The following is a 141577-nucleotide window of genomic DNA, read 5'->3' on the forward strand; positions in this document are numbered from 1 at the left end:
TTTCCCCGTTTCTCATTTTGTTGTTACATAAATATGCATTCAGAGGGAAAGTAAGGCTGTTTCAAAGCATGCAGTGACCTAATCCCAAACGTAATCCTACCTTCAGGGGCTAACAGTATCAGGAATGTTTAATTTGCACTTGAAGGCATAGGGATCACATCCATTACTCCATCCAGGTGTAATTGCGAGCAAGATATGATCAACAGCAATTTAAGATGCCCATTAGCGTATAGCTCACTGAATGCTAAATTCAGACAGTTGGGCTCTTAAGACAATGTGTGTAATTGCAGCTTGAGCATGATTAAAACCCTCTCCAAATAATTTTGTCTTTCTCTTGGAAATATCCAGCTCAGGGTTAGCTGAGAATATACAACCTGATAAGTAGGCTCGTGCAGCAGAGAACTCGAGTGTTTACATCACCCACAAAACGACAGCATATAAATAGAAAGCGCTGGAGTCTGACAGACAACTGGCAACGATGCTATAGCATGTCATATGGCTGCTCTAAGACTGATCCTGTTCCCAAATCTAAACGACAGCCGTGATGCACTGCAGCACACTGAATGACTGAGCACCCAGAGACAAATGGTTTCAAGTTTAGTCAGGATATAAGTAGGTAATGTCGTCATGTTTTTGGCCAGATAACGAGGGCTGTGTTTGTGTCAAGCTAGAGCTCAGTAAATTTATAGACAGGACAGATTTACTATGAGTATTCAAAGCTGGTTCTCAGGATGAAAAACAGGTGGTGAAGTCATGGCAGAGAAAATTTACCCAATGAACAGAGCTTGGCAAAAGATGGCTGGAGGATGTTTCATGACCTCCAAACTGAATTGATGGTTTCTGCCTCTGCCTTATTTTATGATTTCATTTTCATTTTATTTTGCTCAAAATAATTTGACGTAATTGTTTGACAGCGCTTACATCAACTTCAGCTTCTCAATTAGCTAACTTATGAACCGTCATGGCTGTGTGCAGGCAGGCAGGAAAAAAGGACCCAAAATACTGGACTCAAGGAGGCAAAGGTGAACTTAAAATACAGAGCTTTTTGTGGGTTCTTCTTTCTTGCAAGGAACACATATTTTGAAATATCTAACAATTACGACCTATTTCCACATGAGTGTGTGGAACAACTTTACAGTGAATAGTATTTCTAGTATTATGCAGTCTTTCATTTCCTGTTAGCAAACTAAATACAACATAAAAGACAATCCTAACTTTCTGATCTAAAAAGTGAAGCCAAAGTGGAAGTCTTTTGCACCTACATTATTTACAAAGTCCAGCAGGGGTCAAAAAGACTTTATGCTCTTAAATCTATAGACCATCAAATGGTTGGATTACCTCTACAGCATGCCATCAAGTTTGGCAAAGGCCTGGTAACGAGCCATTCATTTGATTAAGGTGTGTTGGAACAAGGATGCGTCTAAAAGCTGCAGGACAGTAGCTCTTGAGGACTGGAGTTGGACACCCCTGGTCTAGACCTTTTGTAAAAACCTTCTTTCTGAGTTCATGATCTTAGTCACACACCTCTTGCTCATCACATCCGATTTGAAAACACCATGTCGGTGACAAAGTTGATGCTCGTGTCAAGACTTCAGAACACGAGACTGCACTGCACAAACCAATGGGTGATGATACAGGAGCTATGTTTTTTCTGTGACTTTTCCACCTACCAGAGTTCAACTTGAGGGGGGATTTCAGCTGAAAAATCTAATGTAACTGCCCATCCAGTTATTTGTCCAATTTGCCCACCTTTACATGATATATTTCAGTTACATCCTTGCATCAGAACACATTGATGTTTAAACTAAGAAATGTGTGCCAAAAAATGCATCCTATGAAACCTTGGCATGTGTTTTGAGTGATGTGCGCACCAGTATTGGCCAAATGTCAGTATTGCTAACATCAGCTTTGAGTTCTTTCATTAACCACTGCTGATGTTTATCTATTGTACCAGATCGATTTTATGCTGACTAAATATTTCCAATTAGTTTGATGAAAAGCTGAAATCCCACGTTTCACAATCAGTACAAAAAAGTGGTGTCTCTGGACACATTTGTTAAGATAACTGATTATTCTAAACTGGCCATGGATGTGAGGTAAAAACTGCATGAACTTATGTTTAAATGTGGCTTGTAGTCTGAAATGCTTTCATTGAAACAAGAACTCTATTTCCAGTTACTAAGATGCATTTTTGAACTCATATTCAATGCACAAAAAGTTCTGGCAGGAATAAAATAATGAACACTTTTAAAATATATAGATATATAATAAAGGTTATGCCAGATTTATCCCAACAAAGATATATTAGTACCAATTACATACCCTGAAAAAACTTCTAGCATAATTAGAAGTGTTGGAATCATAAAAAATAGCAAAATTTCTGAGAGGTGAGTTTGAAATTGATGTGAACAAAAGCAAAAATGCTTCTATTGTGCACTCAATATATTTAAAGCAGACATGAAACGCTGGGAAAAGAGAGAATATTTGATTGCATAAAATAGCGCTTTAACGCATGATGCTAACATTTGCTTTACCAACTATATTATGAACAGCCAGTCCTCTAACTCCAGTCTCTTAGGTTTCACTGTTTATTAACTGCAGTACATATTCTACCTGATCCACCTGATTCTGATTAATTATCTAGTATTTAGCTACTTTTAAAACTGAGCTCATTCAGTAAAATGGAAGTCATCTGATGAGTGGAAATCTTAAAGCAGGGGTGTCCAACTCCAGGCCTCAAGGGCCGGTGTCCTGCAGGTTTTAGATCTATAAATCCAAAACAGATAGATACAGGAGCAGCATAAATCATAAAAATTGTATAATCTTTTATAAAACAACATTGTTAAAAGTGCTACAGGTCTACACTGAAGGTCTTATAATGTAAGGCTGTGTGAAAATGTATATAGTGATACAACAGTGATAAAATAATAAAAAGGTTAAAGAAATAAAAAAATAAAATAAAATAAAACTGAGATTGTGAAAAAGAGAATTCTGGCAAAGGTCCTTCATAACATATGCGCTATAAATATGAGAGCAGCAAAGAGGCTTGATACAGGAGTGTCTGTGGAGTCTTATGTCCTGACAGGTGTGTTTACCTGTCACATAAGAAGAGCTCTTGTGAAGTGTTATAGAAAGCGGCTGGAATGATTTCCTGCAGCGTTCTTTATGGCAGCACGGTCGAATAAGAACCAGCCTCTGCTATCTCTACAGTGTGAAATGGAGAGGTGATGGTTCGTTCAGTGACCTCCTGTCCCTCACTGACTAAAATGCCTCAAGATTCTGGACAATGGTAGACTGAGCCAGTTTGTTATTCTGTTAGATATAAAGATGGGAATTTTTCCTGCACATGAAAAATAATGAACTCAAGAGGAAGATTTCATATCTTCTGCTAAGAAAAAAATCACCAGTATTTGTACTTTTTTCCCCAGATGAGCAGAAAAGCAAAACAGGTAAATGTATAGGCTCCTAATCACTGCGCACATGAATTGAGCCCATTCTCTGTTACATTACAGATCAAAATATTTACTCAGGGAAAAATATCATTGCAAATTTGATTCCAGACAGTTGAATAAAGAGAAGCTGATTTTGAATCATTCTGGAAGGCAAGTCAAGCAAATCCTTCGTCCCTACAATGCAGGCCATGTGAGGATGAATCATGCTGTCACTGAGCCTGAGAGCAGGGCTCTCGCTCCTCATGGGGAGCGTCAGACGGCAGGAAGGAGGAGGTTTTATAGGGCAGAGCACACCAGGTCTTAACCATAAATTTAGCGCCTGCTAAACAAAACACAACTAAAAAGAAAGGGGAAACACACACATACAACTTCACAGCATATGTGATTTATTCTTAATAAATTACATTTTCCATTGAACCACATCATATAACAGTTTACATCCTGAGCTGATATCAGTTAGAAGGAAATTTGATGATTGAACAGCAACTTTAAAAAAGCACCAATCAGGAAGGGCACAGTGTGAGAATAACACAAGCATTATTGAATTTCATCCTTACTTTGATTTATTCTTTTTTTGTGCTTATTGCTCCAGCTGCACATGGAGTCCACACCTTTCTCACTGACGTGAGTGGTTTCGATAAAGGTACAGGGACACTTGCCTCTCTCAGTAAAACCTCAGAATTTTCACTCAAATTAAGGATTTGTTTTTCAAGTCACATTAAGAAAAGCATCCTTAAAGATTGTAACTACTTTTTCCAAGTGCTCTCAACAAGTGAAGGCTCAGTAGTAAGACAGCGTGCAGTAATAAGTAATATCTAAAGTTAAAACAGTTATATAGTTATATGAAAAAAAGGCAATTAAAGCAGAAAAATGTCTTAAGACTGGCAACATGAAATTCGAGTATAAATTATAAATCACATGCTGTGATTATATTTTATAGAAAACATTTCCTTTGATCCACGTTCAAAAGTACAAACAGTTCTGACATACAAATAACCTCTTCAGCTTTGAAAAGAATTTAATTCATAAAAACTTTCTCATGCTATCCATTTTTAATGCTCATCAAAGTGCACCAAAAGCTCCAAATGTGCTGGTATGTTTAGAAAGTGTTGACACAAAGCACACATACCCTCTGTTACCCACAGTATGTGCATTCACGAAAAGGCTGCAGTGTCTAGAAACGGTTTGAAACTGTCAATGATGAATACTGACCCAATGCAGAAGTTCGAAAGCATCACAGCACAGACAAACCAAACTCACTTCATCACTTCTAACAAATCATAGGACGTCTATGATAGCTTTTACGATTACATACATACATACATACAAAAGTGGAAAATCTCTTGCACATGTGCAATCCTCAACCCCAAAAAACACATATTTTTCATTTAAATCTTTCATCTGTTGGTAAATAGTAGTGATAGAAAAAAAATGGGTTTGAGAAGAACCGATGATCAGGTTTGCTGGCTTTTTAGAAATCAGTGTTACCTTTTAAATGCACCTCTTTGTGTTTAAAAAGATGTGTGTAATGCAGATTCAAGGAAGAAGATTTCACAGTGCATCATTTAAAGCTGGCGCAAACTGGTCATGTGACCCCAGCAAAGTGTATTTGTCTAATGCTCTCAAGGCTATTGTTACTGACTGTGCAAAGTGAAAATGTAAACTGTTTTTCTTAGATGCGCGGGCGTTTAGCGTTGGACAAGTCTGCATACATTATGCAATTGAGCAGTTCTTGCAATAAGCTGGATGATGGTGTCTGTTTCTGTCATCTTTTGGAGCGGTGCCGGCGGCGTTATCGTCACACCACTCTCTGGAGGATGTAGAGGATGCCGATATTGTCGATAGTGACGAAGGTGGAGAAGTCAGATGACACGTGTATCTTCTTTAAGGCGCTTCCCGTTGTATAGAAGGTCTGCAGAGCTTTGCCTGTCTTCACTTCCCACCACTTGATATAAAGAAGAAGGACAAAAAAACAAGAACATGTTCAAATCATTACGTTTGACCCAAGGGTATCTGAAAGAACAAGAAGTTATGTACAAACCATTGAAGAAAATATGTATTTAGTTACATTTCTCTGGAACAAGTAAATCAAGGCAGAAGTCGTGTAATGTACATTATGATTTGTCTGATTCATGAAACAAAGACAACAACAAAAACTAAAAAGACTCAGTAGTTTACGATGGCTGCCCAGAAGACCATTTTGAATTTAATATTCTAAAATCTCCAGACTCAAACTCACGCACACACCCACAGGCTCTCTCAAATACTTCGATGGAGACCCATAAACACACCACCCCCTGCAGCTTTTTTGAGTTATTCCCTTTAATCTCAGTTTAAAGTTGACATTTTCCATTGAAGCTCCTTCTCACTGGGATGAATCATCAAAGGCACATCAAGTCAATCATTAATAGCTTGGCACGAGTGTGTGTGAGTGTGTGTGTGTGTGTGTGTGTGTGTGTGTGTGTGTGTGTGTGTGTGTGTGTGTGTGTGTGTGTGTGTGTGTGTGTGTGTGTGTGTGTGTGCATTCAGCGTTTACAATATTAGGCACGATGATGACACATCAAAACAAGAAACGATGCCCCTTCCAGCTAAATAAAGATGGCGTGACTTTTTTAATAGGTTTAATCTTTAGTAGCTGAGCATGTTTTTGTTATGAACCTTTAGCTGCTCTGAGTGTGGGTTAATAAAGGAAAGCAGGCGAATCCCTAAGTCTATCGACAGACTGCAACAGAAGAGGTGGCAGCAGCAGATTGCTGGCTTATAGGAGGTGCGCACACTCACGCACACACACAGCCCATTAATCACACAAACCCTACAGCAACTTTAAAGTGAGCTCATTTGCATACCCCCCAAAAAGGCATCGCAAAAAAAATGTGGCAAGGTTCCTTTTGTTCAGATTTTCACGCTGCACCACTGTGTGTGTGTGTGTGCGTGTGTGTTGTTGTTGTTGCTGCTGCTTCAAGGCACTGGCAATACTTGTTCACTAGACTTCCTTCACTGTTACTATTGGCTGCTAAGATCTTGGTAGAAAAGACAACAGAGAAGACTCCTATAATAGTCTCCTAAAATGTCATATTTATAATTTATAATCAAAGCAGTTGCTTTAAATTGGTGACACTTGCCTATACTAGTTAATGTCCTACTTAATGTCCTATATGGTGCAGGTAGATGATTTCATCTTAACTAAGCCCCCGTGTCAGGATTTTGACTTTAAAAGAAAAAGTATCCACTACTTTAGCACTGGGGGAAATGGAGACAGGAGTATCTGGTATTAAAACAAACAAACCAAAAAAAAAAACAATCTTATTGTCTGCAGGGTGAATAATTTTAAATCTAGGTTATTTGTGACCCAGAAGATTAAAGATGTTTTTTTAAATATAGTGCAATGTGGTGCATTTTTCCATTAACATCCTTCTTTAATTGCTAAAAATAATCTTCTCTCTCATGCCCAGACTTCTCCTGGTAGCCCAGCACCTGGACACACTACTATGAAATATTTGTGGTGAATATGAGACAGTTTCTACTGAGTTTAAATGGAACAAAAAGCAGGTCGGGTTACACTTAGGTTATTTTAAGCCCCCCTTTTTGTGGTTTTCACATCATTACACAGCTCGTATCTGACAAGAAACCCTTATGGAAATGGAAATAATGTCTCCATCTCCTTCGTCTATATTCAGCCATAAATCAGACAAGAAAATATTTCACAACATATAATATTAAACATACTTTGTCTAACAAAACATTTGCATACAAAGGCTGCTTTACATAAAAGCTATTAGTACAGATTTGTTACCTTGAACTTCAAAGCTATGCTATGTAATTTGCTACTGCCTTCAAGGCTAAACGTGACCTGAGAGTAAACATGACTTTATGTCAAAGCAATTAATTCCTACATGGTTCATAAATGTGAAGAATGAATGTGAATAGTGAGAGACAGGAATAAGCATGCAAAATACCTTCCTCTCGGATAACACAAGAAAAACTGAAGTTGATACAGAGGTCATGGAGGTATATCATCAATATAATGTGGAGCAACAGCCTTGCTTCTCCTATTTTTGTTCTTATACGCAGTGGCAGCAGTTTATGCATATGCATATAGGGTGTATTTAATACAAGGCCAGCTACAAGTGTGGCCTGACCTTAGCTTTTAAGTTGAATAAAATGAGGTTTGATGATGATCAATACAAACTGAATTTCTCTTTGACAAGAGTCAGGAGAAACAGAAAGTATATAATAAAGGGAAGTATTAAAATCAAGGTAAAGTTATTGGGCACATTTTTTACAGCAGGAATCATATTTCTAAGCAGCTATCTGCATTCTAAATTATGTAATCTGTAGGCAAAATACAATTTCTACATGTAGCCAAAGCCCTGTTTAAGTGGGGCTTTGACTGCCGGACTGCACACCCAAAACTGTCTGCTATCATCCACAATAATTCAGCTTTTTATTTACCTTTTTTTTTTTATTCCATACACAAGAGGCCCAGAAAAATTGCCCCCACAGACAAGTCGGCAGACTGCCCGATGGCTTCCCAGATTGCAAGGGCACGATCAACCCCACTGTGCAGGTTATCCCTCCTCAGAGAGTTTTCTTTAGTTATCTCCCAAACTTGAAATCAAGCAGCCAGGCTGTGCTAGAGACCTCTAAGGAGGCAAAAAACAGAAGACGCCTGACAGAAGACTGTTAGGTTTCATTTTACAAAAAGCTGCCTGAGTACTTGACCCACTTCAAGCTTCTCCGAAATAGTGAGACCTCAAACAGTCCACTCAAAACTTTTTTTTTTATTTTTTTTTAAATCAGGCGGCCTTAGCAGAATTGTCATTCAATCATCAATAGAGCTTAATCAGTCAGATCCCAACACATTTATCTAATGATGGGCTTATCACACTACCCCCCAAAAACGCCTGGAATCTACACTACTTAGTGTAAAAAGGTCAGCTACAGCAAACTGGTGGAAAATTACCATTAGAGAGAGTCTGGCTAACAAGATTTAAACTCGAGTACCGATGACCTTTCATCCTGTATCTCAGCAAAGAGATTTTCAAGGTCAAACCATGATGCCTACAATACAGCCATGAAACAACACAAAAACACGATAGAGGTGGGATCAATTTGATTGGTGAGGCGACAAACCGAGTATATACCGCAGATACCAGAGGAGGGCAGAGACACACTTGGCTAAAGCCTAATTGCATCTGAAATGAAACAAAGATGGCTGCTGCCTGTCAAAGAGCTGACAGCTCAAACAAAGAAATAATACTGAGACGCCTGCTGCGCAAGCACACAAACACATATATGAAAATAAACAGACCAATAGACGGACTGAAACAGGCGAGGAAGAGAGCAAACAGAGTCGAAAAACAAGACTGAGCCTCCCAGCAAACAACGGCTGCAGACGAATGATGAAACTCTTTGACGAAATTGATAATAAGGGGAGTAAAAACTCTATAACTCCAAGTGGTTATAAACAGGGGATTAGCAGAGAGACGCAATGTATGGAGAAAAGAGCTGGTGCAAAATGAATGTTTAAAAAAGCCCGTTGGCTTTGAGGAAGGACGACGGGAGATGTGTGGAGTGAAAGTGTGAAAATCATTTCAGAGTGAGTCTAGATTTACTAGGAGGAAAAAAAAACTTAGCCAGAAAATCGCTATGTTTAATCATTTACACAGGAGGATGAGGATGAGACTATGCTGGGTGGCATGCATATTTATAGTTTTATGTGACAGGAAGGAAAGTGAGCTTTTTCCAAAAGCTGCAGACGGGAGAAAGGTAAATGATAGGTGAGCAAATCCAGACAGATAAAAGATGCTGAAAACAGTAAAACATATTTCACATTTGTCATAACAACTGTTTATTCTCTCTCGTGGGAATATGCAGCTGGGTTTTGCGTTCGTGTGTCACATGGAGGGCCCATATCCTCGGAGCAGATGGCTGATGTGCTGACATAAACACCATCTCCGTGAGACCACTGATATATGGGAGACAGCTAGTGATGCGTGTAGATGCTAAATAACTAAACTGGAGTTGCTTGCTGGGTGTTCTGTGTGTGTTTGGTGACCACTTTGGGTCTTCTTTGAGATGTAAGACAACGCAGTCTGTAGTGAAGCCGCTGAAAGCGGAGGGAAATGGGTTTGTGACAATGTTTGCATGTACAATATGCAAATGCAAAGAAGACAACGCACAGGTGAGGCTAAGTGGAAATTCAGCGTATTCAGAGAATGCATCAGTGCATCAACATGGAAATAATATACAAGCAAAACCAAGTGTAGGTTACACAAATACTACAACTAAAAACACGGGGGATTATTCATTAATAATGGACTTCACTTATATAGCATCCGCCTGCCAGGCAGCTTAGCAAGCAGAATTATGATCTGAAGGCAGTGTTGTGCCAAAAGGAGCTCTATAAACACAGTATAGGATCCTCTCGTTAGCCTTTTTCTTTTAATTAATTAATTTTATTATTCACATTAGCTTACATATAGTTTAGCAATATTTGAAGACACTTTCGACCACAGACACATTAATATATTTCTTTTTCTATCACAGAACCCCCCAAGGACACTTTGCCATGCATACTGGAGGAGCAGCAGGTTCAGTTGTCAATGTTTATTTTTATTCATTTCAATTTTATTTCATTTATATAGCATAAAATCACATATTATCCTTTAATGTTGGAGAGAAAATCCCAACAATCAGACGATCTCTCATGAACTCTTGGTGGCAATGGGAAGAAAATAAAAAAAAACCTCCCTTTTAATTCTCACTAAAATAAAAGCTTTATCAAAAAGGAAAGTTTTAAGCCTAGTTTTACTTTAGAGAAGGTGTCTGTCTGCTGAAACTAAACTAGGACCCTGATAGCTGAAAGCTCTGTCTCCCATTCTATTTAGAAAAACTCTAGAAACCACAAGAAAGCCTGCAGGCTAAGAACAAAGTTTTCTAGTGGGAGACCACCTTCATCTACACTGAAGACAAAATTATAACAAAACAATGCTGCCAAACAAGGCCAACATGGAGGTGTTGTGGGAAGATCCTGGTTTTGTCATGTCACTTTTTACTGGGCTGAGGTACAAATAAAGCATCACCTGACACTAGAATATGTGAGAAGAGAGCCGTGGTGGTGCAGTACAGTATAATATTGTAAACTCTGCACTTTAAATGACTGACTTCTGGAATAGCTTTTGGAAATCAGGAACTCAGTTGGCATCCTGTGGCTTCTTACACGACTATGTTAGGTGAAGCAAAAAAATCATGGTAAGGGACTCAGCTGGCACGTCTCATTCCAGTCCCTGAGGGCCTTAGGCAGCCACAGGAGCAGAAACCATCAGTTTCTGGGTAAAACCGGTGAGCTTGTAGTACATTTTTATTGCCAGAGAAGGACAGGGGGAAACTGTTATGTAATAAACGAATAAATAAAAAACTCAAAAAAAGAACATAAAACAAAAAGAACTTCCTTCTGTAACCATCAAGGGAAAGTGAAGCAGCAGTCCAAAAGCTATTATCCCTGATAGCAAATGATAGAAGTTATACCAACAATCAGTGGGAGTACAAATGGCACTGGATGAAAAGCACAAATATTTATGGCATCTCCTTTGACTAAAACGTGATGTCAAAACAATGGCCACTGATCCCCTTATCAATACAGCCAAAGCATTCTGTAGATTCAGATAGTGTCAAGCTCACATACACAGAGGTTAGAATGACATCTGGGGAAGGCCTGATAGCGTCTGTGTGAATGTGAGTAACCCCAGTTCATCTCAGGCAACAACAGAGGAGAACCAGACTGGCTCAGACAGGCCCTCACCATTAGCTGTGGTGATTCTAAATAGGTCTGCTTATTCGGGCTACCTGAGGGAAAGTCAGGATTGCTTATGTAATAAAAAAACAAAACAGTTTTTATATTCATTTGAGGACCAGAGTGATGCTTATGTGTGAACACAGTTGGGTCTTTTAGAAGGGAGGAAGGAGGTAATTCATCTTCCTCTTACATAAATAGAGTCCAGGGGGAATAAGTACAGTTTCTATGCTAAGTAGAAATAAGAAGAAAAGTATCTAGAGCCAGACCACAAGGAGTGGACGCTGGAGAGGAAGAAGATTTTTAAAAAAAAAAAAAAAAAAAAAGGGACCAACCAGAGGTGATTTTGTAAGGCCACCTCCATTTCATAAAGAGAAAGTGAGGGATTTAGCGTGTGAGCAGGTCATGAGTCTAGCAGAGAGGCACACAGCGCGACTCTGAGGCTGAATTATTTATCCAAGGTTCCGCTGCTGAAATATTGATGCTCAGACAATCCTCTACACATCTCTCCCTCACACGCTGGCTTTCTTCCTTCACTTTTCTCTCACCAGCATTCCCACCAGCTACTCCTTATTCACTGCAGATAAACCAGAACCACCCCCCCCTCCCAAAAAATGGAAATGAATATGGATTCTGCAGAGAAAAAAATGAAAAGCAACAAAGACACATCACATCATTGAATTTTTTCCCCACTTTTCATCCTCAGTGTCTTATTGTTCTTTGTCATGTATTCCCCGACTTTATGATTTAAAAATGTAGCAAAGATAAATGAAAAAATATATATATGCAGATCAAGAGACTCCATAACAGGGAAAGAACAAGAAACATCAAAAGAAATGGCGAGAGACAAAAAATGTACTTGATGGATAAAAGAGCAGCTGGGGATTAAGAAAAGAAGACAAATATATAATTTACACTTAGATTATGTGTGAAACTGGCAAAAAAAAACAACGAGTGAAAAGAGGAGAGCTAACTTCAACAGAAAATCTTGTTTTCACATTAACAGTTTGGCCCAAAGCTAGAAAGCTGTGACGAGTGAGCTTCATTTGATTTAATCAGAAAATTACTGTTACATTTACAACACATACATGTAACAGCTATTTTATACATTTATAATAAATCATTTGTTGGGTTTATAAGGAAAGGGCAGGTGTGACCATTTAAATCTTGATTTTATTACAAAAAAATAATAAAAATCAGATTCTACAGCAACAGAAATAAGTGGCCACGCTTAATTTAGAAAAAGTAAACAACAATGAAATCATAGCTCCAACCAGCAGGGCTGGAAGGACAGATGGTGGTGATAACTGTGATTCAAACAAGATAAAAAAGACTGAACTAACTTTTGTTATTTTTCCTTTCTAAGAATTTTCTAGAGCAGTGAAAACAAGAGCAATGTGCAAGCTTTTGTTTTTTGCTCCGTTTTAAAGCACAATTGTTTATTATTCTTTGATTTAATTATGTGGATATGATCCATGTGTAGCATTTGTTTCACTGTTTGGCAAAATTTGTTTAAATGTTTAGTAATAAAGTAGTAGTAGTAATAAATAAAAATAATAAAACAATAATAGTTATTTCAGAATATTCTACGTATATTCGTATTTCTATGACTTTAAATTGTTATAACCTGTTACTCTGATGTGCATAACAAAGTCCTAAAAAATGAAACAACTATACTCACAAAGTATCCCATGCCAATATGTTCTTGTCAGTCTGATAACCTGTTCTCATACGGCAGTCTCATCACTTTGACCTTCAGATTAATCGATTGATCTTATATTTATACAGTAATTTCTATATGTTGACAATATCACACTGGTAAGAATCATAGTTTCTAAGCTAAAAGGCTTTCTGTCAATTTTGGATCCAAAAATTATTAAATTGACCTTGAAGACCTTGGTGGATAGAAGCCAATTTGAGTGGACTGTTAACAGACAAAATAACACGCACGCACACAAACTCTACCATAAACATAACCTCCTTAGCGAAAGCAATAAAGAACAAAATTAAATGCCAGAAAAAGAATACAAAATGGTAAATGGCCTGTATTTGTATAGCGCTTTACTAGTCCCTAAGGACCCCAAAGCGCTTTACACATTGAGTCATCCACCCATTCACACACACATTTACACGAATGCTTGATGGCAAGCTACATTGTAGCCACAGCCACCCTGGGGCGCACTGACAGAGGCGAGGCTGCCGAACACTGGCGTCACCGGGCCCTCTGACCACCACCAGTAGGCAACGGGTGAAGTGTCTTGCCCAAGGACACAACGACCGAGACTGTCCTAGCCGGGGCTCGAACCGGCAACCTTCCGATTACAAGGCAAACTCCCAACTCTTGAGCCAAAAACATATCAAGATACAGAATAAATAAAATCAGTAGGAATGCGCCATTTCAAAATGTATTTTTATTTTTGACATCACAATAGCTTTGCATGATTCACAGTTCAAAACAATCCTTCTGTATCTATGCCTTGCCGTAGCCACTCAGAACATCCCTGTCTAACACAAACGGTTCCCTTCTAGTTGACTTTTGCCTGATTGCTTCTCTCTTGCAAAGAGAAGACTTGAACAGCGAGCTGGTGGGGCTTCTGCGCTTACCACCAGAGCTGTGTGCTTGAGACGACCACATAACGTATACCCACTCTCTTTGTTGCAGCCTTATGACCCACATGGGATGAAAATGACCAACTAACTACCTTGCTCATATTGCCGTTATATAGAGCCAAGAGTAGGAAGAAACTGCAGACTGAAGCTGAGTTTTTGGCTCACAGGGATCACTTGCACATATGCCGACCTCATTATGTGAAACTTTGGCTGTTTCCTATGAGCACCCACCACAGTAACAGTGTATATATGTGACATGAAAGCCTACTTTAAAGAACAAGCTTGAGTAAGCTCATTTGTGAGCGAGCGTCTTTGCATTTTGAAAAGCACACACCACCTAGCTCTACTTTTCCCCTCTATCAGTAATCTAACACATCTTCCCTGCCTCATTTCGTCTTGCTGTTCCTTTTTTTTAAGAACAAACAGAGACCCTTCTTTTACAGCAAGCGAGACAATTAACCCTGGCTTAATGAGCGACGCAGAGGAAACAACCGCCTCCAAGAGGCAGATAAATATTTCACCAGCTTGTGTTCATACCCAAAGCCTGACAACGAGTACAGAAACCAGGCCATCTTCATTCCGATATCAACTCTCTCTAAAGTTCTTCGCTCTTCTTTTATCTCATACAGAAACAAATTCCCAAGCAGACAGTCGAGGGAGTACGTGTCTGCTCTGGATGTATTTTGACCACATGAGAAAGAGCATGTGCATGTTAAAATATGCATTAAAAAAAACAAGAAGGAGAACTGTTGTTCTGTCTAAGAAAAAGATAGTCGGCTTTCAGGGGGTCTTTTGCATCTTGTGAGTGTGTGCAGGTATTTTTAGAGCCAGGTCTGCTTCTACGTTGGAGCAGCACTGCGGGATGCTTATTTCTGAAGCACGAACCCATTGAATGAAAGCAAAGCTGCAAACGCTGCCTGAACCAACATGGTGGCCTATTACACTGACTCTTAGAAGGCTATAAAAATGTGTTATTTCCATCTCTGGACCAATTTTGAAGGAGTGGGAGTGGACTGATCAAAGTGAAAGCCAAGGGGTGCAACAAATTCCAAATATACTAAAGGTGGCTATCTTTTTGTTGCTACACAAAAAAGAAAGATTCGAAGTACACACAAGCGTTGCGTGGAGATAAAATGAACCTCATGAAGAAATTAATTGTTATCATTGTTGTTGCAAATAACATAACCTCAAAGCATATTAGAGGAACGACAGAAAGAGAAAACCAGAAAGTCACAGCCACACAAACTGCAGCTATAAATAAAGTTGCGATTCACTGTATTAATAGATTATTGACCAAGGGCTTGTGGCAAGTGTGAACGCTCTCACATGGGCCTATCCCATCCTTTCATAAAACAAAAAACACAGGCATAGCAGATCTTGATGCTTTTTCTCACGATAAGCATCATTCAGTCCAAATATTTATCGTTCTCTTTCAGGATGTAGTCATGCCATCTTCAGATTTCTGTCTAGGCCTGCTTTTGTTTCAAAAGTTGTAAGTATGACTGGCAGCCTATGTAAGTGTTTTTTTCTATCTGAATAAGCACCAAAGTGAGCTCTACATGATTTATTAGTGTAACAGAGTTAGCTTCCAGTGTCAGAATAAAGGACACAGACAAAACATCACGAACTGCAGTTCATTTCGCAATTAAGGGACTTGTTTGTTGGCCTACATTTGATGAAGGGCTGAAATTAGAATCACAGGAGAGAGGTAATAACCTGTGACACACTAGGATTGGAAATAAACATGGCAGCTCCTCAGTCAGCATTGGTCCCTGTGACACAGCAGCGAAAGGTGCCAAAGAGCGCCAGTTCACTTAGTAAACAACATTTTCAAGACTTGAGCCCACTTATTCTGTTCTATTTATATTTTGGTCTTAAGCAGTAGTTCTCCAAGTTTTCTGAAGGTCTCCTTGAACATTGGCTGGTTTGTACCAGCCCTTGTTTTCTGATCATTCTCAGAGGAATGTTTGTTTTGTTCGTTGGTTTGTTAATCATTCAAACATTTAAAATAGCACCTTACTCAAGGGATGAACCAGTGTTGTGCATACACATAACAGACAATTGGCTGCCTGTTGCAGAAACATTTTTTTTGTAGTTGTATCCAGGAAAAATCCCCAAAACAACACAGTTGTTGACCAACCGTCCTCTTGCACTTGTTTACTTCTAAAAGCCTATATGACATATTTTTATTTCACCATTCATTTACCGCACAGAGAAGGCATCGTTTAAATATGTTAAAGTTTTCTTTAAGTAAACAGTATTATTAAAGATCTTCATGACTGGCACAAGTGCCCTCAAATTATGGTCACCCTTTACTAGCTAAAAGTTAACTGGCACAGTTTGGAGTGTACCATCACAATATTTTAAGGAAACTGGGCAAATAGTGGACAAAATAAAACATCTGCAGCAGATGAACAGGATCTGAAAGTTACAGAGCCCCGCAAGGGACATGGGAGAAAAAAAAAAATTAAGACGGACTTTTGCGAGATCTCGCAAAACAAACTCGGGATCTCGCAAAACTTTTAGCCGCATTCTTCGGAGGCCGCCAGCTCGAAGCCGACCGGGAGGTCGAGGCACAATGTGCCGGGAGAGCGCCGTTCCTCCCGGCTGTAGTAGGTCTCGACCTCCCGTTAGCTTCGAGATGGTGGGTGTCAGATCTCCGAAAACGTCGCAGCACTTTTGCAAATATGTGATGTCTTGTAAACCGAGCAGATATTCGACATTTACACAACTACATTCACGCCTCAAAATATCTTAAAAGTTTATTTTGAAGAACCAGAAAGAGTAATATTACAACTAAGTAGCTGCCGCCATTGTTGGAATTCAACTTTTGCGAGATCCCGCAAAACTTTTGCGAGATCCCGAGTTTGTTTTGCGAGATCTCGCAAAAGTTCATCGTAATTTTTTTTTTCCTCCCATGTCCCTTGCGGGGCTCTGTAGAAAGTTATGTCTTTAAGAGATAGAAAAATGTATCTGGCTCATCAGTTGATCCATGTGCTGTTCACTAAAGCATTATCAGAAATGTTCTCAGTGGCTGTGAGAAATCATTTTTAAATAATGGAAATCATAAGAAAATTGCCAAATTGTAAAAGAAGTAGACTGAAAAATCAGAGACAAGAGGTCTGATGGAGTGATGAATCCAAATTTCCAATTTTTGGATAAAACAGTTGAGATATGTATGGAGAAGTTCAGGACAACAGTGAGAGTCTACATCATCTGTAAAACACGGTAGAGGTGCTTTCATGGTTTGGAGCTGCACTTGTTGAGGATTTTGTCAAACATTGTGAAATTTTGAAAACAAAAAAGTGCAGTCAAATTTTGATCCACAATGCAATACCATCTGGAGTCCAAAGGCATCCATGTTAATAAGTGATTCTAAATTGGAAGCAGCTGTGGATCTGAGTGTGTGGAGGTCTGTCCTGTAATGGAGTGGCGTCCCCATACTCTATAATGGCTGGGATAGAGGCTCACTAAATCACTTGGTGACACGTGAATTCTAAAATATTCAACATTTTGAAACACACCGCCCCCTTTTTCTTATGTCCAATCAAAAAAATAAATAAATAAATAAATATCACATATGCAACAAGTATTATTTATGCAGATGAAGAAAAAAGACTTTACACAACAGGATCTAGAGACAGAAGAATGAATAGTTGTAATGACTAATGTTTAGCCTTGAGAGAAAGCATTAAGATCGGCTTTGCCGGTGAGGAAACATGAGACACATTTACTCATGGCTTAGTCAACCTCATTATACGAGAGTCTTGACTGCTCGATACCTCACCCATCCCCCGGGAGAGGTGAATGCAGTTACTCTGGACAGTTCTTTTTGCTCAGACCTACGCAACTTGCTGCTATGCAAGTCTTTCTCAATCTTTGACACATTTTTCATCCATCAACTGTCTCTTGAGGGAAGGTCAGCGCAACCTTCACTCCTTCATTTCATCTAGTCTCCCCGCCCTCCTACCTCACTTTGAGTCTTGCTTGGAGTGATGACTGGCTCTAACAATTCACTGGCCGCCAAGGAGTTGTTAGGACGCTTAATAATGTTGGCTTGAGCTGATGAAACAGCAAAGAGACGGATTTTGATATGATGGATGAAAGCTAAAAAGGCACACTGATAACCACAGTGTGTGATTGTATTAAAAAAATAATCTAACGACAACTGAAGGAAGGTGTAAAACAGAGATAACAGAAACAGGATGAACAGGTCTTCTGGGAACCCAAGAAAAATAAGGACTGGAAGCAAGGGGAGTCCAAGAAAGTAAAAAGGTGAAATTGTGTTTCTCCCTTTTTCCTCCATCACACGTTCGCCTGATAAGTGATGGCTGACAACAGAAGTAGCAGGGGAGAACCATCACCTGAAATACTCGTATCCATCTGGGCTTACACCTTTTAGAAGTGTATGTATATATGTATGCTTGTGTGCGATTTAGTATGTGTTTGGCAATTCTGTGCTGCTATTGCCCTGTTCTAGTGAAGACTATGTTAATTTAAGGTGGAATTTAGTTAGTTAATCAAAGTTAGTTGGTACAATCACCGCCCAATAATGCAAAAAAAAATCACATTCAATGAGTTTTCAATGCAGTCTCGATGCTGAAGGTTATTTTCTCACATTAGTAGCCTTTTTTACAGAACTCTTACTTCCTATCATTTCCTGGTACAAAGAGGATGAACAGTAGCAAAGTGGTTGGTCAGATGACATACCTGTGCAGGTAGAGAGATGGTTGGGAGAGAGGACTCTTGGAGATTGGGTGAACAAGGGTGATGGAAAGAGCTACAGTAACTACGGGGGATATAGCTGAACTGCCATATCATGAAGACATGGAAAAGAACTGTTGAAGCTGGGCAGGAACAGAATAGGAAGATCAGAGAAGATTCATAGATGTAGTGAAGGAAGACATGCAGAGGGTTGGTGTGGCAGAAGAGGAAACAAAGGATGGGATGTGACAGAAGCGGATAATCTGATGCGGCAACCCCTAAATGGAGTAGCTGAAATAGGAAGAAGACTTCTCATTAGGGCTTGCTAGATTATCCAACAAGTTTCTTGGATTCTAATTTTAAAACAAGTCTGATCCAACTGATGCAAGATGATCAACCAAACAGGATTCAGATCCCTGCTAACGACATGGCTCCTAAGCCTGGTTTATGACAGGTCGCTTAGTAACACAGAACAAACCTGAAGCCTGGGTTAAACTCTGTTGAGGATATGGACACGCAAAGCTGGGGACCCAACAGCCTAGTATTCATTTGGGTTATACTTCTTTGAAGTTCACTGCCCAGGTGCATGCGTAGCTGGTGACTGTCATTTAAACTCACCGTCCAATAAGCTGACTCATGGATGCAGAAAGTATAAAATCTCCTAAAGAGTACCCACAGTTACTGATTAGGGCTCAATACTATAGGACAGGTCTTTTTCTTTTGAGTCAGTATTTACAAAGAGACACTTGAGTGCTTTTGTTTTGTTTGTAACATAATGGTGTGAATTATTCTGGGCTGGTGGGGGTGCGTGTGTGTTCTTGCAGTCAGGATGAGCCTTTTCACACCTGCTGCCTCCCTGTTGGACCATGGCACTGTGACGGATTGTCTCATCGCCGTTTGCAGAGTTTGTGTGTTCGTGTGTGTATCAAGGCCAGGTGTGAGACAGGTACAGCATTTCCTGGCAGGACCCAGAACAGAAGAGAGAGATGATGGGAGTCACTGTAGAATGTAACGGCCTCTCTCTGAGGGCTGGACCACGCCACTACATCAAATCCTGACACACACACACACACACACACACCCCAAACAATTCCTGAAGGCGTTTGTTTTGTAAGAAATACAAGCAATTTAATGTGTTTTTTTTCCTCTTTTTTTTTTAAGAGAAAAAGAAACACTGGTGACAAGGAGCACGAGAAGTTTAATTAAACACTCTACACCGGCATCTACCCACAACAGGGGACTGGACTAACACATACCCTCACACAATGGCCTGCTGCTTTTAATTACACTCGCATCATTCACCCAAGCATACAGAGAAGCAGGGCGTGATAAAACGCACAGAATGAGAGCAGCACAGACGTGGAAAAACAGCAGCTTGAGAGATGATTAAGGAAGGAGTACTGACAGAGACAAGAAAACACAAAAGCACCAGGACAAACAAGAAAACATCATTCTGCACAGGTGGCCAAGGAGACAAATAGAAGGAGACAAACAATAAGAGCTACAAGGCTCGTGTTGTATCATATCAAGCCATCGTCTAAGAGAGATCCATGGGAGATGTCACCCGCTGTCACTGCTCTGGCTCTTATCCGGCCAGCAACATCATCATTCTGCTAGCATCAACACACCGAGTCACACCGTGGAAGGGCTTCTCATGTTTACAGCTGTGATCAGAGAGGATCTGATAGCTGAAAACTCTCCACTGAATCACATCGCGATAAGGAAAACATTCTCGGGTGTGCTCCGCTTTGCTTACTATGACAGCTGTCTTCCAAAACGCTGTCGCACAAATGAAACGTGGTTCGGTCTTAGCAGTGTTATCACCTGCTGTGTTTAATCCGTTTATACTGAACTTTGGTTCGTTTGTTCAGATAGGAACTGAGTAATCGCACTTGGGTGTGGACCAAAACAACCGGACCAAGACCCTTTGAAGGAGGTGATCTCATTGCAGATCCAAACAAACTCCAGTGCGGTTTGTTTATGGTGTGAACGTGAGCCGATCTCGATCCGAATCAACTACCAGGTGTACGTTGTAAGTTTGAGCTATAAAACCTCCAATACTCACGTATGCTTTGTATTCTGGCATGTGGCAAGGTACTATAGATGTGCAAGGGTCTGTAGGAGCTAGCTACTACCTGTGAAATGAACCTAAATTCTCCAGTAGTCCAGAACGCACTTTCTTCCTGTACTTACTACATTATAATCTATGAAATAACTGCAGAATTAACAAAAACAGTGATTAAAGGGTTCATTTTGGTTTATATCAAACCTAATCTAAATTGTTCTTATGCTAATACTACTTCCAAATATTGCCCCCAAGATACATTTGCTGCAGTCTTTAAATTTTGGTTTGCTGTTTCTCTGCATAAACACATTGGTTTAGATCTGTCGTGTAGCATTACGAGTCAGTGGAGTTTCGAGCTCTGTAATGCTATTTATATGTGCTGATTATTATTCAAATTCGTAAACAATAAAGACTGCGATCACATCCTGATTCTGGATCAGATTTTTTTCTAGCCAAGTTAATCAAATTGGTCAACTCCTGACACCAAACATATTAGGAACGTTTTAAGCATTTTACAGTTGTTTATTGAAACCACGAAGAATGAATTTGTTATTATGGTGAAGGTATAGTTTTACAGTACACTGCATTGTCATTTTCTTTACTCTGTTATCAGGTTTGATGGTTATAAACTCTAATTCTAAATTCTAATTAACAAAAAAACAAGTTACTCAGCCCTCATGCTCCTCAGCTAAGCCTTTATTTAGAGCTTTTGTGGTGTTCAAGCCAGACTTCGATATCAGCCTACATCTATGATCCAAACGCACATCTTACACAATCCCACTGATCCTTCATAATGAAATCTTTCCCTTACACCAGCTGAGGATAAATACAAACCAAATACCCTTATGAGGGCGCTCAAATGATCGCCAGGCCTTTTTCCAAGACTGACAGAAGAATGATTACCACATAAAAAGACTCCATGAATCATTCTCAAATCTGAGAAAATAGTTGAGTGATAGTAAATAGTATCTGGCTTTATATTTATTCATAACTGTCAGATCCAGATGTCAGAAACAGAGGTTTTAAATATCAGCTTACTTACTAATAAGTTTCCATGTAAAATTGAAGACATTTGTTGCAGAATGGGCGAGCGTGGAGACACGCTGACAATAATCGTTAAAACAGATTATTATTGTGCTTTCTCAGTCTGTGGGCTATATTATCTGTCATGAGAGATACTCACTCTGTCAGGGTAATTACTATGACAGACGGGATGGCTTCTCATCGCTGTCCAGCTGACACACTATGTGATTAATCAATCAAAGCCTGAGGCTGAGGGAGGTTCACCCTTTAAGACAGGCAGAGTAATCCATCACCTCTCCTCAAATCCACTCGCTGATCTATCACGTCAACATGCTTCGCTGAAGAAGACAGAGGGTCTATGAAACGGCGTAACAGAGTGATTCGATTCCCAGAATAATTATGACCGTCATCCTGATGTGACGCAAGATGAAGCAGATGAGGTCTGCATTAGTGCTGCGGGTAGAGCACCCCTGTTTGTATATGTTTATTAATAAACAAGCAGAAGGGTGTTTTAGTAGACATCTAATGCTTTTCTTAATAATTTTGTCACAGTTTTAAGGGCGACATAAGCAGATTACAGCACATGACTATTAGATTTTCACTGGCAGGTAAGTTTGAGGATGAGATAAAGAAAGAAAAAAGGATTTAAACAAGTTTATTTTGGGGTTTTTTGTTTTGCTTCTCAGGTTTTTAATCTGTTGCTAGCAAACCATGATCACAGGAATATTTTTATTTTGGTGAAAATATAGGAAACGGCTTTGTTGCCAGAATTTTGGTGTGAGACCATTATCATGTCTGTGTACCAACTGTGAAGTTCAGGCTGATAATCAGTTGGCTTAGCTAGATGCTTTTACACTTCTGTCGTTATGTGGATTACACAAATTACACACACACACACACACACACACACACACACACACACACACACACACACACACACACACACACACAAATCTTGGATGATCAAATACATCATGCAAATTTTTGCCAACTGTAGGGGAAAGGAAATGTTTGGTTTAAGAAATATTTAAGTAGTTAAATATGAGTAAGTAGTTGGATAACAGTAAATAGCTATTTATTTGTAAAAATCTATTGAATATTGTTTATATCTATTCATAAATGTATAACAAATGTTCTCTTCCCAGCTTAAAAATAAGTACTTAAAAAAAAAAAAAAATCACATACACATATTTTAATTAAACTGCCTTTAGCTTAGATAGTGGCGCACATTCACTGTCTATGCACGACTTGTTTTAATATGTATTAATATTTCACTCAGAAACTGTATTTATGAAGAGAGTTGGACTATGAAAATCTTTTCCAGTACACTCCAAAGACTCAAGAGGTTAAGGTCTGGATGCTGTTGTTGCCCATCCTTGTGTGAATATCCAGAACCAGTCAATCTGAGCCGATGAATCCTGGCATTGCCATCTTGGAATATGCTGTGCCATCAGAGAAGAAATTAAATTCACTGATGTAAAAAAGGCATAAATCAGGTAATTCAGTAACCTATACTTGCAGTTTAGTGGAAGGCCTTTACGCATTTAAAATTCAGGTGGTGAAAAAAAAAAAAATCTATTAATTCTGGACACTTAATGAAAGACTCATTCCGATCATGGTTTGATGCACATGTCTGCGACTGATCATGACTTGATGTCGAAAACTACCCCAGATGATGAAAACTGCATCTTCAGCTACAAGAAAGGCTACGAGGAAGTGCATCACTTCAGGAGTGTTACAGTTGTTTTTGACATACACAAAGTTGTCCACAATGAATATATACATACCCCCAGATCAGATTGTCCAGTTCTACTGTAACAGCAAGCGGCCAACAATGTGATGGAAAACATTGAAAATAACTCAAAGTCTTTAAAATGCAGGATTTTTTGGGTTACAGCCTCTATTTACCAGTGATTTGGCTGGAGACTGGGATCCTCTCTCCCAAAGTGCAAGTTGATGGGTTGCCACTTTGAGGGGTATTTACCCACTCTCCACAGCACACAAACAAATGCAAGGAGAAAGAAAGGGACTTTTACAGAGGAACCTATTTTTATTTTATTATTGTTCAGTTGCTGATCTTTACTGTAGTGGATACTGCTCGACTCCCATTATTGTGATTTCTTATGTCATGTTTCCAAAAGCTGCAACAGAATAACTCAACATCCAAAAATGGCCCTTATTATCTAAATCCAGAAAAAAATCTAAAGATCATAAATATTCTCATGTATGATGTCATGCTACAATCGTGGTCTTTTGGAACCGCCTGGTGAGGACTTTTATTCTTCGACTACTCTGCACATTCACTTTATACCTCGAGGACACAAAAATACGTCTGAAAGAGCTTTTTTTTTTTTTTAAATGTTTATATTCTAAATACCAAAGACTCTTAATTAAAATGAGTACATTCAACGATTATTTCAACTTTTGAAATAATTTCCAAGTTTTATAATCTTGTCAACAGCAATCTGCACCAGATGAGATTATGATGCGTTTTGGCCATCTGTCTATATAAAGCCTGAACAGCAGCACTCTCTGCCTTCGACAGAAACGACTCTGTCGACCCACGCATGCAGGTATAAACAAATGCGCACTTGTACACAATCGTGCACACGGCACTACCCCACACACAGTATCAGGAGTAATCCGAGATATAAAGCCTCATGGATCAGAAGTGCTCTCCCTGGAGAATTACATCATTGCTGAACAAATGGCCAATCAGAGCTCAGCTGAGACTGTCCGCTTTGTGACCCCTCTGCTGTAAAGTAAAGGCAATAAGAACGAGACCGTAGACCTAGAACATTCCAGTCACGTCACAAGGAGACACTGATATCTTTCTCTAAGGCATTCTGTGTTTTATGTAAACCTGCAGCATTGCAACAGCTGTCTAGTGAATGCAGAGATGACACATGCTGGCAAGCATCTTTCCATTGATTTTACTGTGATTCTCAATCAGCGTTCATCTACCTACCTACCTTACATTTTTTAAAATAGAGTCATCAAGAAATGTACTCTGCATACATCCATAAACAGCTTTTCAATAAAGAAATATACTCAAGTTTATTAGTAAGTAGGAAGCAGGACAATACCTATGTATACGTCAATACAAGGCAATAAAAACACACATTACACAGAGTGTGTGTGATGTGATTACTACTTAGGGTGATAGTAGGTAAATTACTATCTATCCTTTGTTATTATTTGTGGGGGTTTTCATCACTTAATAAAAGGATTTGTGACCAGCCAACACTGTTAATTTTGTTTCCTTATAAAAGTAAATATTTTGTAGTGTCCTGGCAGCATCGGGGTTGCATACCATGAAAATGAAACACTGCCCCCCTCTCATCCCCCAGAAAAATCACGTAAAAAAAAAAAAACAACAACCCACAATGTAAAAAAATGAAGGTGATTATTCAGCACTCGCCATAAACTGCAATATCTCAAGCTCATGGAGATATTTGTTGCTTATTATCAACCACCTCATTCTCCCTTTATTTCCTGTCATCTTTCCAACTGGTGTTTTAATGAAGACATAAAATGTCCAGTGACTGTATGCCTCTGCTGGCCAGTAGTGCTGAAGTTTAGATCCATGTCTGTGCACATTTATACGACAAATGTAGTAAAGTAAAGGAAACCACAGAGGAAAAATAACAAGTGGGCATCAAAGACCTGTCATTAATTCACCAAGGACTAACAGGATCAAAATCTCTCCTGCTCACAAATTATGGCATTAAATAATGTCCCACAAAGCAGTTTGGGAATTACATAAGGTCACTGAGAGACTGACTTTTGACCTTTTCAGTTTAAAATGTCATCAGTTTGCAATCTATCCTTTGAAAGGTTGCCAAATTAATAATGATTCTTGAGGTTTAGGCAAAAGTGAGGTCAATTTGACCTTAGAATCTTGACAATCATATATAATAATTTCTTCTTTAGGTTCGAGTGAATGTTTGTGCCAGATCTGAATACATTTCCACAAGGTGTTTAAGAGATTCTGTCACTTGAATGACACTTATTGGCGTATATCTAACAATGTCAGGTGGACGGACAACTCTGAGAACCTTGTCCATGCAGAGGCAGAAGAAAAAACAAGTAAGACGGCATGGATTTGAACAGCTCAATTCAACTTAACTGCATTTCACTCCCTTGAGAACAGACGCACCCATTGCCAGCTGTGAAAACCAAATGGGTTTGAATGTGCAGAATGCATTAGCATACCTTGATGTAACCTCCAGTTGAGACCAGAAGAGAGTTGTCTGGGGAGAAGTGCAGATCTGTTACCCAGCCTCCATGCAGCGAGTCCATGCCATCCTTACCGTCCCGGGAACAAACCTTCAGCAAGGACCCATCCTTGACACTCCAGAGCTGTGGTGCACAGTCACACATTATAAATCATCCAATAAACAAATGTTAGGGCCTATAAACAACTAACACACATTTTACGCTGTCAGTTTTAAATACATGTTTCCTTCTTGTTATGTAATAAAACAGATGTAGTGGCTGGTAGAGTAAAATTGTAGATTCCATTCATTAGATTTAGAGGTAAGCTTCTTTACCTTTAAGTCGCTGTCTTTGAGATACACTTTTTCTCAGGCTGACACAGGAGTACTGACATTATTTCAAGTATTCTCTATTCTCTTTGTGGCATCTTTTTCTAAATCTTTGACGGCTTTAAACTATGTTGTATAGTTTATACTCTCATTAATTTCATTGCTATACGTACTAAGCCGATCTTTGGCTTCCCCTCAGTATTTTAAGAGCAGCACATAATTGTATATATATGTATGCCAGTGTCAGTAAGAACTTTAGAAGATGACAGTCTGAGGACTGAAACATCTCTAATAAAATATGCACGTATATCTGGGATTATTTGCACTCTCTAGGCCCCCTGCCACTAAGACTTTATGATGTGCATGAATTCTGTTGAAACTGCAATATTAAGGTTTGATGCTATAAGCTTCTCTTGAGCCTAAAAACATGACAAAGGAAACACAGAAGAGTATGAGGATTGCTCTTTATGTGACATTTCTGTGTATAGTTTGAAGTAAAACCATATAATATATAACATACAGTATATAATGAAATGATGAGTCTACTGCAGCTGTTATGCAACTGTTCACATGTCATGTTCATTTGACAGTGACACATCACACATACTGCTATATTTAACACTTTGCATGCTTTTTGTGCTGAATGACTCACATTTGTTTCTATAGAAACCGGGGCGAGATTTCGCTGTAGTTTACGTAATTGAATCTGATGGATTCGGTCATTTCTAAATAATGGAGCTGCTCTGCGCAGAGGCCACTAGAGGGCATTAACCCTTTATTAACCAGATACGGCTTGCTGGCTGAATAGCAGATCTTCTCCTCTACCTCTCACACAGTATGGCTTCATATTTACTTTGGATGTGTGAGTTTCTGTGTACATTGTGTACAAGTGCTTCATTTTCCAAAGCCTTAGAGATCCAATTTGGCAGCCTGAGTCCTCTCCTTCACCTCCCACTGTCAGACGTCTCCTCCTCTTCCTGCTATCTTCATCCCAACTTCTTACACACTCTTCCAGCTCCCACACCCCCTCCTGAGAGGGAGCCCTAGCTCCCCCCTTTCATCTCACCCCTCCTCCGTGCACCGCAGCAATCATGATGCATTAGTAAGCACTTTATCTAAATGAGTGATGAGACGTAATTACAGAGTGATTTCTGGAATAAATGTCGACTGCTATAATTGCATTTTTTGTATGTTCCACAGCAAATTAGGTGGTTTAATGCGTTGTCATATTGGTAACATAGAGCAGGCTAGTGTGTTGACACCGCCATATTACTTTGCATCATCCCTCCCCAACAAAACATTGTGTGGCTCTGTGTATCAGGTTGCTTTACATCAGCAGCAGATGCCTAACTAGTCTCTTTCTAGAACAGCAACCAGAATAAAAGGACTTCAAAACAAAAAGTGAGTATTTTTGAAAACACACCCGGATCTCTCCGTTGTCATCTCCCGTTGCAAGGTGTTGGCTGTCCCACGAGAAACAGCAGCTTCTCACACACTCCTGATGGCCGATCAATGTGTTGGCACACTGCCAGGACTCACAGTGCCACAACTAAGAGCAGAATGAAAGAGAAAGAAAAGAAAAACATATAGAATTTTTTTTTAACTTAACATTCACACTTTCACACACAAGTTTGCGACCAAAGATCATTTAGTCAAGATAGACAAAGGCCTTTACACATCGGACGTGTAAAATCCGTGCAAATGTTTCGTGCATTAAAAATATTTCTTAGACTCAGCTGTCCTTAATGCAGCCGTTTAAACCGACCGTGTAATTTACGTGGCCGACATTTTTTTTTTTTTTAACCAAGCTCCATTTTTCAGATCCGAATAAACAAAACACAACATTTAGAATGTCGCATTTGGCAACATTTATGCATCAAAATGTGCACTGGTACTGCAAATACAATGTTATGGAAAGTAAATATATGATATGGAAGTAATATAATACTATTTTACCTCGTACTCACAGTTAAAACAATAATTTCCGAGCCGACTGACCCAGTCTATCTCCAAACTGCCACACTGACATCCTGAAATATGTACGAAAGCGGTCGAGATACAGCTTCAGATCCTGGATCAAACCATGAAATTCTCCCTGCTGCTGGCTTCTCCAGACAACTGGATGAAACCAGAATCTCCGTTTCTTCCTTTTCTTGTGTAGAAACATTAGGACCAGCATTGCTTGATACTGACTTCATTCCACAGTGTATTTTCTGGGGACAAATTTTTGGCAAAAACACTACTTGTTCGGTCTGTACATAAAGTAAGTTTAGATCTGAAAATTTCTGAATTTTGTGTCGGTTTTTACGTGAAATATATTCTGCATCAGATCTACGTCGTAACTTACGCTATACTTGAAACCCCATTTTAACCCTATGCTGCAACCTTCTACATAACCTGACGCACACCTACTGACAAATTTAAGTACACGTTGGGTCGATGCATACCACAACAATTTGAATCGCGTGGAAGGTTGCGGTGTAGAGATAAAAGGAGTGTTCAGTTGCAACACAAGTTAGGATGTAGATTTCCTGCAGAAATCTAAATCACAGTTTAAGGGTGCTTTATAGGTGATGAATAAGCTAAAGTGTGTTACATTTGCTATATTTTTTATGTTCAATATAAATCTCTCTGTTCAGAAATGTTTGCCTAGCAATAATCTGTCAGAACAGAATCTGTTGTAAATACTGAAGATTGAACACAGTAATAATGACACAGAAGTTTAATTTCTGTTGCTCAGAAAAATCATCACCCACTGATAGATCTTATGACGGCAAACAATCATGCCAAATGCAGAGCTAATGTTGTTACAATAACATTATCTGTTCATCAGTAATCTTTCCCTCATTGCTACCGTCTCTCATATTTTACTCCCTCCTCCACATCTTTTCTTTTTATACTCCTTCCTTCCTCACTCCACATCCTGCGTTGCACTGAAAATAACACGCCTCATAATTAGACACTTCATTTGGCAGTCGACTAGCTACATCTGAACACAAAGTTCAATTCATCTGAAGGTCAGGGGAAAAGAAAAGAAAGGAGAAAAAAGGGGGATGGAGAGAAAAAGAGGTGGAGGGAAAGGGACAGACAGAACAAAGCACTTTCCTTTTTTGTGGTGCTCCACAAAGCAAGTCATGGCTGAGCCTTTTGGTTTGACCTCCAGATAGAGGGAAGCCAGGGACTTCAGTGTTTGTGTGTGTTTTTAGCTCCTGCTCGGTCTGGAGAGCAAGCACTATGTCACTGGCTTCTAACCAGCCCCACAACACACACACACACCTCAATTATGATCTTTGCCAAATCCATAAAACACACATTCTCTCTCACTGCCGTTTACTGACAGAAGCCAGGTTGGCTGACGACCCAATGCCTGTTCTCTACAGTAAGTGTCAACCGAATCCAAATTCCCGTGTGAAACTCGGCGGCAGTGACTCTTGATCACCGGCTTCAACAAACGCCAGACGGAGTCGCTTTGAATAGTTGCTAATGGTGCACACTCAGGGACACCAGTTGTCTGTAAGTGGATAACTGATCGCATATATCTAACACTGAACCCACAGCTGTATTCAGAATCCAAGGAAAGGAAAAGGAATGACACACAAAGATGTGAAAGAGCATGACATCTCAGGATTGTTCAGCTTGTATTACGAAGGTGCAGTTCGCTGCTCTTTGAATGATGAGTAGGGAAAGCGATGATTTAAGAGCTGCTTGCAGAAAACCTCTAGTCCACAGAGTCAGTCAAAGTCAGGCCAAAGTCAGGCGCAGTGGTGTCGGCAAACGGGAACCTGGCAAACGCAATATCCTGACAGGGATGTTAGTTGATTGTGGGCCTGCCAGTCTGCCAGGGTAGTTTGCCAGCTAGACTGGACATGGATGCAGAACGACAGACTGATCTGATGATCTGATGCTAAGTCTCCAAGGCCATTGGGGCATTCTGCTGCATACCAACCTCTAAGGTCTTTTACCAAACTGCTGGGAAAAAAAGTGTTTCTTAAGATATCACCTCTAGCAGTGCATCCATGTGTTTGTGCTGTAAGGAGCCTTGAGAGAAGATGAGTAATATGTCATGTTGTTACTGGAGGCACAAACAGATATGTCTCATCTCCTCTGTGTGTGTGTGTGTGTGTGTGTGTGTGTGTGTGTGTGTGTGTGTGTGTGTGTGTGTGTGTGTGTGTGTGTGTGTGAGAGAGAGAGAGAGAGAGAGAGAGCGCTGAACCTTAGCAGTCTTGTCAGTAGAGGTGGTGGCAAAGAAGAATCCGTCTGGCGAGACATGACAGGACAGAATGGTTCCATGATGAGCCTCAATGTCCTGCAGTTTCTCTCCGCTCTCGGTGTCCCACACCTAAGAGTGTGCAAAGAAGAAAAAATTACCATTCGATCTCACACGGCTGTTAAATGTAATATTATAAATGTGCAAGAGCACGAGTTTTACCTTCACAGTACCATCGAAGGACCAGGACAGCAGTCTTGAGTCGTTTGGTGAGTCGGAGAGTAGAGAGAAGCATCTGACTTGCTCCTTATGACCGTGCAGTACTCTACACTTTCCTGACTGCCACTCCCACAACTACGGGGGACAACAGAAAAAAAGTCTTTCAGCCACTTTGTGACAGAGATATCAAAAATCAGTAATGAGTAATTTAATCAGTGATGCGTTTCTTAAGTATCTATACATGAAGGAAGAATCAAACTGGTCAAACTCAAGAGAATTAACTGAATTTAAAAAACACATTTCTAACTAACACAACATAGGAAAATATTTTCAAGCAGTCTTTTCCTCAGTGTAGCGCCCCATAAAATTAAGTGGATAAATCCATCTTTACAACATAATATCATAGTACTTAATTGATTTACTTTCCTTTCCCCTTCCTTTTAAATGTGCTCACTAAATGCTGATGAATCTGTTAAGTTAGAAATCTGGACCTATGCATGAGTCTACAGAGTGTTTGTTTTATGTGAGCAGAGAGTTACAGGAAATGAGCTGAAACAGGAGTCCAACTGAGCTCAAAGACGGAGGGCAGGACAGAGAGAAGCATCCAGATAATCCTATCAATCATGGCCTTGTGTGCAAGGTGCTGCCTTTCCACCCCCCGCAAAGAATCTGTCATTGGTGTGAAGGTTAAAACTTTTCATTAACTAAGATCAGTGTCACTAAATCGGCATACATTTAAACACAGATATCCATCTTCTTGTGAGCACATATCAAACTGCATAAATCTCAGTTTCTTTTTGAATAAGTGGGGATTGTTTGAGAGTGCTGAGAACAGTGCAGAGAGTAGCTGTATGAATATGGAATTAGATGCTGTGCTGTCGGTGAGGGAAGGAAGTGCTGCAGTGGACAGGTCTGTCGGCAAAGGGAATAGACGAAGAAGAGGGAGATGAGAGGAAAGGGGAAATGAGCAGCAGAGCATGAACGTTGGGAGTTGACAGAGCATAACGGCCTGAACAATACACACATACTCACACACTGCACAACAATAACACATAACAGATAGCTGCACGCGGTCAACACATGAGCAAGACGGAGATAAAGAGCTACCGAGAGCGGCACAGCCCGAGGCAAAGAAAGAGAAAAGGAAGGAGAGGACACAAAAAAAGAGGGATGAAGAATGGAGAGGTGCAGAGGCCGACAGAGAAGTTGGTAGAGTGTAACAGGTAGGGGAAAGTGAAAACACCACAGGGACCTGAAATATTGTGAGGTTAAAAGATTGAGCATGGAAGGCATTTTTACTCAAGGTGAGGAATGGGAATGGGGAAAGAGTAATCGATAGCAGAGAAGAAAAATGGGAAGCAGGTTGGCAGGGGAGGTGAAAGAAACTTGCCATTGATTAGCAGGAAAAGAAAGTGAGGATGGAGAACATACTGATGAATAGGACTAGGAGAAACAGAAATATAAAGCAGACAGACACACAGGATAAAGACAAAAACAAAGCAACCTAGAAAGAGGAGGAACCTACTCTTATGGTGGCGTCCTCAGATGAAGTGATGAGTGTTTGGCCGTTCTGACTGAACTGACAGTGCAGCACAGTCTTAGTGTGCCCCTGCAGAGTGGCCAGAAGCTTCCCAGAGGGCACCTCCAGCACCTGGAAGGAAGAAATAAACATAAATAATCAAGTAAACAGTAAGACCTAATGGTTAATGGCTTGCTCCAAAACGGGTCTAAAGATACACTTATGCAGCAAAAGTGTCTCTGAAGGTTCTCTTTAAAAAAAAAAAATCCTGATAGAAAGTCACACTTTAAGGGAGAACTTAAAAGAAGAGATGTAAAGCACCACTGCTGGCTTAACAGTGATAAGCACATCAAAAAGAAAAACCGTGTGTTGTCACTTTTGAGTTCTGAATAAAACTTTGAGACCCTTCACAGAATAGCCAGAGCTGGATTTGAGAGAGAGAGATAAGATTTTGTGAGTGCCCTCTAAAGGTCAACTGGATGGAACATCAAATCCTGGAGGCTTCCAGAGATCCATAATGAGTTTACAGGTAAGTAAACCAATATGAGAAAGGTGTTAGATAATAACTGAAACTGTCATGAAATACAAATGCCAGTCCTTAAGACTTGGACTATTTTCCTCCAGCACCTCTGTGTGGGTGACATTTCTGGGATTCAGTGAAGTGTGAGTGTACTCAGCAGACATTATAAAAAATTGAAATCCATTTATTTCATTTCATTATCTTTTTGGCAATGTCTTAGATACTTCGGTGATGAAAATCTTGTAAAAACAATGACACACATTCATATCAGTCTGCTTTGTGTTTAGTTGTTAGATGTATCAATCAACTGTGATTGAAACGTACAAAATATACAATATTGTGCAAAAGTCTCAAGCCACCTCCAACTTTTATGTATTTTTCTTCCAAGCACCCAGGTGTGTGATTTGTTACTGTGGTCTTAAACAACAGTTCTCTCTCCAGGCTTTGTGAAAGTCCTTCTTTGAACATCGGCTGCTTTTTCACTCATTTTCCAATTACATCTTGTATCTGACCATTTTCAGAGGAATGTTGGTTTTTGCTTGAACACCGACCTATGAATCATTCAAAAATGAAAGAACCCCAACTTAAGAGATGAACCAGTGTTGTGTCTACATATAAACAACATCTTAGCAAAGAACCAAGAGCCAATTTTTACCGATTTCTTTACTTATTCATAGCAAGTATAAGAAAGATGGGCATAAAATTTGTATTTCTGCACTAACGATGTGATTCGCAAAGAAAAGGCAGCCGACATCCAAAGAATGTCTTTCAGGAATCTGCAGAACTTTTCCTGAAGACTACATGAAGACATTACAAGAAAGTTTCCTAAGAGTGTTCAGACTGTGTTGAAGAATAAAGGTGGTCATACCAAATATTGACTTTCAAGGTTATTAGAATTGTACAAAATATACTGAGGGGTTTTCAGCTTTATTTGCAGATGTTTCTGTAAGTCATTACACCCATTTCCCTGGCAAAATATAAACAAGTGACAGATGACAAATGACTGGCTAAAGACTTTTGCACAGGACTGTAAGGGCTAAACGAGCAGGTTAGCACTAAGGACTGTGCTATAGAAGTACAACACAAAACTGGTAGTTTGGTTACTGAGACTGATCAGCAATCACAAATCACATCAGAATAAAGATCATTATCACAGATTATATTGATTGGGAAACTGTTGTGGGTTTAGGCAACACTGAAAAAGTGGAACAGAACTGTATAATATAATAGATGTTTAGTTGATCTCCAAAGCTAATTATTCTACTTGCCAAGGACTAACAAAGTGTTAATTAGGCTATTTTGAGGTGAAATTTGATTTATTATCTACTGTAACACTAATCCAAAAACTTTACTTTTCTAATTAACCATCTGACAGATTTATCCAGTAATAGAAGAAATATTCAGATTTGGAGCAGACAGATGGCTATGTGATTGGGGCATACACCACATGGGGAAAAGCAATGCCCTCAGCAGCTAAGTCCCCCAGTTTGACTCCAAACAGACCGGACATTTGCTACATGTCACTCCCCTCCTGCCCCATCTCTGTCTGTCCCCACTGCAGCTATCCAACAATTGTGATAAATTATGGAATCTGCGATCTGCGAAACCTCATAAACCGCAAACAACAAAGTAATACATAAATAATTAAAGACCTAGAGCACAAAATAAACTTCAGTCCATCCCATCACCTGTCGGTTTTGAAGGTATAAAGTAAAGGCTGATGTCACCTGGGGTTTTTAGCAGGCACTAAAATATTTATGTCTCAGGAGAAAGGGTTGAAAAGTCTGAGCAGAACAAGCCTCAGGGTGTGCTGACCATGTTTGTCAAGCTCCATGTTCTGACACGCGGGTTTCACAGCCTGTGAGAGAACACCTAGGCAAGCATTAAACGTCAGGCTCAAGTATTTCTGGGCTAGGGTTTTAATGGAAATGTCCATGGAGATCTGGTAAAAAGAATAAATAAATATATAAGGGGAAATATGTAAAGAGGGAAAAAAGGGGACTGCTCATTTTAATAGACATAAACAAGCCACTGACTCGCTTTAAGACTCATGTGGTCAAAGACACATGAACAAAAGTGGTGAGATGGCCAAATAATTAGCCTGGTCCTGCATGGTGAGATGTGATAGCTGATACGCACAGTGACAACAATAATCTGCCTTTTCTATTATTAGCTTTAAAAGCCCTTTGAAAAAGTAAACAAACAGCCACACACACAAACAGCAATTAGTTATTCTTGAACACTCTGAAGTGCAAACACATTCACACACAGATCATACTCCTTCCCTACCATACCTGCACGCTGCCTGTGCACAGAGCTACTGCCAGCACCAACCCCCTGTGGGGGCTCAGGAGTCTTCGGATCCTGCAGCCAAGCATCCTTAGGAGATGACTAACTGTCAGCCCTGACGCCTGGCACACAATGCACACGTGCACACAAACACACATTTGCACTTTTCAATCATACAGAAACACACAGTGACATTATGTTCTCTCTCCTGCACGTATTTCACAAACTTTCAACTTTTTACATTAGCATAACAAAGCTGGCAGCTCACAATGCTGCAAACTGACAGATCATTGCTAATTTTTCTCCAGTACACTGGCTATAAATAAAACGACACGTTTAAGGAAAAAAATATGAATGAGCTGCAGCAGTCCGAGGAGCCACGATTTTATCCAGCTTACACTAGGGCTCCACCTGGTGCTAGAACTGCAACAATAAATACCCCTAAATCATTCATTTCTTAATGTGTCAGAATAGAAAACATGTCTGCAACAGAGATTCAGGAATCGGATTATATTCAGTGTTCAGAATAATGCCCAACCCACTGACTCACACTTGTGAAAGAATCGGTCGCTCTCAGGGGCACAGTAATTTCCTGCGTGGTACTGTGAAAAGATGCTAAATAAATATATATAAATATGATGTGGAAGCGATTGGTTATGACTGCAACTGAGCCACGAAATGGTAGGCCATGTAAAAATCAGAGAGCATCGTCGGTGGATGCTTAGATGCACAGAGGTCACCAACTTTCTGCAGAATCAATCGCTACAAACCTCCAAACTTCATGGCCTTCAGTTTAGCTTAAGAACAGTTCGCAGCAAGCTTCATGGAATGGGTTTCCATGGTGAGCAGTTTCATCTAGTCCTTACATCAACAAGTGCATTGCAAAGCATCGGATGCAGTGGTGTAAAGCACGCCGCCACTGGACTCTAGAGAAGTGGAGACAAGTTCTCTGGATTGACAAATCACGTGTCTCCATCTGTCGGTCCGATGGACGAGTCTGGGTTTGGCGGTTACCAGGGAAACGGTATTTGTCTGACTGCACTGTGCCACGTGTAAAGTTTGGAGGAGGATTATAGTGTAGGGTCGTTTTTCAGGAGTTGCGGTGGTTGCTCCCAACTTTGTGGGAGCATTTTGGGGATAGCCCCTTCCTGTTCCAACTTGACTGCACGCAGGTAAACAAAGCATGATCCATAAAGACATGGATGAGCAAGTTTGGTGTGGAATAACACTTCTGGGATGACAGAGTGGAGACCGTGAGCCAGGCCTTTTTGTCAGTGTCTACCCTCACAAATCCGCTTCTGGAAGAAGAACGTCCCATAAACACTCCTAAACCTTGTAGAAAGCCTTCCCAGGAGAGCTGAAGCTATTACAGCTGCAAAGAGCGGGCTCACATTATATTGAACTCTATGGATAAAGAATGACGCATCACTCAAGTTCATATGAGTGTGAAGGCAGACGAGAGAATACTTTTGGCAATATAGTTTATATCACTGTTTGTATGCATCTGCATTTATCAAAATTCTCTACAGGTATTGTCTTGGATCACTAATCATCGCTCTTTCTTTACTTTCTGGTTGAAAAATTGTTCCCAGGAGACAGGAAGGGAGACATATGAAGGGCCAGAGAGGAGCTGTAATTAAAATCATTAGCTCCTGTATTCATTAAGACAGCAGGACCTCTTAATTAATTAGAGCTGCTCTCTCCTGTAGGGGGCTGGAATGGCCTCAGTTCTGATGTGTCAGGGGACCCTGTTTGAGTGAGTGTTTGTGCTGTAATATAGGACAGTAACTTTGGGGGATGTCCTCTACTGCTGCAGAATATGCATTAAGTACACACACACCAGACTACAATCTCATTCTCTGCTTGCAAACCGCAATTTATCAGCTAGACAAAGAGCAGTGGAGCAAGGAGAGAACGGGGACATACAGAACAAAGGAGAAAAAAAGATAGATAAAACAAAAGAGGGAGAAAAAGAAATAAATACAGAGAGCAGGAGTGAAAAGCACTGAGAATATAAATTACAGGTAAAAGGAAAGGCTAAACATTGAAACAAGTCAAGGGAAAAGGAGATGAAAGAGGTGCTGACCTGTCACACCGCTGATAGGACAGATAAAAAAAAAAAAAAAGTGACAGCGATAATGTCAGATCTCATGACTCAACACGGCCTGAAAGAACACCTCCTACAGTGATGTGGAATGGAACATTAAACTCAAATGCTCAACATTTTTACATCTGTACAGACACACGCACACCTGCCCATACATGTATGTGCTTCTTTGATTAGGAAAAAAAAGATATAGGAAATTTGCAGTATTTGAGTACTTATACTCGCTTTAAAGAGGAGAAACATTACTTTTTAGTAAACATTACACTATAGATTATTATTTGATGAAAGGTGATTTCATTTACTCATTACACAGCGTGGTCTGGTTGTTGGTGCATGACAGCACTGGGATTTTCCCCACACAGCCACCTCTAGGGTTTACACAGAATTCAAAAAAAGACCACACACAACACATCCAGACTTGAAGCACATGGACTACAGCAGCAAAAGACCACACTGGATGCCACTCCGGTCAGCTACGAATACTAAAATCTCTGAAAAGAGAGTTCAACCTGGAACTAGCAATTTGTACCAAATAAAGCTGAAAGTGAGCGTACTTTCGATATGCTTGTTTTATGTGCAATTTATTATGTCCTTCAGTAATGTAAGAATCTGTTTAATCTACCTGCACAGTACCATCTTCTTGCCCCAGGACAACAGCAGAGGGCTGCCGACAGATACAGGTACACCGGATCCTGGATGACTTCTCCTCTGACTGGAACAGCACCGATCCTGTTCTACCATCACGCACCTAAAACACACACACGCATTTTTTTTTTTTTTTTTTTTTTTAAATCACTGTACCAACCAACAAAAATACTACAGCTTCACGTTCCTGCCACAAAAAAACTCTATGCACTTTGATATATCCACTTTCCTAACAACTCACCTGCAGTCTGTTGCAATTATCTGCAGCTGACACTATGATTTCCTCATGATTAAACAGAACGTCAGAATCTCTCTTCAGGCGGATGGCTGAGGATGTGTGAACCTTCTTGGTCTCCCATATCTTAAAACAGAACGAACAAGATATGTAAATCTCACATAATAACCCAGAGTTGGAGTTGAATATATGCAATATCAACTGAATAAATTGACGGTTGTGGCAATATTTAAGTCACTGGAATCTTCTTGGCAGTTAAGATGAGGGTTTCTGGTGAAAACAAGTCAAATCCACACATAGCCACAAAGTACTTTTCTTTTTTCTTGCAGGATATTTGCCACGGCAGGTCAGGATTTTTCTTTTTGATGAAAGAGGACACTGTAAACACGTCTGTTTATCCCACCTTTTCCCTAGTGTGACCTGCAATTTATTGCCCTGTTAAGTTTATAACAACAGGAGTGACTGCTTTTCATCTTGTGAGTCTGTGGCTGTGAGTCTGTGGCTGTGTGTCACGATCAATATCTGGTGCCAGCATAGCGATCTCAGTTTGAAGTGAGATGATGTACTGCAGTATCGACATTTTTCTCTCACCCCTAATAAGCAGTATGTACAGAAGGCTCTGCTGTAGTTGTGGACTGTCAGGGACAGTTTTGCCACCTTGTTTGAAAAACAGCAGCTGTAAAAACTGTAAAAAAAGAAAAAAAAAAAACACCCAAAAGGCTAAACTGCAGAGATATTTCATGTTACATTGTCTTCAAGCTATTTAAGATACATATTATTTTGTTTTAGAGAGCAATGAGTCAAGACAAACCTGTTAAATAATTTATTTTGCCATCTTTATGTAACCCAAATAACAGAGAAATAATTTAAAAGCAAGTCAAAGCAACAGTTAGATCTTTATTTCTGCCATGGCCTAAATGCATTTCATTCCCATAAAAAAGACCAGATACCTTTTGTACTACAGTTACATCACCATCCCTGAGCACTGCTCATTAAGAACTGAAACAGCTGGCAAGGGGGAACATAGTGTAATTAGTCAACTTGTGAAGTTAATTTTACTGTCAGAATAAGCAATTAGAACAACACTGACAGCCTCTCTCCGTACTGTTATACTGTAGCTTTATCACACACACTCAGTCTTACCCTGATGGTCTGATCATCAGAGCAGGAGAGCAGCTGTGAGCCATCAAGAGAAAACTGGACACGCTGCACCCAGCTTAGGTGGCCACTGCAGTCTGCCATCTTTTTATTGGCTTCGAGATCCCACAGCTGGAACACAAAACATTTATTTATCTTTATTATTAGTAGTAGTATTATTGAGAATTTTCTTTACATACTTACATACACAATTTTGAATTTTATATAAAAAAAGGAGACATTAAATATATAGTGAGATACCTCAACAGCATAGTTTGAAAATGCAATGGCCAGCAGGTTACTGGTGGGGCAGGCGTGACAGTATTGAACTGTGCTCATTCGATTGGTCCTGATTTCAAACAACATGTCTGATGTCTCTACATCAAAGACCTGAGAAACAATAAAAGACAGACAACAAATCAGCACCTGTTGTCTCATCAACATGTCCAAAAGCTGTTACGACTGTACAAATAACACATTGAAATTAAAAGAAAGGAGAAGCACAAAACGTGGCTTTCCCAGTTATTTGTCTCTCCTGGTTTTATTCTCAGTGAGTTCTTTAATTCTTTGACTATTTCATTAATTTATATGTTAGCCCTTATTAGCAAATATTTGTATCTCTGCAGTGTACCTACATGCATCCCTTGCAATGCTAAAAATAGCTGAGAACTTAGCGGTCGACCAATTTGTACAAATAGGTCAGGCCCGGCTCGAAAAACCTAAAACAGCAAAGGCCAAAATGCCAAGCTTAAGACAAGTCAATTGGTGGCCATGGCCATCTTTAGTATTCAGTCTAGGCCATAGGTGTCAAACTCTGGCCTGCGGGCCAAATTTGGCCCGCAGCCTAATTACATTTGGCCCGCAAAGCCACACCTAATTACTATTAGAACGAAACAATATATATATTGTTTAGTATTAAGCTTTGCTTGTTCCATATTCAGTTTTTCAGCAAAACGTGTTTGAGTCCATAAGAAAAGATTCATTCTTTTATCTGGAGGAATAAATATATTTCAATAAATATTAACGTTAGCCCGCAACTTTGTTCCAGTTTTGAATTTTGGCCCACTGTGTATTTGAGTTTGACACCCCTGGTCTAAGCAAACATCAAACTCAATGCCTATTGGGGAACAAGCTACACCAATCAAACATAACATTATTTTAGAAGGCGAAGGCTGGTCCGTGACTTGGCCTCCAAATTCCCCAAATCTCAGTCCAATCGAGCATCGGTGGGATGTGCTGGGCAAACAAGTCCGACCCATGGAGGTCCCAACTCACAACTTACGCAACTTGTGTTAAGCTCAAAGGTCATTTGACAATATCAAGTATACCAAGGTATTAATGTGCTCTACAATAACTCTGTGCTTTGCATCAAAAAAAAGAAAAAGATTTTCTTCATGCCTTAGGATTAATGTTGCAATTTTCCTCAAGTTTATAAAGCCTCTCCTTTCAGTCACCTTAGAGTAAAAGAACCTATCCAATCTTCACTCTGTTTGGGTTCCCAGAATACAAATGAATGAAGATGTAAGGAACAGAGTGAGGCTGATAACAAGACAATACTGGCTGACTTTGGAAAGCTCAGGAGAGGAGGGGATATGCACATTTATAACCAAGACACACTATTTAGACTCTCTAGAAGACAAACAAGCTCTCTTTCCTGTCTCCTTCAATGAAACAGCACACCAACATCAAGGGCAAAGAGGATAGAGTGAATGTGTTTTCAATTTTTAATCAGTACAGCGAGAAAGTGTTAAGATAATGAACAATATCCAAACCATATGCACCCAATTTTATCAAACATTTAGCACCACCTACAAAAAAAAAAGCGTACAGGATCATACAGCAGCATGCTTACAATGATAAATGCTCACCAAAACGGCATTTCTGGCAGCACATATGACGCGTTTGCCATCGGCAGTCCAGGTGCTACACTTGACAAAGACGTCTTCCTTGTTGTCTGTAAACATCTCACTTACATTGATCGTCTTCCATTCATTGGTAGAAGAAACCTCAAATACCTGCAAACATGCAGAATCATGCATGTCAGTGCATTACAAGACCAAGGTATGTAAAGCATATTAATATTTCTAAATTTAGTTACTAATAAATGATCTAAATAGAAAGCGAGTACCATCATTTGCCTATTTTGTTGCAGTAAAGTTCTTCTAGAATCAAATGTTTTAATTCAGGGATTATAAAACTATTGGGACTGTAAACTCATGACTAGGAAACATGTTGTCCAACAAAAGTACAAAAACGTATTTAAGAAAAACAAATCTTTACCATTTAAATCCGTCACTTCAGATTTAATTAAACAAAAACAGTGTATATGTCAGAGCACTTCACCTGCTAATAATTATTTCTAGTTCAGTGTGTGTTACCGTATCAAAAAGAAAGCAAGTATCAGGACTAATGGCAGTCACCTTAAGGGTACCATCGTTGGAGCAAGTTGACAGATACTTGTCATCAGGAGAGAAACAGCAGTGGTTGACTGGTTGAAAGTGACCAAACATGGTGTTCTGGGAGGATGGCTTATTGAGGTTCCACAACTAATGAAGCAAAGAAAATGCATGTGGCATTAAAAAAAATGGCTAACACATTACATAACATATTAGCCCCCTTTTGCCTTGTGTTTTTATGTGCATGTGTTAGCTAGCAATCTGTCCAGGCCTCTCTTCCTATGACAGCTGGGTTCTAACACAAATGAGATCTGAACTGGATAAACTGGATAAAAATTAATAGATGAATTGATGGAAGTAGAACACGAAAGGTCAGAAGTTTAAAAACAAAATCGAAAGCATAAATAAGACAAACCTTGACATTCTGAATATCGTCATTGGAGCAGGTGGCCAAAAGGAGGCGCCCTGATGTGTTGGTAAACTGGCAGTGGTTGACCTGCTCTTCGTGCTCCTCTTCAAACGTCCTAAGCAGCATTGCTCGCTCTCCATTCCACACCTGCAGTGTCAAGAACATCAGGATAACATGGCAGATTTCTGTGTTATTTTACTCGCTTATTTCTTAATCATAACATAGTTATAATGGTGCTGTGGACTGTGTACCTTGACTTTTCTGTCACTAGAGCAGGTTGCTAAGAGACGGCCGTCAGGGGAGAAGGCACAGCAAAGCACTTCATCATCATGGGCAGGGATCTCCATGAGCTTCTCACCTGAGGTACTTTTAAACACCTGCACACCATTGCAAAGATGGCAGCGAAGCCACGTTTCATCAGTACAATATTGAGTTCCTCATGTAACACTAAAAACTCCTGACTAAAGTTTAATAAACTATGAATTTACAGCTTTTAACAATGGTTACGACAAAGTGTTACTGAAGCTATTTGTAGATTCCAGAGAGCTGAACAATTCTAGTTAATGATTGCATTTTGGTCCATTCTGCTGTTGCTTTTGATGCTTTGCCGGTGAAATGGTACCTTGAGTGTCTTGCAAGCTCCACAAGAAGCAATTTTGGTTCCATCCTGCGAGAAGCAGGCTGAGTAAATGGAGCCCTGGTGGGGGTGAATCACCAAACGAGACAGATTGTCTACACCGCTCTTATTCCTGTATTCAAAAACACGACACACACACAAAACAGTAAAAGCAGTTGGCAGTTCAAAGCTTGTACACACCATTAAAATGGAAATAATAACAATTTCAGATATATTATATATTGAATATTCATTTTAATTGCATTGTAACAGCAAATGTCATCTAAAATCTTACATGTTAAAGAAGGGAGTACAGATTTAACAATGAAAATTAGTTATCATATAATTCAATAACAAACTAACTAATAATGAGATGTAAAAATCAACTTGAAATATCTCCATTATAAAGAGAACACCATATTAAATGCTTGCTTTCTTACACCAAGTCAAAGTAGAGTTTCCCAGCTTTGGTCCGGTTCTGTGCCTGCAGTTGAGCTTGTTTGTAGACCTCGGAGTTGGGCGGCTGAGACAGAGCAAGCTGCACAACATCAGGGAAAGGACGCTGCTCGAGCTGGTGGCCATTCAGAGACAGAAACTCCTGGAACTGACTGCGCACTTCACTGTTCTGGAAGCAAAGAAAACACAAGCATACTTGAGTCCACTGCAAACACCAGGTCACATTAAAGGGAAACTACCCAAAGCTTGTCGCTTGTTATCATAACTATTTTTCACTAAGAACTTAAATCACAAAAGTTTGATTGGTAAGTAATTGCTATTATGCACCATGGCATGTTCTCTTGCAAAGATGAAAATTAGAAAGTGAAAATGTGATAATTAAAAAGAAAATGAAGGTAGGAAAATTAAAGGTCAACCTTTTTATTTAATTCACAAAGTACATGAAAGACAGACGGAGTCTAAACCTGTATTTTTCCTCGGGATGAGGTAGAATGAGCTGCACTCTCATTCTTTGTTGAATTACTCTTTTTGTACATGAAGATCAGAAATTTAAGCATCAAGGACACTGTCATTTTCACTAATTTGATGCAACAGATAGGTATGCACAAATTTATGATTCCTGCAGTCTGCACATATCTCTCATGCATCTTTGTGAGTTGCTTCACTCACTGAAAATATGACTGGAAATTAAAAAAAAACAACAATTATCTTCAGGCTCTGCATCATGCCACTCAACTAATCTTATGCCTTGAAAAACTACTTATACATAGAAAACAAAGGTTTGTGTGGCAGTGATAAATATTAAGTTTAAAGTGACCCATATCTGAACACATATGTGTATCCCATATGTGAAAAGGGCAATAGACACAGTGGCCATTTTTTTTATGTCCTGACCTCTTGGTCCAGAATGGATCCATACTCCACATAGTCATTGATGAGATGAGCTGGACCCATTATCTTGGCCTTGATGATCACCCAGTTGAGAGAGAACATGAGTGAGTAGAGCTCCTAGACAGAGATGATCAGAAACCAAAAAGAGAAAAAGACACAGAGAGACAGAGACATGGTGAGAAAAAAGGTAGACTGAAGAAATAAAACCCTGCTATTATTTCTCACTTATACGTCATCTTAAAACACTGCATAGGGCTGTGCAGTCTGGTCTACTTTAACTTATGTATGTATGTATGTATGTATGTATCTATCTATCTATCTATCTATAATAAAAATGGTTTCCCATACTGTAGAACAGAAAATGAGAAAGCCATTTCATTGTTCAGCACTGTAATGAATTACTAGGTTCAAACACACTTAAAAGAAAAAGAAAATAATTATCACTTCTACCTGGGTAAGGTTGGCTTTGGCCATATGGTAGGTCAAATATCGGATCCAGTAAAGAGATTCCTCGTCTCCTGAAGTGGGGGGACCGTCTCTGTAATGCTGCTGGTACTGACGCACCACCTTAGTGTGAAGGCTCTGTTTAACACAGAAAACCCAAATAAGCACACACACAACAGCAAAGAACCATATTTGCTGGGTTAAAGATAATGACACTGGATTTATAGCTTTGATTTTATGCTAGAGCTAATTTAAACCTAATGTAGCTAATTAGTTAGCCTGGCCTCTTAAAACTTGTAGCTTAATTTGACAATCACTGCCCACTTCAATTGAAGGATGCCTTTAGACTGACCTCAAGCTGCGTTCGGTTCTGCTCCAACAGGAAGTCTATCTGGAGGTCGTGAAGGTAGTACAGGTAGGGTTTACTGTTATTGTCCACGAAAAGCAGAGACTTGTTAACAAATTCCTCCAGGATGTCCTCCACCTCCTCAGGTTCCAGATCCCAAAGAACAGACAGCACCTGGGAGAAGAAAGAACAACACAATTAACCGTTCTTAACCTTGTGGAAGAATAATATGCCATTAATCTGCAAAAAGCATTAAAATTTAAAATGTCATGTCACTGTGTCAGAAAATATAGGGATCATAAACAATCTCCTTTTGTGCAGACAAACCTTAGCGGGGATTTTGACATCCTTCTGTAGAACAGTAAGATCTTTGTAGAGGTCTCGGTGCTCATCAGGAAGTACCTCGATGCTAGCAGACATGGCCTGATCCAGGGCATCATAGTCATAAGATGATGACTTCCTTATACGCTTGAACTGCTTCATCTGCAGCTGGCAGAGATAGTAACGCCAGCGGTTTGGTTTTTCTCTGAGCAGCGCTCCGATCAGAGACACCACCAAAGGGGAGCCTGACATGAGGGGCGAGGAAACAGAAATGTGTGGGTTTTTTTTAAAGCACATGACCCTAAAAATGATATGAGACCTAAATCGTCACAAAGCTTGATTTGTTTTCCCAGAAAGCAACAACTAAATCAAAATTAGCCATGTTTTCTTATAAAAAATAACATCACCCATATTAGCAAAGACATCTTCTAGGCTTCTCTTAGATTTCTTTATTAGTCAGTGTCAAGATACATACCTTTACACTCTCTGACAATACTGCGAGCCTCCTCAGGTAGTGCTTGCAGATTTATTCTAGTGTACAGAGCAAGGATCTCCAAGGCCTTGTTTTCATCCAACCCGCTTTCAACTTCCACCTCGTGCTTAGCACCTACAAAAACAGTCAATACAGAGTATTTTTCAGTATACAGAAAAGTAATCGCAGAAGTTTCACCCACTTAAGTCTGTACAGTGACCAGAGAAAAGCAACAAAACACATACCACTAACAGAATCAGTGAGGCTTCTATTTCTGGTGGTGAGAAGAACACGACAGTGGATGTCAAACACCTTCAACACTGTACTATCCCAGATGTCATCCAAAATCAGCAGAGATCTAAAAAACACAAAAGAAAGAAGGAATTTGTCACAGCTGCTGCTTTTTAAATCAGCTGACTGTTTACGTCTGCTGACGTAGATACCATCCAAATGACTGTGGCTGCACCACTTACTCACTTTCATATGAACAATCTGTCGCAGCAGAGCAGTTAAACAACATTCAGCACATGAAACCATCTGCATTCCTTTTACCTTTAAGCTTCTATTTTTCCATACGCAGATTTAGAGTTACTGAACACATCATTTTTTTATATTTTCTATGTAACCAAGTTTCTTCTTTAGTAAAAGTTTTAACTTTCCAAGGTATTTTGTTTGGTGACATAGGATACATTTATTACACAGTTATTTTATTTCCCCCACCCCATCGAAACAATTCATCTTTACCTAAAATGTCTGTCGAATTTTTAAAGTTGTTGTCTTTAACTTTTTAAAACTTTCTTTTAACTTAAATTTGAATTGTTTTTAATGCATTATTGCAGTTCAAATGTCTCAGTTTATATTTCCTGCTGTGTTTAAATCAGTGGTATATACATAAAACATAATTCACCAATAAACTACATCTGACTTGACTTTAATAATAATAATGTTGGCGTTGTTGACCGACACAATTCATCTGCTTCAGTAACTTTAAAAATACTTTACATGTATACTGTATCTTTCTGTTTTAATTATTTTTTACATCCTTTATTATTTTACTTGTACATGTCGATATTAGAATGGCATGGTTAATGTAAATGATATACTAACTTATTCTATATACATATTACTTCTGTCTTATTGATTGATTAAAGTATTTCATGTTAAACTCAATATTATAAATAAAAAGTTGGGAGATCACATATAATTACTAAATAGTGACCTTGGATATCTGCGCAGCATGAGGAAGCGAAGACGCTCCTTGGCTTCATCCAGAGAGTTTGGAGGACGGTGGAGGGGCTGAGAATCAAGGCTCTGCTCCAGACGAAAACACAATGACTGAACTTTAACCAGCAGGTCTGGCTTGTCCACCTGGCCGATGGACAGCCAGTGGACGCCTCCAGGAAAGCAATCTGGAGATAAGAGGGAAGAAAGAGTTAAAGGAGCAAGAGTTGTCAAACTACAGAGAAGTAACTGCTATCTGTCAGTTCGTGGATCATTAGCGACAACATCATCTTAGCTGAGTCCATCGGTGATCTATGTTAGTAAGAGACCCAGAAAAGTACATCAACGATTACAAAAACTTTTTTGTTTTAAGCTTTTCCTTTCTCAGTTTCATTCATTGCCTCAAACTAATTCATATTGATAGTTAGTGCTTTATATCAGTCAAATATTCACCTTCAATGATTCCATGATCTCTAACAGCTTCAGCAGCTAGGACGGACTTCCCCGAGCCAGCCATGCCAAAGACAGTGATCCAGCCGGGCTCCTTCTGGAGCCGGTAAAGCTTCTCCCTGGCCCTGTTCACTAGTTCTGGTCTGCTGACAAACACTACGGGCCTCTGTGGGATGCCACCTTCACTAAGCATTGACTGAACTGTTGAACAAAGCAAAACTGTGAGTGTTTGAAGAGTTATCATACAAAAAACAACACTAAGTTTAATACTAAGAAGATGCTCAGTCAGGATCAAGATCAACTCCCACACAACAAGCAGACTCTGCACATCCTTTTTTTTTTTCTGCCAGCACTCATGAACTCCCACACACTAACAGCACAACCTATCAAACCTCCACCATCCTCACCCACAGCTTCCTACTTCTTACCATAAGTTGCAGAGCCATCAGAAGAGCCCTTATGTGGATTCAATGAGATGTGTGGCAGGTCCCTATGGAGCAAACTGGCCAAATCGTCATATGCCTCTCTGACCAGTGCGTTGTAGAAAGAAATGTAGGCAAGGTTGTCCTTTCTTAACAAGAGCTCTATTAGTGCTCCAGCCTGATCCTTCCTGGTAAGCTGAAGACAGAAACATCAGAGATGAGATGTGAAATGTTATGATCTGGTAGAAACCATGCCAGGCGATGTTTTGAATAAATGTTAAGAGTCTGAGATACATTCCACAAAAAAGATTGTTCATGTTACAACATTTGTGCATGGTTTAAGCCAGCTGTATTCTAGAAATCAACCAGTTGCATCATCTAGTGGGAAAATCCCATGTTGGCAAAATGTTGGCAAAGGTTGGAATACAGTTTTGTTATTAATCATTTAAAAAGAGAATGTAAAGTTACATTAAAATTGTACACACTTATTGGTTTTGCTGTTAGTTTGATTTCTACAGCAGCCAAAAAGCATTCTGTTCATGTATGCCTCAGTTACTTAACGGAACATCATTTTAATGACACAGTATTGCTTCTCTATGGCGAAATCCAAGGTAATGTATTACTAAATAACCTTAAGGGGAAAATGAGTTATCTACAGTTATCGTCATGTCTTGTGTCCACAGAAAATGGCAAAGTCAACACAAGTGTGAAAACAAAGACTTGACTCAGTAAATAAAGGTAGGAGGAGGGTGACTCAATACATGGACAATAAAGTCTGAGAGGAGGAAAGGAGGACAGGGCTTCAGTAATGTCGAGCAATATTTTCATTGACCACAGTATTAATTCTAGAAAATGTAGAAACCACCAGAAGCTCACCTGAGTCCTGATCCTCTCCTCCTCATCCACAGTCATCACACCATCACTGATCATGTGATCCATCAGGTAGGTGGGCTTAATGTCCTCCTCCAGTTTTTGGCGGAAGCGCAGCAGACAGCTCCGTGCCCCTTCCTCCAGCGCCATTTCTGCGCCACACACCAACCATACAGGATCTCGGTGCACTGCACGCTATTGGAAAAAAATACGGCGTTTAATAAATTGTGGATCTGTCCATCCTTTTTGGCATGGCATGTATTTCTTATTGTTCCATCTTCAGGAGGTAGTGTGGGTAGTCTACTAATCAGAAGGTCAGTGGTTAGATCTCCAACTCTTCCAACCTGCATGTCAAAATATCTTTGAGCAAGATACTAACCCCAGAGTTTGCGCAACTCTTTCATGTAAATGTGACTGAATGAATTTTAAGTTAAACAGTACTTACGGGGGCACTCGGTTACCTCAGTGGTTGAGCAGGCAACCACATGCTACAAGGCCAAATGCAGCGGCTTGCATGTCTTCCTCTTCCTCTTTCTACCATCTTCTCTTTACTCAAACTATCCAATAGTGCCCCCCTCCCCTCCAAACATAATAATTAAGTATAAATTAAATTAAATTAAATTAAATAAGTACCAATCCAAGTACTGGTACTGTACCATTTACATGGGGAATACAAATATATATATTTTATATATATAATATATATATATTTTAATAAGGAGAATTAAAGTAGAAACATAGAGTAAATATTGTTAGTTTTAGTATTTGTTAGTTTGGAAAAAAATAAATTAATTAAAAAGTTTTTAAAAAAAAATCACATCATGGTTGTAGAGGCACTGATGGGCATGTTTAATGAGACTCTGGATGTTTACAAGCCTGTGAGTCAACTGGTTTCTATTGTAATACATGTACTGTTTTTCCTATAACTCGCCTGACATATGTCCTCAATACGTCATGCCCCTGCTATATACAGATGTATTTGTGATTGTGTATATGTGTGAACTGATCAGTCTTGAAGGTTATGTATTCGTCAAGCTTTAAAGGTTTCCTGCTGTTTAAAAATAAAATTTGTTAGCAGGCTTTAACGGCAGAATGTAGTCTAAAACCTTAAAAAATACCCTCAAAGCCACAAAAGTGTGTGAAAACAGTCTTTAATGTCCAGATATCTGTGTTCCAATACGAAACAGGAAGAGATCAAAAGTGAAAATACAAGAGCTGATAACGCATTCACTGGGGTATAGGTTACCATCTGTTATTAAAAAATAGTAGGAGTACTTAGTTTTGACAGCTCAAAATGAACTTTCACTAGTGCTAATGAAGACTAAACTTGACTCTTCTTATTCTTAGTCGACATCTTTTCTAGCGTTATATTCACAAACCAAGCCCAATCCAGCACTTGTTAGGAAGTTCAACCTACTCCGACTGCTTGAAGTAAATGAAACAAAGAAAGACAGGTAGCCACTAGCTGATACTTACGAATATCGTCTAGTCTTCAGCGAAGAAGGTGGTTGTTTAGTTGTATGCGGCTTCGATATCAGGTCACGATTTAAGAACCCAATCACTAAACAGAGGTTTTAATTCTCTGTCTTAACGTGTTACTACACACCCAATTTTGAAAGAAGAGCTTCCTGATTCACAACAAAAACAACTGCCCCGGCGTGAAGCAACCAATTGCTTTGCAAGCTCTAGCTCACGTGACCGGTGAGCTCACGCTTTGGAAGAATGTGTAGCTGGGCAAACTGATGCGGCGTTTATATACTTCTCGTGTGTTGTAAATATTTGCGTTCGCTCAGCTAAAACGGTTAGGCTTTACAAATATTTTCAAACGATAAAGTCATATGAATACGTATTCCAGCGGCGGTGTTTTCATGGTAAATTTGAGTAACATAAGAGTTATTATGCGTTACTATAAGACATAACATAGAAACGACCATCATTTACTTTCTCTGTCTTGTTTAATCAAAAACACTTTAGTGTGTGGTATTACCCACTAAATTCATGATACAGTTCAAACACTTTGCACAATTAGACGCCACATTAGACGAAATTAGATTTATGAATTAAAAATCCTTTGACAACTCTATTTTTATCTACCTCCAGGCCGCACTTGAAGGCAACATTACTGCCTGGTGACAGCAAGTGATGAGAGCATTTGTTTACTCCAGTACACATTGATGCCCTGATAATACAATTATAAGTAGCTGTGAATAGATTACCTATATAATGCTGTGGACATATAGGCTTGTTGTCAGACCTGCGTGCAATGAGACTCAAATGAAGTATATGCAAGCTAAAATTATCATCTATACAAATTATTGTCTGTATTTAATTAATTAAGGATGCAGGTTGGTGATTATAATTTTCATCCTTGCTTAAATAGCTTTTTTTCTTAACAGTTGTGTGTTAGTCTCATGCATTCCCCAGATAGCAAAATGATAGCAATAATACATTATAGCTTTGTGTTTTCAACTTGCAACAAGAGAAAAAAGCAACACAAAATTAAAGATAAAGGTTCAAACCTGGTTTTCTTCCTATTCGTGGGCTAAACTGTTAGGTTCCCTCTATTAATACCCCTTTGAAAAAATATATCTACAGGGTGGGCCATTTATATGGATACGAGAAAAACAATGGTGTGCTTGGTTTCAACGTAACTTTATTCTTTCTTGAGTTATTTACAAGTTTCTCTTTGTTCACAGCCATTGACATGTCGAAGAGGTTAACACATGAGGAGCGGATCGAAATTGTGTTGATATCTGGTGAACGCAGTAACCAGGTCATTGCAGCAGATTTCAATGCAAGACACCCTACGAGACCACCCATCTCCCATGCTACAGTTAGCAAACTGCTTGCTAAGTTTCGTGAAACTGGTTCAGTGTTGGATGTGCCAAAATGTGGACGCAAGAAAACTGTCACTAATGAAGAAACATCAGTGGCTGTCCTAGCTTCATTCAGCAAGAGCCCACAGCGTAGCAAGAGCTCACAGCGTAGCACTCGCCGCATGTCACTGGAGAGTGGCATTAGTCGAACATCCCTTTCGGCGGATATTAGCTACTCACAAATGGAACCCTTACAAACTCCAGCTACTGCAGCATCCCAATGAGGATGACCCAGATCGGCGCACAGAATTTGCAGAATGGGCAAAACAAAAATTGGAACAGGACCCTCAGTTCACGCAGAAGATTTTGTTCAGTGATGAGGCAAACTTTTATGTGAATGGTGAAGTTAACAAACAAAACCACCGCTATTGGTCTGACACTGACCCACATTGGATGGATCCCTCCAAGACTGTTGGAACAACAAAAGTGATGGTTTGGTGTGGTATATGGGGTACAACGATAGTGGGTCCATTCTTCATCAATGCAAACCTCAAGGCCACTGGATATTTGAAATTGCCACATGATGTGTTTCCCTCTTTATGCACTGAAGCTGGCATGTTCCCTGAGTTTTTCCAGCAAGATGGTGCACCACCACATTATGGGTGCAAGGTCCGAGCATTCCTAGATGAACAGTTTCCTGGAAAGTGGATTGGTCGTCGTGGGCCAGTTGAATGGCCCCCAAGGTCTCCCGATCTGACCCCCTTAAACTTTTATCTTTGGGGTCATCTGAAGGCAATTGGTGTGAAGATTCGAGATGTGCAGTACCTGAAACTACGGATACTGGATGCCTGTGCTGGCATTTCTGCTGCGGTGTTGCTATCAGTGTGTGAAGAGTGGGAGAAGATGGTTGCATTGACAATCCAACACAATGGGCAGCACATTGAACTCATTTTATAAGTGGTAAAAACTTGTAAATAACTCAAGAAAGAATAAAGTTATGTTGAAACCAAGCACACCATTGTTTTTCTTGGGACATTACCAATAAGTTTGATGTGTCACATGGCCCTCTTCCTATTGAAAAAAACAAAAGTTGTATCCAAGATGGCCGACTTCTAAATGGCCACCATGATCACCACCCATCTTGAGGAGTTTGCCCCCTCACATATACTAATGTGCCACAAACAGGACTTTAATATCACCAACCATTCCCATGTTATTACGGTGTATCCATATAAATGGCCCACCCTGTATATAAGGTTTCATCATTAAATGAACACCACATGCTCAATTTTGTTGTTTTATTATATTAACATTGATACAGAGGGAAACAAAAACTCTCCATGTTCTTATGTAAACTGATGTAAAACTACATATGTTTTTCTTTCTGCATACAAATGTCCGCTGGAAACTTTTCGAGACAAAATTCATTTCTGTGTTCAGCACCTTTCATCTCACAATTGTGTTCTTACATCCAGCGCAAATGTACTGTAAACAAAACAGCACGTTAAAATGTAACAAGCAAATAACAATATAACCAATCAACATAACTAATATTCCACTGGCAGCTAACAAATAAAATTACAGAACATACAACAAGCAACAAATACCCCAACAAATTACTCAAGCAACAACTAAAATGCACAAATCCCAACACAAAGAAACTCATGCAGACAACTGACATTATTTTCTTTCAGAGGTCAAAGCTAAGTGTGGATTAAAAATGATACAAACAGTTTCATTTTCTGGCTGATAAAAAGGTAAGAGACAACAACTAAACTAATAAATCCAAGGAAAAGGGCTCATGTTTTGCATTACCTTCAAGTGTGGCACTTCTTATTGTCAGTTTTTCTGTAGTTAACAGTTATACTGTTACCTTAGTACTTAACGGTGATAACATTATATGTAAAGAATCTGAAATTCTACTCTGCTACTTTTCTATATAAACCTCTCCATCTGTGTTTTATAAAGCTTGCTGTATGCATTGTACATATTAAAATGCCCTTCTGTTCTTATATACTGCCTCCAAAATTCAAGGAGTTTGACTACAGACACAATGATAAAATAGGGGGTGTCAACATTAGGTACAGAAATGGATTATTGTAGCTAATACTGGTTTTCTGGTTTGAAGTCCTAAATGTTCACAGGGAAGCACTGACAAGGTATTTGTTATTTTTGCTGTTTACCGGGCTTCAAGTGAGTATTTACGGAACTTTTACATCTAAACTGGAGAAAGGGTTCAGGAATTTAGCTTGGTAATAAATATAATAAGTATTGTTTGGACAGCTGAACCTGAAGTCAACCTGTGGACAACTCATTTTCCAAAGTTTATTATATCTGTAAAACATGGTGGAGGCAGTCCAATGGCACTGGGTCACTAGTGTTTATTGCTTTAGTGACCAAGGACATAAGCAGCTGGATTAATTGTTAAGTATATGGCTATGTAATATAGTAACACTATATTTTTGTTCAAGCCATTGAATAAAAGCTCAGCTTAGGTCAGCACTTTTTAAAAAATCAAATAATGAAAATAAAATTAAACTGATTGGGTACTGAGGTAAAATTATAACAACTGTGTTACTGTCCAAATATTGCTGAAAAATAAGTTTGAGCATTTTCGCAAAGTAAGGAGTCACATTTAAAGCTGAGCATGTGATAAATACACTGCTGTGCTTTTACTGCCAAATGTAATGACAAAACCACAGCTGCAGAACCTGCATGACACAATGACCCACTTTCCTCTTCTCTTTTTTTCTTTCACTCCATGCATTGACATCCCATTACTGAAAATCTTTCTCTTCCTCCTCCTATAGCTTCGACTTTTTCTTGTTTTCTTTGTGTATTAACAACCAGCTTGATGCTGCTCAAATACATTGTAGTCGACACAGATACTCCCCACCTCCTTTGCTTTACCTGTGTCTAGTAGAAAAACAGTCTTCTTCAACTGCATGATATTTTCATTTTAATTGTGGGTGACAGAGTCCTGAGCTGTGTTCTGAGGAGGGTTGGCTGCTGGTTGGCTGTTGCTGAACATCAGCTTCCTCAGGATGTCAGCATAGAAAGGGCCATAGACTGTCTTGTTGTAGTTGACCAGGGAGATGAACTTTGCCCCAATTATTGCTAGTTCAGGCTTGATAGCAGTCAAACCAGCTGGTACTTGTTCAATTTTGGACTGAGGTTTTGGGTCAGAAATGAGTGCCATGAAGTACTGCTGCACACGGTCCTCTGCAGAAAAACCACAGCAAGCGTTTAGTCAATTACATCAATTTCTCAACTAAAATTTTTTTAAGAAGTTAGTCTTTCAACTTATTCTCTCTTACCAACTAGGGTTCGGATGGGATTGTCCTTTTGGGTAATGTTGCAAATCTGGCCTGTGAGGGTGCCCTGCAGCGCTGGGGTCAGTGCAGGGTAGCTCCTCTCTGTTAAAGACTTGTTAAGCTCACAGCAGATCTGAGCACTGATGCCCTCTAGTGACTCTTCTAGGTTAAAGTCCCTATAGGTATAAAAAAAAATCAGTTTAAGATGGAGTTTGAGACAGATATGTCTGAAAATAGTCTGACACAAAGGTACTGACGATCTGTGCATCCCATCCAGCAGCACACTGATCATCCTCTTCAGGCGGTCAGACAAGGATGGTAGACCCTGGATAGGCCCCCCAATTGTGCTGTAGACAATGAGCAGCACCTCATTCACAGCCTGACATTGCTGAAGCTGCCACTGAATCTCTTGGAGACGGATCTCATCTGTCATCCACGTCTAATGGAGAAGATTGCACCAATAAAATCTCCAAAGCACAAATTGTCTGTAAAATCTCTAATCTCTCAGCTATGTAAATATTTTTTAAAAATAACAAGGAGAGAAGCTGACATAAACATAAGATCCTTCTCTTAACTACATTTACAACACACTACCTCAGGCGGTGGGCTCTTGGAGTAGTCCCATGTGAGGATGCGAATGAAGGCAGCGTTGAGAACTTGAAATGGCCCAGGCACCACTGGTTGTCCTTTTCCAGGACCATTAGTCTGTTCTGTAGGGGCGATGGATGACTGCAGCTCCTCCAGTGCAGACTTGATCCAGGAGGTAGTGCGGTCTAAAGCACCTGAGAAAGTTTCATATTAGCGCAAGTCTAGCAGGGTTTCAGTTTTTCACTTTGACACAGACTGTAAAGAAAAGATGGCATAGCCACTGTGACATCCTCCACTGGACTTTGGACTTTGGACTCTCTTTTTAAAGTTTTGAGTTGAGCAGTTAGAGTTTCTTTTGTTATAAATAGATGTACTGGGAGGTCAATATGACAGTTTTTGCTTCATTTCAGTCTGAAAGTCACACACAAAATATAAAAAAAAAATAATTCTCAAATGTAGACCTCAATAAAACTGTGGCATATTTTCTGTATTTTTGTGTGTATAAAAGGGTGCTAAAGGTTATATATAAAGAAGAATGTAGTGTTATTCACTCACTGGGTGTTTTGTCCAGGATGCTCTGAAACTTTGCCCTCTCATATTCGACACTTTGCCTCTGCAGCACAGGTCTCAGGTTTTCAATTGTACAGTTGACCATGTCCGCTCTCATCAGGCTCAACACACGGAATATTTCCCTAATGTGTAGAAATAACCAAGATGCTATGAAAAATTTGCTTTTATAATTAAAAATATTATTATTAAACAGAACAGGTCAGACAGTAAATACAGTCACTGTTAATGTATATTGGATGCAAGCACTGAAATATTTTGAAAAGTGTGCGCTTACTTAAAAAGCGTCACTATGTTATCTGTGCCCTCTCGTAGCTTCTTGATTTCCTCATCCCTCACGGGTGCACACATCTTGCCCATGGTTGTGATAATGTAAGAGGCAAGTCCCTGGATGTCTAGAGCATCGTTGTCAGCCTGCTGACGAATCAGGTCCATGTCCAGCACCTCCATGATCTGGGTCCGCATCCGATTGGCACCCGGATTAAGGAATGACAATAAGATCTGTTCGTCAAGAGGGGGAAAAAAAGTTGTTTTAGAAAAAAAAAAAAAAAAAAAAAAAAAAATATATATATATATATATATATATATATATATATATATATATATATATATATATATATATATATATATATATATATATATATATATATATATATATATATATATATATATATATATATATATATATATATATAAATAAATAAATATTTGAATGCATGTGGTGACCTCTCTGATCTCCTCCACTAATCTGATGGCTTGTCCATATTCAGGAGGGTCGTCATTCAGCTCAGCCTCCAGGATATCCCAGAAGGCCTTCTGAAGATTATCTCTCACTGCCTTTAATAAACTAAAAGAAAATAAATAAATAAATAATAGGGGGTTTATCTGAGTAAAACTGCCATTTATAAAGCACACTTTGATTTTGAGTTTTATTTTATTAACTTATCTTGAGAGTATTAACTTTTTTTCTCTGAAGGAACTAAAATGATTTTCTTGGATTTTCCTTTCTTTTGATATAACTAAGTAACACTACTATTTAGTAAGTAACTAAACAGTAGTGCAACATTTGGTGTTTTCTGGTTGTACACCAATCATAAACACTCCCAGACAAGTTGCTGCAAATATACTGTAGATGCAAATCATGAAAGCATGTCCTCAATGATCAAATTCAAATCTTTCTTTCTGCTCAGAAAGTGTGTGTTTGTTACAGGATGCTATGATGTTTGAAGATAAACTTGTCAACTTAAAATTGTGTTATCCACTGGGAGCTTGAGAATAAATAACAGTGAGTCTTTGGATCTCCCTTTTCTTTTCTAACTCTAAATTCTCGCATATTATCATCAGACACAGACAGTTGGTATAACAAGAATCACATTTATTTTAGTTTATAACCATGTTTAAAAAGGTAAACATGATTTTTAAACACTGCAAAATCTCTATGTTTGTACAAAGCACAGAAAGCAGCATCAGCTCTCCCTGATACCTAACATGTTCTTCATTATGGAAAAATCTGAAATGTAGTATTGGTGTGGTATTAATATTGCAAAACTTGACATTAGTAAGCACAGGCTTTTGTCATATTTTACCTGTCCTGAGGTAGGCTATTTGGCTCCAGGTGGAAATTGCGGTTAATAACAATCTCATGGGAGAGGCTGAGATTGAAAAGGTCTCTTGCAGACTCCATGACCTCGTCCAGCGTTAGGGTTTTGGGTGGGCTTGCTGTGGGAATCAAATATTTGCTGATTTATAAATTGGGGGAAAAAAGCATGTCCGACTATTAAAGATGACAGATGTCAAACTCCATTTACACTGTTCATACATACAGCTCACTTAAGGTAACCAGTAAAAGTCCGTCTTTATGTCAGTGAACTGAAGTGTAACAACACATTTAATCCTTGGCATTTCACACTTCTTTTTCTTAATATAATAAAAAGAAGTCTAATAATAATAAGCATGTTTCAGTTTTTCCACATGATGAAGAAGAATGAATGATGCAATAATAAAAGAACAGTACGACTTTTTGGACTTAAACTGTAAGAAATGAATATGTAAAATGACAGATGAAGTTTCCCAGACTGTCCTGCAATTATAAAACAGAAAGTTCGTTAACTGAACATGTTAGATATTCTTATTCAATCTTAGATTCTTATACAATTGTTATTTGTTATATCTGGATTGGAGTCTCTGTCAGGCTTATTCTGGCACCCGGGCCTTATGTTTTGATGCCCCTGGTGTAGAGGGTGGTAGCTTTCTTACAAGCCTTTATATTAAACACAGTCATTAACCCCTAACAACAACTGCAAACAAAACAGCAGATTAAATGTATTTTTTTTTTACCACTCAGACAGGGTCATCAAAAAGAAAAAACACAAACTTGGATTATATGCAGTGAGCTTATGCATAGATCAATGAGAAAGGAAGGGGACAGACTCACAGGATGGGCTACAATGCTTGCTGGAGGAGTCACTGGTGAAGCTATCACGTGAGCACTCCAGGTCGCTGTTCAATGTCATGCTGTCGCAGCGCTCTGATGATGACTCCACATCACTACCTTGGTCCTCACCGCTGGATGTGGAGTTAAGCCGCTCATCATTTAAAGGCATTTTGGATTATAGCTGCAAATAACAAGTCAGTAATAACTTAAAAGGGATTTCCTACCACAGAGTTTAATTCAATATGTTCAGAAGATCCAGACTATTAAATGATAATTACTGAGATACTTTCAAGGGAATCCTGCATAAACTATCCTCAAAGTACTCATTAGAAAACCAAAATTTCCATGACACAATCTTACCATCATTTTACCTGAGCTCGTCTGAGAGTGAGATAGTGTGTGACTGTTGCAGTTTTTGTTACCAAGGCAGAGTGTAACAAAAACACCAGTCATACTCAGTGAAACAGCTGGAGGGCACCATTAAACAGACAAAGCTGCCTTGTTGCAAACACTTTCAACATATTATTAAAGTCAATGATGGTGCATGACGTAAGTCACTGAAAAATAAAAAGAAATAATAATAGTGTATAGTGTGGTTCAGTGTTTGTTTACTGCCACCAGGGTTTAAATCACAATACAAAGTCTAGACATAAACAGAACACATTTCCATATAGGTTTACACAAAAGCCTTTATGCCTGTGCCTGTCTATCCAATGTCAGTTGTGTCTCCAGGGCAACATGGGACAACAGAGGGCTACGCAACTGTCAAGATGATCGTGTTACACTTCTCACTGTGCTGTTGTTTGTTTTCCACAAATGCACATAGGAAAGAAAGGTAAAGATGACGGGATGTGCACATTTTTAACGTTATTGTAAAGACTGTTTACCACTGTTAAAAAAAAAAGAGTAACCCACTTAAACATTACTTGAGTACTGTAACAGGTTAAATTAAGCCTGCAGGCCTTTCTAATATAGCCTAAGACATACAGTGCTGGCAGAATGACCCATAGGTGTTCCTATCCTCTGGCTCAGTTATCTGCTGCCAGAAATGAATGCACACTCCCTGGCAGCGCTTGCAGTTTAAAGATAGCTCAAGGGTCGAGGAAAATGGGTGTGGGGAGCCCTTTTATTACATCATATGCTAGACTTGACAGCTAGGTCAAAGCCATGCAGCAGGCCAATTTTCAGAGATTATCCAGAGGGATAAAAGCAGAGTGATCCAGAAAACTGATTACGGATTAGGTGTACTCTGTCATCTGCAGCTTCTTTATGAGAAAGCTTCTTTAAGCAGTTCAGATGCTAGGTAGAGTAAAATGCATTGTCCTGTTATAACCAGAAGGATGCAATCTAAGATAAATGAACATATCGTATAATTTTCCCAGATGTTTTGGAAACATATCTGAGCGAATATGTGATCGAATAAGAGGTACAGGCGCTCTTACACACACACACACACACACACACACACACACACACACACACACACACACACACACACGCACACACACACACACACACACACACACAGCTACATCAACTTCTGCAGGAACAAAGACAGCCTTTTGGGGTCCAGATCTGACTGCGGTATAATGTAAACAAAGCAGTGAATCAGGAAGGCAGGGCTAGATCCACGGGAACTCTCCTTATTGGTTGCAGTTCCCCGTCTCTCAGCCCTACATGGAAACTCTTTGGTTGCACAGCTACAAACGTGGATAAAAAAAATATCCACACATGCGTAAGAAGTGGGTACACGTGATCCGAGGTGCAGACCAAAACAAGAACTCCGTGTACATTACAAATAGTATATTGTATCTGATCATGACAGAAACCACAGAAAAAGAAGTGCGGAAACAATAATGCGTTACGCTCTCCCTTCAAAATACATCTGATGCATCCGTCAAACTCAGCACTATGTCAGTGTTATATAATTGTCTTTGTTACTTGACTAAAACCCCTGGTTTACAGCTTAATACGAGTCATAAATGTCATTAATTTCGTACACCAGCTGTCACTGGTATGCTAAATGTCAGAACCGTCAAATACTGTACTCTTCTTCCTGTTTCACAACAAAGCGACGGATAACTTAGCAGCAGACACCATAAACTAAGTCACAAGCACAAATGTCTTCGAGAAACGCGATGTTTACCTCATTCAAGTCACTAGAAAGTGAAGCTGACAGCGAAAATAGCCCCGCTCTGAAGAGAAAAGTCGCCGTCGTCCTTTTTAAAGGTCCTGTTCTGATTATATTTATGGTGGTTGGCAATGGTGCATTACCAGCACCAACTGGAATGAGTGAGCTGTGCAAAGGGAATTCAAGTGTTCAATAATAGTAATAATAAATAAAAAAAGAAAAAACCGAGAAAAGAGGAAAATAAAGTTGTCTCCTCTTGCGTTTGCTTCTCTGTTTAAAGGTCCTTCAGTAGCCCAGCTGGCTCTGAGAACTAGCGGGCGAAACCATTTTACACACGGGTGTGTTCAACTACAAAAATAAAGGCGATTCTAAGGATTGTCTTTTTAAAAAAGAAGAAGAATCTAATTAATTTAAAAAGAATCTGCAATTTAAAGAGAGCAGATACAATAATATGCAGACATTTAGTTCAGAAAAGGGTAATGTAATAATACGGGCTACATTTTATCAAGCTGTCGAAAAATGGTACACCCCGCCCTGCTTTTCCAAAACGTCTGTGTTCACGTGGGTTGTTTTGTTTACGGATGTAACCTCAGAACCTTCACTACCTGTGGTAGTGTGGACGCCTGTGCTCGCTATTATTTCCCTTAACATAAGACCTCTAAAAATATACGGGTCTTAGGTGGGAGGTTTTTATTATATTAATACTACAGTATGGTCATTGTGTGGTTATATGACATCTTGAGAAAAGATCCAGATGCTTAACTTGTGACAAATTGAGTCTTTTCAGCATGTTTCCAATGGCAGCACATCTTAAATATAAAAACTGCAAAATTTTTATTTTTATTCGACTTTAGGCATTGTTATAAAAATTTCATTTTAAAAACGAAACAAAACAAATAAAACAAAAACCTTTCGGGGTATTTTGCACGTGTGGCTGTTGTAGCCTCTGGGGGGCAGCAGCGGGGTTGAGTCGGTTCATTTTAGAGGAAGAAGAACGTGATTACGTCACATATAGAGTTTCGTGATGGCGCTTGATTTGACTCCTCGGTTTAGAAGGTTGAACAGCCAAACTCGAAGCTTTCGTGAAAATCTACAGCATGGTAAGATATGAGTTTCGTTTTAACGAGTTTCTCATTTACAGAAATGACTATGCAAACATAGCATAGCAATTAATACACATGCTAGATGGAACTAGTGATAATTATAAACACGGTTGCCACCACAAACACGTCGTTATCAGTGGGCTTGTAAATTAACTTTCAACTGTAGTTTTATAAAATAAAGTATTAAATTGAAATAGTCTCGTAAAGTACTTCAACGTAGTACATAAACACCATGATAATGACATGCAGTGTAGCTTTTACTTACTAGTTCAATTCATTTCATTTCAATTCAAAATTTATTTATACAGCGCCACATCACAACAACAGTTGTAACCCTAACCCTTTCTAATTAGATGGAGGAAATATTACAAACTCCCCTTATCCTTCAAACTTTTAAACAAGTCATTAACATCCAACAATTACCTTTGGCTACAGTTAAGCAAGTTCTAGTTTAAACTCACTGGAGTCACTTTTTCTTCAAACCTCTGTTTCTTTAATTACCAACAGGCCTCTCTGGGCCCTTTGGTGCCACCCAGCTGTGGCACAACATCATCCAAGCCCTACAGACTCAAGTGGAAGTACGCAGCTGCAGGAGACATTTACGTGTTTACGCTGAATGTTTCACAGGCTCAGACGCTGTGGACGCAGTTCTCAGTTACTTGATGCAGAACGTGGCATTTTGCACAAGTGAAGTTTCTCGTCTCAAAGCTGCTCGACTCTGTCAGGCTTTGATGGAGGCGAAGGTATTTGAACCAGTAGGCACAAAGCTGTTTCGCAGGGACAAGGAGGTGACCTTTGAGGACAGCAGCTGCAGTCTTTACCGTTTTCTGGAATACAAAGGATTTTCGAATTCTGATGTGAAGGGAAACATTAATGCAGAAAACATACTGCCAGAACAACAGGAGATAAAAAAGAAGAGGAGCTCAAGGTGAGTTTTACATAAAATCCTCTCTGTTCTGTTACATTGGTGCTTAATTTACATTTATTTTCCAGTATTAAAGCATGTGAATCACCACTGAAAGTGCTGATCTGAACACTGAAACTCTCATCTTTGCAGAATAGGTGTATTATGATTTTTTTATTTTTTATTTTTTTAGTAAATTTGTTGCATTTATCTTAATGTTCTCATTTCAGTTTCTTCATAGCTAAGACATTATAAACATCAACACTCATGCTAAGTATTACAACATTTTGTATTTAGATTTTTATTTAGAAAAAAGAAACATATACACAGAACCAAAGTGTTTGTTATCATCCAAATGTTTCCTGTTCTTTCAGGAGGCTGAATGAATTAAGAACAATTGCCAATCCTCTTGCTGTTGGATCTTCAGACAGAAGGGTTGAAAGATTGCTAAGGGCCATCAATCTGCAGCCATCCTTGTCTGCAGCTCACAACAGAACCACCACATCTTCTACCTTTCTTTCCAAAACTGGTAATGAGCAAATGTGCCAGTATAGTAAGGGGGGGGGATTTCGAGTGGACAGATATTTTTGTTTTTGTTTATTTTGCTCTTTCTTCCTTCCATAGTGTCAGATCAGGTTTGGAAGCAGCAAACCGTGTTGCAGCTGCTGCAGTTAGTAGAATTGCCAGTGTTGGACTGCATTCTTACCTCTCCTGAAAGAGTTCATCCCCAAACCTGCAAAGCTCCTCTGGCCAACCAGGATCTGGTTATCTCTAACACATGCTTGGAACGAGAGCTGTCTGACACCCTTCCCCTACCCCAGTCAGTCCTCTGATTCATCCCTTGAGGCTTTTGCACTTTGGCTTGAGACCTATTTGTTCATGTATTCCATTACACCTGTAGTATGTTCTTTCATACTTTTTTTTTTCCAGGTTGGATGAGTGGCTGTCAGCAGCAGCAGACTGTTTGGAACTCTTTCCCGACCAGCTGATCGTGGTTGCAGGAGAACAGCTAAGCCTGCAATGTGGAAATGCGTCTTTGGAGGATTCCAGTGCAGAACATATGACAAGCAAGAAGAGGCTGTTGTTTGATACCATTGCCAAATACTACAGTGGACAAGAAAAATCTCCACTCATTTCAGGGCGTTACCTGGACATACATATTGCAGTTCTGAATTTACTGGGTAAGAACCAAAAGAGCTAAGTTTAAGTTTATAGTGACTTTTGATTCATGGTGTGGAGCAATAAGTGATAGGGCTGTGATCTGTACCACAGTTTTGTTTTGTTTTTTGTTTGTTTTTTCTCCAGTCATGAAGGTTAATACTTGTGTCTTTTAATTTCCAGATGAAGGGAAGCTACAGGATGCCATCAAAGCATCTCAGTTGTGTTTGCGGCTGCTGGAAACAAGTCTGAGAGATGAACTGCAAAGACTTCTGGCCTTCATGGCGATAGCAGCTCGCTCAGATGCTTGCCGTCTGCAGAAACAGGTCAGCAGCATCCTCTAAACCACACTGCCAGTTTCATCTTTTTGCACTTTTATAGAATAATAAAAGGCAAATAGTCCATATAGAAAATAACTGAACATGTTTGAATCTGTTTCACTGAATAATCTGATAGTACCGTAGCTTTATTTTGTAAAATTATAAATGAAATTGAATTGAAACCTATTTTTTGTCCTTTCAGACTGATAACAGATCCTTGGTGTGCCGCACATTTCAGAGAGCTCTTGTTCAGAATCATGAATTGACTCGATCACAAAGTGAAGCTCTGGTGTTCTTTCTCATGGACAATCACTCTGAGCTCTTCAAGGTAAAATTCTGTGCTCTCAGAACTACATTGAAATAGTCTTCTTAGACAAACATGCGTTTCCGTCTGGATTTCAACCAGCCTTAAGTTTACTTTTTAATGTCTCTACAAGTACCTGATAGTTGTTACAGTGTTTCCTTTTACTCTCTGGTCTTATCTTGCAATAATGATAGACACCTACAACCCTTATTGAAGCTGTGAGGAGCACACTGAGGACTGTGCAGCAGGGAAAAGATCCTGACTCATTTGCTAGTAAGTTCAATGTTAATTACACTCTGACAAACCATCACACAGTACACCATCAGATGAGATAACAGCTCACTATGTATAGATACACTGTACTTCAGTTTTTTTGTGTACCTATCTTATTTGGAAACACTGTTGCTCCAGATCCACAATAAAAAAACAAAACAAAACCCCCACTTGTTCCTGAGCACTGTGCATCCTCCATGAAAACCATGAAATCCTCTTCATGTTTTGTTGCAGCGTTCACCTTCTGCCAGCAGGTGACTCCACAGGAATACGAGGACCAGCGTGAGGCTACCACCCTGGAGAGCCTCAAACAACTTCTTCATGACATTTCCTCGAGCAAGAGGATGTCTGCCAAGGAGAAGAGGAGGATGCTCAAAGAATTTGAAAAGCATCACCCCGTGGTCTTCCTGCAGCACTTTTCTAGCACTTTCTGAAACACACAAGTAGCTGGGACTGGTTTGACTTCATGGGTGTACCTACAAATTCATGCAGTTTCAGGATTTTAAAAAAAGGTTAAACTTGAATGCATTTTATGATTCTAACTAACAAGGAAGTACTGACTTGCATATGGTTACACCTCTAATGTGTAGTATGCAGAGTGGGGATGGCATTCTGAGGTGGATACATACTACAAATGCTTTTCAAACGGCATGTTTCCATGGGTGTAATCTTTCCAAATCCAAATAAATCACGAGGTAATGATAGCTGAAGTTTTATTTTTAAATTTGCTGGTAACTTGAAGGCAATGAAATTTTAGTTCAGTACATCTGGTCAACAACTGCTGTAGAAAGTATTGCACTAGTTTGAAAACTATATTGTTGGCACAGATTTTACATTCTACAATTTAGCTTTACTGCAGGATAAAATCAAGTGTTAAAAGGGTGTAAAGGGAATACTTAAATTTCAGTACTAAATGAATTCTCACAGCCATCAAATGGTTGTTTTGAGGCAACATTAAGTGAACAGCTTATGCTTCTAGATTGAAGTGCTCTATTTGTATGTGTAATACTAAACTTTTTTTTCCAGTGTGCATCAGGCCTTGGGAATAGTGTTGTGCTTTTCTGGGGCTGTGCATTTTAATTAAGCATTAATTTCTCTACATCACAAAAAGATGTAAAGATGTTATCCATTTTGAGGCCTTGATTTGGTAGCTGTACTTGAAAGAAAAATACTAATTGTTGCAATAATTTCTTTTTCTGTGAACGTTCTAAAAAATGTTATTATTAAATGAAAGCAGGAAGGGTGTTAGGATAACTATCCTCATGTATAATTTTATGGTTAATGACTGTATTTAGTGCCATAATTTAAATATTCTAATTGGAAGTTTTTAGGATTTTTACTTGAAAGATAGACATTATGACCTCATTGGAAAAAGTGCGGTACTCTAACTGGATATGCTACTGATGTAATTTTTCTTTAAAAATTATAAGCATCACTGTAATGAAGACATGGTCGTAATAAAAAATGTGGTCTCATTTTATTTTCAGAAACACTGAAATCATCTAAAAAAAATGCAATTTATGATGCTGAAACATACTTTATTTTGTTTCAGATTAACATGTTTAATAAAGCCTTTCTAAAACTTTCGATGTTGCAGTGTATGTACCACAGTGCAAACTAGAAGTCAGTGTTTTGTAATGGAATAGTGAGGATAAATATAAATTATGATTTTTTTTTTTTTTGGACACACTTCATCTGTTTCTGATTAGGATTTTCAACACTACTATTACTGCAAATGTTTTGTCATTAAGTTAATTCCTATCTGAAATTTAATAAATATTCGAGTGTTCAGTATGAGGGTGACTCTTTGACTTATTGGTCAAGAATTTATGAAAAAACATTTTTGAAATCTACTTTTTTAGAATATTGGTAACAGGGTTGCACCGCACATCGATGGTTTATTATTTATTATTCTCAAATACATAATACAAATTGGTTCCTGTCGTTTTAAACCACGTTTGAAGCCTAAATTATCCTCTAACTACATAATAATCCTTAAAATTCATATTTGTATTCATAGATTTATATTTTTCTAATAATTTATTATAAACATATTGTTTGAATAAATTGACAAAGTGTGAAATAATGACCGTGTATAAAAGTTACGTTTTAACTTAGTTAAAATAAAACCGACCTCGAAGTGGTTATTTAAAAAAAACATAAAAGAAAAAGAGTACCTGATGACGTTGACGCACCTGACTCCGTTAACAAACCCGGAAGTAGAGCTCTTCGTTCACTAGCGTACCAAGCTAACTCATTTCGTATGCTACTGGAAGACATGGGGGCTGTGTTTCACAGCCATTACTGACAGCGGTACGGCTGAGAGCCCACTTACAATAGGAAGTAAAGCGGAGACCCTTTTTTAATATTAAGGTAAGTAGCTGGAGGCATTGGGAGTGAAAGTTTTATATAGAAATAATCGCTGTTTGACTGGAACGTCAGTCTACTTGCGCATTGTTGGCTAGTTAGCTTGGGCAGGTGACTGCTGTGTTCATGTGGGGAAAAAGGCAACATATTGCAACGATGATGTCTGCGACATAGGTAGGCAAAGGGTTAATAGAAGAATTGGAAAGATATCTGTTGACTGCCAGCCGTGCTTTCAGTACTCGTTTGCATTGGCTGTGTGCTAAACAAGATGGTTAACTTGGCTAACATCAAGGTATTTCACAATCAGATCTGACAGACACGCCGAGTGACCCATAACACTTTGAAACCCATGCTAACATGTGGCTTGATCGTGTCGAATATGAAGAACTTATTAATTCCTGCCGACGTTACTTACTTGTTATTAGATACGTCCAGTTTTCATAAACAATTCCACCATGATACTAACAGGCTCTCTGGGGACCAGCTGCTAAGGTGCTAACGACTTTATTAGGTTAGCAACTGGTATTAATATAGATTACAGTCAAGTAAATCACGCGTTTCAATTTAGTTACTCGTCAGCAGACAGTCAGGACGCTTGTTGCAAAGAAAAACAGGGTCATGGGTTTCTATTCATGCGTACTGATATTTTTGCCATTGTTTTTTTTGGCCTTTCCACTCTTTCCAGGCAGAAGCAGTGGCGTGGTAAAATAGGCTATGATGCTGTCTGTTCTATGAAATCTTCAAATCTGATTGCCTTTAGTGCTTTCGATGTTTTGCAGCATTTTTCAGAGCACTGCCACATTTTCAAATGAAGCATCAGGGCTTTAGGGTTTCGATTCTTAAACTGAGGGACAAATTCTAGAACGCTAACAGCTTCAAAAGTAGGTGATGCTATGTGATGCTACATATAATGAGATGAGAAATACTTTATTTATCCCTTAATAGGAAAATTCTGCTGTTACAGTAGTTGAAATGATGAGGAAATTATAATATTGTCTGGCAGCTGCCTGTCCAAGAAGTGAACAGGCTGGTCTGGATTATCGGTGGATGGATAAAAAATTGTTCAGTGACCATCTCTCCACCACAGCTTCAAAAACATCCAGTTTGCAGTCAGTCACAGACCCTGGTTTTCCTAGTTGTTTTATTCAGTTTGTTGGTGTCAGCAGCTCCGATGCTGCTCCTCCAGCAAACCACAGCAAAGTCAAAATTGAATTTAAGTTTGAAAGCATTTATAAAACGTTTTATTAAGAATCACTGTATTTTGAACATTTCAAACCCATCCATAACACTTTAAATGTAGGGTTCTGTAAAGAATTAATTATTAAAACTGCAGCTTACGTGGCAATGTATGGATTTGCTGGGAGCTTATTCGGTTCAAACATCAAAGGTCTAGAAGGCTGCTCAAGAAAGATTAAGAACACTGAAGGAAGTGTTTGCATTTTAAAAAAATAAACGTAACAAACAAAAAAAACTTGCTTCACAATCATCGGTCATGCTCTTTTGTCTAGGTTTCTGTTGCCTAACTTGCTCTTACTCTAGACTATTTTGAAAGAGAGCATTAATGTGGTGTGGCTCAGTTTGCTCTGAGTCATTTTATATTTCTGGGGACAGCGCGGATTGTTACTATGCTTATTCTCCTCAGCCAGCACAGGGAGGATGCTGGTGGGGACTTTGATGTGCAAATTTTCAAGCAGGTGCATTAGTGCATGTCTAATGGTTTGTTGAAGGCTTTTGCTTTGCCAGAAGCACACAGATGTCTCTTTCACCAACTACCTACACAGAATATTTGTGTTTCAAGTCCCATGAAGCTGACAAAATGAGCAAATAACCTTTTTGTGAAGCCTTCCACCGATTTCATCTTAATATAGTAGAAGTTTTTGCTAAACAGGAGAATGGGGTGAAAGCCAGGGAACGGGTTTGGGAATGCACACTCGCGTTTTTAGAGGCTTCTTAGTAGGGTCACCATAAAGGCCTATTCTGAAACAGGAAAAGGAAACGCATTTGAAACAGCTTCATATTTTAATTAAATTATTGATATGTGGCTGCAGTTTACTGATAATCTTTTGCAAAAGGAACTGATTTAATCAATCTCATTATTGGGGGTTTTGTGTAAACACAGCCTTCCTATTTAATTTCTTTAACCACTGTCTTTTTTTTCTAAAAGGTGCTTCTTCAGTATCTGCAGAAATCCAAAGACCTGTTGATATACAAGGCTTTTATATCATTGAAAAGAAGTTGTTTTTTTTTCTCCTACTGACCAGAGTTGTGGGCTTTTTTTTTGGGCATGCATCTGTACTATAGTCTGCCAAACTATTGTTGGTTTGTGTACAGCACAGACAGTACATGCTGAATGTACTGAATCTAATATTACCACCATATTCCACATCTTTATTGAAAAATTCTATCATCAGAATAAGGTCTAATGCGTGATATACAAACTGAATTTACAGTTTGCATGGCCAACTTGCAATTTGGGGAATTGCTATATTAAGAATAACAGTGGAGTATACTGTAACTGTGCATGTAACATAGTGCCTGGTTGCAAAAACTGCAAAGAATTTCCTCATCTGACTGACTCTAGCTTATGTCTTTAACCTCTGATCATTCCTTAATGATCATCATCAATGTTTTATTTCAGCTGCCAGGTTGAGCCTGAACATGGAGTCCATGCTGAACAAATTGAAAAGCACTGTCACTAAGGTGACAGCCGATGTCACTAGTGCTGTTATGGGCAACCCTGTGACACGGGAGTTTGAGGTGGGGCGACACATTGCAAGTGGAGGTCCCGGCTTGAGCTGGAGGATCTATAATGGCACCAAGAAGTCCACCAAACAGGTAGGTGTGTGTGTGTGTGTGTGTGTCTCTCTGACCAGACCACCTCTTGACACAAGTTTAGATTTGATCCAAGTTCATAAATGATTTACCCGACTTTTGCTGAAAGGGGAAAAGGAATTAATTTGAGACTGAAAACTGCACTGTCACCATGTTGTTGTATGTCTTTTACCCTCCAGGAAGTAGCGGTTTTTGTTTTTGACAAGAAAATGATTGACAAGTATCAGAAATTTGAGAAGGACCAAATCATCGATTCACTGAAAAGAGGAGTGCAACAGCTAACCAGACTGCGTCACCCTCGACTCCTGACTGTTCAGCATCCCTTGGAAGAATCACGGTGATTAACACACACACACACACACACACGTATGTATGTCATGGATGAAACTGAATGAGTCACTGCTCAGAGGATATCTTGACATTTGAGATGAAAATGGATCATGGCAAGTAAAGGTTAAGGCCTTGTGCTTTCTTTCTTTTCATCCATGACAGCTCTAAATTCATAATTCTCTTCCGTCTGTTTTTACTCTTTCTGTTTTGTTTATTCTCTGTCTGTTATTGCTTTGAATTGAACTGATGACATTTATTTATTTGGCCCTCAGAGACTGCTTGGCATTCTGTACAGAGCCGGTGTTTGCCAGCCTGTCCAACGTGCTTGGCCAATGGGACAACCTGCCCAGCCCTGTGCCCAGCGACATCAAGGAGTACAAGCTCTATGATGTGGAGACCAAGTATGGCTTGCTACAGGTGAGCATGTAGGCAGAATAGATTTCTTTTTGTATGGCTGCGTGTTTCTTGATGAATAATTTAAAAAAAAAAAAAAAAAAAAAAAAAAAAGGTCAGAGCTGCTTTTACATTTATTTTCAGTTCACTCCAGTAGGAGAAAGTGGAGGACAAAAGAAGTAGCATTCCTAACAAAAAACTATGTACAGTAGATTGTCAGTATCTGAAAGCTATATCCTTAAGAAATGAGAAAAAAATAAATAAACCGAAAGACCTGACACAGGACCTGAGAGACTCATGTGTCCCTTCACTTGACCCATCTGCTGTTCACTGAAGCCTCATCAGAAATGGTGTCAGTGGAAGTGAAGCGCACGATCTGATATCGTCGTGTTGGTGTTGTTCCCAGATCATCATACTAAATGTTGTTCCAGGATCAACATTGCAAGTGGCCAATCACATTGTTGTGACGTTATTCTTTTGCGACTTCAGGAAAAACCGCCGTAAAACCAAAAACTACTTAAGCTGCGAGAAACCGCCTCTGTCCGCCAATCAACGCACCCTGACCCTAACCCTAACCGTAACCCTTTAAGAAACGGTAAGCAGAATTGATATTGTCCTTGCAACATTGGAATTTCATAAATGCACAAATGGCTTGGCGCGCAAAAGAATAACGTCACAACAATGTGATTGGTCACTTGCGATGTTGATCCTGGAACAACATTTTCATGATGATCTGGGAACAACACCAACACGACGATATCAGATCATCCAAGTGAAGCTGTCAAGAAATCATTCTTAAGGAAGAAAAACGGAGAAAAGGCTGAAGAATGCCAAATTACACAACTGAAAATTGTTAGCAACTGGTCTGGTGTAGTGTAGATTTCAAACTTTAAATGTTTGTAAGTCATTGTTAATATGTATGGAGGAGGTCAGGAGAGAGGTATAACAATGAGTGTTTACAGATGTACAGATGTATGTAAAACACGGTAGAGGCTCTGTCATGGTTTTGGGCTGCATTTCAGGCGGTGGTGTTGGGGATCTTGTCAGAACTGATGGAAATATAAACCCAGAGCATTACCATCAGATTTTTATCCACCAGGTAACACCTTCTGGAAAGCATCTGGTTGGCAATGACTTGAAAAAAAAAAGCATACCTGGATAGAAAAAACCCACAATAAACACTATCAGTCATAGATTAGCTTCCCCAGAGGCTAGACCTAAACTTTATTGAAGCAGTGGAAGGTCATCTTAACAGAGTACAGAACAATAAATCAGAACAATATATCAATAAATGTCTACATCTGCTTCCCATTTTCCCATTAAAACATAAAGAAATGAAGGGTAGCTTACGACTTTTAAACAGTAAAGGGATCAATTTACTGTCACTATTAGGGATGGGTATTGTTTAGGTTTCATTCGATACCGGTGCCAAACCGGTACTTTTGTCAGATCCAGATATCTGACATAATGGCACCGGTATCCATCCCTAGTCACTATATTAATTTGAGACTGAGCAAAGCACATGGCAAACTAGACTTTTAAAGCTTTTAATTAAGCATTTATTTACACAACAGTACTGGTTATTAATGTAGTTGCAATAATCAGCTTCTCAGTCTTTCTTTACAGGTTACAGAGCAAGAAATACTGGTGTTTATTTAGTGCACACTTCCTCTTCTCTTTTTTTCTTCTATTTTTTTTCTTAGTACTATGCTTGGAGATCCAAAACATTTTCTATGCTCTTTCTTCTCAAAGCCAGTTGAACCTGCTTGATGCCAAGCCTTGCCTGTCACCTTTTAGAATTATGTTTTATGACAGGTTGTAATACCAGGGAACATTTTACATTCACCTCCACCTCCGTTATTGTCTCTGTCACCCACATTGGTCCTAATTCTTCTATTTTTTTTCCTCAGAGCATTTCTCATCTGTTATATAAAGCAGGGGATTGAAGCTGAAAGACCTTAAAAGAAATGCCTGCAGTGTTTAGCATCAGTTGGTTGTTACACAACTTTTACTGCAGCAGTGCAGAATTGTGTTTAAACTTTATGACCCAGAACTCATTTACAGTGTGTTAAAATGTATGTTGACCCAGTTAAACTGATAATACTGGTGTATCTTGGTTGTTTGAGGCAAACCATGATTAATAATTAATTTATCTTGTTCAGATTTCCCAATAACTTCAGTTTTCTCTCTCTTCAGATCTCGGAGGGTTTGTCCTTTCTCCACAGCGGGGTGAAAATGGTCCATGGCAATCTGTGTCCAGAGAACATTATCCTCAACAAGAGTGGTGCGTGGAAGATCATGGGTTTTGACTTCAGCATCTCCTCTAACAACCCGTCAGATGCTGAGGTATGTTTTCAGCCTGCTTGGCTTATTGCCGTGACGAAGCTCTACCAGAATAACATCTTGCAACTTTTTGACGTCTTACTTTAATTTCCTGTAGCCCAAGTACACATGTAAAGAGTGGCAGCCCAACCTTCCTCCACTCTGCCTACCCAACCCAGAGTACCTGGCTCCTGAGTACATACTGTCAGTTAGCTGTGACGCTGCCTCTGACATGTATTCTCTGGGCGTGGTCATGCATGCTGTCTTCAATGAGGGGAAGCCTGTTTTCCAAGTCAACAAGCATGACATTTTTAAGAGTTTCAGCAGGCAGCTGGACCAGGTAAGTGAAGCTGTATTGTAGACATGTTGTGGGTTTGTTTTTTTTTGTTTTTTTTTGTTGGTTTCTTTTTTTTAATGACTGCTGCTCAAAAAAACCAAAACCTTTGCACAGTCTTTGGCTTTGATTTTCAAAAATGCTTGTTGTAGGCATTGTTGTTGTTTTTTTTGGTGCATTTGTGCATGTGCATCCATCTTTCTCCATCCTCTTATTTTTGCCTTTGTTCCTTGATGCCCTCCACTTGAGCTGATTTCCCTGTGAAACGGGATTTGATTGTCACCAGTCATTAGAGAGCAGATGTTTGAAGTAAACAAAAAATGATGTGCGGCTGTGCCAAGATAACAATGTTGCCTTGAGAATAAAAGTGGACCATAATAAAGGGAACAAATACACTTATTTGGTTTCCAGCTATTCCTTCAAAGTCTTCATCACAAATATTAGTATGGGCAGTATAGATGTAAACTCCAGCTTGCCTGGTTTGTTTAGTTTTTATGCTCAGCTACTGTCATCTGTTGAGATCTGAGTCATTTACCAACTCATAGTTCAGGCGCAAGAGAACCATGACAGTAACAGTCTAAACTCCAAGAAAAGATCCTCTAAACTAATGTGGACTTAATGTATTGATAAACTATGGAATACATTACAGCTATAATACAAATAACTTGGGTATATGTTACTGTTATGGGGTTTATTCTTGTCTTTCAATTGTAGTTGAGCAGCATGAGTCCAGCGGTGCTGAGCAAGATCCCAGAGGAGGTGCGGGAGCATGTCAAAATGCTGCTCAGTGTCACACCTAATGTCCGGCCTGATGCCGACCAGATGACTAAGGTCTGCATATTCATTGCTTGCATAAGAATATCATTCCATCGTTCATAGGCCTCCCTTTGAGGAAAAATATTTTTTTGTGTGTGTTTTTCAGATCCCATTTTTTGATGATGTTGGTGCAGTCACTCTGCAGTACTTTGATTCCCTCTTCCAGAGGGACAACCTACAGAAGTCCCAGTTCTACAAAGGACTCCCCAAAGTCCTACCCAAGCTACCAAAGGTAAATGCTGCAAACAAGTCCCCCCAAAGACTTGTTTGCAGTGTGAATACTGGAGATTTCACCTTCATTTTCAGGATTTGTATAAACACGTTGGTTTACTCCTGAGTTAGCAGTATTACTGTGTTACACTCGATCTTATGACTCCTATTAGTCATGTCATTTCATCTTTTACCTATTCTGTTGTGTCTTCTCTTTAGAGAGTGGTTGTATATCGCATCTTGCCAGCTTTGACCTCTGAGTTCGTCAATCCGGACATGGTTCCCTTTGTGCTTCCCAACGTGCTGCTGATTGCTGAAGAGTGCACCAAGGACGAATATGTTCGCCTCATCCTGCCTGACCTCACGCCTGTTTTCAAGCAGCAAGAGCCTATTCAGGTATACAGAAATGTAACCTGACACAGACACTAATTTAAACTTGTGCACATTTGCAACAACTGGTGCTTTAAGAAACGTCACTTTTGAAATATACACATCGCCTTAGGATGGATCCTCAGGTATGGAAGTATATCTGTTTTAAAAACTCTGTTTGCATGATATATTTTTTTCCCACTTTGAGACACGTGTGTAATTAATATTTGATATGTGATTGAACAGTTGTATTTAGCCTGCCTAAAACGCATGGTGCTTTATGTCTTGTTCTGTCGCATTATCAAGACTTCTCTGTATTTTTCTTCCCATGCCTCTTCAGGCTAGCAATATGGTGAGTGGTTTTTCTGCTGTGAATATTCTCTCGTCGCATCAGCTTAGTGTATGTGTTATGTTGTTAGTGATACTAAAAGCTGTACTAAAACCACTGGAATGAGTCTCTTACTTCCGTCTTCCACTGTACTCACCTGTTGAACATAGGCTAGTATTTCCTCACTCTTGTTTTCTTAACTGAGTCTCTGTGTTGTGCAGATTCTGCTGATATTCCTGCAAAAGATGGACCTACTGCTGACTAAAACGCCACCAGATGATATAAAGAATAGTGTGCTGCCCATGGTCTACAGAGCTCTGGAAGCCCCTTCAGTACAGATTCAGGTACAGAGGGGAAACAGGAATGGTGAAATAGATTATGATTCAAGGAGCTACTGTGCACATAATTTGTGAAAAAACATAGATGCAGTTTTATAAACATTCTAAGATATTCTTGGTATGTCTGGTTCTTTTTTTTGCTTTAGATATCTTTTGTCTAAATTAGAAACACTATAGCTGTGTCCCTATTCCTAGACCGCATCCTTCGGAGGCCGCATTTGAAGGCTTATTACGTCACAGCCTGGTGACAATGGCTGTCCCAATTCGAAGGCTGCTCCCAATGCGCCCAACAAATGCGTCTTTCATTTCACCGGATTTGAAGGATGGGTTAGTGTATCCTTCGTGGCCCAACCTATTTCCAACAATGGCGGCAGCTACTGTGCTTTAATTTTACTCTTTCTGGGTCACAAAATAAACTTTCAACATATTTTCAGGGGTGAATGTAGGTGTTAATTTAAAAATGTTATTGTTTGGCTTTCTTCAGTGTTTTATTTGTTCCTGAGTAAATCAGTTTGGCTGAGATTAAAGTTATAGTTTTCACACAGCCTAATAAATGTCAAACAGAAAACTGGTGAACCTCCTAAGACCTCACAGAAGTGTGAAAATGGTAGAGAATTTACTCCAGTGTCCTGTTATATTTTAGGAAGCAGGGAGCTGACAGCTGAGTTTATTGAACTCTACCGAGACAGCTGGTGACGCAAATCTGAAGGCTAGACCGTCCCATTTCACAGCCTCGCACTTCCAGCGTTCTCGGTCTTCGAAGGACTCGGCCCATGTAGATCGCATAGGCTGGGTCCTTCGAAGGATGCGGCCTAGGAATTGGGACACAGCTTATAAGAGTAGTTGCTAATTTTTACTTCATTGGTGTTTATTTTTAGAATTGTGCTTTGTCAGTTTGAGACATTCATTTTTGCCTGTACTCTTAGTTCTCCTTTTAGTGTTGCAAGCACAGTAAGAATGCATTTCAACTCATTATCAAAATGTCACATTTAATAACATTATCTCTCGCTGAGCAGGAGCTGTCCCTCAACATCATCCCAACCTTTGCAAACCTGATTGATTACCCATCTATGAAGAACTCTCTCATCCCTCGGATCAAATCAGCCTGCCTACAGACATCCTCACTTGCTGTGAGTCTACATCGCTCATTCTGCTCTCGAGCTGTTTACCTCAATAAAATGATATATATATATATATAGATATAGAGATATATAGATATAGAGATATATAGATATAGAGATATATAGATATAGAGATATATAGATATAGAGATATATAGATAGATATAGAGATATATATATATATAGATATAGAGATATATATATATATAGATATAGAGATATAGAGATATATATATATATATATATATATATATATATAGATATAGAGATATATATATATAGATATAGAGATATATATAGATAGAGATATAGAGATATATATATATAGATATAGAGATATAGATATAGAGATATAGATATAGATAGATATAATTTTTTTTTTTTTTTTTTTTAAGTCTTTACTTTGCCTTTTCTTTTCTAAAAATGCCACATTCTTGTTTTCAGTGTTGTTAGCTACTGACTGAAATGCATTAATGTGTTTCCTGTTTAATTCTGTAATTTGCTGTGTCACCGTGTGTCTTGTCTCGATGTGTAGGTGCGAGTGAACTCTCTCGTGTGCCTGGGGAAGATTTTAGAATATCTAGACAAGTGGTTTGTCATTGATGAGATCCTGCCCTTCCTGCAACAGATCCCCTCTAGAGAACCAGCAGTACTCATGGGCATCTTAGGTAAACAAACCGTAGCGTCTCCCCTCCTCAGAGGAAGTTACACATATTACCATATCATTTCACATTTTGTTTTTCTTAAGAATTCTTTATTTGACGTGATTCCTCTTTACTTTAGGGATCTATAAGTGCACATTCAACCACAAGAAGCTGGGCATCCCCAAAGAGCATCTTGCTACCAAGAGTTTGCCCCACCTCGTCTCCCTCAGTATAGACAACAACCTCAATCTCAATCAAGTACTGCACAGTCAAACTGATATGATATTTGTGTTATTTAACTGTAACTTTCTAAAAACAACAGAAAACTTTATATAAATATTAATATAACACATAGGGTAATTGATATGCTTTCTTCCAGTTTAACTCTTTCATGATGGTTATCCGTGACATGCTGAGCCGCATGGAGACAGAGCACAAGACCAAGCTGGAGCAGTTACACATCATGCAGGAGCAGCAGAGGTGTCTTTCTTAATTTAGTTCACCACGTACAGTAAAACTCCTAATTATCTTTGATTAAATGACTGTGAATATTAATTGTGATTTTTATTTTTTATTTTATTTTTTTTAAACTACAAATGTCCTAGAATGTTTAAAGTACCTCTAATCTTTAATAGAGAGCAATTAACAGACAGTACTGTTGGTAATGTTATGACTAAGTAAGCACTTACAAATGTCATTTAACAGGAGCATGAACATATCAAATCCACTCAACCAAGCAGAGGAGAGCAAGAGCCCACCTAATTCTGGCAACCAGGTGATTGCTTGATTTCATGACAGTCATCGGCTCTGACAACGTGACTGTAAATGTTAGCCTCTCTTAAAATCTCTTCTTTTTGCTTTCAGATTGATGACATCTTTGGTGGCACAGGGGTTAATGGGAAGGAAAATGGATCTGCAGCACCAGTCTCACAGCCTAGCAGAGTATGCAGTTAATTCTTTTGATTAATTTCCACCCGCTTTCTTCTTTGTTCATTTAGCATGCAGCCTGGTTTGCTTATTTCCTTTCTTCCTTTGCACACCTCTAGGTGTCTCTCACGCTAGAAGAGAAGCAGCGATTGGCTAAAGAGCAGGAACAGGCAGCCAAACTGAGGAACCAGCAGCCGTTAGCGCCACAGACGATCAAAGCAGCCACCGCTGGCTCCAACTCACAGGTAAATCCTGACAATATCTGCGTACACAAACACACACTCGTGCTCAAACACTAATCATACTACTTGTTATGTTACAGACTAAGGATCTGACCAGCAGCCTTCTCAGCAACATGACATCTATGTCCATGGCAAACACAGCACGACCAGCCCCAGTGCAAGGATCCACCATGTCTACATTCCCCTCCTCTGGTCCAATGGTCGGCTCCATGGGAACCTCGGTCTCAAATGGTTTTAACCCAGCTATGGGCTTCCAGGCAGGAGGCATGGGGATGGGCATGCGACCCACAGGTCCCAGCCTCTACAGTGGAATGGCCACCACCACCAGCACCCCAAACTTTGGATCCCTCACACAGAATCAAGGAACAACTGGACAAACAAATAAACCTCCTGACATGTCAGCATTGGACAATCTTTTTACATCCAACAAGCCCAAAGTCACTCTTAACCAGATCGGTCCCAAAGCTCCATCTGGAACCAGCAGCCCTTGGCTTGGTCAGTTTAATTCACCCCAGAACCCTCAGACTCAGATGCAGGGTGTGCCAGTTGGTATGGGAGGGGTGGCCGGTGGGTTTGGGATGCAAGCAAACCCTTTTTTCAGCCCTCAGAACTTTGCTCAACCTGCTGCTGCCCCTAGCATGAACCCAAGTGGGATAAAACATAGTGCATCTGTCAACAATGATCTGAAAGACTTATTTGGCTAAACAAGAATTAAAGAGAGACTCCAGGTTAAGTATATTCTTTTAATGACTGTGGACAGAAGAGCCTTGAATTCTCACAGAAAGGCCGACTGAATGTGAAGATTGAAAGTCCTTTCAAGGCTCTTACTGTTGGCATTTTTAATCTGACCTGGCTTAAGTTCTGACTCTCTCTGTTGGCAAACTAACCTGAATTCCATTTTTACTTGACTAGAAGGACAGACTATCGAGGTGAAGTTTCTTCTTCTATGCTGGGGGTTTCCTACTGTTTTTGTACTTAACATTCTTGATGGGTTGACTTGAATTCCAACTCAGATTATTCAGGAAGGGTTTGTGTTTATAACATGAATGATGGCGTGGATGGACTGCAATTCACTTCTTGAACATGTGACGTCTGAGTCAACACAATTGGCGGAAAAATATTTTTAAAAAGTGGTTACTGTGTCTCTCATCTGGTCATTTTCAGGCTTCTGTACCTTTAATCCTGTTTGGATTGTAATCACCCCGTTAATTTGCCGTTATCGGTTGTTATTATTCCTATGACTGTTAATGGTAGGTAGTCACCTCACTGCTAGTGGGCTCAGTAGAACAGGGCTGCTCAAAAGGAAAATAGTGCATAAAGAGGCAGGCAGGAAAGTGGGGGTATAATCTTCTTCTTCTCATTTCTTCTAGGCTTGATTTTTACTTTCACTTACTTTTTACTTGAATTTGCTGCTTCTTGGCGTCCTTGTGCTGATTATATTAAGTTAAAAAAAACTACTTGGTTAGGAAAAGAAGGAATGCACTTCTTTACACAGTCACTAGAGAGCTCCTGCATAATTGAGGCCTTTTCTGCTTATTGCCAATTATGATGGTAGTAGGTGGAGATGGGTGCATGCTGACTATATTTATGGGACTGATTACAACACATAATGGCTTGTCAGTGGGCTGATTACATCCATGCGAACTATACTGCTTTTCCAGACTGTTTTTTAGAATTGCTGCAAGTCTAAAATGATCAGAGAGCTGGCTCGGAAACAGATGCCACAAACAACAAAATGTAATCTAAATGTAGACTGGCAGTAGCTTGAATTTTGGCTCTGAGAAGCATGCAGTCTCTGATCTGCATCCAAGAGGCTCCTCTGTGGAGGAAGTCTGAGAGAGGGTGTCGAATTGACAGCCCCACCGTTGCAGTTCAGGCTAAGAAAACCAAGTAGCTCCTCTGTAGTCTGTTTCTCTGCTGCTACATTAAAGTAAACAGTTTTGACCGCCCAGGCACCTTCTTTTGTAACAAGACCAGTTTCTGTAACTGCAGTATGGGTGACTAACCTGTGTCGGATGTGTGGAGTAACCATTGAAGCAGTGTCCTTTTTAAAAAGGCACTACATAAAAGAGCATATGCACTGCTTTAGCTATTGTGCCTTACGTGGGTACATATTTAAATCTAGACGGCACTCATCTGTTACTCAAGTATTAATGTTTTCCATCTTTATCAGCTGTCTGGCACTTGCTTCTCTAACCACTTGCTTTGTTGCATGTTACTCTCCTTGACCACAAAAGATCTGAAGTTTAATTAACATCTTTTCTTATGATTCCTCATGATTCTAGTGACCAATGAAAAAATATATTAACACGTTTTTACTGATGAGATCTTTAAGGGACTTCTGCGCTACCATTTATGTTGATCAGTTTATGAAATAAAGATTATCACAATATATTTTGATTGTAGCACTTTTCAGCTATCAGTAGACCTGTACTGGTGGCATATTATGAAGTGTAGATAAATAGTTTATTTAAAAGTGGGTTGCTCTGAGAGGGCCTTGCCTTTTTTTTTTTTTTTTTTTTTCTTTTTTTTTTTGTTGTTGTTGTGGTAATGTTTAAGAGGCCTTAGCTGAGTTGTGTGCAATAATCACTGTCGGTTGTTAAGGGTGCATATCGATTGGCTCGAACATCTCTCTCCTTAACTAAAACTTTGTTTTGACCTCTTATAACATAGGTCTGTGAAATTTTCTAAAGAATTAGATATTAATGTGTGCTCATTCTAAAGCTACATTTTTCAAGAATCACAGAATTTTAGGGTTTTTAGGTGTACATTGGTCATACAGGTTGTTTTTTTTTTTTTTTTTCCATGATGATGATGATGATGATGATTGTTTAAAATGTTTTATCTTTTATCACAAAACCCTTTTGGTTTTGTATAAAAATGCCACAAATGGCAGTGTTACTCATTTAACTTAATCCCTGGGTTCTGTTAATTCCTCTGCTTTTCACATACCAGACTAAAAATGTGTCTGCAAATGGATGTTTTTCAACCTTGAGTCAACATGTGGCACATATTATTTCATTGCTAAATGGATGTAGTTTTTGGAGTGTTTCACATATCCTAGCAGAACCCCAAAGGAACAACTGAAAGCTTATTCTTCTACAAGATCATTTATATATGACTGTTGTCCTATATGTGTAGTGTGGGCTTTGTTTCATGTGTCAAGGTGCTGGTCTCTGAGGGTGGAAATCTGTACATATAAAGGAAAGTGCACAATCTAATCTTGTCTGGATTTTTGAGTGTAAATTTAAGAAATGAAGGAGAAGCACAATCCAAAGGAAGTTTTAATAAATTCTTAAAAAGATTTACATGGCACAGCTTGTAGACAATCAGGATTACACGAAATAAGCAAATTAACTAGGGTTAAAAAAAAAAAAAAAGTGAAAACATCTAAAAAGTCCAATAATTACACAAATTGTGAATATTTGAAGATTTACTAAAACATGGAATTTACTTGTATTTTATGGTGAACTGATAAAAAATAACTGATTTTAAGTTAAAAGATTTGTAAGTAGTTTTCTCCAAAGATTTATCTGTAAAGGATTCCACTTATTTAATATAGAATAGGCTACATTAGCCACTATCACAAGTGCTCAACCCAGCCATGTAAAAAACTCGTACATGGCTTAATTTACTGCATCTCTGCATGTTAGTGTAGCTTGATAAAAATTCAAACTTGCAATGAAAACAAAATGACTTCAGCGGAGGAATAAATAAATGTCGATCAGCCTGTTGAGGTGAAGAGGGCAGGAAGGGAGGAGGCAGCTTCTGACAGGAGAGGCAACCTGAGGTGGGCAGTGACACAACTGGTAGGATCAACATTAAGTTGACCCCTGACCTACAAATCCCCTCAGTCACTGATTAAGTCTCACCGCTCTGGTTGTGCCCGTGCTCAGGTTTATCTGAGTTACTGTTATAAAATACAAAAGGTGTATTAGCCAGGACTGTAGATTTAAACTATAAACATTCAAAGCATATACACCTTCACAAAAATTCAGCTTTTACGCAGGTGTCTTATCAAGAAAGAATAACTAGTCAAATTATTAATCCGTGTGTAAGGGGGCAGCGTTCACTTCCCAATGTAACATTTACGCTAATCCACATTAACAACTCAAGAAATAAGAGATATGTGGTGACTAAGTTAAATATCTCTCCTTTCCTGGTGTTCTGCTGAATAAAAAGGAGACCTAACTGACCTTCTTGTCCCAGTATTGTTATCGACTTAGACATACCTGTGATATACTAGTGGTCATATAATGTGCTTCAACAAAAGCCTTATTGTTTGGTTTAACAGTTCTGAAGTGAGTGTATTACCTGAGAAGCCCAGCGTGTATGAGGATCTGTTCATCTTGAAGTGTAGTGTGCCCCGTTGGTTCAACTGGTGCTGTCTCTCAATACCACTGCTGTCAAATAAACATATCTGCACACACCACATATAGAAAGAAACACAAAGAGAGAAATGCACTTTGTACATTTAGTGCAAATTCAGTGGGGCAAGGATTAAAAGTTTTAAGACAAACAAAGATAAATCTGTTCTTCTCTAAACAGGACCATAATTTATGAGAAATAAGTAGGACTTGAACCTACTGAGACCATAAACATATCAGGAAAGTGTTTACTGATTTCATCTATTAGCCTGTTGAACAATAGTGTAATTATAGAAATCTTTACAGTCACAATAACTGAAGGAGTTACACACTATTAGAAAGAATGGTGTCCAAACTTTTTCCCCCAAGATTTCCATATTTATTAATGGAAAATCACCCAGGGGCCAACAATCCTTCTCACCTTTCTACTTTTCTGTCACATGTGGAGGGTGAAATAAAAAATAAGATCAAGCTGTTTGGAACACCTGAAACTTCAGTGAAGCTGCTGAAGATCGTCATCTCAGGTTAATTTTAAATCTGACTAATTTTTGTGTGTATTGCGTGAGTGTATAAAAAAAACTCACGCCCATGAGATGGAAAGAGGAATTACACTTTATTCATTCCGTTTGCAGTGGAGGGCTATAAATACATATAAAATCTGACCTAGGGCCATGATTGGCCCCTGGACGTGGTGGACACGCCAGGTCTGTGGGAACCCAAGCAATTACAGCTAATTATCTTTCAAGTCCACTCTAAGTGCATCACATTTCTGCTAAAACAACATGAAATGTTTGGACGACCTACTCACACGTGCTTGGTGTTCTGTCCGATTTGGGAAATCTCCTGTTAATTCCCACCTGTAGGTCTGGGAGGCGGCGGCTGTGAGCAGGGCTGAAGTGGAGCCAAGTCTGCAGTTCAGAAGAAATGAATATCATACACAATCATACAGAGGTTTTGCTTTCCTTACTGACATCTCGGTGGATTAAAGTCTTTATTTTCACTCAGCTAGCTGCAGACTTTGCAGTCTGACTGCAGGAAAAAAAAAAGTCTTACACTCCAGTGTTGGATGCAAATTTTGGACGCCTGCGCACCTTCTTATAAGAGCCTGTAAAGGTGTGGAACTCGGTCATGTCTACAAAATGAACCAAATAAATAAAAAAATAAAAATATCACTGTATAAAAGTACAAGCAAGAACACATCACTGTAAATGGCACATACTTGAGAAATCGATCACGTAGCCTGAAAATGCAAAGGTTCCCTGAGGGTTCAGGGTGAACTGTCGTTCAACGTCTCTGCTGCTGACTGATGGCGACAACATGCTTAAACCCTGAAGAGGAGGATGACATGGAACACTCAAGGGATCAAACCTTCATGTAAAACTCAATGTGAGTTTATTTAGAATTTTTTTTTCTCACCTGGGATCCATATTCACGCCACACTTGACCATCTCTGAAGTACCAGCCTATGTCCTCCATCTGCCCCTGAGGAAAGAAGTTTAGTCTCCGCACCTTCATTCCTGGGTCATTCGTCTGTAACCTATCAAAATCTATGAGCACCTTCCTGTTGAAAGACAACACAAAATCCAGTCGTCTGTGTGAAGCTTGTTAATGTTCTAAACAACATGGGTGGGAGTAGTTTATATTTGACATGATGTTCTGTGACCTCCCCACCTTTCCCTTTCCCTACATCATATAACAAAGGGGAAACCCTCAAACGGAGGAGCTAAGGTGGGCGGGTCCAATGCAGCTTGCATACTAGATACATGGACGAGGAAGTGGTATGTTCCAGTAATGTGGGCTGTCACTGAGATCAGCTGATCCGTTGATTTTATGGCTTTACTGAACTCTATAACACTGTTATGAAGGTTGTTCCACCCCCCAGTAAAAAGTTCCATATAAATACTTAAAGGTCCTTTTCTGACCAATGACATGCTCACTTTCAGTTTTGTAAAGTTGCTGATACTATCAGATATGCTCACAACACACTGACCCATGGCGTGTATTGATACTGATTCCCTTGGCTCCTGGTTGGCAGTAGTGTGCCTCTATCACATGGTCATTTTCAATTTTCAGCCACTGATGGCCAACTGACAGCTGCCACTCATAATTCTTCCTGTTGACTGTGAAACACAAGCAAAGATCATGTTATCGTACACACTCCACTTAATATGTGTTTTTGAGCAAATCTGCACAAAGGCTATGGCTTCGTGTGTAGTGTATTTATTTTTTATGGTTAGTTGTTATTTTAGGCCATATTGTTCTTTTTAAGTAGCTGCTGTTGGCACAGTCAGATGAGATAGAAAAATCAATGGTCCTTAAGTCAAAGGACTAAAAGGCAATCCTATGTAAATGAATGTATGCATGTAAATGTGTCATACAGACCTACAGTTTCCTGCCAATAGACCTTTGCTCCTTCATTAATCTAGAATAACAATAAATAAACATATTGTGGTCAAAACCTTTTTATCCCCTTTTCCCCCCACTGCTTAGACTGATACAGCACTCTTACCGTCAACTCAGAAAAACCACCTGTGAAAACAAAAAAGAAGAAAATCACCTCTCTCTGCATTGTTGATTAAAATGTAATTAGATAACTTTGTTAAACGCCGGTTTACTTACTTATGATCGAAGACAGACCTAAACGTGCCATTCCACACAAACAACTGCTTTCACTTTCTGCTGGTGGGCTAAAGTTCATCCAGTGTGTGGACTAGGGTTTGGTTGGTCCATATGATTCAGAGAAGATAAAATTTCCCTCAATTGCCTATGAGGAAGACGTACTAATGCTGTTATCGCTGTCTTAGTTTCCTGCAATTACCCTTTAGAGAGCCTTGTATGTGCCAGTCTAGAATGGAGAGAGGGCAAGACTCTGTTTGAGTACTTGTGAATAAAACAAAAACACACAAAACCAGAAATCTTTAGGGCATTTCTTTATTAAAGTGCAGAATTGAGTATCCTTGTAATAGAAATAGAATGAAATAAATAAAATAAAATAAAAACCTCCCACAGTACAATAAAATAAGTCAATGGTAAGGTTCATCACATTGTAGATGTATTCTTTTTGTCAACATAAGTTTACAGATGAACAGAAATCATTTTTGTTTCATTTACACAGCAACAGCCTTCTGCAGATGCTTTATATTCTAACATTGCAATACACTACAACAGGGGTCTCAAACTTAAGCTGTGGGCCACTGTTGGCACTGTCATCTCATCGGAGGGCCACTTTAAAAGAAACACACAAGAAAACACCCACAAATATTTCCAAAAGAGTGTTTTTTGTTTTTTTTTTAAATTTCAAGTATTGTATAAGACAAAACTGCAAACGTGAATGCAGTTTTTCCCCGCAAATCCTCTCTAACAAAAAAAGTAACTTCAAGATCTATATACGGGCTGTAAGTAGGGGTGGCCGCAAGTTTCACACCCCTGCACTATCATTTACATAATTTATATTAGGATATATTATTACTACGCTAATGCACAAAGGCTGTATTCTATGTTGGTTTTCTGGTCTTTCCTGCTTCCTTAAATTGATATGTTCCTGCAAATATGTAAACAGCTAATGAGCCATCCCTATAAACACCAAAAACAAATATGGAATATAAAATATTTGAGGAAAAGTTATTACAGAATGCTATGTGACATAAGCATTTTTGTAATGACCTTTGTCACGCTGATTCCTCAGATGATGATTGTTGCTAACAGTTTGAATGTGTTATCTTTTATTACACTACCTTTTTTGGTATAAAACGCTACTAATGGGAGTCTTAATTGTTCAACTGAATCTTTGTGTTCTGTTAATTTCCCTATTTTTTCCATGCAAGATTAAAAATGTCTTCAAGTAGACGTTTGTTATACTTAGATCAACATGTGGGATGCATCCTAGCAGAAGCTCAAAGGAGAAACTGAAAGCTTATTCTTCCACAAGATTATTTGTATACAGCTGCTGTCCTGCATGTGTAATACGGCTTTGTTTTATGTGTCACAGTGCTGGTCTCTTAGGTTGAAGATCTGTACATATACACATCTGTACACCATATATGGTGGTTATTTCTTTGATGACTTTAAAACACGAATTTAGATTTTGGAATGTAAATGTAAGGAACCTCAATTAAGGAAAGTAAACACAAGCAAAGTGCACTGATTAAAAGGCACTTTTAATAAATTCTTAAAAACATGCATGCTAAGGACAAAGGATAAAAAGGGAAAACTTTTAAAAATTCCAGTCATTACAACAACTTGTGAATATTTGAAGATTTACTAAAGCATGTTGCATTTTATGAAACCATAGTCAAGTTAACAAAAGGCTTAAAGTAAACTGAATTTTTTTTTCCTCCCACTGATTTCTTTGTAAACGATTCCACTTATTTAAATATGGAATAATCTGCTAAAACCAGCCCTAAACCCAGAAATGTGGAAAACTGATAAAGGAAATACATTTTACTGCTTAACATTAAACGTAGTGTCATCTTAAATGTGGAAAAATAAAATTTATAACGCTTGCATTAAAAACAACATGTCTTCAGAGGGGACAAAGTAAATGTCTATCAGTTGTGTTAAGTTAAAGGCAGGAGGCAGTTTCTGACAGGAGAGCCAACCTGAGGTGGGCAGTGACACAACTGGTAGGATCATCATTAAGTTGACCCCCGACCTACAAATCTGTTGTCCGCTCAGTCACTGATTAAGTCTTCTCACCGTTCTGGTTGTGCCCGTGCTCAGGTTTCTCTGAGTCATGGCTATAAAAGACAAAAAGTGCATTTATTCACAACTTCAATTATACAAATCTTTGAATATGGCTTTTAACTTTAAAGGTTTCTGATTATGTTTGCTGCTTACCTGAGAAGCTTAACTCATAGCTGAAGTTCCTGGTGGAAAATGTCATAGTTCCTGATGGGTTTAGTTTGTACTGGAACTCAATCTCCTGACTGGATGTGCTGCATATTCCCTGAATAACACAGAGCAACAACACATCAGAGAAAACACAGTCAGGCAATGTTGTTAAATTCTGGTTAGGTCACCCAATACTTTGCTCAAATTACCATAATTCCATGTTAAAGTATGTAAACTGTGCGAGGGATTGTTTGTGTTTCAGTTTGGAATTAACCCCAAAACCTACAACATCTCAACAGAAATATTATAGATGAATAACCATAATTATATTATACATATATACAGTCAGACAACTTGGGAGGGGGAGGCAGCAGAGATGGAGTGCTGACCTCAGCTGAAGATATTGTGGGGTAGTGGAAGGAGTAGTTTGAAATTTTCCTGAATCCCACTGTTGGCCTTTTGTAAAGTAACAAGACTATGGGGACCAGGATGAGAACTCACTATGGTTCATGCCACTGGGGCTCTGCTCACTGAGGCACATGAAGCTTCTAAGGGACGAGGCCCCAGGTTTCTCAAAAAGCTCAGGATGTTATGGAGCTCTCTTGGTTGACACACTTCCCAATTCCTTACTGGCAGACTGGAGTGGTAGTTTCCCTCTACCCGAAAAAGACACCAAGGAATTTTAAGGTATGTGGGAATTTGCCCAGCAACTCTAGATGTGTTTTGTGGATCTAAAAAGGGCATTTTTGACAGTGCTTTAGGAGTATAGAGTATTGTGGTACAACCACAATGAGAGCTTGGTTCATATTGCCCACACTAACACAATCTCATTCCCAGAGGAAGCTTGACCGTGCCAGAGCTGTCCTTAGTCATTGATTCTGTTTTTCATGAACAGAATTTCTGGGCACAGCCAATAGTTCAGTGGTCACAGGTTCTTATCTCTTTATTTATTTGCAGATGACATGGTTTCATTGGGTTGATAAAACCATGACTTCCAGCTCGTACCGAGATGGTTTGTAGCAGAGTGTGAAGTAGCCGGAATGATAATTAGCATCTCCAACTTCAAGGCCATGACTTTCAGGCAGAGGAGGAGGCGAGGAGTGGTAGGTCTGAGCATCTGTCCCCATGACCCAGACCTGGCAGAAGATTGATGGACGGCTGGACAGATTGATGGAATGCACTAAATGTACTCTATAGGATTTTCTAGAGCACCGTCTACACATGAATAAAAAGAAAGTTGTGGCTTACTTTGGAATAATCTTTCCATGATCCATCCATATCTAGGAACTGCCATTGTGCCTGAGGGCCTGAACTAAAAAAACAAAAAAACAAAAGATTTGAAATTCATTCATTCACAGCATATACATCTTTATGTGCATATCTGGTGTGTTTGAGGCAAAACAATCTTAACATTAGTCAATCTTTTAGTGTTAACATCAGTAAATGTCCTCAAAATATAATATTTAACCTAATTCATGTTATTAATTAGCACAAAATAAGAGATGTGGTCACTGTGTGGCCAAATGTTTCTCCTTACCTGATGTTCTGCTGAACACCATATATAGGAGTCCTTCTAACTGATCTTCTTGTCCCTAAATTGTTGTTGACTTGGTACATACCTATGATAAATTAATGAAGATAATGTCTCAGTGGCCATATGATTTGCTTAAAAAAAAAAAAAGAAAAAAAAAAGCATGAATTGTTCGGCTTAACAGAAGAGCAGTTCTGAAGTGTGTACAATACCTGAAAAGTCCAGTGTGTATGAATATCTGTTAATCTTGAAGTTCAGTGTGCCCTGTTTGTTCAGCTGGTACTGTCTCTCAATAGCAGCGCTGTCAAATGAACATATCTGCACACAGCACATATAGAAAGCAGTTATTGGTGCTACAAGCTACTGGGGTGTACTTAGTTTTTCAAGAGGACTCCATAGAATCCTGTGGAAACTTTTCCTTTCCTTTAATGAGAGGTCAGAGGTCAGATGTGACATGATACTTGAAATCTTACAGCCCTTTCTATATGTTGACAGTACACTTGTAAGAATCATAGGTTCAGAGTTACAAGGCTTTCTGTCAATTTTCGACCAATAAATCATTAATCTGACCTTGAAGAGCTCTTTCGATGTAATCCAAATTTTTATGGATTGCTAACATGACCCCACTCTACACTCCTACAAAGTTTTATCAGAATTCATTAAAACTTCTCAAGCTGTTTACAGACATCCGTACACGTGCCATGCAAGCATAACCTCCTTTGCCGAGGTAAGGGCAGTTCTTGATGTATCTTTGATGCTACTATGCAGCTTAGTGCAAGTCTTTAAAATTTTTCCATGCAGTTTTTGGATGACCTACTTACATGTGCTTGGTATTCTGTCCATTGCTCTCTGACTCCCATGAATTCCCACCTGTAGCCCACAGAACCGGTCTGCGAGGAGGAAGCTGCAGGCAAGTCTGAGGTCAAGCCAACTCTGCAGAGACAAGAAGTGATTATCATTCATGTTCTTTTCCCGTGACATCCGTTAGCCTTCTTCAGAGAAACTTTTTATTTATTCTCTGGGGAGTTTTGATACTTTTCTTACTGACATCTCTGTAGACTAAGTTTGCTCAGTGTACAAAGACTGTCTAAACTACAGGAATAAAAGAAAAAAGTCTTACGCTCCAGTGTTGGAGGATAATTTTGGACGCCTGCGCAGCTTCCTTTGTAAGCCTGTGATGAGGTTTCTCTGCGTCATGGCTACAAAGTGAAATGAAAACACATTTCCATAGCTGTATAAAAGAGCAAGCTCACAATAATATATCACTATAAACACCACATACTGGAGAAATCGATCAAGTAGGGTGTACGGCCCACTGTAAATCTGAAGGTTCCCTGAGGGTTCGTGGTGAACTGCTGTTCAACTTGTCTACTGCTGACTGATGATGACATGGTGTTGGAACCCTGAAGAGGAAGATGACAAGGAATACTCAAAGAAAACCTTCAAGTGAATTTAAGGAGTTAATTCCTGCAATTTTCCTCACCTGTGTTCCATATTCACACCACAGCTGGTCATCTCTGAAGTACCAGCCTATGTCTTCCGCCTGCCCCCGAGGAAGGAAGCTTAGTCTCTGCACCTTTATACCTGGATTATTAGCCTGTAACGTATCAAAATCTATGAACACCACCCTGTGGAAACATAAAAGATTAAAATGAAAAGTATACTTCTCTGAATGTGCTCCTTTTAAAAAAAGATTATTGATGCAATAATTTATTTTCCATTGTCCTGACACAAAATCTGTATCTGTATCAATACTTATTGTTGATAAAATAATATTTTTTCTATAGACAGGACCTCTGTGGTCAAACGTTTATATTTAACATGATGGCCTTGCATGGCGTGAGGAGGGGTTCAAAAGTGGCTTGCATATGTGCAGGCTAAAGCTAAAGAATGCATAGAAGAACTGATGTCTTCCAGTGATGTTAGGTGATGTTGTGTTTGATCAGCTGATCCATTTCATTTTATGGCTCAACTTGACTGAACCCTTTTTCTTGTAAGCGTACAGGATTTACAGGACTGTTCTACCTACAGTAAAAAGTTAATTTATAATAGCCCAAAAACTGAGTTTCGGTTTACCTTTGTAAAATTTCAAATGGCATCTGACACATTTCCATTTCCCTTCCCTGACCAACTCTCACTTTGTTAAAGTTGCTGATACTATCAGATATAATCACAACATACTGACCCATGGCTTGTATTGATACTGATTCCCTTGGCTCCTGGTTGGCAGTAGTGGGTCTCAATCACATGGTCATTTTCAATTTTCAGCCACTGATGGCCAACTGACAGCTGCCACTCATAATACTTCCCATTGACTGTTGAAATAAAGATATGTTAGACAGAATGCAGTGATCTCATAAACCAATATCTTACTCACAATACATCAAGTGTTTAAAAAGAGAATATGTACTGTTTTAAGAGCAATATTAGCTTATTTTGAATTTGAAGACACCAACACATTTCAAACATTTCAAATGAGGGCAACAAAAGGAAAATTAAGTAGTACTAAAAAGAAAAAAAACTGCTGGAGGAACATTTTGCAATTAATTAGTTTAAATGGCAACATGTCAGTGACATGAATCTAGAGAAATCAAGTCTGAAATCAGTGTGGGATGCTAAGATGATTCTTAGGCTGAGGCAAAGTGGAGAACTGTTATGTGATCGAACTAGTCAAAATTTAAAATTCTTTCTAGAAAACATCAGCCTAAAAAACAAATGGACGGTCTGGGTTGTTATCAGCACTCAGCTCGTTGTTTACAGACTGTTGTTAAAGGAAGAGGAGATGCCACCCAGCGGGGAGCATGGCCTTATCCCAACTTTTGAGATGTATTAGTGCCATTAAATTCAAAACTAGACATTTTTTGTTCTTAAAATGCTACATGTTCTCATTTTACTGTCTTCTGTGTTCTAAACTATGGCCTTATAATGATAGAGGCAGTATAGCAGGAAGTTAAACTGTCACGTCAAACAGACCTGGGGTGTTCTGGGGAATCTGCTCCTCCTCATTATTGTCCTGGAAGCAATTAATAGAAATGATGCCATGAACACAAGCTCGCCTGTTTTTTTTTTCCAGACCCTGTCAAACCCCTCCACATAGCACACACACACTTACCCTCATCTCATAATAAAAATCCACTGTGACAGAATGAAAGCAGAAAAAACACAATCAGTCAGTCTTAAAAAGCCACTTCCAGATTAAAACTTGAAAAAATAGTTTCGTTAAATCGCTGTATTTACTTGCGATCGAGGACCGAAGCCGGCGGATAGTTTCACTGAAACGATGGCTTACACTTTCGTTTCTGGGCTTCAGCTAATGCAATTTAGCGCGTACCGGTACATAGGTGGAGCTAAAGTACCGATAATGACGCTCCCCTAAGGCTGTCTCTGGAGAGTGTACACTACAGCTGATTCCAGTGCTTTGGTTTCTTTTCACAGCGACAAAAATTAAAGCACAGTGAAGCCATCAGATGACTGTAGAGTTGCTCTTTCATGGTATTAAAGGAACAGTTCACCGCAAAATTACCCTTTTGTACTTCCCTGTGGCCTACAATGTTATGAGGAAGAGTAGACAACGCTGATATTTGGTGTGAACAAAACTACCTGCAACTTAATGTGGCAAAGTTTAAGGAACAGGAACTTTAAAATATTCCTATTGCTTTACAAAGTTAAGACATGAGAAAGTTACATGTTACCAAAAAGGCTCTGCACTGGTTGTTGAAATTCAGAAGGACTGAGTTCTTTGACTCTTTCATATTGTGATGCTGTTTAATTAACATGACTGTTATGAAACAGCGCCTCTCCATCCAGCTGCTATTTACCTTGCTAATCAATTAACTGTGCATGAGACTTCGTTGTTTCCCTTCCTTACTCTGTCAGCCCACTGCTGCCCATCTCTTCTCTCACTAACACCTACCTGTAAACAACACCCCACCCTCTGAGTTTTGCCCCCTCCCTTATTTTGTCAATGGCTTAGAGTTGTCTTACCTTCACAGACAAAATCTGTAAGTGTGTCTTAATTATGTGTGAGTGCCGTCATATGTAACATTCCCCATTTATATGTCACCCCCCCGCTGTCAGTTCCCAAAGGCTGATTCTGTTCATCTGGACGTTGCGTTTTCAGTGGGTGAAACGTTTCGTCATGCATCGGAGCGACTTCTTCAGTCTCAGCTGACTGCAGGTTTCCCCAACCTTATAAATTGGTACATTTGCACAATGACTGAAACTAGCACCATTGAAGGGACAATGGGCTGTGAGGTCAGTTCCTATTCTGTACACTTATATAGGTGTTCTGTTAAAAGTTATTCATAAATTATGACGAAAGTTACTCATTTACCACTCGTCTCTTGATCATATCGATAATTAATCTCTTGTTTTGTTTTTGTACAGTTGGCCATAATGCTTTAATTTAGACACTGCTGGTGTAACTTTGCTTGACATACTATCCCGAGTGTGTTTGTGGTAGCATTAGTTACATCCATTACATCCATGCATATGTTTTTAAAGCAAATACTACTAACCATCAGGTCATTTGAATTTTCTTCTATTCACAGGTAAATTTCTAATAAATTATGTTTGGTTACGTTGCTTTGGTTATACTTACCATTTTTGTCCATTTGTTGAGGTTCTGTATGTGTGGGAGGGGCCACCCCAGTACTTCCTACTTATATAGCGTCATGATGTCATTGATTGCATCACAGGGTGCAACCAAATGCAGGGGTTTTCATTGTGTATAGCATTGTTTATTTTCCTTAAAGTAACATTTTGAGTTGTATTGTATGCAGTGTTTTACTTTTCAAACCATTTAGCTGTGTAAATGAGTTTGTCAGTTAGATGCATAATCTTATTCCTGTTTTTTGTTTAGATCATATTGTTTGGTCTAACCTATTTTTCAGTGGTAGAGAGTAATGAGATTCAGGTGTATGTAAAGTCCTGTATAAAGCAAGTGAGGTTTTGCCTACCGAGGTGTTTTTAAAAATGGTATAATGGAGATGTCAGAAATAAAGTACAATTAAAAGAAATTGATGCTGATGCTGTCTACTTATCACCTTCCTCGCCACTTGGTCTACACTACCCCAAAGAAATATTTATATTCATTTACATTTCTGACTAATTTAGTGTTGACTCAACATGAATCCAAATTTTATTATAATTAGAAAATAAGACATTTCTAGTTCCCATCAAACTCTTAAGCCACGATCGCCCTCTGTAAATGTAAATGTAAGCAAGCTGTTGAAAAAATATTTGTTTAGAACTGGTCATTGAGGTTCTGGTGTCCTACTTGCATATACAAAAGGGGAAAGTCTTGGTGTGTTGTGACTTTCAAACATTTTTTATTGCATTTAGAGAATACCAAAGATGCAGTAGTCTGTTCTCCCAAATCAGTGAAACCCGTTTCTGGTGCATTTGTGCAAAGCCAAATAAACCACAAAAAGCAAAAACTGTGGCACAATGCAAAGAGGCACGGAGACTTTTCAAGGCAGTTTGTGTGTTAAAAGCATAAAAAGATCTCAAAGGTAATGTGCAAAAAGACCTCGAACTAATATTGCACAGTTACATCTCATTTTTCTACATTAAAAAAAAGGCAAATGTATCATATCCCATGCATTCAAAGTGTTTGTTATACACTTCCTTTTGTTTAATTATTGGCTATAAGAACAAATTTTCCCCTCCATCCCCATATGGAAGTGTGGAAAAAAAATGCTTACTGTGACCTGAGTTGATAAGATGAATAATTTAAACAACCATGATGCTAAAAGGCAAGTTGGTAGAATGCATTATTGGAGTGGAAGATTGTCAGGCAGCATTTAAAAGTGTCCTTGTAAACTTCACCCATGACAAGGCCTGCAATGAGGTAAATTCTGAAATTCAACAATAAAAAGGATGTGTTAACCATCCAAAAATAAATCTCATATAAATCTCAAGTTAGAGGAACGTGGCAGCATCGTGGTTACGTTGCTGCACAGTCTTCTGGAGGTCAGGAAATCATCTTGATGGCTCACACCAGCACACGTCTCACCCTGCGTGTGTGATTGGTCCTGACGTTGGTCTGGATCATTGCTGTGGAAAATCATAAACAAATCAACAAAAGTCTAATGTTAAATAAATGTTACATCACTTTTTCATATTGGAACAGGTAGATATGGATAGTCAGTTGTTTATTAAAATGCCTCTAAGAGCCAACAATTAATTATTATTTCGAGTTTTTTACTACAGGATTAAAATATAAAAACTCAACCTCCAAAGTCAAGATTGTAGGATTGTCCTGCCACTGTGAAGGGCATGGTGCCTTTGTTGTTTTGTTGGTACTTGCTCTCAATGTCATCACTGGTTACTGAGCAGTCAGTGGAAGTCCTTTTCTGTTAAGACAAAATCCACAGACAAACTGTGATGATTTATGTCAATGCAATAACTCAGAAATTGTACTTTGAATAATCCTAAAAATAACATCCACTGCACAGATGACATACCCTGTGTTTGAACTTGTGCCATTTTCCACTGTCGCCTTCAAATTCCCACTGTGGCTTAGTGCCCAAGCTAAGATTCTGGAAACCTGAGGATGTTAGAGCAACTCTGCGACAACAAAATCAAAAATATTTCATAAAACAGAAAACTATGTTAAATTCTCTCATCTTATCTTCTTGACAATTTTTAACTGAACAAAAATCCTTGAGGAAAATTAACACTCACCCCCTGACTGCTTGTGGTTGCTGGTACGTAGGTCGACGGGTGACTTTCCTCTTCCTGTTTTTACTCACCTGTTGCATTTCTAAGCAAACAAACAGAAATAAGGAATAGGCTAATGACTGTTAAGAAAAAGCTGGAATTTAGCTGGAAGGGTGTTACAAATTTACAGATTAGTGAATTCACTTCACCTTTAAATTTGAGCTCCAAAGTTTCACCATTGACGTTAAAAGTAAAGGAGCTCGTTGGATTTCTCTGAAACTTTTCCTCTATGTCGGAGCTCTTCACAGGAGTGGAGACGCCCTTTGAATCCTGTCCGCGAGGGAGAGAAGAATCATTACCAAACAGACAAAGGAGAACAATTTCCATTAACTTAAGCAAAGATCTAGTTGCTATCTACCTTGGCTCCATACTTGATCCAACGACGACCCAACATGCAGTACCAAATCCACTCAGTGTTACCGTCATCCAGGCGTCTCACTCTCAATTTCTTCCCAAGAACTTTCATCCTTTTAAAGTCTATGCTCACCGCCCTGTAGAGAGAGGAAAGTTGAAGCATGTAGTGACTACAGTGTGCCTGGAAATAAAAAGTTCTTCATAAACTCATTGCTTACCCGTATGATGTGTTGTATATTTTGATGCTTTTGGTGTGGGGCAGCGAATACTGGGCCTCAAGGATGTGATCATTTTCAACATCTTTCCAGCCTCTTCCGTTATTGAGCTGCCACTGGTAGCGTCGGCCATCAGTAAGCCTCTGGTCTGGTTAGAAAAACAAAACAAAAAGACATTATATATTACATTGTAATTGGTGACTTATTACTGGACATTAAAGCTGCTCTAATATGGCTCGAACATGTAAATATATGTATAAGGTAAAATGTGGCTCTTGCAGCTATTTGTTAGGAACTAGCTGATATTGTTGGAGACCAAAGTGTTAACTGTCAGCTAGATGGCCTCACACTGGACTGTAAAATACTTTGATAAACAGAGGAGTTCATGGTCGATTCAGGGGCTGCAAGGCGCCCAAGGTCTCGTGGCGGTAAAACAAGAACAAATTATCAGCCCTCCACCACAGGAGAAGAAGTTCTCCTGAAAAACGCCCATACTATTCAGTTTTTTTCTAATTCTGCTTTCGTGAAATTTAACATTTAACATGCTTACTGAGAACTGTAGAGGCCTGCAAGCCTGAAATGTAGCTGTTTGGTTTCTTTGAGCATTGCACAGTTTGACATTGTGGGAAATTTAGTGGAACATCCTGTCCTGGGAAGACTAAAAACTGTCTTGAATGTTTTTCACTTGTGAATAATCTTTCTCACTTAAATTAAAAAAAAAAAGAAAAAAAGAAAAAACGTCTTGTGGCGATAAAACAAACAACTGAAAACCCCAAAAGCAAATACTCACCATGACTAGATGATGACCGATCCGGAGTCCTGCCGCTTGCACTGGAGGGCACACCTTGACTTACAGTGTGGTTTAGTCTACATTTGGAGCCGTAACGACAGTTTCCTTTAAGAGCGTACTTGCAAACGTGTAGGTAAGCACACCTTTCTCCATCCCTACAGTTTCCTTTGTTGTAAAACTTGCAGGGTAAAACATCTTCCTCATTGTCTTCCTCATCGTCTTCCTCATTGTCTTCCTCATCTGATGGTTCAGCGCTGTCTGACTCATTGCTGACATCAGAACCATAAGTGCTTTCATCGTCAGCCTCTGGACAAAACAACAACAAAAAATGCATGATATGCTTTCATATTTTGTTCCTTCGATATACAGCTAAATTCTTTATTTACTAAAGATACATCCCTGAATATATAAAGCAATATGAACAAATACAGGTACATATTTTTGGGCAACTTTGCTACAAGAATGGAAAAGCATAACAAAACATACAGTTCACTGTGGAACTCGACCTGCATTGAGGCCTGAATTCAACTACAGAGGGTAACTCTGAGCCAGACTCTGAAGGCACAGAAACAACATCTGATCTCACTAATGCTCAGGGCTTTGTGGTAGACCTTTCTTGTCAGAGCTGAGGATGTTAAAGTACATATGATACTAAGCAAAAGTCTTGAGTTACCCCTAATTTGTTTAGCTTTTGCTAGTAGAGTGGGGAAATTGTTCCAGAAACTTATTGAAATGTGTGAAAATATGCATGGAAATTGTCAATGTTTGATTTTACCACCTTTATACTTTAACACAGCCTTAACTCTGGTAGGAAGCCTTTTTTTTCCATTTCTTTAAATAGTCTTCAGGAAAAGCTCTCCAGGCTTTTTGAAGGGCATTCACATCTCTTCTTTGGATGTTGGTCAGCCTTTTGTTCCATTTTCTGTCAAGATGATCCCACACTGCTTCAAAAGTGTTGAGGTCCGGGCTCTGGGGATGCTGGTCTATTGTGTGTTTTTCTAGCTTTTACTACACTGAGTGTGTTTGGGCTTTTTGTCATGCTGAGAAACAAACCCAGTGCCAATCAGCTGGTACTGCATGGTGGATTTAAATCTGACTGCACTTTTCTTATGTTCATAATTCAAATTGATGAAACAATTTTGACAAGATCCCTAACACTACTGGCTGACATGCAGCTCCGAAGTATGACAGAGCCTCCGGCATATTTTACAGATTCACAGTTGTATCTCTCTCTTGATCTTTGCACATATTGATGATGATTAGAAACATAGATTTCAAACTTGGATTCATCACTCTCTAAGACCTGTTGCCACTGATTTTCAGTCCCTGTTGTTATGTAATTTGGCATACCTCAGGCTTTTCTCACTGTTTCCGTTCTTTAAAAATGGCTTCTTCTTCCGCTGAAACCATTTGTGATGAGGCTTCAGCAAACAGCAGATGGATCAACGAATATTTTACCCTTAATATCTTAAGCACATGACATTCATAACTTGAGTTAGGCGCCTTTTGTTTGCTGGAATGACTTAACATCGTTAAGCCAATGTTAAGTGGCTTAACAAACAAAAACAATGGTCAGGTACAAGCCCTGGACTGTAAATGAGTGATAAAGCAGCCAATGTCCAAAGGAAAACCATCAGAAAGTCTAGAGTAGCATTGTTCAATACCGCTTTAACAGCCTGGCTCCTTGGAAGCAAACTATTGAGAAGTGAGGGGTGGCTCAATAATTTTGTACACTACGGTATTTTTTATTTTGAAATAACGTATGACAATATAGTTTCGATATGTTGGTAATAAAGGCAGGCTGAAAACTTGTAAAGCTGCATTCCCTCACTTGTTGTTGAGCTGCTTTGTCCATTTCACTTTAGAACTATGTTTAGCTATTATTTTTTCACCTGCTCCACCTTTCTATCTAATGTATGTTAATTATTTTATATATATGTATAAAATAACTTTTACAATTCTTCTGGTGCTATTAGAAAAATCTGAAAACAAAGTTTCTGTGCCGGTTTGTATTGCAAATAAATAACTTGTTTATCTGCTGCCCCCTGCTGGCTAGTTAAACATGCTATTAAGAGTTTCACACATGTTAATAATATACGTTTATAAAAACGTATAAATAAAAGAAAAATGCATACTAACTTTAATTAAATTATGTAAATGAGGAATTAAAACATAACTATTAAAGTCCAGCTTTCAGGTTTTATGTAGGCATTCTATGCAATCGAGTTTCACAGTAAATGAAACAGAAAGTAAACGTCTAATTCTATACAATGACAATCAGTGTCTCAGAATAAGAGTTCAAATCTAGACTATTGGTCTTGTTAAAATATTAAATATGCTGCACATTTGCACATTTTAGGCATGTTTGACCTCACAGAAAATCTTTATGGAAACTCTGATAGAATGAGAGCTGTTAAAAATAATTCGCATGTGATTTAAAGGGAAATATAAACAAACAGTAAACAAAATACCACCAGACTTTATAAAATATATGAACAGTAAAATATAGAAATGTTACAAGGAACATAGCGCGAAAGATACTCACGGCAGGAGGAGGCCATTCTGCTTTCTGCAAAACACTTTCGTTTTCCTTTGGAAGAGCCTCTCCCACATCTGATTGCCAAGAGGCTGGCACTATATATACTAGGTAATAATGTGATCTTAATAAGGCCTACCCAATGCAACAAAGTTGCCAAAAAAATAGAGTAAACGTGTTAAGCAGCTTTTGAGAATTAGGTTTAATGGGCAGTAGTAAACATGTGTTGGTATTTTCTACACTTTGGGAAGCAGATAACTGATGAGAAACAAACAATAAACAAACACCGTTACAAGGATAAAGATAGGTGCGGAATTAAAATAATATGCAATTCTCCCGTACAATGGAACAGCATCTTTGCTTGTGCAAAATGTTTATCTCTGTATTAAAATCTGCAACATAACATCATAGATATTTTTTTCCTATGGTGTATTATGAGATACATTTTGTTAACGCTAAACTAAACTAAAATGAAATAAAATGAAATAAAATGAAATAAAAGTGAGCTGACTCTGTCCCTGGAGTCTCCCTGTCTACAGGTGGCGGTAGTACGCTCTTTTCAAACACGAGAGGAAGAATGTAGGGTCCCTCGCAAGGAACCAACAACGGGGGCAAGGAGTCTTTTCCTACAAAGAACGCTCGATAAACGGGCTGACACCAAGTACGAGAAATAGGAAAAATGGAGTACGCAGACCACGAGTACACCAGCAGCACTTGCGATATGCATACGCCCGTGGATTTCACATATAAAAGTAAGGACAAACGACAGAAAGTGATTAAATAAGCTAACTATAGCTTGGAGCTAGCTTGCGCACGTAGGAAGTGAGAAGTACAAGTTATGCTGCCTTCATCGGACACTGAAAAGGGTGTGAATTCCAGAACTCCGACTAATAGAAGAACCAAAATAAAGATGATCTTTAAATACGACTTCGGCACTTTATATTTCTGTTTCTCTTCACCATTGAGTCGAAAGGCTGAAATATTATTGATATGATTTTTGCGTCCTTTCGATTATTTTTCCTCTTTCTGTTAAGTGAATTACATGTCTGTTGACAAGGTTTTTCTTGTAGAAAATCAATAACGCAATCCTGGTAGCAGCCATGTTTTCTTTTTCCAGCGAACGTTTAAAATGACGTAAGTCCAAGTAAAGGCTTACCTTTTCCGATGTACCATGAATGCAGCATTTGTAAAAAAAAATAAAAAATAAATAAATAAAAAGTCTGTTTAATAATATTATTAAATATTATTAAATAATAGGTGTATTTAATTAATAAATAGTGATATAGTATTATACATTTTTCACACACTCTCATATATTCATTTGTAACTTATAGAATTTTTCTCTCTGTCGTTTTCAGTGAGCAAAAAAGAAATCGAAGACTTTGTAAAGCTGAGGGTTTCAAATACCTACCTCTTCTCTGGAAAGAGAAATACTTCTATGTGGGCATGGAGGTATGCCAATAATTTCAATTTCCCAGACACTGAAAAATGCCAACTATATAGATTTCGGAACCAGAAATACTTAAAAAAAATTGTACCTTTATCTTTGCCCCATCTTACTATTACTACCAGTGATAATGGTTCATCGTTGCTTTTGATGTTAGTATAAAATTGTTTTAATCACAAGACGTGGCATATTATATTTTTAGGACCATTTTGAAACATATGGGCTTACACTGTAAGATGACCCATCATCAAGCGTCTAAAAAATGGGAAAACCTGAAGAAGAGATACAAGGTATCCTGCATCTTGTTTGTTTGTTTTCTTTTCACTTGGACAAATAAAGCTTTTTGACAAAGCTTTCTCTTTACTTCCTGCCCTCTTTCTGTCTCCTCAGGAGCTAAAGCATCCCCCAGAAGGGGTGGAAGTGTTTCCTGATGTATGGCCTTATTTCTCCTTGATGGACAATGCAATGGCGGGTCGGCTGGAGGGCAGCGCCCCCATTCTCAAGGCCTTCCCCCACAACAAAGACAATGGGGAGTTCTTGATCAAACCCAAAAAGAAGAAGTTAGCCGCAATGGTGAAGTCTTCTATTGTGGCTGCTCCAACTGAGATTGAATTTCCACTTAATGGGATTGAGGATGGGGAGGTGGTGGCGGAACAGGAGGGACCTCAGGATATAGACTGCATCTTACAAGAGGTGGAGGACGAGAGGAGGACGACGTGCAGTGAGCAACAGGTGGCAGAAAGGGAGAAAGAAGTGATGGAACGGGAGCGTCTGGTGCTGCAGAGGGAGAGAGCAGTGCTGGACAGGGAGATTGCAGTTTTGGATCGAGACCGAGCCGTGCTGGAGAGGGAGAGGGCGGCGCTGGACAGAGAAAAGGCAGTAATGGAGAGGGAGAGGGCGATGGTGGAGAGGGACAGGGATGCCTTGCGCAGGGACCGGCTGGCTCTGGAGCGAGAGAAAGCTAGACTGATGAGCCTTTCCGAAGAAAAAGAAGGGTCTGAGGAAGAGGTTACAGAAGAAAGCAGCAGCAACAGCAGCAATGTGAAAGAATCAGGCGATATGGACAGGAAACAGAGGCTAATTCATTTGTTTGAGAAGCTTATTGAGAATTTTTGAGAAAATCTCAGCTCTAAAATCCTTGCATACACTGGCTTTATCTGCAAAAATTCCCCCCTTTTTTGGCACATTTCTGAGCAGTTCCCAGTTCTCATTTGCCCTCATAAAATTAAAGATCCACATTAATAATTCACCTACTAGTTATCAATAAAAACGTTGAGCCACTCCTAGTTTGGAGAGGTCTTCAAAATGACTTTATTCACTTGTGGTTATTCCATACAGAGCACACAATAGCAACCTGTTAGCATTTTTCTTTACCCCATCCACAATCAAAATCAACAGCTTCCCGTCCCCATATTAAACAATAGTGTTTTGTTGACTGACTCTACACATCAGAGTTGTTGGTATCAGCTATTGTGCATGGTTAAAACATCACTTTTTTGTAGTGTAATATACCGAAAAATTGCAGTTCACTTAAAAAAAAACACCTTTTTCATGATCAGAATATATATTTTTTTATATTACAGTACAGACTTTACAACCACTGAGTGTGTTTAAAATGCACATTTTATTGCATTAGATACTCAATTGACTTTTTATCAAGCTCCAGCTTTGATAACTATATTCTAGTATACATTGCCGAAAGTTATTAGATTTATTATTAATAACATTATATTTTTTTACAAAACAAATACATTTAAAGAATGTTGTCATTTTTCTGCCAACTGTGAAAACGAACACATACATGACATTTGAGGGCTTTTAACAGATTTGTTTTTCTGTGAATACTGCCTGTTGTTCACTTTTAATAAAGTTGTGGGACAGTTTGGCTTTTGACAACATTCTTGTGTGAATGTCTGTGTGTGTGGATATGGATATGAGTATCCATATCTTTTGGTGTGTACGCGTGCTGTTGTGTGCCCTGGGATAAATATCCGAACAATGGGATGAAGATGGAGTAGAGCAGTGAATATGTGCTTGGTCAGCAGAATTACACTCACTAATTTCTGTTTTTTAAGGCTGATAATTAATCTAAATGGTGTTATATCCAGCAGCATGTATGACAGTTTATTGGTAAGGCACTGTTGTAAATGAGATTTTGGATTGACGAGTGAATGAATCGTATGTGGGCTGTTAATATGTACAAATATGTGTGCGTGTGGTTGTATTTGTGTGGTTAAATGAGATCCCCGATGGGTATACGGGGCAGGCAGATGTATGCCTGTGGGGTTCTGCTGAGGTTGATGGGGTTGCCGTCCAGACGGATGTCCTCCAGTGCTCTTCTGATGTAGCTGAAATCTTGGAGGTTGCAGAACGTGTCCTCGTGCATCATTTGAATATTGTTACGCTGAAACAATACAATACAACTTTATTTGTATAGCACATTTAAAACAACAGGTAGCCACAGTGCTTCACATAATCCAATCAAACAGTAGTAAAGTACAAAGGCAGATAAGCTAGCAGCTGGGAGGCATTGATTAACCGAGCATACAAGTACACAAGTACGCACATAAGCAAGCAGGACTTAACGATAAAAACAAGTTTTCAGCCGTGACCTAGGTTGCACCAAAAGCAATTGGTCAGACGATCTCAGTGTTCTACTGGGAGTATACACGCTAAGGAGATCAATAAGGTAGCTAGGTGCGATATTATTTATCATTTTATAAGTAAGCAGTAGGATTTTGAAATCAATGCGGTATTTAATTGGAAGCCAGTGGAGGCCAGTGAGAATTGGGGTGACAGACTCAAACCTATGAGTACCAGTTAGAAGGCGAGCCGTGGCGTTTTGGACGAGTTGCAGTCTATGAAGAAGGGTAGAATGAAGCCCAGTGTATAGGGAGTTGCAATAGTCTAACCTGGATGTGACAAAGGCATGGATAAGCCTTTCTAGATCCTCACGTTGTAAGTTTGGCTTGGCCTTAGAAATTAAACGAAGTTGATAGAAACAAGATTTAATAACAGAGGACACATGCTCTACAAGCTTAAAGGACCCGTCCAGGTAAACACCCAAATTACTCGCAGAGTCGGAACGATAATCAGTGAAGGGCCCGAGGACACCAGTTAGATGGGCTCTAGGGGTATGACTGTCAAAGATTACAATTTCCGTTGTCTTGTCATTAAGGATAAGGGAATTGCTCTGCAGCCAGTATTTAACTTGTCTTATACAATGGAAGAAGCGAAGCATCGATGAAGTATCATCCTCAGTCAATTCAAAATAAATTTGAATAACATCTGCATAGCAATGATAAGAGAGTTTGTACTTTTCAATAATACGACCAAGAGGTAACATAGAGACCCAGCACAGACCCCTGAGGGACACCACAGGTAACGGGGGCAATGGAAGAGGAGTAGGTACCCATCGTGAAAGAGAAGGACCTCTCTGATAAGTAAGATTTAAACCAACTAAGGGCCATACTCGTAATGCCAACCAGATGTCCAAGCCTCATTAAGAGGATATTATGTTCCACCAGATCAAAAGCAGAGGACAGGTCCAACAAAACTAAGACCACGGTGCGCCCAGAGTCAGTAATTAAAAGAAGATCATCGAAGACCCTCAAGAGTTCCGTTTCCGTACTATGGCACAGTTTAAACCCAGATTGGAATTGATCCCAGATGTTATTCGCATTCAGATAGGTCTGAAGTTGTGATAGGACTATCAAGGATTTTTGACAGGAACGGAAGTTGGGAGATAGGTCTGTAATTAGCGAGGTTTGAGTGATCTAGGGAACGCTTTTTAAGAACAGGTTTCACTACGGCATGTTTAAAGGCAGCCGGAACACAACCCAGTGACAAAGAATGATTGATTAGTGATAATATACTAGGCCCAATTACATTAAATCCCTCCTTAATAATGCGAAATGGGAAAATGTCGTAAACAGAGTTTTTTAAACGGTCAATAATTCCCTTAACTAAGATAAAATCTTTATGCATATTAAAGCTAACAATTATAATAAAGATAATAGAAATAGAACTAAAAATAGAAAGATGTGATTTGTTGTCATTGAGCTACACTACACTGGGATCAGGTCCTAAAATTAGATAAATATTACTTGAAATAAACAACAAGAGCATGAACAAAGTCAAAATGCAGAAGCAGCGAGTTAAAACTGCTGAATTAGAGAAGAGGATGGATGGATGGATGGATTTTATGGTTTGGCCAGAGGATATACCTGTAGGTGCAGAGACCGCAGGGTGTCTGGTAGAGGCACTGGGATATAATCAATGTGGTTGTCTGTTAGGTACAGGTACAGCAGGCCAGTCATATCCTGTTTAATGTAAGGAAAGATAATCATTAATGGCAAAGAACCTTAGATATTACCTTTGTGAAAGACATTTTAAGGCACTCATGACAATACTGGATTTCAAACACTGGCTTAACATTAGAATTTTGCTAATTTAGTTGTACTCTTATCCTGCTACTTTCCTTTTATTCTGTTTCCATCCAAAAACACAGTTTCCTGCATTCAGCTGAGATAATACATGTGTGGCTGACAAACTATTGCTCCTTCCAAATGACTATGTCTGTGAAGGTTCTCAGTCATCCAGGTCATCGATGACTTCCAAATGACTAAGAAAATGTTATTTTAATTTCTTGTCGTGAGCAAATACACACAGTTTTACTTGATATGTGCGAGTCCAACTGTAAGTAAAAGAGGTGTACGTACTTTGAATGCCTCTCTATGAATACCCTTTGAGCCAACGTTATTGTGGCTGGCATCAATCAGGGTCATAGTCTCTGGGAAAGACGGCAGCTGGGAGATGTGATTTTCTCGAATCACCACCTCCTCCAGTTCAGGCAGACCCATAAAAGCTCTGTCCTCAATGGATGTTATCTCGTTGTGGGTCAGGTCAATCCTCTTCAGTTTGTCTGAAGGAAGGTGGGAAAACACATCGGAAGAAAAATTAAGCTTGCATTTAAGTTTGCGTATGGTTCTGAACTAATAGTGATGTGTTTTTATTCAAAATGGAAACATACTCATGGAGGCAAAGTCAGACTTGTTGATCTTTTTGATTCTGTTGTAGCGAGCATAGAAGTGAGTGGTGTCTTTGGGGAGAGGGGGCACACTATCCAGATTCAAGTCATCGCAGTAGACTGAACCACCAAGGCATGTGCACAGCAAGCAAATGGGCATACCTGGAATACATGGACAAGAAGAAGGAAAACAGAAAAAGGAAGACATGCCATAGTAGCTTGTTAAAAAGTCCCGAATCCTCCAGAGACAACCATCCACAGGTCAAAGTTAATAAAAATCAGGTCCAAGCACACCAGAACTTTCCAAGTCCAAAGGGGATATAGGTTTTATATAACATTCCCATCTGTTCTATACTGACCTCGTCTGTCAACCACAGGCTCTTCAGGCTTGTCTGGCTCATCAGGCTCACTGGGCTCTGGCAGCTCAGAGCTCACTGACCCTTCTACAGTGCCAGCACCCTCTTGAGGGCTTTGTGTTGTAGGTGGAAGCAGCTTCTCCTCTTGTTAGAGACAAGATTAGGTGTTAAAAATAAAGGTTAGACCATAGACATGGGACAAGACATCTGGCAAACAGTAGCCCATGGTTTGCCGCAGTGTTTTAGCAGTGTTAAGCAAGAGTTTATGACTTTAAATGACAAATGAAAATAAGACTCTGATGTTAATAACATGAAATATGATTTGCAGAGTGGTCGCAAACAGTGTGGGTGTTAGTAAAGAACAAACCGACAGAAACAAATTCAGATGGCTTCTATGGTGGGATACTAAGCTATGAAGGAAAGAACGTTCAGGGAAAGCCACAGGAAGTATTTCTATAATCGATTTTCCCATTCTGCACAACTGTGCCCATTTTTTTTTAACCTTGCATAGTTTATGGGAACCTTGAACATTTTTTATTAAAGTAAACTTTTATATCCTTGTTGTTTCTGTTCTGCTTTGGGGTTCTGAGCCCTAATAATTATCCTTTTCCTAAAAACAATGCTGATAATGTCTTGATGCATTTTCAATCATCCAGGAAAGTAAATCTCCAAAAGTTGATTCTGTTCATCTGGACGAAGCGTTTAGTGGGAGAAACGTTTCGGAGACTGGAGAAGTCACTTGGATGAGTGACGAAACGTTTCTCCCACAAAACGCTAAGTCCAGATGAACAGAATCAACTTTCGGAGACTGCTGATAATGTGAGACATAGCCTTTAGTACTGCCTGTCTTCCCCAAGTCTAGATTTGGTACTGACCTTCAAAAGTGGTGGGGAGCAGAGTTACAGGGACCTCAGTTTCTCCAGATGCAGAGACACTAGAAATCCCAGAGATTCCGGATACTTCTCCAGAGACTCCATCATCTCCCGAAACCTCTGGGATTCCTGAGAACTCCCCAGAAGTACCTAGTGTCTCCTGGGCAATAATGTCTGGAGTGATTGGCAGCTCCTCCTCTTGTTAGAGCCAATGTTTGGTGTTAGGAGTGGTAACGTTGGGAGGTGAAAGGTAAGATGGACAATGAATTAACCAATTAACCAATCAATCACTCTTGAGAGATAAAATGTTAGAAAGAAAGTGATTATGAGTAAAAAAGTCCAGTAGCACAAATAATTATGAACAACATTTAACTACATTAAAAAGCAAAGCAGTTAAATGAAATTTAGGACAATCAACATAAATCCCACAAAGAATGACAAGTTAGATACTAATATGGTGCAACGATACTAACCTCCAGATATAAATGTTATCCTTTGGTCCCCGGACTCAAAGTCCCCAGAAACCCCAGATATTCCAGAAGCCCCTGAGCTCAAAAGATCTCCGGATACCTCAAAGCCAGACTGGTCTCCTGACCCTCCAGAACCCAAATGGAGTTCAGTGGAAATTCCAGAACCTCCAGAGGCAAAATCGGCCGAGGTTCCAGAAATAGCAGATCCCATGAAATCTCCGGATCCCAAGAGATCCCCAGATATCAAGAGACTGCCAGATATCAATGATTGGCTGGATTCTCCCGAGATGTGGAGCTCCTCTGAGGTTCCGGAGATCAGCACAATGTCTCCAGAGCCTCCAGAGCCTCCTGAGGCGCTAGAGACCAGAATCTCTCCTGAGCCTCCAGACCCTGAAGCTCCGGAAGCCCCAGAAGCCCCAGAGGCCCCAGAAGTTCCAGAAGCTCCAAAGGCCCCAGAGACCCCAGAAGCTCCAGAGGCCCCAGAGGCCCCAGACTCTACAGAGATCCAGAAATCCTGAATGATACGAGGTCTATCAGTGGGTGTCAGACGAAGCTCCACCTCTTGTTAGAGACAAGATTAGGTATTAATGAACAGATAGATGAGATTAACACAGTTCACAATGATGATGATTACATGCAACAATAGATGACAAATGGGCACATTTAACCACTGACTGCAAGTTAAATGGATGACATGCACATGGAACTGATTATCACAGGTAGACGATGAGGATGATGTGTTTCGAGGAAAGATTAGTGCCTTCTTTCTAAGTTAAGTAATGCTGCTTTCACACATCCAACGGCCCAATGCTGGACAAGGCCCTTTCTCTTTCATATTTACTGAACTTACTCATGAAGTAGTTCTATGATAAAGACTTTTTCTCCTTTTTTCAGACCTTTTTGTGTGTCTAGGCCCATGAGAACCCCAGATCCTCCCGAACCCTGAGGGACTAGCTGGGGTTTTAGAGGCAACTCTTCTTCTTCCTTCGGCTGCTCCACTTCGTTCTGTGTTTCCAGTGAGCCCTCATATTCAGGTGGGGGCAGTGTTCCAATCTCTATCTGAGGGAAAGACAACAGCAGTGAGTTAAAAATATATGAGAACTGCATTTTAAAATAAACATGATAAAAGATGAAATAAAGCATTAGAAAAGTTACTTTTTTATGGCTCTATGTGACAAAAACTTGCATGGGGACAAAACTGTGTAGTGCTGTTAGACAAATTGTTTCTGATTTTGCCTCTTTACATCAGCTGTTGGAGTTTAAATCAAACAATCAATATGTGACAACTTTAATTCAGGGGGTTTAACAGAAAGTTTATATTAACTGTGCAGGAATTTTACAGTCACCTTATGCATAGTTATATAATTGACAGAAGATACATCATTTTAAATTTAAAAATAGTTTTGAATGCTTGGATGAAAATCATTTGCAGTTTCCTCCCATGAGATTATCTACAGGCCCCTTTTCATCCACTTTTAGTCGCTGCTTGTTTGTGGGGTTTTCTTCACTCAGTTTTGTATTTATTAACTGAAACGCATACCGTGTTCGTTTGAAATAAGATGACTGACTGAAAAATTGAAAAATATCCCATTTCTTTGCCTCGGGAAACTCTTGGTTTGAATTATGCTTTGAGGCTTCGTCTATTTTGAAGCACTGTCTAACCAGTTTTGAGGGATTTGTCTGAATATGTGCAATGAGTATGGTCCTTTACATCTCATAATTCATCCTGCTACTTCTATTAGCAGCCACATCATCAATACAAACCAGTGGCCCATGGCATAAGATTGCCTCTGCCATGTTTGAAACATAATATGGTAATATTTGGATCATGAGCTGTTTCTCTCTTTCTTGATCATGTTTATTTTTCTTCTTCATTTGTCACATATCAGTTAATTTTCTAATGATTTCTGAGCCTATCTATGAAAACTATGCATAACAACAGCTGCAATTCATAAAATTTAAATGAAAAATTTTCCTAAAACCTACTGAAAAGAAGCTGAAAGTCTGGACTGCAATCAGATATTGACTGTTTGTTTTAAATTCCACTGTGGCCGTGTAAAGAGGCAAAACTACAACTGTTGTGGACAAATCAAGGACCTAACTGTACTTGGCATTTTGGCATACAAAATATGCCTCAGCACTGGTGATGTGCAAACCCTGCTCTGTTTACTATCTCAGCACTCATATTTTTCCCAGTTACTTTCACATTTAGTACTCCTGTGCTAAGCTCAGAGTCAGCGCACAGGCACCTGATAATTGCTGTTTGTTTGCCTGTTTGTTAACAAGACTGCGTAAAGACAGCAGTGTCGAATTCTGTGAAACTTAGAGGAGAGGTTGAGCAGACAAAAAAATAATGATCCAAAGATTTAAGAAAAGACACCAACAAAGATCTCCATAAACAGGAAAGTATTTTTTGATTCATAACCTTAAATTTTAACCACTAGATGGCAGCAAATTGTGCTGAAGAAACTATCCACTGCAGAGCGTGCACTATTTATCTAGCTCAGATTCATAAAAAAACTAAAAAACATCCAGTGCTGTCCAGTTTGTAAAATGCAAAATAACCTTTGCTCAGACTTTATAGAGATTCAGCCAAGAACTCTGTTTTATATCTGCTAGTAAGTGACCAGTAAAGCAGCGATACTACATCACAGTAAATATTACAGTATTTTTTTCTATAGTAAAAAGGCACTGCATATTTTACATAATCCAGCACACTGGGCAGCTTAAAGACTGTAAAAGGAACATGCAGCGACAACTCTGAAAATGTCACAAGTTTCACAATACCAAATTACTTTGTAAATCAAGACTTAGCACCTTTGTTGATCAAACAGGCAATTTTAATTGGGGAAATTATAAAAATGAGACAGCTCTGCCAAACCAAGAAAGCTTTATACACAGCTGTGCCTTTTGGTTCCTTCATTAAAGGCTTCGGGTATAGCCATTTGCTATTTTAATTATATTTACAGTCTTTGCAGTTGCTCTTCTGACAGCTCAAGAAACCTGCAGTTCTATTCTTCTCCAGATGAGGGCAGTGAACTCCCACACACTTCACACAGGTAGTACCTGACACTGTATAACGCCCCTCAAGGCTGAGTCAGTCCTTCAAAAAGGGAATGGTCCTTGTGGAACCAAGACTCACATGGTAGCTGCACAGATCCATTTCTCAGCCTTTTTATCTAGTTTTAACCAGAGTAATCAGATATCTGTAAGCTAAGAGGCATCAAAGGAAATGTATGTCAAGTGAATGCAGTCAAATTATTGAGAATAATTAACTACCTGAAATGTAACTGAGGAAAAAAAGGCTTGTACCAATGAAAAGCTATTCATTCATATATTTTGCATTTTAAAGTCTTCCTGAGAAAAAGCTGAGGATACTACAATGAGGTAGGCCTTTAAAACGTCTTGCACTGAAAAATCTAACTGCTGCCCCCCCCCCCCCCCCCCCCCTTTCCCCCAAACATATACACCCGAGGGGAAAGAGGGGGTAACAAACAACACTGAAAAAAAGTTTCTGAAATCCTGGATTTTGGGGAATAAGGGATGTGAAAGGAGAAATGTGGAGCGTTAAGCCAAAACCAAAATGTATAAAATTACCGACCAAGCCAAAATTAAGGGTATTACTGTTATATTAGTATATATGAATATATTCATAGGCAAGTAAAACATGTTTGAGAGTCAGATGAAATCTTTCCAAACAAATTTCACCAATGTCCTCCAGCTTATCGACACAAAATAAGTGAGCAGTTTGGAAAAGTACTGAAAACTCCATAGACACCAGCCATAGGCTCTTAGTCATATGGGGTGCAGCATGTATGTATGTATGTAATATCTAGTCCTTCGAAAAGCCACATGAGTTAAACTCACTTAAACTCTTGCTGAGTGAAAAAGATAGCACACCGTCTACATGCAGAATGTCTATTAAAGGAGCAGAGTCACATTCTGGGAAATTGGATTATTCTCCAAAGCTTAGATAATACTCCATCTTAGTTACACTTTTTGAATCAATCATTTTTCATATAGTTACTTCTAGAGTGCAGGTTGGTAAAACTGTCCTACTTTTGGACAGAGCTATGCTATCTATGCCATCTATTACTCTTCCGATTGTCGTCTTTGCCCTGACAAGCTGCTGGCAGCGCCACATAGACTGTAAATTAAAGATGGACATGGGGTCTGAAACGTGGAGAGAACACAGATTGTGCAAGGTAGTGCATTCAAAAATTCAATTAAACCTGCTTTGCTTCTAATGGCCAGCGGGGGTCAAACCTTTGGCTGCCAAAAGAGGTCTGATTGTTTAGATGTCAATGAGAAAATGTTGCTCACTATGTTGTTTCCATATTCCAGGATGTTCCATGGTTTTTAAAAAAATATATGACAATAGCCAAAAAAGCTTAAATCGGTTAAGCTTTAGCCTGGCATTGGTCTTCTTACCTTACATGAAACATGAAAGCAATAAGTCATATTTTCTTTACACTCTGAACAGTTATGTGTCATTTACCATTGTTCAAAACTTACATCCAACCTCTGGATGGTAACAAAAAACAAAACAAATAAATAGAATCTCTAATTAAGTGAACCATCCAGCTCCTAAGATGTTATAAAACTCAAGAGAAAATAGATAAGAGGCAGACTGAAGATCATGATGAAACTAATGTGCCTGCATGAATCCAAAGTTGGTGATTAAAGCATGTCCAGAGTATTTGAATGCAGCAGACTGAACAAGATTGGCTTGGATAACAAAGTAGATGAGCCTTTAGTTCTCTCAAAAGAGACAAGCCCCGAGGAGAAAGGAGAGAAATACCAAACGAGAGCTGGCCGTGGAAAGTAAAGACTCAGCATTCCAGAGGCATGGAGCTCATCATCGCTCCATTTCTCCCATGAGATCTGATGTTTGTGTGAAAAATACAAAAACCTCTCCTAAATCTTCACTCTTTTTAGAAGAGCGCTCTCTCAGATGATCTGCCCTCTCAACAAAACTAAATGAGAGACCCTTAAAAACTGCAATTATGAGTCAAAGCGTTATGTTTATTCAGCGTGGACAGCATGAAAAAAGATTCTAGTTACTCTAAATGCACTTTGTACTGCTTCTCCTCTTCCGACCCACACAGACTTCCACAAAACCTCTTGAAACTTGCTGAGTAATTTCCGATTTTATTAAACGCAGACATTATCAAAGCCATTCTCTTACAACACATGAAAACATTCTCACACCCAGCAGCTCCAAATGTAACTCTGAGCTGTAAAACTACACATAAAATATGCCAGTGAAGTTGATTAAGGCTAAAAAGCTTGGGTGGCACTAGTTTCTATGGAGGTGGATGACAAAAAACTTTTCATAAGCTGGATTGTGGAGCAGACCTTAGATAAGAGCAGTTTTGTAAGTGCAGTTCACATCAGGTTTGATTTAAGTCACTGGCTCAGAGGGAGCCAGCTGAAAATCTGATGTCATTTTGACACTGCCTTGGACTAATTTCCTTGTCACAAAGAACAATAAATTGACATGAATTCTGGCTATAGCTTTCAATCCCACTGTGTCTGCAAGGCTTGCCACATCACTCTCAGCTTGAGCTGTGATATGAGATTTGAAGGGCACTTCTTGAATTCACTTCTTTCCTTTGTAGCCATTACCGATCTCCATTCATCTTTAAAAGCCGCTCTCCTGCATAGAAACTTCCAGTAACGAGAAAACACCTAGGGGTTTTCTCGTTACTGAAGGTCATCTAGTCACTGCTTTTAGTAAAGATTCCAGCTGTCTAGCCTCCAGAGGACTGACATGCACCTGCGAAATCTGTATGAAGATCTGTTGGAAGCAGATAAAGCTTTAGCTGTGTTTGCCCTTTCCCTCTACCTGTTACTTACATGTATCTGCTTGAAAAGGCAAACATAAAATAAGGTTGAAATCAGCTTCTACACAATAAGCAAAACAGTCAACAGTTCAAAGTGCATCAGCTGCAGTTGGACATCAGTAATATGTAAGTAAAACTGGTGGCTGCAATGTCTAAAATTATTTTGGACGCATAAATCTGGAAAACATTTAGCTTCCCAGTGGCTCCTGGACAGCAGCCGGTTCCCTCTGTGCTCAGTGAACCTGGTGACCTCAAATCAAATTGTCCCAGAAGCCTTTATATTTTAAAACATCAGCTGTCTGTCATGTTGATGTGATAAAATATGATTCATATTTTCTGTCTATCTTCTCAAGTTTTTTCAGTAATCAATCAGCATAAAATTTGTCGCACAATCTTTACACACAGACTAGAGGACATGTGTCTTCTAAATGTTTTTGAGAATCGGCAATAAATTCAACAGACCACATGCTGCTAAATGAAATAAATTCCATGTCTGTGAAAATGCCTTTATAGCGGTTGCTCTAGAGTAAAAAGTTTAAGGTGACCTATTTATTTTTATGATTAAAGGCAAAAGAGTCTGGAAGGGGTTTAAAAGCCTGAAACATACATTTTCTCTTGCATAAACTCAAAAAAGAAATTGTGTTTCTTACCTGAGGCTCACCAATTGTCAGGACATCCTCATAGTCACTCTCCAAATTGAAATTGTCATCATAGTTAGTGCTACTGTATGTGTCTAAGTGCGCTTGCCGGGAAAATCTGGGGCTAGCCACCGCCGCTTTGAGGACGAAGAGTCCGAACAGAAGCCGCACAAGCATCCTCATAGTCCACCTTGATGAGGGCAGAGTCACAAAGTCAGTGGGGAATGTGTGATTAAAAGATTTTACAGACGTATGTGAAGTATAGCACATTACAGGGAAATTACACATTCACATGGTGACTTTTTTTACTTAGTAGTTTATTGTCACTTGCAAAATGTAAAAAATGACACGAAAAAAGACGTGGACAGCAAATTTTAAGAGGTTTCCTTAAATAAAACCCTTTTAAACTGGTTCATTTTTACAGTACAAAGACATCTGTTGTGAGTAATGTGAACATGGTGTGTAGTAAAATATAGTTCCATATGCTGTCGGTGCACAGCAGAGCATGCCTTTGAACCTTACTCCATAACCAGTTCGAGATACTGGAAGGATAACCAGTCTACAGTGCTGCACACCAAAGCTTGACTTTGGGTTCCATCTGTAAGGTCAATGAATTCATTATCATGGTGCAGACAGCTCAGGGGATCAAAATATGAGGGCCTCCTGCTTTGCTTTAGCCAGAGGCTTTCTTTTCCATGGAGCAACCATCTTGGCTTAAATAGGTACTCGTCTGTGGTATGTCAAAGGTCAAAAGTCAGAGTTGATCTGATAATGAACCAGGAGAGGATTTTGTTTAGTCTCATTAAGGCTAAAGAATTTTAGAAATTCACTTTCAGCCTGTGGTATTTATGGCTGAAGTAAAGATTTTGGGGATATTTGATCATATAATGGGATACTCTAAAAGTGGAAAATCAAAATTAGTATGTGTAATTTTTATCATTAGCCCTGGCCTAGATACGATAGCTGCTGTTCATAATCTTCTGCACAGGTCTACTTAGTTCACCAAGGTTGGTCAGTTCTTAAGTATTATTCTAAAGTGGGAAGCACTAATAAGATTAACATATGCTAATTAGTGCTTAATTAGCTGGCACCACAGACAGTGGGCTTACGACTTTAATCGTTTGTCAGTATGCTAGTGTGTCAATGTTCGAAACACTAATAGCAGGTGTAGTCACATTGGAACTGATATATTTTTACAGATTAAAGAGAGTCCTGTAGGCTATCACAGAGAAAGGAGCGTAAGGGAAGAGAAGAAGAAGAATTTGACGAAGATAGTAGACAAGATGTTGGCCCTCAGGGTTAGATGGAGAGAGCGAGGAAAGGACTGAGTAGAAGAGAGCAGCAAGAGAGCAACAAGTGTGTGTGTGTGTGTGTGTGTGTGTGTGTGTGTGTGTGTGTGTGTGTGTGTGAGAGAGAGAGAGAGAGAGAGACAGGTTTCTAAGCTGAATCGACCCCTCACCCTTCACAGAGGGCCTTTATGAGGGCCGGTTGCTGCCTGTCTCAGCACTCAAACTCCAAATTCCACCGAGGTTTGTGGACAGGATGGCAGCGAGTTACAGCTGCAAGGAAAAGCTTCATTCAGCAGCAGCGACACTCAAACACACACACACATACACACAGAGATCCACGTTCATGCACACACTTGGAAAGACGCAATCCTCTCACAGATGCACACTCTGTTTTAACACACCTATCTTTCAGTGAGAGAAAACTGAGAAACCTCTGCTGCTACTATTTTGGGATGAGGACAGATATAAAACCAAAAAAACAGCTTCCTAGGTTATTTAAGTCATGAATCTAACCTTGTCAGTATGAGAGGGACAGAGTTAATATGCAAATCAGTCTCTTCGTTGTCCCTCCAACATCAACTTAGTGCACTCTGCTGAGATAACTTGATCTGACTGGTTATCATTGCTATTTAAACAAACCGCCCGTCATGGAGCTACGCAATCCAGCACAGCTAGACTGAACGAACTATACTAAAGACAGAGGTGTGCTTTTACTCAGGCCATCACAGTGTACAGTGTGTGGAAACTGTATGTATGTAAGACTGGAGCCTCCAGACTACTTCTCTGTTATGCTTGGCTTTGCATTGGGCATTCCTGATATTCAGTGATTCTGCCTTTTCCCCTCAAAACCCACAAGCAAATAAGTGATGCCCACTTGGCTGTTGGTGCAAAACAATCTGGGTTATTTGGACTGCAAGAAGGTTTAATTTGCATTGAAAAAATCCTCTATCAAAGCAGGTGACTAGGCAGTGAGAAAAGTATGGTATGCACTTGTATGTAACTATACTTTGAGGGAGAATATTTGCAGAAAGTTTTCAATTATTTAAGATTCTCAGCAAAGTAGAAGACGTTTTCTGCAGAAGTTGAGCAAAAGATGTTATGAAAAGGTGCTATTTATGCACTTTTTCATGAACACCTGCTGTTATTTCAAAGACTAAGGTCATTTTTCACAAATACATACACTACAGGAATACGTAACGACATTTGAAGAAACAAGGAAAAATCAAAAGCCTTAAATTTGATACTGTGAAACACCTGTCTAACACAACTGAATAACATGTAAAACATTATGGACCCCCCAAAAAATCCCTTAGAAAGCACCTGCATATCTTCAAAAGTAAACCCAGGAGAGAAATTAAAGCCCCTGCCACACCATCTTATTTGTGTTGTAGCTCATTTTAAAAACTCTGAATAGGAGTGTTTTTGGAAGGCTTAGCTGAGCAACTCTTCCTGCCTAATCCTCTGCACCAAAGAGCCATTCAACCAGCAAGATGAAGATAGCACCAAAAACTCTTACCTCCGTCTCCTGCTTTCCCGAATGGTCCCGTCAGCCGTGATGGAGATGCTGAGGGCTCCGGGACTTGGCCAATGGTGAGAGGTCGCACAGGGTGCCTTGAAGAGGGAGGGTGCGTGTGTGAAGTGTGTGAAAGGTGTGTGTGTGTGAATTTGACAAGTGTGTAGACGTGTGTGTATGTATAGGTCTGTGCGCTCTGGCAGACCTGAGTGCCCTGCCGCTTATGTGTGAAGGTAGGCACTGAGACTGATTGGACCAGAGCAGATTGCTTTTGGTCACTCAGAGTGCACCCACCCCACACTGTACAACCACATGCACAACCCTCTCAAACATTACACACACTATACACGCACATGCACACACACGCACACATCAGACACAAAGAAACAGAGAGTAAAGGCCTACCACTGGCAAAATATCCGGCCATCCCTTTTAAGAATATGCATTATTTTTCTAAGAAGTTGGCTCAGTCAGATTGAAATATTTCCCTGTGTTTTCCTCAGGTGAAACTCTGGCATGTGTTGCTTTCATGTATGAGGGGGATCCACGGGGACCTTATACACAATGGGACCTCTGTAAGAAGCCCCTGTTAGCATAGTGCTGAGAGGAAGTCCCTGATTTAGGAAGGCCTCTGTCCTCCTTTTGGGTTGAAGCAAATTTCTCTTTGCACCATCAGCTGCTCAGTGGTCTGCTTTAACTACAAGCCTGATTTTAGTTGTAGGAGAACTATGGATGTCTTAACTGATGGAAAATATTCTGATCAGGGTTCAGACCCCCAAGGCAAGTGATTCTTCTAAAGTCCTGATGTAGATTTAAGGGGATTCTACTGACATTGCAAAGACAGCCTGGCTCATTAATGTCCCTTGTTAAAATAAATATGGGACACATACACACATGCAAACACAGAGAGCAAGTCAGCATTATTTGGCCATAGTTTTGTCTGAACCTGTCCACTTCTCCCTCAGGAGGTAGCTCTAGACCTTATGATGAATGACAGGCAAACCTCTAACCTGCCATATATGCTGGGATTTATATCCACAGCTTTTGTTCTGCCAGGCACTCTTTAGAGGAAAGAACACAATGAACTTTTACCCAAAATATCATACCTGAGACAATGATTTATCACACAGGAAGCATGGGACAGTACCCTAAAAAGTGTTGAAGTTGATCTCCTGTCAGAACATTTATGTGAGTGGTTCCTAATCTCTCTCATTTGACTTACCCTCAAAGCCCTGTTGGATCCAGGGGTTGGTAAACCTTGGTGACATTTTGATGAGGAAAGAATTAAAAACTCGTTATTTCCCTATTCCACTTAATGTCTTGCTATAATAATGTGGCTCAGAATGAGGGAAAAGAAACATTTTCCTTTCATGTCAACCTTTGTTATTTTCATGCTAGCAGACTTAACCTTCCTAACAATGACAAATACATTGTGCAAAACGCCTCATTAATGAGATGTCTCATCTTTCCCCATAACCATTGTCTTACTATATTAGGTATTCACGTACTAAATTTAGCAACTTTATTACGTATAACTAACAAATCTTGTTTAGTCAACTGTTACTTTTAGCTAACAATTTTAGCTGCTAGCCATAATGCTATTAGCTAGCTGTTTTAGTCACATTTACAAGCAACTGACACTTTTTAAATATTACCTTATTCAAATTAGATGAGTCAGTCTTTCCATATATATCTTAGCTATTGCAACTGTGTTTGAAATATTGCTGAATTAGCTAACTGACTTGAGCTTATGCAGATGTCACTCCAAAGAAGAGAAAATTCTAGTTGCAAAGTTGAAAAAGCAAGAAAATAGCAATTCATGAATCATATATCACGTTCTTGAGTAGAACCTGGTCAATACATTGCAATTTTAGCTAGTCTGGCGTGGCTGCCCCAACTTTCTGAGTTGTAACACCGACTTGGGGGGTGTCAGAATGTTCTGCTGCAGTGGAACTTAGAAATCGCTACTTCCTGCTTCTCTCCCACATAGCTTTCTGGTCCAATAAACAAAGCCATTGTTGAAGTGATTTAAACTTGCATCCTTTCTGGAGGCTACCACATGGCTATACTTTTGATTGCAAAAAGGCTTCTCTTTGAGTTATTAGCTATTAGCCAGTAAGCAAGTGGTTTCACGGTTATAGTGTCTTTAGCCACTTTTGGTTTCTTGCAATCAAGATGGCGACAGCAGAAATGTTAAAGGATGCAAAACTGGATTTCAGATTATCTGGTATGTCCATCTTTAATACTGTCACTGTTAGTATGCTAACATATTTAGGAGCCTACTCTTTACATAGCCCTATCTAGTCTGGTACCTACATGCTAATAAATTAAAATAAATACAAACTGCAAAATCTATAACTATATTTTTGCAAATAGCACATCAGTATCTGACATTGGACGTGGCTCCTCTGAAGGTTATAAATACTAATCAAAGTTCCTAAACTGTTTGTTTAACAAAGTATAATGATTCCTAAGGTTGGTTCTTTTATTATTTTTACTCATTGATCACAAGTCCCTTGAATTATTTTATGTTTTAATCACCACATGCACTACCCAAGTAAAATATGTTTGGCCTAAATGTGGCTCACATCTGCAATTTTCTAATGGCCACAGTCCTTGACGGATAGTGCTGACTATTGAGTCTCTTTTCAACAACAAGTCCACCTTATATGGGTTGCATGTCAAATGTGTTGTGACAGCTGGGTCATGTCTGGCCCACACAACATACACAACATTTGCTAGTCCTGTGGGACAAATGTTTCTGTTATCTGGGTTGATAATATAATACATGTTTACTTTATCTGTGCATGAAAACCCTTGCACGGATATATTATTATTACTGTTTCAGTGTTATAGTGATCCAAAGTGCTTGATATATTATGTTAAACGGAACACCAGGATACAAAGTTGTTCTTAGAAGTTTTATTTAAATTGAAGACAATTCAAATGACATCTTATCTCAAATTATTCAGAAAAAGAAATGGCCATAATTAAAAAGTGTCTTGGTATTTTTTTTTTATAAAAACAGTTCTCACATTGTTGTGTACAAAACATTAAGGACTGTTGGCCAGGAATATTCACAGGATTTCACTTTTATTCCCCCAGTATTAAATAAAAATAAATTACCTACAGTAAATATGCAAATTTCTAGAATAGAGTAATTTTCGGAAGAAAATCAAGACCACACACCTATAAGAACACAAGACCAGTTATTTGGCTTCAAGCCCAAAGATATAAAGTAGTCATAGAAAAAAAAATAAAAGTTGTATTTTGATTTTGCATTTAGAAGCTTTAGCTTCTGTTCAATATCGCATAATGACAATTAGTCTCCAAGCTTTTTACATGCCATAAATACATATTGTCCTCCTATTCATGTACAGTTACATTTTGGTTCAGAAGTATTCATGCAGCTGTTTACACCTGCATAAGGCACAGCTAGCTGTCAATAACCACAATTAAAGCTTCTAACCCATCAGTAGTGTCTTTTAGATCTTATTCAGACTTAACTAAAAAAGCTGTTTCCAAGACACAACAATACAATAAGTTCATGCCAACTAATGTCAGATACTTTACAAACATGCAAATATGTATGGCTTCACAATTCTTATTTACCAAATCAACTTCAAGGTCAAGTCATCATTTGTGGAAAATAAGAATTGGCCTAAGAAACAATGTTCGTTTTTCTGTTTAGATGACAATAGACCTAAGGAGACGGAAACACATGATGACATCTCTGGGAATTGGTGGTTGAATTTCATTGCCGTCCAGTCGCAGGTAGCGGAGTCGAGGAGCACTTTCATTAAGTGAATCGCCCAGATCTTCGACAGACACGGGACAGACACCTGAGCCGCTTACAGCTGTAAATTAAAAAAAAAGGGAGTTAATGTAATAAGAATGGATAGATTCCAAATGAAAAATTCTAAAGAACTTTCCTTTAAGTAATTCCAGCTTAAATTGATTTCTGATTAAGCAGAAAATAATACACCTAGGCTTACTTTTGATCTTGTTGTGGTCAAGGTGAAGATGCTCAAGGCCTGAGGGAATGAGAGGAACATCAGTCAGCTGGTTGTGGGACAGCTGCAAGTCCAAAATGCTGGAGATGTTAAACACATTTTTGGGGACTCCACTGCTGGCAAGCTTGTTGTGGTTGAGCCTCAGAAATGCCACTTTTGGCAAACCTTTGAAGTAGCCAGCTGGGATCTTCTCAATGTTGTTGCCATCAAGGAAAAGCTGGGTGGTAGAAGGTGGTAGCCCAAGAGGCATGGTACTCAGCTGGTTCTTGGCTAGATTGATCTGTACCAGGTTGTTCAAACCCTTTAGGCTGACTTCAGTCACAGCGTCATCCATCAGCTTGTTACCCTGGAGGTCCAGAAGAGTAAGTTTATCCAGGCCGACGAAGACACCTGCAGGGATCTTGGAGATTCGATTGCGAGACAGACGTAAATGCTCCAGGCTGGCTGGGAGTTGTGATGGCACTGAAGACAAGAGGTTATCGTCCATGTACAGGTGCACCAGGTGAGTCATTGCACTGAGGACACCTTCTTCCACGCCTTCACTAGTGATTTTATTGCGGTTAAGGTTCAGCCAACGCAGCTGGGTGGCATTCTGCAAGGCATCTGTTGACAGCACTTCAATCATATTGCTCTGCAGATACAGGTACCATGTGTATGGAGGGATTTTAGGGATATTCTTCAAGTTTTTATTGTCACAGTAAACAGCACGAGGGAAGTTCGTTGGGCAGCGACACTCTTTAGGGCAGGCTTGAATCTGGGCAATATGTTCCTCGTAAGTTATGTCCTGGCTGACAGTTAGCCCAATCAGGCACCAGATGCTGAGAAGCTTCAGTAGAAGTTCCATTTTGCTGCTCAGCCTGCGTTAGAAATGTTTAAAAAAGAAGAGAGTATTACAGTCAGGAAGCCCTACAGACAAATGTCTTTCCTTTAAAAAATGTTGAGCAGTTATTCCACACTGCCTTAAGAATGCAGTAACTTCTGACCCCCTTTACTAGCAACGGTCTTTGTAAGATGTTTGATGCAATATGTCTAATAACAGGTAGAATATATAAATCATGGCTATCATCAAATACATTTGGATTAGTGTACTAAGTGTTTGAAATAAATCCCAAATTAGTCCCCACCACCTACTCCATCATTAATTCATTTATGAAGGCAAGCAGCCAGCTGAGAAGTAGTCCACTCATCCGGGGGTTTACTTGCCTTCCAATTAAGTCTCAAAACACCGGAAGCAAATCCAGGTCAACTTTAATTGTATTAGGTCAGTCTAGAAGCTCTCCCATGTGTCAATGCATGCCAGCTTCAGTCTGCATATCTGATGCAGTGATGCATGCAGATAAAAACATATTCAACTAAACATGCAAATGGTGCTAACCCCTGACAGGCGTAAAGGAAGATTAAAGGTGTGATGTTGCAGAAAAGCAATAGATTGAAAGCTCTGCAAGTAAGAAGTAAAAAATAAATGAAAACAAGAACAAACAAAAATCCAAAGTCAGCTTTGCCATCTTCTATCCACTCATCTTCTAAGCCACAACTTGATTCCTCTCAGCTACCATCTGGTGCTTGTTTAAATTCTTGATGCACTCCATGTTTGTCTGGAACTCATTTCGGGTTGCTTTCCATAGATGGCCACACTTCAAAGACAAAGGCGGATAACCTCTGCTCGGAGATGTGCCCCTCATTTTTCACTGTAGAAAAGCCAAAGCTTTGTCAATTAGCTTTGGAGTAGAATACTTAGTGCATTGGCAGCAATGTAATTCATGCTTTTATAAAGTTTAAACCCAGTTACTAAAGCTGCAAGATTAACAACTAACAACCATCAACCCTATAATTCAGACAGTATACATGTCTTTGCCTTGCAGTCCAGTCTATCTTACCTCTAGCCCGTAAAGTTTCCTTTTGTGGAGTCCTATCAAGTGTGGTCTCAAATGATGAGGATGGCTTTTACGTCCCTCTATTTGTACTGCTGGCTTTTTCATTCATGGTGTGCAAGCCTGTCACTCAGGATGACGTTAAAGCTTCTCTTGGCCAGCTAGAGTCTCCCAGGATCAATGGTCATAATCCTTAATAGATGTGTACTGTCCTAAGCCTTTTCAGTACCTGAGCCATGGCACACTTAGAATGCAAATATACCTGTCCTTAGTTTGCTGACTTCCACATGTAAAACCATTGCTGGTATAATTGATTTAATGCCACTTTAAGAGTCCTTAATCAACCTTTTGTGCTAATTTTATTCATTGGTTGTCCACTATGTGAATGCAGTTAGTGGGATAAACAAAAAGTACACACACATACAGCTCAGTATATTTGTCATGTACAGATAATCATCTCCACCTCCATATCAATGTTTAAAATAAGTACAGAAAGTCAAGAGTTGTCAACCCTGTCTGCACAGATGGCAGAAAAAAGAATGTGGGAGGGAATTGCTTGGGGATATAAATCTCAGTTTAACTTATTCTGAATAATTCAAGTTGTATAAGACTTCAAGGAAATATAATGCTCCTTTATTAAGATAGAAATATCCATAGTTTAATCAAAAATACTGGGATGGAACAGAGCATTATCTAAAAAACCTGCAGGAATCGGACAATACTTTGAAATTACCATAGAAAAGGAGCAAAAGGTGATACTCATAGAAAATGCCACAATCCAGTTGAATTTTAAAACATGAGGATTTTCCTGAGCAAATTTGACATTATTAAGAGGGGAGGCACGTTTTTCTGCATTACTGCTAAAGCATCAAGCACAAAGCTGACGCACTCTGCTTAAGTACAAAACCTTGCCGGAAGACATGAGAGGTTATGGGAGGGAAGTCATGCTTAAGCTGAGGAGATTCTACTGCAGGCTGGCCTTGCAAAATGTTTTGCTGAAGCTCGCTTACATCAGAATTGGTGACCTTTCAACATGCGAGCATAAGACTGTGCTCAATTCTGGCAGTGACGGCAGAGCCTCGAATACAACAGGATAATCCCAGCTCACTTGTGAGGATAGGAGCAACTCTCATCCATGATCAGCCATGCAAACCCATTAGAGCTCCAATGTGCACCTGTGCACAGTGATTATTCCTTAACACATGTTTGTGATCCTCTACGATCAGTTAAACAGCCAGACATTTGTCCCAAGCACATTCGGAGGAATTATGCATAAAAGACAAGTTGCTATCTAGAATAGCTGAAAGGGCACACATTTCAGTGCCTTAGCAGTGCCTTTACTGGGTTAGCCAAAAAGCGGCTCCTTTACTTGTGATAAAAGACATATAATGGCATGTTGAGCTGTCCAATTTGTCCAATTCGATGCATTTCTATCAGACTACTGTGTTTGCACACACTGCAGACACTGAAATTGATTTACTTGCAACACAGTCTGTTAATGTTGTACTCTAAATATGCTTTCCCTGTGCTACTTTACTATGGCCAATGAGCAACATGGGGATAAAGTCAATTTGATTCATTCATTTTACACACAAATGTGCTATTTTACAGGATCCCCCAAAGAGAGAGAAGCTAAACACATTAAGGTCTCAGAAATGCTCTCTGTATTAAAAGGTTAAGAGATCGTCTATTGTTATTTTGTTTTTAGTTTTTAATGAGTCATGGCTTCATAGATCTGCAAAGTGGAAACTGTATTTACTAAAAACAAATGTTGGGTAATATCTGCCTGACAGACTAAGGGGCTTCCTGCCAGGGGCTTTGTGTCAGAGCCAGCTATGTTAATTACACAATGGCTTTTATTTGCAATGTATGAGTTTTGCATGATTATTTCCATTTGTTGAAATCCTCTTCATGACTTTGAAATATTTGGAAGAGTTGGCATGACTTTCTGTGTCCACAAAGGACAAAAAAAATGTTTTTATGGGTAATTGTTACGTGAAAAAAAAAACAGGTTTGGCAGTAAATGCGACTTTCCAAGATGTTTATTTGGAAACTTCAAAAGTACCACAGTTGTTTCTTTGCGGTTCAGTCCTTTCTAGGTGTGAGTGTGTTAGTAAAACGGCTTTAAATTGGTTTAAAAAGTGCCCAGCTCAATCATGATCATAAGAAGAGATAATAAGTGTAGGTTTTTAAATAGAGGTTAGTAAAGTGAAGCCATATCAAAGATAAAGAGCAATCTCATCAGAAATCTGCAAATTCTCTGAACTCTTTCCACTACTCTCTCAAACAGACTCATTGTAAATGAAAGCCAAAATCATCTTTACCTGCTTTTCATTCGACCAGGTGAGTTTTGGTTCTTGTGCTCCTCCAATGATTAGCTTGTCTGCAGTCTCAGTGGTCTGAAGCAAAAGCCCAGCCTAGCCCTGTTTCTTGTATTGTTATTCTTTTGATTTCCCCCAAGGCTGCACCTTGGTCACCGGTGCAACCGAGAAGATGGAGCGTGTGTTGTTGGTGGGAGGACGATTGTGTGCGAGCTGGGATGTCCCTTCAAAAGTCTGTGTTGCCTACTTTTTGCCAGCCCAGCATTTTTTTTCTGCATCTTTTTGTCTTCCCCCCATTTTTTTCCTTTTTTTATAGAACATGAAGTCATGCTTGAACGATTGACAGTTAAGCTGATGTCACCCCACCTTTAAATGGATGTTTTGCTCTTTACTCATAACTCTGGGGGATGGACACATGATTAGTTATGGCTCATTTCAGCTCAAATGCCTTGGGGTACATTTTCTAGGGTGCAAGGTGAGGTTAGATGGTACTTTACACCCAGCTTTTCACAGAAAGTCTTGTTTTTGTTTCTCCTACATTGCTCATACAATCAGATACAAGCACATACACATTTTTTCTGTATTATTATAGGATATTATAGGGTATTATAGGATATTTACTATAAAGTACCTTGATGCAACTGTTGGCACTATCTACAAAAATAACATAATTACACTCAGCAATTTTACTCACCTAGATTGTACTGGAGAAGATTTTACACTGTTTCACTGCAAAAACAACTGCAGAAGACAAAGATTTTCCTTGTGTCTCAAACCGCAATTAAAGTTAACCACTCAAAGTAGAAAGACATTGCAGGGAAAACTGTAATTTTAGTAAATGTGACATGATACACATCAATTTATTGTTCTAATGCAAGCATTTGTATATTTTTCACTGTGATGTTGGCAAATATTTATCCATGGGTATCCAAACCAAGCATGAAGACTTAAATCAAACAAAAGGTGTGCACATTTCAACTCACTTTGTTCTTGCAGTTCTAGCTGGGCTTCTTCTTTTTTTTTTTTTGCAATACTAGGCTTTCCATGAAAAGGTATGCTACTTTGTTCTATTTATTCCTATTAAATGGCAAAAGGTGAAAAAAAAATAAAATAAACCTTTTTAAGAGAACTATAGTGTGTAAGCTTAGTGGAAATTACAAAAACTGGGGTGATTGTTGATTGACACAGTTTATGAGTAAAAATAGCGATAAACAAAAAGAACAGCTGGAGGCAGTCTGGATTGAAGGATGATCTATGAAACTGGGTCGCCAGGCTACAACAGCTGATTATACTTTCACCTGCCATCCCAAGCAGGAAGATATTAGGCTTAAGGTTTTATAAAAGACTTTATTGTCTAGACATAGGCAGCAGGAGCTCTACCTAAGATTTAAATAGGGGCGGCACAGGAGGAAAAGGAGGAAATTGTCCTACACTTGGAATATGATTGTATAAAAACATTAGAGATGTGAAAAAGCTGTTAAAGTAAACATGTTACATTTTGTAATGGTGGTAGCGGTGAGGCAACAGCTAACTCTTTTACCTCCAGACTTGTATCAGGTTTACCTGAGCAAAAATAGCTAAAACAGACTGGATGACATTGGGAAGTGGTGTATTTCCAGCACCCAACGACAGACAGATAACTTTTCATAATTGGGTCAAACTGACGTTTACAGCAGGATTGAATTATAAGAGCCTAGCATGAGTCAAATGGGACATCTGGAATCAGTTTACATAATAGCTATAAGTGCCACGTATAATCAACTAACCTACTCTCTTTAAATGGTGTCTGATCTAATAAGAAAACCTAGACCAATGCACCAAGAAAGACGTTGTTCCAGCGCATATGGTGCTTATCAGCCAGGATTAGCAGTGTTGTTACAGTTCGTGTAAAGCTTTGCAAAGGCGCTGGTGATCCTGTGTAAGTTGTAATAAGTGAATTTTAAGTACATACCTAGAGTCAGTATGCGTGTTACTAATTTATTATGCACATTGATAATGAGGTGTGTGCATTAAATACATTATAGATGAGAGAGTTAATCACTGTGAAATTATCTACAGCTGCTTAAGACTCAAGCAAGGCTCAAAATAAAATAAAAAACCAGCCAAACCTCAGGCTTAATCTAAGTCTGACAACATGTTCAGAATGATATTTGGCAGCTGTAATAGTTGCCATGTTAACGATCTCATATGAGCAGAATGTGCAGTTAGAATGAAGTGGAATCAAATATTAGTTAATTTTGTAGATGCAAACCTAAAATCTGACTAAATTCTGATTATTACCCAAAACGGTTAAATTGATGTATTTAAATTATTATTCACGTAGGTGTTGTTTGCAAAAAAAAATATGGCTGTAAACTGTATATGTTCTCAGATAAAATGAGATGAGATGGCCGCCCCTCCCTGAGCCTGGTTCTGCCGGAGGTTTCTTCCTGTTAAAAGGGAGTTTTTCCTTCCCACTGTTGCTAAAGTGCTTGTTCATAGGGGCTCATATGATTGTTGGGTTTTTCTTTGTATGTATTATTGTAGGATTTACCTTACAATAGAATAAAACGCCTTGAGGCGACTGTTTTTGTGATTTGGTGCTATATAACTAAAATTGAATTGAATTGAAAAAAATGTCATATTTTGTACATGTTGAAACTTCTGCTGTGTTGAGGCTTGCAGAGATTTATAAACAATCTTTTTTAATTTCTAAAACAGGAACAGATAATGAAAATTGGGCATTTTAGCCTCTGACAAGACTCTTCTGAGGATAATTTTTCTGGTGATATAGGCACCTTTTGGTCCTTTTAAGATCTGCAGTTTAACCTCATGGTGAGAAGAATATACAAACACAATATGCAATTAAGTAATTGAGGAATTAAGGTTACATTTTTATTAAAGCGACCGTTTGAATTAGATACAAAGTAAATATGTTAATAAGTGTACTTTGTAGCTGTGTCTTTGACGCCTTGAAAACATCTCATATATTCATGCGAAAAAGAAGGACTTTACAGGCACACCCTTACTGCTTCCTTGGAAATTAAGATGGTAAGTAGCAGCTAATCAAATGCATTTGATTAATTAAAAGTGTGACCACCTAAATGACAATAGAGGCTTTGTCAGTTTGATGGTATGGAGCATTGAATTGTGTTAATATAATGCCAAAACCTCACAGTACTGGGCATCTAGCAAATTCACCCCAAGGTCAGACCATGTAGAACCTAAAAAACTGCAAAAAAACCCCAAGAGCTATACTTCAGATTCTACAGGCTTCAGTTAGCAAAATGTTAAAGTTCATGACAGCACAAGGAAAAAGACTGAATGAGTATGTTTGGAAGGGTCACCAGAAAAAAAAGAACATGGCAGCACAGCTTGGGTTTGCAAAGTTGAATCTGAACAAACCACAAGGCCTCTGAAACAATGTCTTTTGGACACACCAGACCAGAGTGGACACGTTTGCTCTATGCCTGACAAAAACCAAACACAGGATATCAGCACAACAATATCAGGGATGAAGGTGGAGGGGTGATGATTTGGACTTGTTCAACAGCCACAGTACCTGGTCACCTTGCAGTCATTGCTCCTCTGTATACCGAAGTATACAGTCAAATGTGCAAGAGCTCAATTTAGGCCAAAACTGTGTCATGCAACACGACAATGATACAAAGCAGAGCAGAAAATGCACAACCTAATGGCTGAAAAAGAAAATAATCAAGGTGTTGCAATGGCCCAGTTGAATTCCGGACCTCAGTATGATTGAAATGTTGTGGTGGGACCATGAGAGAACTGTGCATGCCAACAAACCTCTATGCATAAACAAATGCCCACAAACCAATGAACTGAAGCCACATTGTAAAGAGAGCGGGCTAAAATTCCGCCACGACAAATGTGAGAGACTGATAGTCTTAGAGACGAGGATTGCTCCAAGTCTTTGCTACTAAAGGTGGTACTACAAGCTACTGAATCATGGGTTGGACTTATTTTTCACAGGACTGAATAAAGTCCAGTTTTTATCACATGACTGTATATGTAATCTCATATTTAATAATGATACATTTTCTTGTGAAGGAAAAGAAAGCATACAACTTTCCAAACACATCTACTTTATATTAACATTCAGTCAGCATGTTTAAATGGATTGTACCTCTCTGGAAAGGAATGTGTGGGTTTTATGTTTTTTTCCTCCTTCATACCATTAATCCCACATGTTAGTCTGAAAGCACATCATTCTTAAGATGAACATAAAACGTGATGCCTATTTTGTTCTCTACAGTTTCTTTGCAGAGGGTATGTAATCATAATAATAACAATAATAATCATGTTTATCACAGTTGACAGGAAAATAGAAAGTTAAAAATAGACCTTACTGAACAGTGAGATAAGTAAGAGTGGTGAGTCCTCCCTTTTTGTTTTGAAGGACCACAAGGAACCTTTACTGTAAAAACAATAATTTTGAAATCTTCAGCCACTTGTGGTTTCTATTTGAGACAGCTGGGAGGGTAGATTTACAGCAAAAATTATTTCCACTTAAGCTTATATCAAGCAAAACCCTGCAACCCCTGCCTACCTCGTGGACCAGCACAGCTGTTTTGCACAGCTGAATAGAAATATACACAATAGGTTGACTGTGCAGCTCCTTTAAATTAATGGCTAGAGAGAAACCTGCTGAAACAAGATGACGTTGAAGCCCACTATGCACTGTGCTTTGAAAAAGGTTGAATGTAAATAGTATGTTTAAAGAACACTAGCAGGCCTCAGAGAATAAATAAAGAATCTTCTGACTATAATAGAAATCTTATAAGATGTTATTTAAGGGTCTATTTCATTAGTCGTTCTTCTTCCACTCATTTTGCAGTTCCATAACTCAATAGTGGTCATGTACTTACTTATAAAGATTCCTATAAAACTCACACATTTTTTACAAGTGTTACAAAATTGAAATTTAGACTAACCTGCCAATAGGCGTGAATGTGGGTATGAATGATTATCTGTCTTCCTGTATTAGCTCTGCAACAAACTGGCAACCAGTTCATGTACTCCCCTTTTGCCCTTGCTTCTGGGACACACCCCCAGCATTTCTAGGAAATAAGTCCCAAATACAGGATGTCAGATTAGTTAACTCAATTCTTTACATTTACACTAAGTAAGACTTGTAAGTTATTTATAGGCTTACATATAGGCAGGCTTACCAATGATATCATGAAAATATGTTCAAACATAGTTCGTTCAACTGTGTTTAATTTTCTTACAGTGAATCCATGAACAGTTACTGAGTCAAAGGTGTCAAAAGAAGTCATGAAAAAAGGAAAGAAAATACTAGACAGATGTAGTAACCTAATAAAATAGACACACCATTCGATCAACATGAAATTGGTGCCATTTTGATGTAATGCTGGTAAGAAACATTTATCAGTATTAAACACCAACAACAACATAGTAATGAAAGCACCTTAACTGCAAAAGCTGTAGTTTATTCAAAGAGTGGCACCAAAGGGTGCATGCAAGTAAAGAAAATGTTGTATACAAATTAGTAATGTGAATGACAGCAAATAGTTAGGCTTTAGTTAGTATACAGAAACAATCTAATCTCGAGATTACATCATTCTAACATCACAAGGTACAACTAAACAGAGAAACATATCAGCTTTAATAGTAATTTATTCTGAACAGAATTCTAATCCTTTGAAGAACTAGTTAATTATTAGGAGAAAACAGACATTTCTTAGTCAATTATCGTTTATTCAGTAAAAAAAACCCAAAACAAAAGTCAGTCATTGGGACTTCATAAAAATTTGTTTCAAACCAGTTTAAAGTATGCAGTATATAAAGGCAGACACGTTCACAACACTGATATATTCCCTAAAACCGCTATGATGAAAACACGACTGCAACGTAGCTGCTATTATACACCCACCCACCCCCATTTTCCTCTTACTCTACACATTAAATCCAAGTATGCAGTCCTTATGTGCTGGTCCTTTGCACAGCAATGGATTATTATTAATAATAAAATCCCCCTGATTATATTATACATGCTAGACACTGAAACATACAAGACAAGGAAAAAGAGAACACTAGGGCTGAATTAAGACATTGGAAAACTCTCGGTATTATTATATTGTGTCTTTATTCAGTGTGCTCAAAAACAAGTTTGGAATGTTTAAAGTGTGTGTTATAACCAAAGCATAATAGTTATTCATCTCATGGAGTTTTCGGTTATTTTTAGATTGTGTGCATTTCAATTTTTTTAAACTTCGTGATTTAGTATTGGTTGGTATGTAGAAATATTGACAATGAGTCATTTGGAATATTTGTTTAATGCCTGTTGAATTTATTGATCTGATTGCACGTGCATGCCTTCTTTTGTATCACACATTGGCTAAGCTATAGATTTGTTCTAAAGCTTGGCCAATGTTTCCCAGATTATCTAGTACCTATGTCGGACATGCAAAGGCATGGCAGTACTACGAAAGACGTATTATTAGGACATGTGAATCCAGAAGGTTATGGGCTGAGCTTTGTCATGATGATAGAGAAGAGCCGGTCCTTATTCGAACATGATATCTGAGGCTTGGCGCAGGCAGTTGACAGCGTCAGCTGGCATGCTGCTGTGAGTGACGTTGTTTCCATCGAGACGCAGATGCTTCAGACGTGAATAGTTCAGAGGTCCCATGTGCTTGCAGAAACTTGACAGGTCAAACTCTACAAATGATAAAAAGTGGAGATCGTTATAGCTGCCAGTAGGGATTTTTTTAATATATTTTTTTTACATTTTCAACCCCTTAACCTGGTAAAGAGAATGACAAAAGTGCCTTGGAGGTGTGCCAAATTACCATTCCTTCAACTGCTCTGGTTGCAGCTGCATTGAAGTCTTTGAGAAAAGGACCCTTCATTTTCCTCAATTGCTTTTTCCCCTCATCATAGGGGGAATTTTCTTTTTCTTAATTATGGCTATATCGCGAGAAAAATGGATGATAAAGCAGAGAATGCATTGGGGTATGGCGACGTTTTAACTGACATGTTGCTGATATGTGCATTAACTGCCCTTGCTTTGTCGCTCAGATCCACCCCTTAATTTGAGTTATAAGATACTTAAAAAACAGTGTAATGCTGTTCAGTTTTTATGTTAAGTACATTTAAGCTTTTTTTTTTAGGTAGTTAAAGTTGGCATCCCAAAATATATCACTAACAAGCTAGTGCTAGCCTTAGCATGTTAGCCCCAAACTTGGCTATGTCAGTTTTTAAAAAGCCAAAGTGATATGACTAAAAACGAGAGTTTCAAGACTTCAGAACTGTCAATAACTAATCAGAGATGCCATAGTCGCTATGTCCATCCTTTACATGCCTGCAGTCTATAGTTTAAAAGAACCTTGATGAACATTTGCATTACAATGCTTGTTTGCACATGCTGTAGAGTTGGAATTGTGCATTTGCAATCACACTGCTGCTTCTACTAAGAATCACACTTTTAATAATAATGATGATGATAATAATAATAATAATAATAATAATAATAATAATAATAATAATAATAATAAGGTTAAATATCAATGGCTTTAAATATAAAGTGAAATAAAAACAAAACAAAACATTACCTTGTGTTACCAATGTAAACTTCTCCATTTCTTCTCCATTTCAGGTCACATAAATATACACAGTTTAACCCTTCTTTTCATGTAAAAGCACTCATGCTGTAGCCAGCATCCTACTTAATGTCATTTTGTTTTACACAATGTTTTTGTTTTCAGATTTCAGCTGAAAATAAGTTATTTATATTTACAGTTTAAATTGGTTAGTTAGTTTAAATTACTCCCTTCCTCCTGATCTAATAATATGGATGTTTAGCATAGTTGGGTGTCACATGACTGGCACAGAGAACTGGACATGCTAGCCTGTTAATCTTTCATCTGGTTAGAAAACATTTAAAAAGGATCGTTTGGAAAGTTCTGAACTTTGTATCAATTACTCTGCTTTTGGAAAATGGTAATGCCAATACCCATGAACAAACTAAATGGCTTCAACCTAGAACCTCTCTCTGGTTTTACATTTGATAAGCCACGCCCACATTTAAGCTATCCAGTCATGCGTGTATAATTGGCACAAAACTGGCCTAACTAACCAATTAACCTTGGCCGTATTATTTTCACATGTTTAGATATTTCATTGAGAACACAGGAACTCGAACTTTGATGCTGTTCTAAAAAAACTTTAACAAAAAAGGCAAAACATTTAGAATCCTGTGATGTTAAAATGCTGATCACTCACTGTTGATTTCATTTGCCTGAAGGTAGAGTTGCTCCAACTGCTCGTTGATCTCAGGGATAGACTGCAGTTTGTTGAAAGAGAGGTCAAGCTCCAGCAGTGATGTCACATTGAACACTCCAGCAGGGATCCCTGAGTCCACCAGCTTGTTGTGTGAGACTCTCAAGTACTGAAGTGAGGGCAGCTTGTTCAGGTATCCTGCTCCAATACTTTCAATGACATTGTAGTCAGCATAGAGCATTACCAGTGAACTGGGAACACCAGCTGGGAGCTTCTTCAGCTTGTTGTGGCTTACATCCAGTGACAGCAGCTTCTTTAGCCCTTTGAAAGCCCCTGAAATGGCTTCAGAGGTTAGGTCATTGTGCTGAAGGTGAATGGAGGTCAAATTCTCCTTGTCAGTCAAGAGTCCAGAAGGAAATTTGGACAGCTTGTTGTTCATAATTCTCAGCTCCTCAAGGGACTTTGAGGGAGGAATGGCTGGCTCTGTAAGGTTGTTGAAGCTGATGAACAACTTCTCCAGGCCTGAGAGTTTGTCAATTGTGCCCTTTGCTATTTTAGCATTAGTGATCTGGTTATTGTCAAGTATCAGCCAGCGCAGTGTGTCAGTAACATTATCAAACACTCCTGCCTTGATCTCCTCAATCAGATTGTTCTGGAGGTACAGGTACTTGATCCCTGTTGGAACTATGGGAACAAATTTGAGCTTGCGGCTGTCACAATACATGGCGCTGGGGAAATTGAATGGGCAATCGCACTCTTGATTGCAGTTGGGCGATGATGGCCCCATCACTGGATTAGGTTGGTAATCATAGTCATAATACTGGCAGAGGGACAGTGTGACCAGCACAGCCAAGATGGGTACACGCAGAGGCAACATGGTGTCTGCAGATCCAATAGACAGAAAGAAAGGGGAGGTAGGAAATAAGATCAAAATGTTATTATTGAAAATCTGAATATATAAAAAGGAATAAAAAAAGTAAGAATAAAATGTAAACTTTGAAGTTGAAAATTTGTTAGGATAACTCTTCACCCAAGAGAATGCCACACCCACTCCCCAGTGTATTAAAGCATATTATATGATCAGTCAAGGAAGACATTACTAATTTGGAGAGCACTGAGCCCTAGATTATTTTAATAATCTGTTTGAATCACATCATTATAGCTGCAGCACAAGCCAAACTGCATGATAGAGGTTTTTTAAAACATGAATTGAAGCAGCAACATAATGTGGATGTTCCAAGAATACACAAAAGCCGATGTAAATGCTTCGAAGGCACGCTTTACGTTTTCAACATTTAAAAATACATGCTTTCTGGCTACATAATTAATGACTCTAACACATATAAAAACAAAAATCTATATTCGTTCAGAATCATGGCTTTTCATACTCAAGTCTGCAGACAAAGGAAAACCAGAATAATTGAATCCAGACCCATGAAAAATGCAGACACTGGATCCAAGAGCAGAAGATTATTTTCCAAAGTCTAAAGTCACCAAAGTCTGTCACACAGTCTTTAAAATGCATTGCAGACATATGTAAACAAGTAACAAACTAAGGCTCACACACCCAAATGCAAATGATCAAACTCCTACTTCTACTCATTAATTGTTAGTGCACATGTATTTTTTTCCTTCTCTGCTGCAGCACCAGCCAGTGCCCTAAAGCCTTGTAGTAACACTTGGTAATCCCAGAAATATGGAAGAATACTCAAACAGGAAATCACAAATCCATGCCCTCAGTCGCAAGCTTACCTGTGCTTCTCTCTCAGTGTGCGTGTGGGGTGGAGGGCCAGTAGGTAAGAAGAGTTTGGTGTTCAAAAACTGGAAGTCTCTGGAGAAAAACACAGAGAGAAAGAAGGAGAGAGGGGGAGGAGAGAGAGGGGTAGATGGAGAGACACAGAGAGGGAATAGGAAGGGGAGGAGAGGAGACGAGGGGACGAGGGGGGGTTGATAGGAGGCTTCTTCAAATAACTGGAGTCCAGGCATCAGATAAATTGAAGATGTCATCAAAATGAATTTCTGAAAGAGCATCATCCAAAAAGTTTTGTAAACTAACCAAGAGCAGGTGCATCAAGTAACAGAAATATTGCACCATGTACGACGAAAATAAAAGTAGTTTTCCCTTTTTATTGTTACCTGTCACTATTACAGTCAAACCATGTCATTGCATTTGTTCACACTGGAAAAAACAAACTTTAATTTTAGTAGGTTGTGCGTGGAAATTTTCAAAGGGCAGGAGAAGCTAGGTCTGGAAAAATGTGAAAACAATCTCTGGCAGACCCGTAACGCAGACACTGGTCATGAAAAAGAATAAATTCAGCTGTTCTCCTCGAGCTGTGAATCAGGCTTTGGAAAATTTGACCAAGAAGATAAAAACAGCCAGAACAGACTTACATAACACTTGACGTAAATATTTCTTCTCCTCTGTTTTTGACCAAAAAAGCAGGTCAAAGCAGATCCAATTGATCCCATATGTCTACGATGTAAATTATTGTACTTTTCATTCTTGCACCCTTTATTTTGCTTCCCCACATTCTTTTACAGTGAATATCTGTGTCATATTCATTTATAAACAAACAGTAAGACAAAAGAAGAATGCGGCCCGTGGTGGCCATAACTTCTCTAAATACTGCAGCTGAATAAGGAGGTTTAGGGGAGTAAAGGGCCAAATGTTTCTCTCATTCGTTGGTGGGCATCCATACCATCAATGCATTCCAGGAATTGGCACCTGGATTTAATTGGTTGCAGTGCAGCCTGTTAGCCGACTCGCATATAAATCATAAACACCTTCCTTGACACACCCCTTACATTTCATGGAGAAAACTCCCACATTTAAATTCTAACAACAGAGTTCTTTTTAACAGTTGGATCCTCGCTACACATAATGACATGCAAAGGTTTCCACAAAGCTATGTGGTTCTACAATTAATGCAAAGGACTGTATGCAGTTTCTTAAACTGTATGCAATTTAAGAAATTAAAAGGCCAATGAGGCATTATAGATATGCAGAGTTTGGAGAGGGTCCTCATGTGTCTCCAAGGAGCTCATACTGAATGGTTTGATGGGACCTAGGAAATGGGACCAACAGAATGTTTATTGGATGCTATTTTTTACGACTATGTTTAGGCACTCACTCCATGTGATTTATTAAAAAACATCCTGCAATTCTTTTGCACCTACAGTGGGATCACGTTTTCTAGCAAGGGGTCAGAGTCAGGGTACAGTCCTGTGAAAACCTTGATTCAAAAGCTTGCAGAAGCACCTTTAGCAGCAACAACGTGAAAAAAATTGTTTTTTGTCTCTCACATTGGATTTTGGCCCACTGTTTTTTACGGCATTACTTCAGTCCACAGAGGGTGTTGGGCATTCATTTATGCACAGCTCTTTTAAGATGCAACTGCAGATCTTCAGGTGGGTTGAGGTCTGGACTTTGCTGTTGTGCTTGGGTTCATTGTTCTGTTGAATGACCCAGTTTGGACCAAGCTTTAGTTCTCGGAAAGATGGCCTGACATTTCCCCCTAGAGTAGAATGCTCGACTCAATGACTGCAACGCGGTTTGTGCATTTTGGCCAAATATCTCCACTTTGGTCTTATCTATTCAAAAGACACTGTTCCAGAAGTTTTGTGGTTTGTCCAGATGCAATTTTGTGAATCTAAGCCATGCTGCCATGTTTTTATTTTAGAGACAAGAAATTTTCTACTGGCAGACCTTCCAAAAAAGCCATCCTTGTTCAGTCTTTCTAGTTGTACTCATGAAATTCAACATCTAAAATGCTGACTAAGACAAGTAGAATCTAAGATGTTTTTTTTTTAAGTTTCTCTGAGCACTGCATGGGACAATTTACTGGGATATTCATCTGCAGAGAAGATTGCAGCGCTGTGTTATACCCTCTTAATTAATTAAAGGCACAAATGGTGTACTTAAGTTTTCACTGAAATGCCAAAATGCTAAAAATCCTGTTATAGGTCACTCAGTAAACAAAACTAAGACAAAACAACCCAGTTTAACATGTGACAAATTGAATGAACCTGTCTAAATTCAGAAAGACATAACTCACAAACGTCTGGATTATCTTTGTTTTACATAGATGATTCATAGATGACAGCTAATGATGCTTTCAAGTTCCAGTTAATGTTCTTTTATTACATAAAACTTGCAGTAAATTTGGGCTACTTTTAGAGCCTCCATATTTTTAGTAGATATAAATGGCTTAGCTGTTATAGCAACACCTCAAACTCCAGACAGAGATAAGAGATGTCCAGATGGTGGTTATCAACTTTCTTCATAACAACAGGCTTTCATCTTCAGGTACTGTGCACACTCACATAAAAGGGAAGACTTGACATGTTATTTGACTCATCCTTCACACAAAAATCATCAACAGAGCCTCCCCTACCCCAACCAGAGACAACAGCAGAGGAACAGGTGACAGAAATCTATAAAGAACAGAGAATTGATCAAAAACTATAAACTATATTTTAGCTGATGCTCTCTGTGCTGCTGGAAGAGTAATCTATTAACTGCTTTATTGTGATTTATCTGTCACACATTATGTATTACAGCCCCATACTCCCTTGAAAAAAACAAAACAAAGCAAAAAAAACCCCCAACAACTGGATTTTGAACCCAATTCCCAAGAAACCTGCACTGATCTTTTGTGTTTAGGTGGACACAGACCAGAAGTGGTGTCCAAGTGACAGATGTATATCCACTACTATGTAGCCATGCAGCTGCTCAGCTTCAGTTAATGTTCAGGAGCCGGTAACTTTTGTCTGTTTGGTGCGACGGGCGTCAGGTAAAAACACTGTTACTGTTACTGGAAACAGTGGCTGTAGACAATAAAGCAAATTAGTAGAAGTTGTGGACCATAAAACCTAAACAATGATCTTTAAATGCTGAGGAGTTCTGCTGAGATACGAAAAAAAACCCTCTCACTGGTTTCCTCATTATGAGTGACTTTCCTCCCACCTCACATTTAATTCATTGTTGCTGCAAATTGGAGCCAATAGTCCAGTGTGCACAAACAATAAAACCTCTTGATAATAACAACTGTCTTTGCATATTCCAGATTATATACTGAATAAAAATATTATTTCAATGGTCTCAGCACAGTTGACATATTTGCTACAAGCTGCCCAAAATGTTTATTTCTTTGAGGCGTTTGTACTTTTACCCCTGTTATTGGAACTGTTTTGTATGAACTCAGACTCAAGTTTTTCCAGACTGTTCGTTTAGTTGAGGCTGGAAAACAGACATTTAGTCATTTTGCTTAGTCACTATGTCTCTTTTTGAATGTGTTGATGTCTGTCTGCCTTATGCTGTCCTATCCTTTCCATTAGACCAGAGGACTGACACTGGCTCTCACCACAGTTTTCCTAATGCTTTATTAACTGTAACTTGTGTAACTCTTAAGTAATCATTCCAATTAACACATTGTTTTATGTGAAATATTATCTATATGGCTCACATATATAAATTTTCTCTTCATCAAATTTGAATGACAAGATTGTGCCAAAGTATTTTTTATTTTTATTGTTTTTCCTTTTTCTTTCAGAGCTCAATGTAATAACATACCTTTCCTACATTTAAAAGCCACCGTGATTCCTACTTCCTCCAAAAATATTATATATTGATATATTGACTAACAACTTATTAATCTAAAGGCTGAAGCTAAAAATGAATCACTCTAACCTGGATGACATATTCATACATCCCATGTGTGTCTGACAGAACAGATGCAGATGTAAAACTGAATGCAAGCAGTTAATGGCAAACGCTGGGGCTGAAAATGAAAGTAACATGGAAGTGTTACAAACCTCTACTGGCCTCTTGAGACTGGTTCCCAGAGGTAGACTACATGTAAAAGATGGCCATAACCAACCCGACATCATCCAATTGGTAAGGTCCTATTGTGAAGCTTTTATCGCAGCATTTTCCTGGTTGCCATCTTGGTCTTTTGATCATGATGGCAGAGTGGCGAAACTGACTGAGAAACCTAGGAGCACTTTCCGCCCATGTGGTAGTGACGTACCAGTCACAATGCTCGCACACATTATGTTAGAGTCACACTAGGGAAAACAATGGTTGGACAATATGGCACAACCAAATTTATTTGCAACTCTGTGCAATGAACTTGCGATCTTGTTACATTTGAAGTGGCTGGTTTGAAAAGGGGGACCAGGTTTGTGCCCACAGTAGAAATCAACAGAAGCAGAAATTCCTCCACAAATAGTGATATAGTTGCTGCAGGATGGTTATTTAACTACAAAATGACACTCAGTTTGTACGCATACCTTTGACGCCATGTGGATTAGAGAACATCCAAATTAACTTCAAACTTGTGCACCTTATTCTTATGTTTTTTAAAGTCATTACAAAAGTATGCTGTGTAATCATTCCACCCTGGAAAAAGAGTAGTTCAAACTTACAATATAAAGTGCCCTGAGGCAACTGTTGTTGTGGTTATATATAAATGAAATTGAATTGAACTCCTGTGTAAATGTGAAGTTGCAGAGTGTCTGAGCCATTTTATACTGCTATCCTGCAACTATGTTACTATTGGTGGAGGAATTTATCTATCAAATCTACAAATCTAGATGAATGTAAGCAATTATTGTGATTTATTTCCCCCTTTGAAGGAAGGGAGTATCTAATCAGTTCAAGTTGTTTGTTAGCAGTCTAGTGTCCACAATTTTTAGGATATAATTTTCATATGTTGTGTGATGGAAGATCCCAATAACAGTTCTAGCTGATTTAATTTAGGTGACAATTGGGTGGAGTTAAAGGTCCAGGTCAAACAAAATGTGAAAACTTGCCCACAGTTTTTTATGGATCGTCTTCAAACTTCGCAACAATATACTAGGCCTTGGCGGACATGTGTAACTAGACTGACAAAGCAATTCTCCTTGACCTTTATTGTTACCACCCAAGGTTAATCTCTTTGTACTGTAGACGGTAACAGGAATGGGATTGCTACTCATTTGTCACAGTTAACGGCTGCGTTATGACAAACAAAGTGCATGTAATTGCATCTTATTCCTGTTTCGTTGCTGTCTTAATGCACCAAAGTTGACTTCAAGACAGCTACTGGCTGTGAACAGACCTGGTCCCCATCTTTGAAGCCACCGTATCAAACGGAACAAGATCATAAGTTCAGTGCTTGCAGTCAGTTAAGTTAATGTTAGCCAATAACTTAACACTCTGGTCACTGCTAGCAGTCAATATGGTGGTAACAAAGATCTAATACTGATGCTTCAAATGGCAGAGGCTCAAAAGATGGAGTCCACCTTAGTGATCATATATTGAAATATTCACACATTTAAAAAAAAAACCCTGAAGCTCCACATAGCACATGTCCTAATGTTTGTTTTCTTTTAGTAAATTTCAAGGTAAATTACATATGGCTGAGGTTTATGATATTTTTGGAATCAGTAAAAATGGCAGCAAAACAGGAACTTGATTATTTTTTACAGATAAAATCAGATAAATCACAAAAAGGACGAAGGCATCCAAACATGGACATACAAATCACAGAATACTCTTCAAATGTAACTAGAAAAAGTGTTTTTCTTTGGTTGCTCATTGTCTTTGCTGTGTTCCTGTCAATGGTTTTATGAACCAATCTGAAATTATGCTCTTGTTTTGTTATTATCCTTAGTCAGCTTACTTGCTCCTATAAAACATGTTCTTGTTGACTTTTAACACTGTTTTCCTCTTAATTATACTATTTGTCATATCAAGCTAATTTCTTCATGATAGTTGCAAAAATTGCTCAATGATGACAACGTAGTGTTAGATTATAATATTATTTTATGCCATGTTATACCCCTAATTAAAGATTGTGAATTATTATGTAGTTTTAGTTTGCATTATTCTCCTGAATTAGAAGAAGCTGATAACTATTACATTAGTTAAACTGATTTGCATTACATTAAACTGCTGACTTGTTGTGAATGAATGATATTGTTTTATGATGCATTATACTGCTGAGTTATAAGAAATCTAATTTGTCTGAGTAGAAGAGAACAGAGTGTGCTGGAGTTTTCTGCCCCATTTCAGCAGGAGCAGATAAACAGGGAGCCAAGGTCGTAGCTTAGGCGCTGTGTGAGAGAAAGCATGTGAATGTTTAGGCTTTGTATGATAAGGTGGAGGCACCAGAGGCTATAAAAGTTTGAGCAATGCTCCACCATTTTGAGATTTTGAGGCTGTCTGCATCAGTGTCCATCTCCCACGCGTGTGTTCATTAAAATCATCGTTTGACTCAACCCGGCCGGACCAGTGTTGTTATTGTGGTTTTTTCTCTTGTCTCCATCCCCAATATTTTGAACCTTAACAGTAGTTTGACAAAAAATCTATGAGTTAGCGGTTTGCAAAGTAGAGCATTCACTGGGCAACCTGGCCAACCTTTTTCCTTCTTTTTTCCTTTAGTGAATAGTTCACTTGGCATCT

At 39.0% G+C, this 141577-nt stretch overlaps 11 protein-coding genes across 19 annotated transcripts; 3 read left to right on the forward strand and 8 right to left on the reverse strand.

Moving 5' to 3' along the window:
- Nucleotides 1-3821: 3821 nt before the first annotated feature.
- On the reverse strand, nucleotides 3822-50006 carry apaf1 (apoptotic peptidase activating factor 1). Its single transcript, XM_026146906.2, has 27 exons — nucleotides 49865-50006; nucleotides 48395-48583; nucleotides 47525-47714; nucleotides 47100-47297; nucleotides 46645-46834; nucleotides 45671-45783; nucleotides 45429-45560; nucleotides 44960-45198; nucleotides 44639-44806; nucleotides 44293-44424; nucleotides 43846-43959; nucleotides 42936-43120; nucleotides 42502-42628; nucleotides 42131-42256; nucleotides 41886-42026; nucleotides 41495-41620; nucleotides 40943-41089; nucleotides 39336-39464; nucleotides 39081-39206; nucleotides 37944-38063; nucleotides 37680-37805; nucleotides 32148-32273; nucleotides 30626-30757; nucleotides 30410-30535; nucleotides 27620-27745; nucleotides 25865-26011; nucleotides 3822-5397 (listed from the first exon to the last, which is right to left on the reverse strand). The coding sequence occupies exons 2-27, from the start codon at nucleotides 48536-48538 to the stop codon at nucleotides 5251-5253; spliced, it is 3777 nt and encodes a 1258-aa protein (XP_026002691.2). The 5' UTR covers nucleotides 48539-48583; nucleotides 49865-50006; the 3' UTR covers nucleotides 3822-5250.
- A 2482-nt stretch (nucleotides 50007-52488) lies between these two features.
- tcp11l2 (t-complex 11, testis-specific-like 2) lies at nucleotides 52489-60555 on the reverse strand. The gene is made up of 10 exons (XM_026147175.2): nucleotides 60254-60555; nucleotides 58108-58288; nucleotides 57260-57392; nucleotides 56400-56520; nucleotides 55951-56174; nucleotides 55662-55798; nucleotides 55113-55300; nucleotides 54776-54957; nucleotides 54522-54694; nucleotides 52489-54426 (listed from the first exon to the last, which is right to left on the reverse strand). The coding sequence occupies exons 2-10, from the start codon at nucleotides 58274-58276 to the stop codon at nucleotides 54164-54166; spliced, it is 1590 nt and encodes a 529-aa protein (XP_026002960.1). The 5' UTR covers nucleotides 58277-58288; nucleotides 60254-60555; the 3' UTR covers nucleotides 52489-54163.
- Nucleotides 60556-61188: 633 nt separating this feature from the next.
- depdc4 (DEP domain containing 4) lies at nucleotides 61189-66094 on the forward strand. Its single transcript, XM_026147173.2, has 9 exons — nucleotides 61189-61338; nucleotides 61849-62269; nucleotides 62620-62774; nucleotides 62870-63065; nucleotides 63176-63426; nucleotides 63587-63729; nucleotides 63926-64051; nucleotides 64222-64300; nucleotides 64535-66094. The coding sequence occupies exons 1-9, from the start codon at nucleotides 61263-61265 to the stop codon at nucleotides 64732-64734; spliced, it is 1647 nt and encodes a 548-aa protein (XP_026002958.1). The 5' UTR covers nucleotides 61189-61262; the 3' UTR covers nucleotides 64735-66094.
- A 437-nt stretch (nucleotides 66095-66531) lies between these two features.
- scyl2 (SCY1 like pseudokinase 2) lies at nucleotides 66532-78730 on the forward strand. Of its 2 annotated transcripts, XM_026147269.2 has the most exons (19): nucleotides 66532-66673; nucleotides 69306-69502; nucleotides 69679-69836; nucleotides 70102-70246; nucleotides 72419-72568; nucleotides 72663-72884; nucleotides 73593-73709; nucleotides 73801-73926; nucleotides 74124-74300; nucleotides 74614-74625; nucleotides 74823-74945; nucleotides 75956-76069; nucleotides 76596-76728; nucleotides 76844-76962; nucleotides 77084-77184; nucleotides 77410-77479; nucleotides 77569-77646; nucleotides 77751-77876; nucleotides 77954-78730. In XM_026147269.2, exons 2-19 carry the CDS (start codon nucleotides 69326-69328, stop codon nucleotides 78575-78577), a joined length of 2772 nt encoding a protein of 923 aa, XP_026003054.1. In that variant the 5' UTR covers nucleotides 66532-66673; nucleotides 69306-69325; the 3' UTR covers nucleotides 78578-78730. The 2 variants fall into 2 exon arrangements, with proteins under 2 accessions (XP_026003054.1, XP_026003055.1); XM_026147270.2 differs by lacking the exon at nucleotides 74614-74625.
- Nucleotides 78731-81577: 2847 nt separating this feature from the next.
- Nucleotides 81578-84890, reverse strand: LOC145421278 (protein mono-ADP-ribosyltransferase PARP12-like). The gene is made up of 10 exons (XM_080291350.1): nucleotides 84860-84890; nucleotides 84750-84769; nucleotides 84623-84662; nucleotides 84231-84360; nucleotides 83657-83801; nucleotides 83460-83568; nucleotides 83294-83372; nucleotides 83049-83148; nucleotides 82188-82293; nucleotides 81578-81783 (listed from the first exon to the last, which is right to left on the reverse strand). The coding sequence occupies exons 1-10, from the start codon at nucleotides 84888-84890 to the stop codon at nucleotides 81728-81730; spliced, it is 816 nt and encodes a 271-aa protein (XP_080147476.1). The 3' UTR covers nucleotides 81578-81727.
- Nucleotides 84891-86376: 1486 nt separating this feature from the next.
- Nucleotides 86377-93275, reverse strand: LOC113009752 (uncharacterized). Of its 4 annotated transcripts, none has more exons than XM_026148256.2 (13): nucleotides 93202-93239; nucleotides 91714-91736; nucleotides 91575-91614; nucleotides 90787-90916; nucleotides 90085-90229; nucleotides 89884-90004; nucleotides 89722-89800; nucleotides 89423-89534; nucleotides 88814-88919; nucleotides 88608-88689; nucleotides 88319-88382; nucleotides 87077-87185; nucleotides 86377-86976 (listed from the first exon to the last, which is right to left on the reverse strand). In XM_026148256.2, exons 1-13 carry the CDS (start codon nucleotides 93212-93214, stop codon nucleotides 86915-86917), a joined length of 1086 nt encoding a protein of 361 aa, XP_026004041.1. In that variant the 5' UTR covers nucleotides 93215-93239; the 3' UTR covers nucleotides 86377-86914. The 4 variants fall into 4 exon arrangements, with proteins under 4 accessions (XP_026004041.1, XP_080147639.1, XP_026004042.1 ...); XM_080291513.1 differs by lacking the exon at nucleotides 93202-93239 and adding an exon at nucleotides 91839-91854; XM_026148257.2 differs by lacking the exon at nucleotides 91714-91736 and having other exon boundaries at nucleotides 93202-93275.
- A 634-nt stretch (nucleotides 93276-93909) lies between these two features.
- LOC113009189 (uncharacterized) lies at nucleotides 93910-99316 on the reverse strand. Its single transcript, XM_026147367.2, has 9 exons — nucleotides 99229-99316; nucleotides 96684-96989; nucleotides 95897-96041; nucleotides 95683-95815; nucleotides 95474-95594; nucleotides 95289-95367; nucleotides 95069-95171; nucleotides 94837-94957; nucleotides 93910-94658 (listed from the first exon to the last, which is right to left on the reverse strand). Exons 1-9 carry the CDS (start codon nucleotides 99242-99244, stop codon nucleotides 94597-94599), a joined length of 1086 nt encoding a protein of 361 aa, XP_026003152.2. The 5' UTR covers nucleotides 99245-99316; the 3' UTR covers nucleotides 93910-94596.
- A 468-nt stretch (nucleotides 99317-99784) lies between these two features.
- Nucleotides 99785-102549, forward strand: LOC113009511 (uncharacterized). 2 transcript variants are annotated; one of them, XM_026147827.2, is made up of 4 exons: nucleotides 99785-99971; nucleotides 100578-100671; nucleotides 100869-100956; nucleotides 101057-102549. In XM_026147827.2, the coding sequence occupies exons 1-4, from the start codon at nucleotides 99899-99901 to the stop codon at nucleotides 101780-101782; spliced, it is 981 nt and encodes a 326-aa protein (XP_026003612.2). In that variant the 5' UTR covers nucleotides 99785-99898; the 3' UTR covers nucleotides 101783-102549. The 2 variants fall into 2 exon arrangements, with proteins under 2 accessions (XP_026003612.2, XP_080147642.1); XM_080291516.1 differs by lacking the exon at nucleotides 100578-100671 and having other exon boundaries at nucleotides 99802-99971.
- epyc (epiphycan) lies at nucleotides 101954-117113 on the reverse strand. Of its 2 annotated transcripts, none has more exons than XM_026147826.2 (10): nucleotides 116683-117113; nucleotides 113890-114067; nucleotides 108290-108452; nucleotides 107397-107954; nucleotides 106927-107121; nucleotides 106055-106195; nucleotides 105699-105857; nucleotides 105388-105590; nucleotides 104893-104988; nucleotides 101954-103070 (listed from the first exon to the last, which is right to left on the reverse strand). In XM_026147826.2, the coding sequence occupies exons 2-10, from the start codon at nucleotides 114058-114060 to the stop codon at nucleotides 102900-102902; spliced, it is 1857 nt and encodes a 618-aa protein (XP_026003611.1). In that variant the 5' UTR covers nucleotides 114061-114067; nucleotides 116683-117113; the 3' UTR covers nucleotides 101954-102899. The 2 variants fall into 2 exon arrangements, with proteins under 2 accessions (XP_026003611.1, XP_080147641.1); XM_080291515.1 differs by lacking the exon at nucleotides 116683-117113 and adding an exon at nucleotides 115337-115440.
- A 2473-nt stretch (nucleotides 117114-119586) lies between these two features.
- Nucleotides 119587-125104, reverse strand: kera (keratocan). 3 transcript variants are annotated; one of them, XM_080291403.1, is made up of 3 exons: nucleotides 124888-125104; nucleotides 120675-121549; nucleotides 119587-120536 (listed from the first exon to the last, which is right to left on the reverse strand). In XM_080291403.1, the coding sequence occupies exons 1-3, from the start codon at nucleotides 124896-124898 to the stop codon at nucleotides 120367-120369; spliced, it is 1056 nt and encodes a 351-aa protein (XP_080147529.1). In that variant the 5' UTR covers nucleotides 124899-125104; the 3' UTR covers nucleotides 119587-120366. The 3 variants fall into 3 exon arrangements, with proteins under 3 accessions (XP_080147529.1, XP_026004184.1, XP_080147530.1); XM_026148399.2 differs by lacking the exon at nucleotides 124888-125104 and adding an exon at nucleotides 122570-122945; XM_080291404.1 differs by lacking the exon at nucleotides 124888-125104 and adding an exon at nucleotides 121896-122042.
- A 4983-nt stretch (nucleotides 125105-130087) lies between these two features.
- On the reverse strand, nucleotides 130088-135024 carry lum (lumican). Its single transcript, XM_026148383.2, has 3 exons — nucleotides 134881-135024; nucleotides 133132-134010; nucleotides 130088-131568 (listed from the first exon to the last, which is right to left on the reverse strand). Exons 2-3 carry the CDS (start codon nucleotides 134003-134005, stop codon nucleotides 131414-131416), a joined length of 1029 nt encoding a protein of 342 aa, XP_026004168.1. The 5' UTR covers nucleotides 134006-134010; nucleotides 134881-135024; the 3' UTR covers nucleotides 130088-131413.
- Between the last annotated feature and the right edge of the window lie 6553 nt (nucleotides 135025-141577).

This window comes from Astatotilapia calliptera, chromosome 17, assembly GCF_964374335.1.
Source record: "Astatotilapia calliptera chromosome 17, fAstCal68.1, whole genome shotgun sequence".
Taxonomy (NCBI): Eukaryota; Metazoa; Chordata; class Actinopteri; order Cichliformes; family Cichlidae; genus Astatotilapia; species Astatotilapia calliptera.

Excerpts from the sequence above, each read along its gene's own strand:
- epyc (XM_026147826.2), bottom strand. The coding sequence starts at position 114,060 with ATGAGGATGCTTGTGCGGCTTCTGTTCGGACTCTTCGTCCTCAAAGCG. Across the intron at positions 108,453-113,889 it reads TGACAATTGGTGAGCCTCAG|ATAGAGATTGGAACACTGCC; the intron begins GTAAGAAACACA and ends TCTTTCCCTCAG. Across the intron at positions 106,196-106,926 it reads GCTCCCCACCACTTTTGAAG|AGGAGAAGCTGCTTCCACCT; the intron begins GTCAGTACCAAA and ends GTCTCTAACAAG.
- LOC113009189 (XM_026147367.2), bottom strand. Across the intron at positions 96,042-96,683 it reads TCGGTCATCATCTAGTCATG|ACCAGAGGCTTACTGATGGC; the intron begins GTGAGTATTTGC and ends TTTTCTAACCAG. Across the intron at positions 95,816-95,896 it reads ATATACAACACATCATACGG|GGCGGTGAGCATAGACTTTA; the intron begins GTAAGCAATGAG and ends CTCTCTCTACAG.
- LOC145421278 (XM_080291350.1), bottom strand. The coding sequence starts at position 84,890 with ATGGCACGTTTAGGTCTGTCTTCGATCATAA. Across the intron at positions 83,802-84,230 it reads AGTATCAATACACGCCATGG|GAAGGTGCTCATAGATTTTG; the intron begins GTCAGTGTGTTG and ends GTCTTTCAACAG. Across the intron at positions 83,373-83,459 it reads CTACGTGATCGATTTCTCAA|ACATGACCGAGTTCCACACC; the intron begins GTATGTGCCATT and ends TTCATTTTGTAG.
- tcp11l2 (XM_026147175.2), bottom strand. The coding sequence starts at position 58,276 with ATGCCTTTAAATGATGAGCGGCTTAACTCCACATCCAGCGGTGAGGAC. Across the intron at positions 56,175-56,399 it reads TAGTGGAGGAGATCAGAGAG|ATCTTATTGTCATTCCTTAA; the intron begins GTCACCACATGC and ends CTTGACGAACAG. Across the intron at positions 54,695-54,775 it reads CTGGATGGGATGCACAGATC|GGACTTTAACCTAGAAGAGT; the intron begins GTCAGTACCTTT and ends TTATACCTATAG.
- LOC113009752 (XM_026148256.2), bottom strand. Across the intron at positions 88,383-88,607 it reads GGTGTTCAGCAGAACATCAG|TTCAGGCCCTCAGGCACAAT; the intron begins GTAAGGAGAAAC and ends TTGTTTTTTTAG. Across the intron at positions 87,186-88,318 it reads CATGGAAAGATTATTCCAAA|GGAATATGCAGCACATCCAG; the intron begins GTAAGCCACAAC and ends TGTGTTATTCAG.
- lum (XM_026148383.2), bottom strand. The coding sequence starts at position 134,005 with ATGTTGCCTCTGCGTGTACCCATCTTGGCTGTGCTGGTCACACTGTCC. Across the intron at positions 131,569-133,131 it reads TCAGGCAAATGAAATCAACA|AGTTTGACCTGTCAAGTTTC; the intron begins GTGAGTGATCAG and ends TATCATTTGTAG.
- depdc4 (XM_026147173.2), top strand. The coding sequence starts at position 61,263 with ATGGCGCTTGATTTGACTCCTCGGTTTAGAAGGTTGAACAGCCAAACT. Across the intron at positions 61,339-61,848 it reads TCGTGAAAATCTACAGCATG|GCCTCTCTGGGCCCTTTGGT; the intron begins GTAAGATATGAG and ends AATTACCAACAG. Across the intron at positions 63,730-63,925 it reads CTTGCCGTCTGCAGAAACAG|ACTGATAACAGATCCTTGGT; the intron begins GTCAGCAGCATC and ends TTGTCCTTTCAG.
- apaf1 (XM_026146906.2), bottom strand. The coding sequence starts at position 48,538 with ATGGCGCTGGAGGAAGGGGCACGGAGCTGTCTGCTGCGCTTCCGCCAA. Across the intron at positions 30,536-30,625 it reads CCTTCGATGGTACTGTGAAG|GTGTGGGACACCGAGAGCGG; the intron begins GTAAAACTCGTG and ends GCACACTCTTAG. Across the intron at positions 5,398-25,864 it reads CAACTGGAGGTTACATCAAG|TGGTGGGAAGTGAAGACAGG; the intron begins GTATGCTAATGC and ends CTTTATATCAAG.
- kera (XM_080291403.1), bottom strand. Across the intron at positions 120,537-120,674 it reads TGACCACAACAAGATCAAAA|CTGTAAGCGGCTCAGGTGTC; the intron begins GTAAGCCTAGGT and ends TTTAATTTACAG.
- scyl2 (XM_026147269.2), top strand. The coding sequence starts at position 69,326 with ATGGAGTCCATGCTGAACAAATTGAAAAGCACTGTCACTAAGGTGACA. Across the intron at positions 73,927-74,123 it reads TCCTACCCAAGCTACCAAAG|AGAGTGGTTGTATATCGCAT; the intron begins GTAAATGCTGCA and ends TCTTCTCTTTAG. Across the intron at positions 77,877-77,953 it reads CCGCTGGCTCCAACTCACAG|ACTAAGGATCTGACCAGCAG; the intron begins GTAAATCCTGAC and ends GTTATGTTACAG.
- LOC113009511 (XM_026147827.2), top strand. The coding sequence starts at position 99,899 with ATGGAGTACGCAGACCACGAGTACACCAGCAGCACTTGCGATATGCAT. Across the intron at positions 100,672-100,868 it reads ACTTCTATGTGGGCATGGAG|GACCATTTTGAAACATATGG; the intron begins GTATGCCAATAA and ends TTATATTTTTAG. Across the intron at positions 100,957-101,056 it reads ACCTGAAGAAGAGATACAAG|GAGCTAAAGCATCCCCCAGA; the intron begins GTATCCTGCATC and ends CTGTCTCCTCAG.